The following is a 140,811-nucleotide window of genomic DNA, read 5'->3' as shown; positions in this document are numbered from 1 at the left end:
CTGACAGGGAGAAGCTGCAGAGAGTGGTGAAGGCAGCCCAGAGGATCATCGGCCGCCCTCTCCCCTCCCTTACGGACATCTACACTACCCGCTGCCTCAGCAGGGCTAAGGCCATCTCAGCGGACAGCTCCCACCCTGGCTCCGCCCTGTTTGACCTGTTGCCCTCTGGAAGACACTACAGGCAAATGAAGACCAGGACAAACAGACTCAGAAACAGTTTCTTTCCCCAAGCCATAGCCGCCCTCAACTCCAGCCGACACTGATGACACTTTCCTCCTGCACTATTACTGCACTTTGTCCGCACTACTGTTTCTGATTATTTCATCTACTTTTCTACTAGTCGTTTACTTGACTGTTACTTGTGTCTACCTCATGCACTGGATGGAGGTCTCCAATTTCATTGTACTATGTAGAATGACAATAAAGGTTTTCTGATGATTCTGATTCTGACTTTGAATCACTTCTTGGGGAATGATGGCGAATGATGTTGAAATGAGTTGAATTTCTTGAGAAATGTGGAAAATAGAAGTGTAATACTAAATTTTGGAGAATTTGGTTGAATTTCAAATTTGAAGTTTGGAATTTGTGGTAAGTGGGAGGTTGTGGAATAGGTAGGCAAAAGATGAACAGTTGAATGTTGGAACGGGTTGAATCGGTTAAAAAATGTAGACGTGAGAGCAAATGTTGAATCTCCATAGAGAATGAATGGGAATTAAAAGAAAGAGCAATTGCGCCAAAATATTTTGAAATTTGGAACAAAACGAAAATAAATAGCTTCAGGAGGTTCACTTTTGGAGTTAAAATGTTGAAATGGGTTCAATCGGACAAAAAATGCAAAAGTTAGCGACTAATGTAGCTATTTAGGGCAGTTAATGTTGAAATAAGGTCACTTCCGGGGTGATTTGGGTCACTTCCGGTCTATTTGGGTCACTTCCGGTTTGAGTAGAGGCACTTCCGGTCTAGCCGAGGTCACTTCCGGTTTATTTGGGGTCACTTCCGGTTTAAAAAGGTCACTTCCGGTTTAAAAAGGTCACTTCCGGTTTGATTTGGGGTCACTTCCGGTTTACCTGGGGTCACTTCCGGTTCATTTGGGGTCACTTCCGGTTTGATTTGGGTCACTTCCGGTCTATTTGAGTCACTTCCGGTTTGAATAGAGGCACTTCCGGTCTAGCTGAGGTCACTTCCGGTTTATTTGGGGTCACTTCCGGTTTAAAAAGGTCACTTCCGGTTTAAAAAGGTCACTTCCGGTTTGATTTGGGGTCACTTCCGGTTTACTTGAGGTCACTTCCGGTTCATTTGGGGTCACTTCCGGTTTGATTTGGGTCACTTCCGGTCTATTTGGGTCACTTCCGGTTTGATTAGAGGCACTTCCGGTCTAGCTGAGGTCACTTCAGGTTTATTTGGGGTCACTTCCCGTTTAAAAAGGTCACTTCCGGTTTAGAAAGGTCACTTCCGGTTTGATTTGGGGTCACTTCCGGTTTACCTAAGGTCACTTCCTGTTTACCTAAGGTCACTTCCGGTGCGATTTGGGGCACTTCCGGTTCATTCTAGGGTCATTGGGAGCACTTCAGGGTCAATCCAAGATGGCCGCCACACTGGAAGTGGGGGTCAAGGGTTGAATTGTGTAAGCATAGTGGAAGTGGGGGTGAAGGGGGTGAATATGGTAAGGATGAGGTGACCAAAGTGAATAAAGTTGGAATGGGTTGAATCGGTTGAAAAATGTAGAAATTAGAGTAGAAAAACCAAATTTTGTAGAATTTGGTTGAATTTCAAAATTGAAAATTTGGAAATTTTGGTAAGTGGGAAGGTGTGGAATAGGTAGGCAAAAGATGAACAGTTGAAAGTTGGAATGGGTTGAATCGGTTGAAAAACGTAGAAGTTAGAGTAGAAAAACAAAATTTTGGAGAATTTGGTTGAATTTCAAATTTGAAATTTTGGAATTTTTGGTAGGTGAGAAGTTGTGGAATAGGCAGGCAAAAGATGAACAGTTGAAAATTGGAATGGGTTGAATCGGTTGAAAAATGTAGAAACTAGAGGTGAAAAACGAAATTTCGTGAAATTTTGTCGGAATTTTTAACGTGAAAACGTGAAATTTTTGAATTTGGGAATTTTGGGAATGTCGAGAATCATTCCGAATGTGGTTTGAATGTGCTGAATGAGGTGAATTTAAAAGGGGAATGACGTAAATGTGAAATGTAGAATCTGCCATTGAGAATGAATGGGGAAAAATTTGTCGTAAATTCGCGAATTTTGCGAAATCGGAAAATTTTCGGAACGAGAAAAATGGAAGCGCTCATCTCGTGAATATTTGGAATACGTCAAAAGTGGAACGGAGTGAATCGGATGAATTATGTGGAAGAAGAAGCGGGACAAAAAAGTGTGGAGAATAAAATATAATAACTAGAAAATGCAATTTCTGGAGAAATTGCGTGTGAAGGCGAAGACTTTGTTTCACTTCTTGGGGAATGATGCCGAATGATGTTGAAATTAGTTCAATTTCTTGAGAAATGTGGAAAATAGAAGTGTAAAACTAAATTTTGGGGAATTTGGTTGAATTTCAATTTGGAATTTTGGAATTTTTGGTAAGTGGGAGGTTGTGGAATAGGTAGGCAAAAGATGAACAGTTGAAAGTTGGAACGGGTTGAAACGGTTAAAAAATGTAGAAGTTAGAGCAAATGTTGAATCCCCATAGAGAATGAATGGGAATTAAAAGAAAAAGCAATTGCGCCAAAATATATTGAAATTTGGAACAAAAGGACAAAAAACGGCTTCAGGAGGTTCACTTTTGGGGTTAAAATGTTGAAACGGGTTCAATCGGAAGACAAATGCAAAAGTTAGCGACTAATGTAGCTATTTAGGGCAGTTAATGTTGAAATAAGTTCACTTCCGGGTTGATTTGGGTCACTTCCGGTCTATTTGGGTCACTTCCGGTCTGATTAGAGGCACTTCCGGTCCAGCTGAGGTCACTTCCGGTTTATTTGGGGCCACTTCCGGTTTAAAAAGGTCACTTCCGGTTTAAAAAGGTCACTTCCGGTTTGATTTGGGGTCACTTCCGGTTTACCTAAGGTCACTTCCTGTTTACCTAAGGTCACTTCCGGTTCGATTTGGGGCACTTCCGGTTCATTCTAGGGTCATTGGGAGCACTTCAGGGTCAATCCAAGATGGCCGCCACACTGGAAGTGGGGGTCAAGGGTTGAATTGTGTAAGCATAGTGGAAGTGGGGGTGAAGGGGGTGAATATGGTAAGGATGAGGTGACCAAAGTGAATAAAGTTGGAATGGGTTGAATCGGTTGAAAAATGTAGAAATTAGAGTAGAAAAACCAAATTTTGTAGAATTTGGTTGAATTTCAAAATTGAAAATTTGGAAATTTTGGTAAGTGGGAAGGTGTGGAATAGGTAGGCAAAAGATGAACAGTTGAAAGTTGGAATGGGTTGAATCGGTTGAAAAACGTAGACGTTAGAGTAGAAAAACGAAATTTTGGAGAATTTGGTTGAATTTCAAATTTGAAATTTTGGAATTTTTGGTAGGTGAGAAGTTGTGGAATAGGCAGGCAAAAGATGAACAGTTGAAAGTTGGAATGGGTTGAATCGGTTGAAAAATGTAGAAGTTAGAGTAGAAAAACGAAATTACGAAGAATTTGGTTGAATTTCAAATTTGAAAATTTGGAATTTTTTTGTAAGTGGGAAGTTGTGGAATAGGTAGGCAAAAGATGAACAGTTGGAAGTTGGAACGGGTTGAATCGGTCGAAAAATGTAGAAATTAGAGGTGAAAAACGAAATTTCGTGAAATTTTGTCGGAATTTTTAACGAGAAAACGTGAAATTTTTGAATTTGGGAATTTTGGGAATGTCGAGAATCATTCCGAATGTGGTTTGAATGTGCTGAATGAGGTGAATGTAAAAGGGGAATGACGTAAATGTGAAATGTCGAATCTGCCATTGAGAATGAATGGGGAAAAATTTGTCGTAAATTCGCGAATTTTGCGAAATCGGAAAATTTTCGGAACGAGAAAAATGGAAGCGCTCATCTCGTGAATATTTGGAATACGTCAAAAGTGGAACGGAGTGAATCGGATGAATTATGTGGAAGAAGAAGCGGGACAAAAAAGTGGCGGGAATAAAATAGAAGAATAATAATAATAATAGAGAATGGTGTAGAATAACATATGTGTGAAGGCCATCGCCTTCACACAATAACTAGAAAATGCAATTTCTGGAGAAATTGCGTGTGAAGGCGAAGACTTTGAATCACTTCTTTGGGAATGATGCCGAATGATGTTGAAATGAGTTGAATTTCTTGAGAAATGTGGAAAATAGAAGTGTAATACTAAATTTTGGAGAATTTGGTTGAATTTCAAATTTGAAGTTTGGAATTTTTGGTAAGTGGGAGGTTGTGGAATAGGCAGGCAAAGGATGAACAGTTGAATGTTGGAACGGGTTGAATCGGTTAAAAAATGTAGAAGTGAGAGCAAATGTTGAATCCCCATAGAGAATGAATGGGAATCAAAAGAAAAAGCAATTGCGCCAAAATATTTTGAAATTTGGAACAAAACGTAAAAAAAAAGCTTCAGGAGGTTCACTTTTGGGGTTAAAATGTTGAAACGGGTTCAATCGGACAAAAAATGCAAAAGTTAGCGCCTAATGTAGCTATTTAGGGCAGTTAATTTTGAAATAAGTTCACTTCCGGGTTGATTTGGGTCACTTCCGGTCTATTTGGGTCACTTCCGGTTTGATTAGAGGCACTTCCGGTCTAGCTGAGGTCTCTTCCGGTTTATTTGGGGTCACTTCCGGTTTAAAAAGGTCACTTCCGGTTTAAAAAGGTCACTTCCGGTTTGATTTGGGGTCACTTCCGGTTTACCTAAGGTCACTTCCTGTTTACCTAAGGTCACTTCCGGTTCGATTTGGGGCACTTCCGGTTCATTCTAGGGTCATTGGGAGCACTTCAGGGTCAATCCAAGATGGCCGCCACACTGGAAGTGGGGGTCAAGGGTTGAATTTTGTAAGCATAGTGGAAGTGGGGGTGAAGGTGGTGAATATGGTAAGGATGAGGTGACCAAAGTGAATAAAGTTGGAATGGGTTGAATCGGTTGAAAAATGTAGAAATTAGAGTAGAAAAACCAAATTTTGTAGAATTTGGTTGAATTTCAAAATTGAAAATTTGGAAATTTTGGTAAGTGGGAAGGTGTGGAATAGGTAGGCAAAAGATGAACAGTTGAAAGTTGGAATGGGTTGAATCGGTTGAAAAACGTAGAAGTTAGAGTAGAAAAACGAAATTTTGGAGAATTTGGTTGAATTTCAAATTTGAAATTTTGGAATTTTTGGTAGGTGAGAAGTTGTGGAATAGGCAGGCAAAAGATGAACAGTTGAAAGTTGGAATGGGTTGAATCGGTTGAAAAATGTAGAAGTTAGAGTAGAAAAACGAAATTACGAAGAATTTGGTTGAATTTCAAATTTGAAAATTTGGAATTTTTTTGTAAGTGGGAAGTTGTGGAATAGGTAGGCAAAAGATGAACAGTTGGAAGTTGGAACGGGTTGAATCGGTCGAAAAATGTAGAAATTAGAGGTGAAAAACGAAATTTCGTGAAATTTTGTCGGAATTTTTAACGAGAAAACGTGAAATTTTTGAATTTGGGAATTTTGGGAATGTCGAGAATCATTCCGAATGTGGTTTGAATGTGCTGAATGAGGTGAATGTAAAAGGGGAATGACGTAAATGTGAAATGTCGAATCTGCCATTGAGAATGAATGGGGAAAAATTTGTCGTAAATTCACGAATTTTGCGAAATCGGAAAATTTTCGGAACGAGAAAAATGGAAGCGCTCATCTCGTGAATATTTGGAATACGTCAAAAGTGGAACGGAGTGAATCGGATGAATTATGTGGAAGAAGAAGCGGGACAAAAAAGTGGCGGGAATAAAATAGAAGAATAATAATAATAACTAGAAAATGCAATTTCTGGAGAAATTGCGTGTGAAGGCGAAGACTTTGAATCACTTCTTGGGGAATGATGCCGAATGATGTTGAAATGAGTTGAATTTCTTGAGAAATGTGGAAAATAGAAGTGTAATACTAAATTTTTGAGAATATGGTTGAATTTCAAATTTGATTTTTGGAATTTTTGGTAAGTGGAAAGTTGTGGAATAGGCAGGCAAAGGATGAACAGTTGAATGTTGGAACGGGTTGAATCGGTTAAAAAATGTAGAAGTGAGAGCAAATGTTGAATCCCCATAGAGAATGAATGGGAATTAAAAGAAAAAGCAATTGCGCCAAAATATTTTGAAATTTGGAACAAAACGTAAAAAAACAGCTTCAGGAGGTTCACTTTTGGGGTTAAAATGTTGAAACGGGTTCAATCGGACAAAAAATGCAAAAGTTAGCGCCTAATGTAGCTATTTATGACAGTTAATGTTGAAATAAGTTCACTTCCGGGGTGATTTGGGTCACTTCCGGTCTATTTGGGTCACTTCCGGTCTGATTAGAGGCACTTCCGGTCCAGCTGAGGTCACTTCCGGTTTATTTGGGGTCACTTCCGGTTTAAAAAGGTCACTTCCGGTTTAAAAAGGTCACTTCCGGTTTGATTTGGGGTCACTTCCGGTTTACCTGAGGTCACTTCCTGTTTACCTAAGGTCACTTCCGGTTTGATTTGGGCCACTTCCGGTTCATTCTAGGTTCATTGGGAGCACTTCAGGGTCAATCCAAGATGGCCGCCACACTGGAAGTGGGGGTCAAGGGTTGAATTTTGTAAGCATAGCGGAAGTGGGGGTGAAGGGGGTGAATATGGTAAGGATGAGGTGACCAAAGTGAATAAAGTTGGAATGGGTTGAATCGGTTGAAAAATGTAGAAATTAGAGTAGAAAAACCAAATTTTGTAGAATTTGGTTGAATTTCAAAATTGAAAATTTGGAAATTTTGGTAAGTGGGAAGGTGTGGAATAGGTAGGCAAAAGATGAACAGTTGAAAGTTGGAATGGGTTGAATCGGTTGAAAAACGTAGAAGTTAGAGTAGAAAAACGAAATTTTGGAGAATTTGGTTGAATTTCAAATTTGAAATTTTGGAATTTTTGATAGGTGAGAAGTTGTGGAATAGGCAGGCAAAAGATGAACAGTTGAAAGTTGGAATGGGTTGAATCGGTTGAAAAATGTAGAAATTAGAGTAGAAAAACGAAATTACGAAGAATTTGGTTGAATTTCAAATTTGAAAATTTGGAATTTTTTTGTAAGTGGGAAGTTGTGGAATAGGTAGGCAAAAGATGAACAGTTGGAAGTTGGAACGGGTTCAATCGGTCGAAAAATGTAGAAATTAGAGGTGAAAAACGAAATTTCGTGAAATTTTGTCGGAATTTTTAACGTGAAAACGTGAAATTTTTGAATTTGGGAATTTTGGGAATGTCGAGAATCATTCCGAATGTGGTTTGAATGTGCTGAATGAGGTGAATTTAAAAGGGGAATGACGTAAATGTGAAATGTCGAATCTGCCATTGAGAATGAATGGGGAAAAATTTGTCGTAAATTCGCGAATTTTGCGAAATCGGAAAATTTTCGGAACGAGAAAAATGGAAGCACTCATCTCGTGAATATTTGGAATACGTCAAAAGTGGAACGGAGTGAATCGGATGAATTATGTGGAAGAAGAAGCGGGACAAAAAAGTGGCGGGAATAAAATAGAAGAATAATAATAATAATAATAGAGAATGGTGTAGAATAACATATGTGTGAAGGCCATCGCCTTCACACAACTAGAAAATGCAATTTCTGGAGAAATTGCGTGTGAAGGCGAAGACTTTGAATCACTTCTTGGCGAATGCTGGCGAATTATGCTGAAACGAGTTGAATTACTTGAGAAATGTAGAAAATAGAGGTGAAAAACGGAATTTTGGAGAATTTGGTGGCATTTCAGAATTTTGGAGAATTTGGTTGAGTTTAAAATCTTAAAATGTGGAATTTATGGCAAGTGGAAATTTGGGGAATAGGTAGGAAAAAGATGAAGAGTTGAAAGTTGGAATGAGTTGAATCGGTTGAACAATGTGAAAATTAGAGTAGAAAAACACATTTTTGGAGAATTTGGTTGAATTTCAAATTTCAAAATTTGGAATTTTTTGTAAGGGGAAGTTGTGGAATAGGTAAGCAAAAGATGAAGAGTTGAAAGTTGGAATGGGTTGAATCGGTAGAGAAATGTAGAAATGAGAGTAGAAAAACGAAATTTTGGAGAATTTGGTTGAATTTCAAATTTGGGATTTTTGGTAAGTGGGAAGTTGTGTAATACGTAGGCAAAAGATGAAGAGTTGAAAGTTGGAATGGGTTGAATCGGTTGAAAAATGTACAAATTAGAGTCGAAAAACGAAATTTTGCAGAATTTGGTTGAATTTCAAATTTGGAATTTTTGGTAAGTGGGAAGTTGTGAAATAGGTAAGCAAAAGATGAAAAGTTGAAAGTTGGAATGGATTGAATCGGTTGCACAATGTAAAGATTAGAGTAGAAAAACAAAATGTTTGAGAATTTGGTTGAATTTCAAATTTTTAATTTTTGGTAAGTGGGAAATTGTGGAATAGGTAGGCAAAAGATGAAGAGTTGAAAGTTGGAATGGGTTGAATCGGTTGAACAATGTAGAAATTACAGTAGAAAAACGAAATTTTGGAGATTTTGGTTGAATTTCAAATTTGGAATTTTTGGTAAGTCGGAAGTTGTGGAATAGGTAGGCCAAAGATGAAGAGTTGAAAGTTGGAATGGGTTGAATCGGTTGAACAATGTAGAAATTAGAGTAGAAAAACAAAATGTTGGAGAATTTGGTTGAATTTCAAATATGGAATTTTTGGTAAGTGGGAAGTTGTGGAATAGGTAGGCAAAAGATGAATTGTTGGAAGTTGGAATGGGTTGAATCGGTTGAACAATGTAGAAATTAGATTCGAAAAACGAAATTTTGGAGAATTTGGTTGAATTTCAAATTTGGAATTTTTGGTAAACGGGAAGTTGTGGAATAGGTAGGCAAAACATGAACAGTTGAAAGTTGGAATGAGTTGAATCGGTTAAAAATGTAGAAATTAGAGTAGAAAAACAAAATTTTTGAGAATTTGGTTGAATTCCAAATTTGGAATTTTTGGTAAGTCGGAAGTTGTGGAATAGGTAGGCAAAAGATGAAGAGTTGAAAGTTGGAATGGGTTGAATCGGTTGAACAATGTAGAAATTAGAGTAGAAAAACAAAATGTTGGAGAATTTGGTTGAATTTCAAATATGGAATTTTTGGTAAGTGGGAAGTTGTGGAATAGGTAGGCAAAAGATGAAGAGTTGAAAGTTGGAATGGGTTGAATCGGTTGAACAATGTAGAAATTAGATTAGAAAAACGAAATTTTGGAGAATTTGGTTGAATTTCAAATTTGGAATTTTTGGTAAACGGGAAGTTGTGGAATAGGTAGGCAAAACATGAACAGTTGAAAGTTGGAATGAGTTGAATCGGTTAAAAAATGTAGAAATTAGAGTAGAAAAACAAAATTTTTGAGAATTTGGTTGAATTCCAAATTTGGAATTTTTGGTAAGTCGGAAGTTGTGGAATAGGTAGGCAAAAGATGAAGAGTTGAAAGTTGGAATGGGTTGAATCGGTTGAACAATGTAGAAATTAGAGTAGAAAAACAAAATGTTGGAGAATTTGGTTGAATTTTAAATATGGAATTTTTGGTAAGTGGGAAGTTGTGGAATAGGTAGGCAAAAGATGAAGAGTTGAAAGTTGGAATGGGTTGAATCGGTTGAACAATGTAGAAATTAGATTAGACAAACGAAATTTTGGAGAATTTGGTTGAATTTCAAATTTGGAATTTTTGGTAAACGGGAAGTTGTGGAATAGGTAGGCAAAACATGAACAGTTGAAAGTTGGAATGAGTTGAATCGGTTAAAAAATGTAGAAATTAGAGTAGAAAAACAAAATGTTGGAGAATTTGGTTGAATTTCAAATATGGAATTTTTGGTAAGTGGGAAGTTGTGGAATAGGTAGGCAAAACATGAACAGTTGAAAGTTGGAATGAGTTGAATCGGTTGAAAAATGTAGAAATTAGAGTAGAAAAACAAAATTTTTGAGAATTTGGTTGAATTCCAAAATTGAAAATTTGGAATTTTTCATAAGTTGGAAGTTGTGGAATAGTTAGAAAAAGATGAACAGTTGAAAGTTGGAATGGGTTGAATCGGTTGAAAAACGTAAAAGTTAGAGTGGAAAAACGAAATTTTGGAGAATTTGGTTGAATTTCAAATTTGGAATTTTTGGTAAGTGGGAAGTTGTGGAATAGGTAGGCAAAAGATGAACAGTTGAAAGTTGGAATGAGTTGAATCGGTTGAACAATGTAGAAAAAAGTGGAATGATGTAAATGTGAAATGTCGAATCTGCCATTAAGAATGAATGGGGAAAAATTTGTCGTAAGTTCGCGAATTTTGCGAAATCGGAAAATTTTCGGAACGAGAAAAATGGAAGCGCTCATCTCGTGAATATTTGGAACACATCAAAAGTGGAACGGAGTGAATCGGATGAACTATGTGGAAGAAGAAGCGGGACAAAAAAGTGTGGAGAATAAAATAGAATAACTAGAAAATGCAATTTCTGGAGAAATTGCGTGTGAAGGCGAAGACTTTGAATCACTTCTTTGGGAATGATGCCGAATGATGTTGAAATGAGTTGAATTTCTTGAGAAATGTGGAAAATAGAAGTGTAATACTAAATTTTGGAGAATTTGGTTGAATTTCAAATTTGAAGTTTGGAATTTTTGGTAAGTGGGAGGTTGTGGAATAGGTAGGCAAAAGATGAACAGTCAAATGTTGGAACGGGTTGAATTGGTTAAAAAATGTAGAAGTTAGAGCAAATATTGAATCCCCATAGAGAATGAATGGGAATTAAAAGAAAAAATAATTGCGCCAAAATATTGTAAAATTTGGAACAAAACGAAAAAAACAGCTTCAGGAGGTTCACCTTTGGGGTTAAAATGTTGAAACGGGTTCAATCGGACAAAAAATGCAAAAGTTAGCGACTAATGTAGCTATTTAGGGCAGTTAATGTTGAAATAAGGTCACTTCCGGTTTGATTTGGGTCACTTCCGGTTTGATTAGAGGCACTTCCGGTCCAGCTGAGGTCACTTCCGGTTTATTTGGGGTCACTTCCGGTTTTAAAAGGTCACTTCCGGTTTAAAAAGGTCACTTCCGGTTTGATTTGGGGTCACTTCCGGTTTACCTAAGGTCACTTCCTGTTTACCTAAGGTCACTTGCGGCTTGATATGGGGCACTTCCGGTACATTCTGGGTTCATTGGGGGCACTTCAGGGTCAATCCAAGATGGCCGCCACACTGGAAGTGTGGGTGAAGGAGGTGAATATGGTAAGCATAAGGTAAACAAAGTGAATAAAGTTGGAATGGGTTGAATCGGTTGAAAAATGTGGAAAAAAGAGTAGAAAAACGAAATTGTAGAGAATTTTGGTAAGTGGAAAGTTGTGGAATAGGCAGGCAAAGGATGAACAGTTGAATGTTGGAACGGGTTGAATCGGTTAAAAAATGTAGAAGTGAGAGCAAATGTTGAATCCCCATAGAGAATGAATGGGAATCAAAAGAAAAAGCAATTGCGCCAAAATATTTTGAAATTTGGAACAAAACGTAAAAAAAAAAGCTTCAGGAGGTTCACTTTTGGGGTTAAAATGTTGAAACGGGTTCAATCGGACAAAAAATGCAAAAGTTAGCGCCTAATGTAGCTATTTAGGGCAGTTAATTTTGAAATAAGTTCACTTCCGGGTTGATTTGGGTCACTTCCGGTCTATTTGGGTCACTTCCGGTTTGATTAGAGGCACTTCCGGTCTAGCCGAGGTCACTTCCGGTTTATTTGGGGTCACTTCCGGTTTAAAAAGGTCACTTCCGGTTTAAAAAGGTCACTTCCGGTTTGATTTGGGGTCACTTCCGGTTTACCTAAGGTCACTTCCTGTTTACCTAAGGTCACTTCCGGTTCGATTTGGGGCACTTCCGGTTCATTCTAGGGTCATTGGGAGCACTTCAGGGTCAATCCAAGATGGCCGCCACACTGGAAGTGGGGGTCAAGGGTTGAATTTTGTAAGCATAGTGGAAGTGGGGGTGAAGGTGGTGAATATGGTAAGGATGAGGTGACCAAAGTGAATAAAGTTGGAATGGGTTGAATCGGTTGAAAAATGTAGAAATTAGAGTAGAAAAACCAAATTTTGTAGAATTTGGTTGAATTTCAAAATTGAAAATTTGGAAATTTTGGTAAGTGGGAAGGTGTGGAATAGGTAGGCAAAAGATGAACAGTTGAAAGTTGGAATGGGTTGAATCGGTTGAAAAACGTAGAAGTTAGAGTAGAAAAACGAAATTTTGGAGAATTTGGTTGAATTTCAAATTTGAAATTTTGGAATTTTTGGTAGGTGAGAAGTTGTGGAATAGGCAGGCAAAAGATGAACAGTTGAAAGTTGGAATGGGTTGAATCGGTTGAAAAATGTAGAAGTTAGAGTAGAAAAACGAAATTACGAAGAATTTGGTTGAATTTCAAATTTGAAAATTTGGAATTTTTTTGTAAGTGGGAAGTTGTGGAATAGGTAGGCAAAAGATGAACAGTTGGAAGTTGGAACGGGTTGAATCGGTCGAAAAATGTAGAAATTAGAGGTGAAAAACGAAATTTCGTGAAATTTTGTCGGAATTTTTAACGAGAAAACGTGAAATTTTTGAATTTGGGAATTTTGGGAATGTCGAGAATCATTCCGAATGTGGTTTGAATGTGCTGAATGAGGTGAATGTAAAAGGGGAATGACGTAAATGTGAAATGTCGAATCTGCCATTGAGAATGAATGGGGAAAAATTTGTCGTAAATTCGCGAATTTTGCGAAATCGGAAAATTTTCGGAACGAGAAAAATGGAAGCGCTCATCTCGTGAATATTTGGAATACGTCAAAAGTGGAACGGAGTGAATCGGATGAATTATGTGGAAGAAGAAGCGGGACAAAAAAGTGGCGGGAATAAAATAGAAGAATAATAATAATAATAATAGAGAATGGTGTAGAATAACATATGTGTGAAGGCCATCGCCTTCACACAATAATAATAACTAGAAAATGCAATTTCTGGAGAAATTGCGTGTGAAGGCGAAGACTTTGAATCACTTCTTGGGGAATGCTGGCGAATTATGCTGAAACGAGTTGAATTACTTGAGAAATGTAGAAAATAGAGGTGAAAAACGGAATTTTGGAGAATTTGGTGGAATTTCAGAATTTTGGAGAATTTGGTTGAGTTTAAAATCTTAAAATGTGGAATTTATGGCAAGTGGAAATTTGGGGAATAGGTAGGAAAAAGATGAAGAGTTGAAAGTTGGAATGGGTTGAATCGGTTGAACAATGTGAAAATTAGAGTAGAAAAACACATTTTTGGAGAATTTGGTTGAATTTCAAATTTCAAAATTTGGAATTTTTTGTAAGGGGAAGTTGTGGAATAGGTAAGCAAAAGATGAAGAGTTGAAAGTTGGAATGGGATGAATCGGTAGAGAAATGTAGAAATGAGAGTAGAAAAACGAAATTTTGGAGAATTTGGTTGAATTTCAAATTTGGGATTTTTGGTAAGTGGGAAGTTGTGTAATACGTAGGCAAAAGATGAAGAGTTGAAAGTTGGAATGGGTTGAATCGGTTGAAAAATGTACAAATTAGAGTCGAAAAACGAAATTTTGCAGAATTTGGTTGAATTTCAAATTTGGAATTTTTGGTAAGTGGGAAGTTGTGAAATAGGTAAGCAAAAGATGAAAAGTTGAAAGTTGGAATGGATTGAATCGGTTTCACAATGTAAAGATTAGAGTAGAAAAACAAAATGTTTGAGAATTTGGTTGAATTTCAAATTTTTAATTTTTAATTTTTGGTAAGTGGGAAGTTGTGGAATAGGTAGGCAAAAGATGAAGAGTTGAAAGTTGGAATGGGTTGAATCGGTTGAACAATGTAGAAATTACAGTAGAAAAACGAAATTTTGGATATTTTGGTTGAATTTCAAATTTGGAATTTTTGGTAAGTGGGAAGTTGTGGAATAGGTAGGCAAAAGATGAAGAGTTGAAAGTTGGAATGGGTTGAATTGGTTGAACAATGTAGAAATTAGAGTAGAAAAACAAAATGTTTGAGAATTTGGTTGAATTTCAAATTTGGAATTTTTGGTAAACGGGAAGTTGTGGAATAGGTAGGCAAAACATGAACAGTTGAAAGTTGGAATGGGTTGAATCGGTTGAACAATGTAGAAATTAGATTAGAAAAACGAAATTTTGGAGAATTTGGTTGAATTTCAAATTTGGAATTTTTGGTAAACGGGAAGTTGTGGAATAGGTAGGCAAAACATGAACAGTTGAAAGTTGGAATGAGTTGAATCGGTTAAAAAATGTAGAAATTAGAGTAGAAAACACAATTTTTGAGAATTTGGTTGAATTCCAAATTTGGAATTTTTGGTAAGTCGGAAGTTGTGGAATAGGTAGGCAAAAGATGAAGAGTTGAAAGTTGGAATGGGTTGAATCGGTTGAACAATGCAGAAATTAGAGTAGAAAAACAAAATGTTGGAGAATTTGGTTGAATTTCAAATATGGAATTTTTGGTAAGTGGGAAGTTGTGGAATAGGTAGGCAAAAGATGAAGAGTTGAAAGTTGGAATGGGTTGAATCGGTTGAACAATGTAGAAATTAGATTAGAAAAACGAAATTTTGGAGAATTTGGTTGAATTTCAAATTTGGAATTTTTGGTAAACGGGAAGTTGTGGAATAGGTAGGCAAAACATGAACAGTTGAAAGTTGGAATGAGTTGAATCGGTTAAAAAATGTAGAAATTAGAGTAGAAAAACAAAATGTTGGAGAATTTGGTTGAATTTCAAATATGGAATTTTTGGTAAGTGGGAAGTTGTGGAATAGGTAGGCAAAACATGAACAGTTGAAAGTTGGAATGAGTTGAATCGGTTTAAAAATGTAGAAATTAGAGTAGAAAAACAAAATTTTTGAGAATTTGGTTGAATTCCAAATTTGAAAATTTGGAATTTTTCATAAGTTGGAAGTTGTGGAATAGTTAGAAAAAGATGAACAGTTGAAAGTTGGAATGGGTTGAATCGGTTGAAAAACGTAAAAGTTAGAGTGGAAAAACGAAATTTTGGAGAATTTGGTTGAATTTCAAATTTGGAATTTTTGGTAAGTGGGAAGTTGTGGAATAGGTAGGCAAAAGATGAACAGTTGAAAGTTGGAATGAGTTGAATCGGTTGAACAATGTAGAAAAAAGTGGAATGATGTAAATGTGAAATGTCGAATCTGCCATTAAGAATGAATGGGGAAAAATTTGTCGTAAGTTCGCGAATTTTGCGAAATCGGAAAATTTTCGGAACGAGAAAAATGGAAGCGCTCATCTCGTGAATATTTGGAACACGTCAAAAGTGGAACGGAGTGAATCGGATAAACTATGTGGAAGAAGAAGCGGGACAAAAAAGTGTGGAGAATAAAATATAATAATAATAATAACTAGAAAATGCAATTTCTGGAGAAATTGCGTGTGAAGGCGAAGACTTTGAATCACTTCTTGGGGAATGCTGGCGAATTATGCTGAAACGAGTTGAATTACTTGAGAAATGTAGAAAATAGAGGTGAAAAACGGAATTTTGGAGAATTTGGTGGAATTTCAGAATTTTGGAGAATTTGGTTGAGTTTAAAATCTTAAAATGTGGAATTTATGGCAAGTGGAAATTTGGGGAATAGGTAGGAAAAAGATGAAGAGTTGAAAGTTGGAATGGGTTGAATCGGTTGAACAATGTGAAAATTAGAGTAGAAAAACACATTTTTGGAGAATTTGGTTGAATTTCAAATTTCAAAATTTGGAATTTTTTGTAAGGGGAAGTTGTGGAATAGGTAAGCAAAAGATGAAGAGTTGAAAGTTGGAATGGGTTGAATCGGTAGAGAAATGTAGAAATGAGAGTAGAAAAACGAAATTTGGGAGAATTTGGTTGAATTTCAAATTTGGGATTTTTGGTAAGTGGGAAGTTGTGTAATACGTAGGCAAAAGATGAAGAGTTGAAAGTTGGAATGGGTTGAATCGGTTGAAAAATGTACAAATTAGAGTCGAAAAACGAAATTTTGCAGAATTTGGTTGAATTTCAAATTTGGAATTTTTGGTAAGTGGGAAGTTGTGAAATAGGTAAGCAAAAGATGAAAAGTTGAAAGTTGGAATGGATTGAATCGGTTTCACAATGTAAAGATTAGAGTAGAAAAACAAAATGTTTGAGAATTTGGTTGAATTTCAAATTTTTAATTTTTAATTTTTGGTAAGTGGGAAGTTGTGGAATAGGTAGGCAAAAGATGAAGAGTTGAAAGTTGGAATGGGTTGAATCGGTTGAACAATGTAGAAATTACAGTAGAAAAACGAAATTTTGGAGATTTTGGTTGAATTTCAAATTTGGAATTTTTGGTAAGTGGGAAGTTGTGGAATAGGTAGGCAAAAGATGAAGAGTTGAAAGTTGGAATGGGTTGAATTGGTTGAACAATGTAGAAATTAGAGTAGAAAAACAAAATGTTGGAGAATTTGGTTGAATTTCAAATATGGAATTTTTGGTAAGTGGGAAGTTATGGAATAGGTAGGCAAAAGATGAAGAGTTGAAAGTTGGAATGGGTTGAATCGGTTGAACAATGTAGAAATTAGATTAGAAAAACGAAATTTTGGAGAATTTGGTTGAATTTCAAATTTGGAATTTTTGGTAAACGGGAAGTTGTGGAATAGGTAGGCAAAACATGAACAGTTGAAAGTTGGAATGAGTTGAATCGGTTAAAAAATGTAGAAATTAGAGTAGAAAAACAAAATGTTGGAGAATTTGGTTGAATTTCAAATATGGAATTTTTGGTAAGTGGGAAGTTGTGGAATAGGTAGGCAAAACATGAACAGTTGAAAGTTGGAATGAGTTGAATCGGTTTAAAAATGTAGAAATTAGAGTAGAAAAACAAAATTTTTGAGAATTTGGTTGAATTCCAAATTTGAAAATTTGGAATTTTTCATAAGTTGGAAGTTGTGGAATAGTTAGAAAAAGATGAACAGTTGAAAGTTGGAATGGGTTGAATCGGTTGAAAAACGTAAAAGTTAGAGTGGAAAAACGAAATTTTGGAGAATTTGGTTGAATTTCAAATTTGGAATTTTTGGTAAGTGGGAAGTTGTGGAATAGGTAGGCAAAAGATGAACAGTTGAAAGTTGGAATGAGTTGAATCGGTTGAACAATGTAGAAAAAAGTGGAATGATGTAAATGTGAAATGTCGAATCTGCCATTAAGAATGAATGGGGAAAAATTTGTCGTAAGTTCGCGAATTTTGCGAAATCGGAAAATTTTCGGAACGAGAAAAATGGAAGCGCTCATCTCGTGAATATTTGGAACACGTCAAAAGTGGAACGGAGTGAATCGGATAAACTATGTGGAAGAAGAAGCGGGACAAAAAAGTGTGGAGAATAAAATATAATAATAATAATAACTAGAAAATGCAATTTCTGGAGAAATTGCGTGTGAAGGCGAAGACTTTGAATCACTTCTTGGGGAATGCTGGCGAATTATGCTGAAACGAGTTGAATTACTTGAGAAATGTAGAAAATAGAGGTGAAAAACGGAATTTTGGAGAATTTGGTGGAATTTCAGAATTTTGGAGAATTTGGTTGAGTTTAAAATCTTAAAATGTGGAATTTATGGCAAGTGGAAATTTGGGGAATAGGTAGGAAAAAGATGAAGAGTTGAAAGTTGGAATGGGTTGAATCGGTTGAACAATGTGAAAATTAGAGTAGAAAAACACATTTTTGGAGAATTTGGTTGAATTTCAAATTTCAAAATTTGGAATTTTTTGTAAGGGGAAGTTGTGGAATAGGTAAGCAAAAGATGAAGAGTTGAAAGTTGGAATGGGTTGAATCGGTAGAGAAATGTAGAAATGAGAGTAGAAAAACGAAATTTGGGAGAATTTGGTTGAATTTCAAATTTGGGATTTTTGGTAAGTGGGAAGTTGTGTAATACGTAGGCAAAAGATGAAGAGTTGAAAGTTGGAATGGGTTGAATCGGTTGAAAAATGTACAAATTAGAGTCGAAAAACGAAATTTTGCAGAATTTGGTTGAATTTCAAATTTGGAATTTTTGGTAAGTGGGAAGTTGTGAAATAGGTAAGCAAAAGATGAAAAGTTGAAAGTTGGAATGGATTGAATCGGTTTCACAATGTAAAGATTAGAGTAGAAAAACAAAATGTTTGAGAATTTGGTTGAATTTCAAATTTTTAATTTTTAATTTTTGGTAAGTGGGAAGTTGTGGAATAGGTAGGCAAAAGATGAAGAGTTGAAAGTTGGAATGGGTTGAATCGGTTGAACAATGTAGAAATTACAGTAGAAAAACGAAATTTTGGAGATTTTGGTTGAATTTCAAATTTGGAATTTTTGGTAAGTGGGAAGTTGTGGAATAGGTAGGCAAAAGATGAAGAGTTGAAAGTTGGAATGGGTTGAATTGGTTGAACAATGTAGAAATTAGAGTAGAAAAACAAAATGTTGGAGAATTTGGTTGAATTTCAAATATGGAATTTTTGGTAAGTGGGAAGTTATGGAATAGGTAGGCAAAAGATGAAGAGTTGAAAGTTGGAATGGGTTGAATCGGTTGAACAATGTAGAAATTAGATTAGAAAAACGAAATTTTGGAGAATTTGGTTGAATTTCAAATTTGGAATTTTTGGTAAACGGGAAGTTGTGGAATAGGTAGGCAAAACATGAACAGTTGAAAGTTGGAATGAGTTGAATCGGTTAAAAAATGTAGAAATTAGAGTAGAAAAACAAATTTTTTTGAGAATTTGGTTGAATTCCAAATTTGGAATTTTTGGTAAGTCGGAAGTTGTGGAATAGGTAGGCAAAAGATGAAGAGTTGAAAGTTGGAATGGGTTGAATCGGTTGAACAATGTAGAAATTAGAGTAGAAAAACAAAATGTTGGAGAATTTGGTTGAATTTCAAATATGGAATTTTTGGTAAGTGGGAAGTTGTGGAATAGGTAGGCAAAAGATGAAGAGTTGAAAGTTGGAATGGGTTGAATCGGTTGAACAATGTAGAAATTAGATTAGAAAAACGAAATTTTGGAGAATTTGGTTGAATTTCAAATTTGGAATTTTTGGTAAACGGGAAGTTGTGGAATAGGTAGGCAAAACATGAACAGTTGAAAGTTGGAATGGGTTGAATCGGTTGAACAATGTAGAAATTAGATTAGAAAAACGAAATTTTGGAGAATTTGGTTGAATTTCAAATTTGGAATTTTTGGTAAACGGGAAGTTGTGGAATAGGTAGGCAAAACATGAACAGTTGAAAGTTGGAATGAGTTGAATCGGTTAAAAAATGTAGAAATTAGAGTAGAAAAACACAATTTTTGAGAATTTGGTTGAATTCCAAATTTGGAATTTTTGGTAAGTCGGAAGTTGTGGAATAGGTAGGCAAAAGATGAAGAGTTGAAAGTTGGAATGGGTTGAATCGGTTGAACAATGTAGAAATTAGAGTAGAAAAACAAAATGTTGGAGAATTTGGTTGAATTTCAAATATGGAATTTTTGGTAAGTGGGAAGTTGTGGAATAGGTAGGCAAAAGATGAAGAGTTGAAAGTTGGAATGGGTTGAATCGGTTGAACAATGTAGAAATTAGATTAGAAAAACGAAATTTTGGAGAATTTGGTTGAATTTCAAATTTGGAATTTTTGGTAAACGGGAAGTTGTGGAATAGGTAGGCAAAACATGAACAGTTGAAAGTTGGAATGAGTTGAATCGGTTAAAAAATGTAGAAATTAGAGTAGAAAAACAAAATGTTGGAGAATTTGGTTGAATTTCAAATATGGAATTTTTGGTAAGTGGGAAGTTGTGGAATAGGTAGGCAAAACATGAACAGTTGAAAGTTGGAATGAGTTGAATCGGTTTAAAAATGTAGAAATTAGAGTAGAAAAACAAAATTTTTGAGAATTTGGTTGAATTCCAAATTTGAAAATTTGGAATTTTTCATAAGTTGGAAGTTGTGGAATAGTTAGAAAAAGATGAACAGTTGAAAGTTGGAATGGGTTGAATCGGTTGAAAAACGTAAAAGTTAGAGTGGAAAAACGAAATTTTGGAGAATTTGGTTGAATTTCAAATTTGGAATTTTTGGTAAGTGGGAAGTTGTGGAATAGGTAGGCAAAAGATGAACAGTTGAAAGTTGGAATGAGTTGAATCGGTTGAACAATGTAGAAAAAAGTGGAATGATGTAAATGTGAAATGTCGAATCTGCCATTAAGAATGAATGGGGAAAAATTTGTCGTAAGTTCGCGAATTTTGCGAAATCGGAAAATTTTCGGAACGAGAAAAATGGAAGCGCTCATCTCGTGAATATTTGGAACACGTCAAAAGTGGAACGGAGTGAATCGGATGAACTATGTGGAAGAAGAAGCGGGACAAAAAAGTGTGGAGAATAAAATATAATAATAACTAGAAAATGCAATTTCTGGAGAAATTGCGTGTGAAGGCGAAGACTTTGAATCACTTCTTGGCGAATGCTGGCGAATTATGCTGAAACGAGTTGAATTACTTGAGAAATGTAGAAAATAGAGGTGAAAAACGGAATTTTGGAGAATTTGGTGGAATTTCAGAATTTTGGAGAATTTGGTTGAGTTTAAAATCTTAAAATGTGGAATTTATGGCAAGTGGAAATTTGGGGAATAGGTAGGAAAAAGATGAAGAGTTGAAAGTTGGAATGAGTTGAATCGGTTGAACAATGTGAAAATTAGAGTAGAAAAACACATTTTTGGAGAATTTGGTTGAATTTCAAAATTTGGAATTTTTTGTAAGGGGAAGTTGTGGAATAGGTAAGCAAAAGATGAAGAGTTGAAAGTTGGAATGGGTTGAATCGGTAGAGAAATGTAGAAATGAGAGTAGAAAAACGAAATTTTGGAGAATTTGGTTGAATTTCAAATTTGGGATTTTTGGTAAGTGGGAAGTTGTGTAATACGTAGGCAAAAGATGAAGAGTTGAAAGTTGGAATGGGTTGAATCGGTTGAAAAATGTACAAATTAGAGTCGAAAAACGAAATTTTGCAGAATTTGGTTGAATTTCAAATTTGGAATTTTTGGTAAGTGGGAAGTTGTGAAATAGGTAAGCAAAAGATGAAAAGTTGAAAGTTGGAATGGATTGAATCGGTTGCACAATGTAAAGATTAGAGTAGAAAAACAAAATGTTTGAGAATTTGGTTGAATTTCAAATTTTTAATTTTTAATTTTTGGTAAGTGGGAAATTGTGGAATAGGTAGGCAAAAGATGAAGAGTTGAAAGTTGGAATGGGTTGAATCGGTTGAACAATGTAGAAATTACAGTAGAAAAACGAAATTTTGGAGATTTTCGTTGAATTTCAAATTTGGAATTTTTGGTAAGTCGGAAGTTGTGGAATAGGTAGGCCAAAGATGAAGAGTTGAAAGTTGGAATGGGTTGAATCGGTTGAACAATGTAGAAATTAGAGTAGAAAAACAAAATGTTGGAGAATTTGGTTGAATTTCAAATATGGAATTTTTGGTAAGTGGGAAGTTGTGGAATAGGTAGGCAAAAGATGAAGAGTTGAAAGTTGGAATGGGTTGAATCGGTTGAACAATGTAGAAATTAGATTAGAAAAACGAAATTTTGGAGAATTTGGTTGAATTTCAAATTTGGAATTTTTGGTAAACGGGAAGTTGTGGAATAGGTAGGCAAAACATGAACAGTTGAAAGTTGGAATGAGTTGAATCGGTTAAAAAATGTAGAAATTAGAGTAGAAAAACAAAATTTTTGAGAATTTGGTTGAATTCCAAATTTGGAATTTTTGGTAAGTCGGAAGTTGTGGAATAGGTAGGCAAAAGATGAAGAGTTGAAAGTTGGAATGGGTTGAATCGGTTGAACAATGTAGAAATTAGAGTAGAAAAACAAAATGTTGGAGAATTTGGTTGAATTTCAAATATGGAATTTTTGGTAAGTGGGAAGTTGTGGAATAGGTAGGCAAAAGATAAAGAGTTGAAAGTTGGAATGGGTTGAATCGGTTGAACAATGTAGAAATTAGATTAGAAAAACGAAATTTTGGAGAATTTGGTTGAATTTCAAATTTGGAATTTTTGGTAAACGGGAAGTTGTGGAATAGGTAGGCAAAACATGAACAGTTGAAAGTTGGAATGAGTTGAATCGGTTAAAAATGTAGAAATTAGAGTAGAAAAACAAAATGTTGGAGAATTTGGTTGAATTTCAAATATGGAATTTTTGGTAAGTGGGAAGTTGTGGAATAGGTAGGCAAAACATGAACAGTTGAAAGTTGGAATGAGTTGAATCGGTTGAAAAATGTAGAAATTAGAGTAGAAAAACAAAGGTTTTGAGAATTTGGTTGAATTCCAAATTTGAAAATTTGGAATTTTTCATAAGTTGGAGGTTGTGGAATAGTTAGAAAAAGATGAACAGTTGAAAGTTGGAATGGGTTGAATCGGTTGAAAAACGTAAAAGTTAGAGTGGAAAAACGAAATTTTGGAGAATTTGGTTGAATTTCAAATTTGGAATTTTTGGTAAGTGGGAAGTTGTGGAATAGGTAGGCAAAAGATGAACAGTTGAAAGTTGGAATGAGTTGAATCGGTTGAACAATGTAGAAAAAAGTGGAATGATGTAAATGTGAAATGTCGAATCTGCCATTAAGAATGAATGGGGAAAAATTTGTCGTAAGTTCGCGAATTTTGCGAAATCGGAAAATTTTCGGAACGAGAAAAATGGAAGCGCTCATCTCGTGAATATTTGGAACACGTCAAAAGTGGAACGGAGTGAATCGGATGAACTATGTGGAAGAAGAAGCGGGACAAAAAAGTGTGGAGAATAAAATATAATAATAATAATAATAACTAGAAAATGCAATTTCTGGAGAAATTGCGTGTGAAGGCGAAGACTTTGAATCACTTCTTTGGGAATGATGCCGAATGATGTTGAAACGAGTTGAATTTCTTGAGAAATGTGGAAAATAGAAGTGTAATACTAAATTTTGGAGAATTTGGTTGAATTTCAAATTTGAAGTTTGGAATTTTTGGTAAGTGGGAGGTTGTGGAATAGGTAGGGAAAAGATGAACAGTTGAATATTGGAACGGGTTGAATTGGTTTAAAAAATGTAGAAGTTAGAGAAAATGTTGAATCCCCATAGAGAATGAATGGGAATGAAAAGAAAAAATAATAATTAAAATTTGGAACAAAACGAAAAAAAAAGGCTTCAGGAAGTTCACTTTTGGGGTTAAAATGTTGAAACGGGTTCAATCGGACAAAAAATGCAAAAGTTAGCGACTAATGTAGCTATTTATGGCAGTTAATGTTGAAATAAGTTCACTTCCGGGTTGATTTGGGTCACTTCCGGTCCATTTGGGTCACTTCCGGTCTGATTAGAGGCACTTCCGGTCCAGCTGAGGTCACTTCCGGTTTATTTGGGGTCACTTCCGGTTTAAAAAGGTCACTTCCGGTTTAAAAAGGTCACTTCCGGTTTGATTTAGGGTCACTTCCGGTTTACCTGAGGTCACTTCCTGTTTACCTAAGGTCACTTCCGGTTTGATTTGGGCCACTTCCGGTTCATTCTAGGTTCATTGGGAGCACTTCAGGGTCAATCCAAGATGGCCGCCACACTGGAAGTGGGGGTCAAGGGTTGAATTTTGTAAGCATAGTGGAAGTGGGGGTGAAGGGGGTGAATATGGTAAGGATGAGGTGACCAAAGTGAATAAAGTTGGAATGGGTTGAATCGGTTGAAAAATGTAGAAATTAGAGTAGAAAAACCAAATTTTGTAGAATTTGGTTGAATTTCAAAATTGAAAATTTGGAAATTTTGGTAAGTGGGAAGGTGTGGAATAGGTAGGCAAAAGATGAACAGTTGAAAGTTGGAATGGGTTGAATCGGTTGAAAAACGTAGAAGTTAGAGTAGAAAAACGAAATTTTGGAGAATTCGGTTGAATTTCAAATTTGAAATTTTGGAATTTTTGATAGGTGAGAAGTTGTGTAATAGGCAGGCAAAAGATGAACAGTTGAAAGTTGGAATGGGTTGAATCGGTTGAAAAATGTAGAAATTAGAGTAGAAAAACGAAATTACGAAGAATTTGGTTGAATTTCAAATTTGAAAATTTGGAATTTTTTTGTAAGTGGGAAGTTGTGGAATAGGTAGGCAAAAGATGAACAGTTGGAAGTTGGAACGGGTTGAATCGGTCGAAAAATGTAGAAATTAGAGGTGAAAAACGAAATTTCGTGAAATTTTGTCGGAATTTTTAACGTGAAAACGTGAAATTTTTGAATTTGGGAATTTTGGGAATGTCGAGAATCATTCCGAATGTGGTTTGAATGTGCTGAATGAGGTGAATTTAAAAGGGGAATGACGTAAATGTGAAATGTCGAATCTGCCATTGAGAATGAATGGGGAAAAATTTGTCGTAAATTCGCGAATTTTGCGAAATCGGAAAATTTTCGGAACGAGAAAAATGGAAGCGCTCATCTCGTGAATATTTGGAATACATCAAAAGTGGAACGGAGTGAATCGGATGAACTATGTGGAAGAAGAAGCGGGACAAAAAAGTGTGGAGAATAAAATAGAAGAATAATAATAACTAGAAAATGCAATTTCTGGAGAAATTGCGTGTGAAGGCGAAGACTTTGAATCACTTCTTGGGGAATGATGCCGAATGATGTTGAAATGAGTTGAATTTCTTGAGAAATGTGGAAAATAGAAGTGTAATACTAAATTTTTGAGAATATGGTTGAATTTCAAATTTGATTTTTGGAATTTTTGGTAAGTGGAAAGTTGTGGAATAGGCAGGCAAAGGATGAACAGTTGAATGTTGGAACGGGTTGAATCGGTTAAAAAATGTAGAAGTGAGAGCAAATGTTGAATCCCCATAGAGAATGAATGGGAATTAAAAGAAAAAGCAATTGCGCCAAAATATTTTGAAATTTGGAACAAAACGTAAAAAAACAGCTTCAGGAGGTTCACTTTTGGGGTTAAAATGTTGAAACGGGTTCAATCGGACAAAAAATGCAAAAGTTAGCGCCTAATGTAGCTATTTATGACAGTTAATGTTGAAATAAGTTCACTTCCGGGTTGATTTGGGTCACTTCCGGTCTATTTGGGTCACTTCCGGTCTGATCAGAGGCACTTCCGGTCCAGCTGAGGTCACTTCCGGTTTATTTGGGGTCACTTCCGGTTTAAAAAGGTCACTTCCGGTTTAAAAAGGTCACTTCCGGTTTGATTTGGGGTCACTTCCGGTTTACCAAAGGTCACTTCCTGTTTACCTAAGGTCACGTCCGGTTCGATTTGGGGCACTTCCGGTTCATTCTAGGGTCATTGGGAGCACTTCAGGGTCAATCCAAGATGGCCGCCACACTGGAAGTGGGGGTCAAGGGTTGAATTGTGTAAGCATAGTGGAAGTGGGGGTGAAGGTGGTGAATATGGTAAGGATGAGGTGACCAAAGTGAATAAAGTTGGAATGGGTTGAATCGGTTGAAAAATGTAGAAATTAGAGTAGAAAAACCAAATTTTGTAGAATTTGGTTGAATTTCAAAATTGAAAATTTGGAAATTTTGGTAAGTGGGAAGGTGTGGAATAGGTAGGCAAAAGATGAACAGTTGAAAGTTGGAATGGGTTGAATCGGTTGAAAAACGTAGAAGTTAGAGTAGAAAAACGAAATTTTGGAGAATTTGGTTGAATTTCAAATTTGAAATTTTGGAATTTTTGGTAGGTGAGAAGTTGTGGAATAGGCAGGCAAAAGATGAACAGTTGAAAGTTGGAATGGGTTGAATCGGTTGAAAAATGTAGAAGTTAGAGTAGAAAAACGAAATTACGAAGAATTTGGTTGAATTTCAAATTTGAAAATTTGGAATTTTTTTGTAAGTGGGAAGTTGTGGAATAGGTAGGCAAAAGATGAACAGTTGGAAGTTGGAACGGGTTGAATCGGTCGAAAAATGTAGAAATTAGAGGTGAAAAACGAAATTTCGTGAAATTTTGTCGGAATTTTTAACGAGAAAACGTGAAATTTTTGAATTTGGGAATTTTGGGAATGTCGAGAATCATTCCGAATGTGGTTTGAATGTGCTGAATGAGGTGAATGTAAAAGGGGAATGACGTAAATGTGAAATGTCGAATCTGCCATTGAGAATGAATGGGGAAAAATTTGTCGTAAATTCGCGAATTTTGCGAAATCGGAAAATTTTCGGAACGAGAAAAATGGAAGCGCTCATCCCGTGAATATTTGGAATACGTCAAAAGTGGAACGGAGTGAATCGGATGAATTATGTGGAAGAAGAAGCGGGACAAAAAAGTGGCGGGAATAAAATAGAAGAATAATAATAATAATAATAGAGAATGGTGTAGAATAACATATGTGTGAAGGCCATCGCCTTCACACAATAATAATAGAGAATGGTGTGGAATAACATATGTGTGAAGGCCATCGCCTTCACACAATAATAATAGAGAATGGTGTAGAATAACATATGTGTGAAGGCCATCGCCTTCACACAATAATAATAATAATAGAGAATGGTGTAGAATAACATATGTGTGAAGGCCATCGCCTTCACACAATAATAGAGAATGGTGTAGAATAACATATGTGTGAAGGCCATCGCCTTCACACAATAATAATAACTAGAATTGCAATTTCTGGAGAAATTGCGTGTGAAGGCGAAGACCTTCGCACTATTGTTATTCTACTTTTTTTGAAATGAAAGAAAGGAAAAATGAAAAAGGGAAATAAATGATGAATAAAATAAACGGGAAAATGATGAGAGTTACAAATGATAAACGTTAATAATAAGCGGGAAGAATAAAAAGGAAATTAAATTATTATGAAATAAATGGGAAAATGACAAAAGTTACAAATGATAAACGTTAAAAATGATAATCGGGAAGAATATAAAGGAAATTAAATTATTATAAAATAAATGGGAAAATGACAAAAGTTACAAATGATAAACGTTATAAATGATAACTAAGGAAAACTAAGTATGTCCAAATAACTTGAATGTCCGTGTAGGAATTGTCAATAATAATTCATCATAATTTTTAAAAAAAAACAGTTGGAAAAATATGGGGGGGGGGGGGGATTAAAGTATCTATTGCATTGATACAACTAATACATTTACTATAATGACACAACACACAATTTATACACAGACAACTAAATATACCTAAGTGGTGACATATATTATAATTTAGATTAAATTAATTCAATTTAATAAAAATAAAGAAAATAATGCAAATCGACCGCAATGAGCGAATAACAAATGATGCATTCGCGTATCGTTGGAAATGAATGCTTTATTCCACCGCCACAAAACTTAAAGATGCCGTCACGGCGGGCGGGGAAATGCTCGCGACTCTATCTTAATATCGCACCAAGACACCACGTATACTTACGTCTGGTCAGCCGCAGGCAATCTAAACAGGCGCGCGTAATCGATGGTACTGAGCTATCAGATGATGCATTCGTGTACCATTGGAAATGAATGCTTTATAACGCAGTCTTTATTTTTCACGTTAAAATGGGAAAAGTGTGAAAATAAAAAGGCAATAAATTATATTAAGATAAATGGGATAAACGATAAATGTGAAAAATATAAAGGCAAATAAATGGGGGAAACACATGTGGGGATCGAACACATCACACTGAAGTCGTCAGTCTAGTACTTTACCGACTGAGCTAATCAAACACCTTTGAATGTATGTTGGAATTTACTTAATGTGATGAATGTTCATGTTGAATGTGCCATTAAGAATGAATGCGTAATTTTATACCACAAATGTACTAATTATGCAAAAACGGTAAATGTTTAAAACGAAAGAAACTGAAGCATGTTAAAAACAAAAAAATGGTGGCAAGCGTCACGTGAATTTTTGGAACGTGTGAAAGTTTGTACAGGGTGAATCGGTTGAAGCATGTGAGTAGTTAAGTGCCAAAAAAGTGGAAGTTGTTTATAAAATAACAATAAAAAGGAAAATAGATTATGATAAAATAAATGGGGAAAAATGACGAGAGTTACAAATGATGAAGAAAAATAAAAGGAATATAAATTATTATAAAATTAATGGGAAAATAACAAGAGTTACAAATAATAAGCGTTAAAAATGATGAGTGGGAAAAATAAAAAGGAAAATAAATTAATATAAAATGAATGGGAAAATAACGAGAGTTAAAAATGATAAGCGTTAAAAATGATAAGCGGGAATAATAAAAAGGAAATTAAATTATTATAAAATAAATGGGAAAATGACAAAAGTTACAAATGATAAATGTTAAAAATGATAATCGGGAAGAATATAAAGGAAATTAAATTATTATAAAATAAATGGGAAAATGACAAAAGTTACAAATGATAAACGTTATAAATGATAAGCGGGAAAAATATAAAGGAAATTAAATTATTATAAAATAAATGGGAAAATGACAAAAGTTACAAATGATAAACGTTATAAATGATAACTAAGGAAAACTAAGTATGTCCAAATAACTTGAATGTCCGTGTAGGAATTGTCAATAATAATTCATCATAATTTTTGAAAAAAAACAGTTGGAAAAATATGGGGGGGGGGGGGGGAATTAAAGTATCTATTGCATTGATACAACTAATACATTTACTATAATGACACAACACACAATTTATACACAGACAACTAAATATACCTAAGTGGTGACATATATTATAATTTAGATTAAATTAATTCAATTTAATAAAAATAAAGAAAATAAACAATGACAATTTTGTGCATATAACTTTAATCATAGAAAATTTTAAACAGAACAACAAACAAGTAACAAGAAATACAAACAATAAAACAAAATTACCACAAAAACCCCTCGGGGAAAATTAGGGCCATCGGGGAATCTTTGGTTCCACTTATTCAAAGGAACCTTTTTGGTTGCATTGTTGGCGTCGACAAGCTCCACGTGTTCGCCTTTTATTTTAAAGGCCATTACGTGAAACGCCTCGTCTTCCAGTTCCTGCGCAAAGACATTTAATGACAATTTATTATGTGTTTAAAACACCACAAGAAAACATGATGGATGGATGGACGGACGGACGGATGGATGGGGTTGGGTAGGTAGGTAGGTAAGTAGGTTGCTTAGATAGATAGATAGATAGATAGATAGATAGATAGATAGATAGATAGATAGATAGATAGATAGATAGATAGGCAGGCAGACAGATAAAAAAAACTTAAAACCTAAAACAATTTCATGACCATAATCACAACCACAATGATTTTATACAGTCAAGAAAGCAAGTGAAATTATATGTCTGTAGGGCTGTATCTGAGACAAAATCTTATAAAATTGGTGATCCAGATTTAGAGAAAACTCCTAAAGCATATTTCATTAGAATCTGACTTCAGCCTTGATGATGATGATGAGCCACTGATAGCAGTTTTTGTCAAGTAAATAACATTATTGATTCCATTTAGAATATGTTTGTCTATACACAGGAAAAAACTGCATGCTTTAGGTACCTTTATCACAGTATTTTCTGTGGAGTGGAGCTCCACGCAACCAGAACAAGATGTCATCATGTGCGTCATAGATAGCCGCTGTCCAACTCTTACTTGAAAAAAGTTGCTCTCTCGCCACCTGAGCACTTTTATTTCCCTGTGATCCTATAATGAAAATGTCAAATTAGTACTAACTGTTGAAATGTAGATCTAGGCTACAATTACGAAGGCAACATGATGCCCTAAGGGACCTTACTCAGGTGAATTTAGAGTGTGATATATATATATATATATATATATATATATATATATATATATATATATATATATTTAGACACACGCGCACGCACGCACACATAGTGTGAGAGAGAGAAAACAATCAGTTTACTTTTTTTAAATAAAAGATGCCCAATGGGACCGGCATCCCACGTGTTACCACCATCCTGATGGGGCAGATCTAAAAAAGGAAGACAGATTAAACATCAATACTTCATGAAGGAGAGGGAGCAAAAAGAGAGAGAGGGATCTTACAGCAGAGACAATGCCGTCTGTCGTGAACAGGACACCCTCCTCATGGCTGATGTCCTTTAAATGGTCTGCTAATGCTTGAAGGGTACAGCAGAGCTGTCCCCTTTGCCTCCATCCCCCCAGCCACGTAAATGGTGGTGTTGTGCCGGGAGAGGAGGACCCCTTCTTCCCTTCCCCGGCCAAAATTAATAAACCGAAATGTACCTCCGACAGAGACGTCGGAGGCTAAATTTGCAAACAGCACAAATTTGCACACACGCTGGCCATCACAGAGGGCCGCCACTGTGTTACGGTGGGAGGCCCCAGCCTCCACCGTGCCATCCTCTTTCAGGACCCATCGAGAATATTTGTCGATGTTTTTTAAGGCCACCACTTTGGCCGTGAGCGCCGCCGGCAACTGATGGAGTGTCCATAGGTTTTCCATTCTGAAAGGAAAAATGAAAAAGGGAAATAAATGATGATAAATGATGAATAAAATAAATGGGAAAATGACGAGAGTTACAAATGATAAACGTTAATAATAAGCGGGAAGAATAAAAAGGAAATTAAATTATTATAAAATAAATGGGAAAATGACAATGGTTACAAACGATAAACGTTAAAAATGATAATCGGGAAGAATATAAAGGAAATTAAATTATTATAAAATAAATGGGAAAATGACAAAAGTTACAAATGATAAACGTTAAAAATGATAATCGGGAAGAATATAAAGGAAATTAAATTATTATAAAATAAATGGGAAAATGACAAAAGTTACAAATGATAAACATTATAAATGATAAGCGGGAAGAATAAAAAGGAAAATAAATTAATATTAAAATAAATGGTAAAATGACAAGTAACAAATCATAAGCGTAAAAAATGTGAAGCAGTGAATAAAAAGGAAAAAAACCATTACCTATAGTTGGAATCAAACTCACTCGGGGATGCGGCTAGAGTTAAGAAGTGCCCGCGTTACAAACTGAGCTAATCAGTTTCCTTTTGTGAAACGGTAGAATTTGCTTAATGTGATGAATGTTCATGTTGAATGCGCCATTAAGAATGAATGCGTAATTTTATACCACAAATGTACTAATTATGCAAAAATGACAAATGTTTATAACGAAAAAAACTGCAGCCAGTGTCGTGTGAGTTTGTGTAATGGTGAGACGCCCAATGTGACACATGTAAAATTCGAACCCACGCAGGGAAATGGCTCGTGTTGCAATTGCCATTAAGAAAGAATGGGGATTTAAGTCACAAATTTGCTAATTACACAAAAACGGTAAATGTTATCAACAAAAAAAATGGTAGCAAGCATGACATGAATATTTGGAATGTGTGAAAGTTTGAACGGGGTGAATCGGTTGAAGCATGTAGGACTAGTTAGGTGCCAAAAAAGTGGGAGGAATAAGTTGAATAATAACTAGCAATCTGCAATTCCTGGAGAAATTGCGTGTGTGAAGGCGAAGACCTTCACACTATTGTTATTCTACTTTTTTCGAAAATAAATTCCGCCCACTGTAAAATTCGAACCCACGCGGGAAAATGGCTCGTGTTGAAATCCCCATTAAGAATGAATGGGGATTTAAAAGTCACAAATTTGCTAATTACACAAAAACGGTAAATGTTATCAACAAAAAAAATGGTAGCAAGCATGCCATGAATTTTTTGAATGTGTGAAAGTTTGAACAGGGTTAATCGGTTGAAGCATGTAGGACTAGTTAGGTGCCAAAAAATGGGGAGGAATAAGTTGAATAATATTAATAACTAGAATTTGCAATTCCTGAAGAAATTGCGTGTGAAGGTGAAGAGGTTGAATAAATACTTGGGGAATGCTGCAGAATGATGTTGAAAAGAGTTGAATCGGTTGAAAAATGTAGAAATTACAAGGGAAAATGAAATTTGGGAAAATTGGGTGTGAATTTCAAAACTGAAAATTTGGAATTTTGGGTAAGTGGGAAGTTGTGGAATAAGTAGGAAAATGATGAACAGTTGAAAGGTGGAATGGGTTGAATAAGTTGAATGGGTTGAATAAGTTGAAAAAAGTAGAAATTAGAGTAGAAAACCAAAATTGAACAGTTGAAAGTTGGAACGAGTTGAATCGGTTAAAAAATGTAGAAGTTAGAGCAAATCTTGAATCCTAATAAAGAATGAATGGGAATTAAAAGAAAAAAAAATTGCGCCAAAATTTTTTGAAATTTGGAACAAAAGGAAAAAAAACGGCTTCAGGAGGTTCACTTTTGGGGTTAAAATGTAGAAACGGGTTTAATCGGTCAAAATTTGCAAAAGTTAGCGCAAATGTAGGTATTTTGGGCACTTAATGTTGAAATATGGTCACTTCCGGTTTGATTTGGGTCACCTCCGGTCTATTTGGGTCACTTCCGGTTTGATTAGAGGCACTTCCGGTCTAGCTGAGGTCACTTCCGGTTTATTTGGGGTCACTTCCGGTTTAAAAAGGTCACTTCCGGTTTGATTTGGGGTCACTTCCGGTTTGATTTGGGGTCACTTCCGGTTTACCTGAGGTCACTTCCGGTTCATTTGGGGTCAATTCCGGTTTGATTTGGGGCACTTCCAGTTCATTCCGGGTTCATTGGGGCACTTCAGGGTCAATCCAAGATGGCCGCCACTCTGGAAGTGGGGGTCAAGGGTTGAATTGTGGAAGTGGGGGTGAAGGGGGTGAATATGGTAAGCATAAGGTGAACAAAGTGAATAAAGTTGGAATGGGTTGAATCGGTTGAAAAATGTAGAAATTAGAAGGGAAAAACTAAATTTTGGGAAAATTTGGTGTGAATTTCAAAATTGAAAATTTGGAAATTTTGCTAAGTGGGAAGGTGTGGAATAGGTAGGCAAAAGATGAACAGTTGAAAGTTGGAACGAGTTGAATCGGTGGAAAAATGTAGAAACTAGAAGTGAAAAACTAAATTTTGTGAAATTTTGCAAAATTTTGTGCAAATTTTAAAAGTGAAAACGTGAAATTTTTGAATTTGGCAAGTTTGGGAATGTCCCCAATGTGATTTGAATGTGTTGAAATAAGTGAATTTCAAACTGGAACAACAAAAATGTGAAATGTTGAATCTGCCATTAAGAATGAATGGGGAAAAAAATGCCACAAAATCGTGAATTTTGTGAAAACGGAAAATTTTTCGAACAAAAAAAATGTAAGCAGCCGTGTCATGAATATTTGGAATAAGTGAAAAGTGGAACGGAGTGAATCGGTTGAAGTATGTGGAAGGAGTTAAGCGTCAAAAAAGTGAGCGGAATAAGTAGAATAATAATAATAACTAGAATTTGCAATTCCTGAAGAAATTGCGTGTGAAGGTGAAGAGGTTGAATAAATACTTGGGGAATGCTGCAGAATGATGTTGAAAAGAGTTGAATCGGTTGAAAAATGTAGAAATTACAAGGGAAAATGAAATTTGGGAAAATTGGGTGTGAATTTCAAAACTGAAAATTTGGAATTTTGGGTAAGTGGGAAGTTGTGGAATAGGTAGGAAAATGATGAACAGTTGAAAGGTGGAATGGGTTGAATAAGTTGAATGGGTTGAATAAGTTGAAAAAAGTAGAAATTAGAGTAGAAAACCAAAATTGAACAGTTGAAAGTTGGAACGAGTTGAATCGGTTAAAAAATGTAGAAGTTAGAGCAAATCTTGAATCCTAATAAAGAATGAATGGGAATTAAAAGAAAAAAAAATTGCGCCAAAATTTTTTGAAATTTGGAACAAAAGGAAAAAAAACGGCTTCAGGAGGTTCACTTTTGGGGTTAAAATGTAGAAACGGGTTTAATCGGTCAAAATTTGCAAAAGTTAGCGCAAATGTAGGTATTTTGGGCACTTAATGTTGAAATATGGTCACTTCCGGTTTGATTTGGGTCACTTCCGGTCTATTTGGGTCACTTCCGGTTTGATTAGAGGCACTTCCGGTCTAGCTGAGGTCACTTCCGGTTTATTTGGGGTCACTTCCGGTTTAAAGCGGTCACTTCCGGTTTAAAAAGGTCACTTCCGGTTTGATTTGGCGTCACTTCCGGTTTACCTGTGGTCACTTCCGGTTCATTTTGGGTCACTTCCGGTTTGATTTGGGTCACTTCCGGTCTATTTGGGTCACTTCCGGTTTGATAAGAGGCACTTCCGGTCTATTTAGGTCACTTCCGGTTTGATTAGAGGCACTTCCGGTCTAGCTGAGGTCACTTCCGGTTTATTTGGGGTCACTTCCGGTTTAAAAAGGTCACTTCCGGTTTGATTTGGGGTCACTTCCGGTTTGATTTGGGGTCACTTCCGGTTTACCTGAGGTCACTTCCGGTTCATTTGGGGTCAATTCCGGTTTGATTTGGGGCACTTCCAGTTCATTCCGGGTTCATTGGGGCACTTCAGGGTCAATCCAAGATGGCCGCCACTCTGGAAGTGGGGGTCAAGGGTTGAATTGTGGAAGTGGGGGTGAAGGGGGTGAATATGGTAAGCATAAGGTGAACAAAGTGAATAAAGTTGGAATGGGTTGAATCGGTTGAAAAATGTAGAAATTAGAAGGGAAAAACTAAATTTTGGGAAAATTTGGTGTGAATTTCAAAATTGAAAATTTGGAAATTTTGCTAAGTGGGAAGGTGTGGAATAGGTAGGCAAAAGATGAACAGTTGAAAGTTGGAACGAGTTGAATCGGTGGAAAAATGTAGAAACTAGAAGTGAAAAACTAAATTTTGTGAAATTTTGCAAAATTTTGTGCAAATTTTAAAAGTGAAAACGTGAAATTTTTGAATTTGGCAAGTTTGGGAATGTCCCCAATGTGATTTGAATGTGTTGAAATAAGTGAATTTCAAACTGGAACAACAAAAATGTGAAATGTTGAATCTGCCATTAAGAATGAATGGGGAAAAAAATGCCACAAAATCGTGAATTTTGTGAAAACGGAAAATTTTTCGAACAAAAAAAATGTAAGCAGCCGTGTCATGAATATTTGGAATAAGTGAAAAGTGGAACGGAGTGAATCGGTTGAAGTATGTGGAAGGAGTTAAGCGTCAAAAAAGTGAGCGGAATAAGTAGAATAATAATAATAACTAGAATTTGCAATTCCTGAAGAAATTGCGTGTGAAGGTGAAGAGGTTGAATAAATACTTGGGGAATGTTGCAGAATGATGTTGAAAAGAGTTGAATCGGTTGAAAAATGTAGAAATTACAAGGGAAAAAGGAAATTTGGGAAAATTGGGTGTGAATTTCAAAATTGAAAATTTGGAATTTTGGGTAAGTGGGAAGTTGTGGAATAGGTAGGAAAATGATGAACAGTTGAAAGGTGGAATGGGTTGAATAAGTTGAAAATGTAGAAATTAGAGTAGAAAAACAAAATTGTAGAGAATTTTTGGTAAGTGGGAAGTTGTGGAATAGGAAGGCAAAAGAGGAACAGTTGAAAGTTGGAACGAGTTGAATCGGTTAAAAAATGTAGAAGTTAGAGCAAATCTTGAATCCTAATAGAGAATGAATGGGAATTAAAAGAAAAAAAAATTGCACCAAAAGTTTCTGAAATTTGGAACAAAAGGAAAAAAACGGCTTCAGGAGGTTCACTTTTGGGGTTAAAATGTTGAAATGGGTTTAATCGGGCAAAATTTGCAAAAGTTAGCGCAAATGTAGGTAATTAGGGCACTTAATGTTGAAATATGGTCATTTCCGGTTTGATTTGGGTCACTTCCGGTTTGATTAGAGGCACTTCCGGTCTAGCTGAGGTCACTTCCGGTTTATTTGGGGTCACTTCCGGTTTGAAAAGGTCACTTCCGGTTGAAAAAGGTCACTTCCGGTTCGATTTGGGGTCACTTCCGGTTTGATTTGGGGTCACTTCCGGTTTACCTAAGGTCACTTCCGGTTCATTTGGGGTCAATTCCGGTTTGATTTGGGGCACTTCCAGTTCATTCCGGGTTCATTGGGGCACTTCAGGGTCAATCCAAGATGGCCGCCACTCTGGAAGTGGGGGTCAAGGGTTGAATTGTGGAAGTGGGGGTGAAGGGGGTGAATATGGTAAGCATAAGGTGAACAAAGTGAATAAAGTTGGAATGGGTTGAATCGGTTGAAAAATGTAGAAATTAGAAGGGAAAAACTAAATTTTGGGAAAATTTGGTGTGAATTTCAAAATTGAAAATTTGGAAATTTTGCTAAGTGGGAAGGTGTGGAATAGGTAGGCAAAAGATGAACAGTTGAAAGTTGGAACGAGTTGAATCGGTGGAAAAATGTAGAAACTAGAAGTGAAAAACTAAATTTTGTGAAATTTTGCTAAATTTTGTGCAAATTTTAAAAGTGAAAACGTGAAATTTTTGAATTTGGCAAGTTTGGGAATGTCCCCAATGTGATTTGAATGTGTTGAAATAAGTGAATTTCAAACTGGAACAACAAAAATGTGAAATGTTGAATCTGCCATTAAGAATGAATGGGGAAAAAAATGCCACAAAATCGTGAATTTTGTGAAAACGGAAAATTTTTCGAACAAAAAAAATGTAAGCAGCCGTGTCATGAATATTTGGAATAAGTGAAAAGTGGAACGGAGTGAATCGGTTGAAGTATGTGGAAGGAGTTAAGCGTCAAAAAAGTGAGCGGAATAAGTAGAATAATAATAATAATAACTAGAATTTGCAATTCCTGAAGAAATTGCGTGTGAAGGTGAAGAGGTTGAATAAATACTTGGGGAATGTTGCAGAATGATGTTGAAAAGAGTTGAATCGGTTGAAAAATGTAGAAATTACAAGGGAAAAAGGAAATTTGGGAAAATTGGGTGTGAATTTCAAAATTGAAAATTTGGAATTTTGGGTAAGTGGGAAGTTGTGGAATAGGTAGGAAAATGATGAACAGTTGAAAGGTGGAATGGGTTGAATAAGTTGAAAATGTAGAAATTAGAGTAGAAAAACAAAATTGTAGATAATTTTTGGTAAGTGGGAAGTTGTGGAATAGGAAGGCAAAAGAGGAACAGTTGAAAGTTGGAACGAGTTGAATCGGTTAAAAAATGTAGAAGTTAGAGCAAATCTTGAATCCTAATAGAGAATGAATGGGAATTAAAAGAAAAAAAATTGCACCAAAAGTTTCTGAAATTTGGAACAAAAGGAAAAAAACGGCTTCAGGAGGTTCACTTTTGGGGTTAAAATGTTGAAATGGGTTTAATCGGGCAAAATTTGCAAAAGTTAGCGCAAATGTAAGTAATTAGGGCACTTAATGTTGAAATATGGTCACTTCCGGTTTGATTTGGGTCACTTCCGGTTTGATTAGAGGCACTTCCGGTCTAGCTGAGGTCACTTCCGGTTTATTTGGGGTCACTTCCGGTTTAAAAAGGTCACTTCCGGTTGAAAAAGGTCACTTCCGGTTTGATTTGGGGTCACTTCCGGTTTGATTTGGGGACCCTTCCGGTTTTAAAAGGTCACTTCCAGTTTGATTTGGGGTCACTTCCGATTTACCTAAGGTCACTTCCGGTTCATTTGGGGTCACTTCCAGTTTGATTTGGGTCACTTCCGGTCTATTTGAGTCACTTCCGGTTTGAATAGAGGCACTTCCGGTCTAGCTGAGGTCACTTCCGGTTTATTTGTGGTCACTTCCGGTTTAAAAAGGTCACTTCCGGTTTAAAAAGGTCACTTCCGGTTTGATTTGGGGTCACTTCCGGTTTACCTGAGGTCACTTCCGGTTCATTTGGGGTCACTTCCGGTTTGATTTGGGTCACTTCCGGTCTCTTTAGGTCACTTTCGGTTTGATTAGAGGCACTTCCGGTCTATTTAGGTCACTTCCGGTTTGATTAGAGGCACTTCCGGTCTAGCCGAGGTCACTTCCGGTTTATTTGGGGTCACTTCCGGTTTAAAAAGGTCACTTCCGGTTTGATTTGGGGTCACTTCCGGTTTGATTTGGGGTCACTTCCGGTTTACCTGAGGTCACTTCCGGTTCATTCGGGGTCAATTCCGGTTTGATTTGGGGCACTTCCGGTTCATTCCGAGTTCATTGGGGCACTTCAGGGTCAATCCAAGATGTCCGCCACTCTGGAAGTGGGGGTCAAGGGTTGAATTGTGGAAGTGGGGGTGAAGGGGGTGAATATGGTAAGCATAAGGTGAACAAAGGGAATGAAGTTGGAATGAGTTGAATCGGTTGAAAAATGTAGAAATTAGAAGGGAAAAACTAAATTTTTGGAAAATTTGGTGTGAATTTCAAAATTGAAAATTTGGAAATTTTGGTAAGTGGGAAGGTGTGGAATAGGTAGGCAAAAGATGAACAGTTGAAAGTTGGAACGAGTTGAATCGGTGGAAAAATGTAGAAATTAGAAGTGAAAAACTAAATTTTGTGAAATTTTGCAAAATTTTGTGCAAATTTTAAATGTGAAAACGTGAAATTTTTGAATTTGGCAAGTTTGGGAATGTCCCCAATGTGATTTGAATGTGTTGAAATAAGTGAATTTCAAACTGGAACAACAAAAACGTGAAATGTTGAATCTGCCATTAAGAATGAATGGGGAAAAAAATGCCACAAAATCGTGAATTTTGTGAAAACGGAAAATTTTTTGAACGAAAAAAATGTAAGCAGCCGTGTCATGAATATTTGGAATCAGTGAAAAGTGGAACGGAGTGAATCGGTTGAAGTATGTGGAAGTAGTTAAGCGTCAAAAAAGTGAGCGGAATAAGTAGAATAATAATAATAAAGGACAGCAATAACAATAGTGTGAAGGTCTTCACCTTCACACTAACTAGAATTTACAATTCCTGAAGAAATTGCGTGTGAAGGTGAAGAGGTTGAATAAATACTTGGGGAATGTTGCAGAATGATGTTGAAAAGAGTTGAATCGGTTGAAAAATGTAGAAATTACAAGGGAAAAAGGAAATTTGGGAAAATTGGGTGTGAATTTCAAAATTGAAAATTTGGAATTTTGGGTAAGTGGGAAGTTGTGGAATAGGTAGGAAAATGATGAACAGTTGAAAGGTGGAATGGGTTGAATAAGTTGAAAATGTAGAAATTAGAGTAGAAAAACAAAATTGTAGAGAATTTTTGGTAAGTGGGAAGTTGTGGAATAGGAAGGCAAAAGAGGAACAGTTGAAAGTTGGAACGAGTTGAATCGGTTAAAAAATGTAGAAGTTAGAGCAAATCTTGAATCCTAATAGAGAATGAATGGGAATTAAAAGAAAAAAAAATTGCACCAAAAGTTTCTGAAATTTGGAACAAAAGGAAAGAAACGGCTTCAGGAGGTTCGCTTTTGGGGTTAAAATGTTGAAATGGGTTTAATCGGGCAAAATTTGCAAAAGTTAGCGCAAATGTAGGTATTTAGGGCACTTAATGTTGAAATATGGTCATTTCCGGTTTGATTTGGGTCACTTCCGGTTTGATTAGAGGCACTTCCGGTCCAGCTGAGGTCACTTCCGGTTTATTTGGGGTCACTTCCGGTTTGAAAAGGTCACTTCCGGTTTAAAAAGGTCACTTCCGGTTTGATTTGGGGTCACTTCCGGTTTACCTGAGGTCACTTCCGGTTCATTTGGGGTCACTTCCGGTTTGATTTGGGTCACTTCCGGTCTATTTAGGTCACTTCCGGTTTGATTAGAGGCACTTCCGGTCTATTTAGGTCACTTCCGGTTTGATTAGAGGCACTTCCGGTCTAGCTGAGGTCACTTCCGGTTTATTTGGGGTCACTTCCGGTTTAAAAAGGTCACTTCCGGTTTGATTTGGGGTCACTTCCGGTTTGATTTGGGGTCACTTCCGGTTTACCTGAGGTCACTTCCGGTTCATTTGGGGTCAATTCCGGTTTGATTTGGGGCACTTCCAGTTCATTCCGGGTTCATTGGGGCACTTCAGGGTCAATCCAAGATGGCCGCCACTCTGTGGGGGTCAAGGGTTGAATTGTGGAAGTGGGGGTGAAGGGGGTGAATATGGTAAGCATAAGGTGAACAAAGTGAATAAAGTTGGAATGGGTTGAATCGGTTGAAAAATGTAGAAATTAGAAGGGAAAAACTAAATTTTGGGAAAATTTGGTGTGAATTTCAAAATTGAAAATTTGGAAATTTTGCTAAGTGGGAAGGTGTGGAATAGGTAGGCAAAAGATGAACAGTTGAAAGTTGGAACGAGTTGAATCAGTGGAAAAATGTAGAAACTAGAAGTGAAAAACTAAATTTTGTGAAATTTTGCAAAATTTTGTGCAAATTTTAAAAGTGAAAACGTGAAATTTTTGAATTTGGCAAGTTTGGGAATGTCCCCAATGTGATTTGAATGTGTTGAAATAAGTGAATTTCAAACTGGAACAACAAAAATGTGAAATGTTGAATCTGCCATTAAGAATGAATGGGGAAAAAAATGCCACAAAATCGTGAATTTTGTGAAAACGGAAAATTTTTCGAACAAAAAAAATGTAAGCAGCCGTGTCATGAATATTTGGAATAAGTGAAAAGTGGAACGGAGTGAATCGGTTGAAGTATGTGGAAGGAGTTAAGCGTCAAAAAAGTGAGCGGAATAAGTAGAATAATAATAATAACTAGAATTGCAATTTCTGGAGAAATTGCGTGTGAAGGCGAAGACCTTCGCACTATTGTTATTCTACTTTAAGCGGGAAGAATAAAAAGGAAATTAAATTATTATAAAATAAATGGGAAAATGACAAAAGTTATAAATGATAAATGATAAAAATGATAAGCGGGAAGAATAAAAAGGAAATTAAATTATTATAAAATAAATGGGAAAATGACAAAAGTAACAAATGATAAATGATAAACGGGAAGAATATAAAGGAAATTAAATTATTTATACAATAAATGGGAAAATGACGAGAGTTACAAATGATAAGCGGGAAGAATAAAAAGGTTATTATTAAAATAAATGGTAAAATGACAAGTTACAAATCATAAGCGTAAAAAATATGAAGCAGTGAATAAAAAGGAAATAAAACTATACCCACAGTAGGAATCGAACTCACACGGGGAACCGGCTAGAGTCAAGAAGTGCCTGCGTTACCATCTGAGCTAATTGGTTTTCTTTTTTAAAGTGGTGGAATTCGCTTAATGTGATGAATGTTCATGTTGAATGCGCCATTAAGAATGAATGCGTAATTTTACACCACAAATGTACTAATTATGCAAAAACGATAAATGTTTATGACGAAAAAAACTGCAGCCAGTGTCGTGTGAGTTTGTGTAATGGTGAGACGCCCAATGTGACACATGTAAAATTCGAACCCACGCAGGGAAATGGCTCGTGTTGAAACTGCCATTAAGAATGAATGGGGAATTATAAGTCACAAATTTGCTAATTACACAAAAACGGTAAATGTTATCAACAAAAAAAATGGTAGCAAGCATGCCATGAATTTTTGGAATGTGTGAAAGTTTGAACGGGGTGAATCGGTTGAAGCATGTAGGACTAGTTAGATGCCAAAAAAGCGGGCGGAATAAGTTGTTTAATAATAATAATAATAATAATAATAATAATAATAAAGTAGAATAACAATGTGTGAAGGCCTTCGCCTTCACACAATAATAATAATAAAGGACAGCAATAACAATAGTGTGAAGGTCTTCACCTTCACACTAATAATAATAATAATAATAATAAAGGACAGCAATAACAATAGTGTGAAGGTCTTCACCTTCACACTAATAAAGGACAGCAATAACAATAGTGTGAAGGTCTTCACCTTCACACTAATAATAATAATAATAATAATAATAATAATAATAATAAAGGACAGCAATAACAATAGTGTGAAGGTCTTCACCTTCACACTAACTAGAATTGCAATTTCTGGAGAAATTGCGTGTGAAGGCGAAGACCTTCGCACTATTGTTATTCTACTTTTTTCGAAATGAAAGAAAGGAAAAATGAAAAAGAGAAATAAATGATGAATAAAATAAATGGGAAAATGATGAGAGTCACAAATGATAAACGTACATAATAAGCGGGAAGAATAAAAAGGAAATTAAATTATTATAAAATAAATGGGAAAATGACAAAAGTTACAAATGATAAACGTTAAAAATGATAATCGGGAAGAATATAAAGGAAATTAAATTATTATAAAATAAATGGGAAAATGACAAAAGTTACAAATGATAAACGTTATAAATGATAAGCGGGAAGAATAAAAAGGAAAATAAATTATTAAAATAAATGGTAAAATGACAAGTTACAAATCATAAGCGTAAAAAATATGAAGCAGTGAATAAAAAGGAAAAAAAACATTACCCACAGTTGGAATCGAACTCACACGGGGAAGCGGCTAGAGTTAAGAAGTGCCCGCTTTACAAACTGAGCTAATTGATTTTCTTTTTAAAAGTGGTGGAATTCGCTTAATGTGATGAATGTTCATGTTGAATGCACCATTAAGAATGAATGCGTAATTTTACACCACAAATGTACTAATTATGCAAACACGATAAATGTTTATGACAAAAAAACTGCAGCCAGTGTCGTGTGAGTTTGTGTAATGGTGAGACGCCCAATGTGACACATGTAAAATTCGAACCCACGCAGGGAAATGGCTCGTGTTGAAATGCCATTAAGAATGAATGGGGATTTAAAAGTCACAAATTTGCTAATTACACAAAAACGGTAAATGTTATCAACAAAAAAAATGGTAGCAAGCATGACGTGAATATTTGGAATGTGTGAAAGTTTGAACGGGGTGAATCGGTTGAAGCATGTAGGACTAGTTAGGTGCCAAAAAAGTGGGAGGAATAAGTTGAATAATAATAATAATAACTAGAATTGCAATTTCTGGAGAAATTGCGTGTGAAGGCGAAGACCTTCGCACTATTGTTATTCTACTTTTTTCGAAATGAAAGAAAGGAAAAATGAAAAAGGGAAATAAATGATGAATAAAATAAATGGGAAAATGATGAGAGTTACAAATGATAAACATTAATAATAAGCGGGAAGAATAAAAAGGAAATTAAATTATTATAAAATAAATGGGAAAATGACAAAAGTTACAAATGATAAACGTTAAAAATGATAATCGGGAAGAATATAAAGGAAATTAAATTATTATAACATAAATGGGAAAATGACAAAAGTTACAAATGATAAACGTTATAAATGATAAGCGGGAAGAATAAAAAGGAAAATAAATTAATATTAAAATAAATGGTAAAATGACAAGTTACAAATCATAAGCGTAAAAAATATGAAGCAGTGAATAAAAAGGAAAAAAAACATTACCCATAGTTGGAATCGAACTCACTCGGGGATGCGGCTAGAGTTAAGAAGTGCCCGCGTTACAAACTGAGCTAATCAGTTTCCTTTTGTGGAACGGTAGAATTTGCTTAATGTGATGAATGTTCATGTTGAATGCGCCATTAAGAATGAATGCGTAATTTTATACCACAAATGTACTAATTATGCAAGAATGACAAATGTTTATAACGAAAAAAACTGCAGCCAGTGTCGTGTGAGTTTGTGTAATGGTGAGACGCCCAATGTGACACATGTAAAATTCGAACCCACGCGGGAAAATGGCTCGTGTTGAAATCCCCATTAAGAATGAATGGGGATTTAAAAGTCACAAATTTGCTAATTACACAAAAACGGTAAATGTTATCAACAAAAAAAATGGTAGCAAGCATGACATGAATATTTGGAATGTGTGAAAGTTTGAACGGGGTGAATCGGTTGAAGCATGTAGGACTAGTTAGGTGCCAAAAAAGTGGGCGGAATAAGTTGTTTAATAATAATAATAATAATAATAATAATAATAAAGTAGAATAACAATGTGTGAAGGCCTTCGCCTTCACACAATAATAATAATAATAATAATAATAATAAAGTAGAATAACAATGTGTGAAGGCCTTCGCCTTCACACAATAATAATAATAATAATAATAATAAAGTAGAATAACAATGTGTGAAGGCCTTCGCCTTCACACAATAATAATAATAATAAAGTAGAATAACAATGTGTGAAGGCCTTCGCCTTCACACAATAATAACTAGAATTGCAATTTCTGGAGAAATTGCGTGTGAAGGCGAAGACCTTCGCACTATTGTTATTCTACTTTAAGCGGGAAGAATAAAAAGGAAATTAAATTATTATAAAATAAATGGGAAAATGACAAAAGTTATAAATGATAAATGATAAAAATGATAAGCGGGAAGAATATAAAGGAAATTAAATTATTTATACAATAAATGGGAAAATGACGAGAGTTACAAATGATAAGCGGGAAGAATAAAAAGGTTATTATTAAAATAAATGGTAAAATGACAAGTTACAAATCATAAGCGTAAAAAATAAGAAGCAGTGAATAAAAAGGAAAAAAAACAGTACCCACAGTTGGAATCGAACTCACACAGGGACATGTCTAGAGTTAAGAAGTGCCCACGTTACCACCTGAGCTAATTGGTTTTCTCTTTTAAGGTGGTGAAATTCGCTTAATGTGATGAATGTTCATGTTGAATACGCCATTAAGAATGAATGTGTAATTTTGCACCACAAATGTACTAATTATGCAAAAACGATAAATGTTTATGACGAAAAAAACCGCAGCCAGTGTCGTGTGAGTTTGTGTAATGGTGAGACGCCCAATGTGACACATGTAAAATTCGAACCCACGCAGGGAAATGGCTCGTGTTGAAACTGCCATTAAGAATGAATGGGGAATTATAAGTCACAAATTTGCTAATTACACAAAAACGGTAAACGTTAAGAACAAAAAAAATGGTAGCAAGCATGACATGAATTTTTGGAATGTGTGAAAGTTTGAACGGGGTGAATCGGTTGAAGCATGTAGGACTAGTTAGGTGCCAAAAAAGTGGGCGGAATAAGTTGTTTAATAATAATAATAACTAGAATTGCAATTTCTGGAGAAATTGCGTGTGAAGGCGAAGACCTTCGCACTATTGTTATTCTACTTTAAGCGGGAAGAATAAAAAGGAAATTAAATTATTATAAAATAAATGGGAAAATGACAAAAGTTATAAATGATAAATGATAAAAATGATAAGCGGGAAGAATATAAAGGAAATTAAATTATTTATACAATAAATGGGAAAATGACGAGAGTTACAAATGATAAGCGGGAAGAATAAAAAGGTTATTATTAAAATAAATGGTAAAATGACAAGTTACAAATCATAAGCGTAAAAAATAAGAAGCAGTGAATAAAAAGGAAAAAAAAACAGTACCCACAGTTGGAATCGAACTCACACAGGGACATGTCTAGAGTTAAGAAGTGCCCACGTTACCACCTGAGCTAATTGGTTTTCTCTTTTAAGGTGGTGGAATTCGCTTAATGTGATAAATGTTCATGTTGAATACGCCATTAAGAATGAATGTGTAATTTTGCACCACAAATGTACTAATTATGCAAAAACGATAAATGTTTATGACGAAAAAAACTGCAGCCAGTGTCGTGTGAGTTTGTGTAATGGTGAGACGCCCAATGTGACACATGTAAAATTCGAACCCACGCAGGGAAATGGCTCGTGTTGAAACTGCCATTAAGAATGAATGGGGAATTATAAGTCACAAATTTGCTAATTACACAAAAACGGTAAACGTTAAGAACAAAAAAAATGGTAGCAAGCATGACATGAATTTTTGGAATGTGTGAAAGTTTGAACGGGGTGAATCGGTTGAAGCATGTAGGACTAGTTAGGTGCCAAAAAAGTGGGCGGAATAAGTTGTTTAATAATAATAATAATAATAATAATAATAATAAAGTAGAATAACAATGTGTGAAGGCCTTCGCCTTCACACAATAACTAGAATTGCAATTTCTGGAGAAATTGCGTGTGAAGGCGAAGACCTTCGCACTATTGTTATTCTACTTTATTCGAAATGAAAGAAAGGAAAAATGAAAAAGGGAAATAAATGATGATAAATGATGAATAAAATAAATGGGAAAATGACGAGAGTTACAAATGATAAACGTTAATAATAAGCGGAAAGAATAAAAAGGAAATTAAATTATTATAAAATAAATGGGAAAATGACAAAAGTTACAAATGATAAACGTTAAAAATGATAATCGGGAAGAATATAAAGGAAATTAAATTATTATAAAATAAAAGGGAAAATGACAAAAGTTACAAATGATAAACGTTATAAATGATAAGCGGGAAAATATAAAGGAAATTAAATTATTATAAAATAAATGGGAAAATGACAAAAGTTACAAATGATAAACGTTATAAATGATAAGCGGGAAAAATATAAAGGAAATTAAATTATTATAAAATAAATGGGAAAATGACGAGTTACAAATCATAAGCGTTAAAAATATTAAATATTGAATAAAAAGGAAAAAAAACATCACCCGCAGTTGGAATTGAACTCACACGGGGAAGCAGCTAGAGTTAAGAAGTGCCCGCATTACAAACTGAGCTAATTGGTTTTCTTTTTTATAGTGTTGGAATTCGCTTAATGTGATGAATGTTCATGTTGAATGCACCATTAAGAATGAATGCGTAATTTTACACCACAAATGTACTAATTATGCAAAAACGATAAATGTTTATGACGAAAAAAACTGCAGCCAGTGTCGTGTGAGTTTGTGTAATGGTGAGACGCCCAATGTGACACATGTAAAATTCGAACCCACGCAGGGAAATGGCTCGTGTTGGAATTGCCATTAAGAATGAATGGGGATTTAAAAGTCACAAATTTGCTAATTACACAAAAACGGTAAATGTTATCAACAAAAAAAATGGTAGCAAGCAAGACATGAATATTTGGAATGTGTGAAAGTTTGAACGGGGTGAATCGGTTGAAGCATGTAGGACTAGTTAGGTGCCAAAAAAGTGGGAGGAATAAGTTGAATAATAATAATAACTAGAATTGCAATTTCTGGAGAAATTGCGTGTGAAGGCGAAGACCTTCGCACTATTGTTATTCTACTTTAAGCGGGAAGAATAAAAAGGAAATTAAATTATTATAAAATAAATGGGAAAATGACAAAAGTTATAAATGATAAATGATAAAAATGATAAGCGGGAAGAATAAAAAGGTTATTATTAAAATAAATGGTAAAATGACAAGTTACAAATCATAAGCGTAAAAAATATGAAGCAGTGAATAAAAAGGAAATAAAACTATACCCACAGTAGGAATCGAACTCACACGGGGAACCGGCTAGAGTCAAGAAGTGCCTGCGTTACCATCTGAGCTAATTGGTTTTCTTTTTTAAAGTGGTGGAATTCGCTTAATGTGATGAATGTTCATGTTGAATGCGCCATTAAGAATGAATGCGTAATTTTACACCACAAATGTACTAATTATGCAAAAACGATAAATGTTTATGACGAAAAAAACTGCAGCCAGTGTCGTGTGAGTTTGTGTAATGGTGAGACGCCCAATGTGACACATGTAAAATTCGAACCCACGCAGGGAAATGGCTCGTGTTGAAACTGCCATTAAGAATGAATGGGGAATTATAAGTCACAAATTTGCTAATTACACAAAAACGGTAAATGTTATCAACAAAAAAAATGGTAGCAAGCATGCCATGAATTTTTGGAATGTGTGAAAGTTTGAATGGGGTGAATCGGTTGAAGCATGTAGGACTAGTTAGATGCCAAAAAAGCGGGCGGAATAAGTTGTTTAATAATAATAATAATAATAATAATAAAGTAGAATAACAATGTGTGAAGGCCTTCGCCTTCACACAATAACTAGAATTGCAATTTCTGGAGAAATTGCGTGTGAAGGCGAAGACCTTCGCACTATTGTTATTCTACTTTAAGCGGGAAGAATAAAAAGGAAATTAAATTATTATAAAATAAATGGGAAAATGACAAAAGTTATAAATGATAAATGATAAAAATGATAAGCGGGAAGAATAAAAAGGTTATTATTAAAATAAATGGTAAAATGACAAGTTACAAATCATAAGCGTAAAAAATATGAAGCAGTGAATAAAAAGGAAATAAAACTATACCCACAGTAGGAATCGAACTCACACGGGGAACCGGCTAGAGTCAAGAAGTGCCTGCGTTACCATCTGAGCTAATTGGTTTTCTTTTTTAAAGTGGTGGAATTCGCTTAATGTGATGAATGTTCATGTTGAAGGCGCCATTAAGAATGAATGCGTAATTTTACACCACAAATGTACTAATTATGCAAAAACGATAAATGTTTATGACGAAAAAAACTGCAGCCAGTGTCGTGTGAGTTTGTGTAATGGTGAGACGCCCAATGTGACACATGTAAAATTCGAACCCACGCAGGGAAATGGCTCGTGTTGAAACTGCCATTAAGAATGAATGGGGAATTATAAGTCACAAATTTGCTAATTACACAAAAACGGTAAATGTTATCAACAAAAAAAATGGTAGCAAGCATGCCATGAATTTTTGGAATGTGTGAAAGTTTGAACGGGGTGAATCGGTTGAAGCATGTAGGACTAGTTAGATGCCAAAAAAGCGGGCGGAATAAGTTGTTTAATAATAATAATAATAATAATAATAATAATAAAGTAGAATAACAATGTGTGAAGGCCTTCGCCTTCACACAATAATAATAATAATAATAATAATAATAATAATAAAGTAGAATAACAATGTGTGAAGGCCTTCGCCTTCACACAATAATAATAATAAAGTAGAATAACAATGTGTGAAGGCCTTCGCCTTCACACAACTAGAATTGCAATTTCTGGAGAAATTGCGTGTGAAGGCGAAGACCTTCGCACTATTGTTATTCTACTTTAAGCGGGAAGAATAAAAAGGAAATTAAATTATTATAAAATAAATGGGAAAATGACAAAAGTTATAAATGATAAATGATAAAAATGATAAGCGGGAAGAATATAAAGGAAATTAAATTATTTATACAATAAATGGGAAAATGACGAGAGTTACAAATGATAAGCGGGAAGAATAAAAAGGTTATTATTAAAATAAATGGTAAAATGACAAGTTACAAATCATAAGCGTAAAAAATAAGAAGCAGTGAATAAAAAGGAAAAAAAACAGTACCCACAGTTGGAATCGAACTCACACAGGGACATGTCTAGAGTTAAGAAGTGCCCACGTTACCACCTGAGCTAATTGGTTTTCTCTTTTAAGGTGGTGAAATTCGCTTAATGTGATGAATGTTCATGTTGAATACGCCATTAAGAATGAATGTGTAATTTTGCACCACAAATGTACTAATTATGCAAAAACGATAAATGTTTATGACGAAAAAAACCGCAGCCAGTGTCGTGTGAGTTTGTGTAATGGTGAGACGCCCAATGTGACACATGTAAAATTCGAACCCACGCAGGGAAATGGCTCGTGTTGAAACTGCCATTAAGAATGAATGGGGAATTATAAGTCACAAATTTGCTAATTACACAAAAACGGTAAACGTTAAGAACAAAAAAAATGGTAGCAAGCATGACATGAATTTTTGGAATGTGTGAAAGTTTGAACGGGGTGAATCGGTTGAAGCATGTAGGACTAGTTAGGTGCCAAAAAAGTGGGCGGAATAAGTTGTTTAATAATAATAATAATAATAATAATAATAAAGTAGAATAACAATGTGTGAAGGCCTTCGCCTTCACACAATAATAATAATAAAGTAGAATAACAATGTGTGAAGGCCTTCGCCTTCACACAACTAGAAAATGCAATTTCTGGAGAAATTGCGTGTGAAGGCGAAGACTTTGAATCACTTCTTGGCGAATGCTGGCGAATTATGCTGAAACGAGTTGAATTACTTGAGAAATGTAGAAAATAGAGGTGAAAAACGGAATTTTGGAGAATTTGGTGGAATCTCAGAATTTTGGAGAATTTGGTTGAGTTTAAAATCTTAAAATGTGGAATTTATGGCAAGTGGAAATTTGGGGAATAGGTAGGAAAAAGATGAAGAGTTGAAAGTTGGAATGAGTTGAATCGGTTGAACAATGTGAAAATTAGAGTAGAAAAACACATTTTTGGAGAATTTGGTTGAATTTCAAATTTCAAAATTTGGAATTTTTTGTAAGGGGAAGTTGTGGAATAGGTAAGCAAAAGATGAAGAGTTGAAAGTTGGAATGGGTTGAATCGGTAGAGAAATGTAGAAATGAGAGTAGAAAAACGAAATTTTGGAGAATTTGGTTGAATTTCAAATTTGGGATTTTTGGTAAGTGGGAAGTTGTGTAATACGTAGGCAAAAGATGAAGAGTTGAAAGTTGGAATGGGTTGAATCGGTTGAAAAAATGTACAAATTAGAGTCGAAAAACGGAATTTTGCAGAATTTGGTTGAATTTCAAATTTGGAATTTTTGGTAAGTGGGAAGTTGTGAAATAGGTAAGCAAAAGATGAAAAGTTGAAAGTTGGAATGGATTGAATCGGTTGCACAATGTAAAGATTAGAGTAGAAAAACAAAATGTTTGAGAATTTGGTTGAATTTCAAATTTTTAATTTTTAATTTTTGGTAAGTGGGAAGTTGTGGAATAGGTAGGCAAAAGATGAAGAGTTGAAAGTTGGAATGGGTTGAATCGGTTGAACAATGTAGAAATTACAGTAGAAAAACGAAATTTTGGAGATTTTGGTTGAATTTCAAATTTGGAATTTTTGGTAAGTCGGAAGTTGTGGAATAGGTAGGCCAAAGATGAAGAGTTGAAAGTTGGAATGGGTTGAATCGGTTGAACAATGTAGAAATTAGAGTAGAAAAACAAAATGTTGGAGAATTTGGTTGAATTTCAAATATGGCATTTTTGGTAAGTGGGAAGTTGTGGAATAGGTAGGCAAAAGATGAAGAGTTGAAAGTTGGAATGGGTTGAATCGGTTGAACAATGTAGACATTAGATTAGAAAAACGAAATTTTGGAGAATTTGGTTGAATTTCAAATTTGGAATTTTTGGTAAACGGGAAGTTGTGGAATAGGTAGGCAAAACATGTACAGTTGAAAGTTGGAATGAGTTGAATCGGTTAAAAAATGTAGAAATTAGAGTAAAAAAACAAAATTTTTGAGAATTTGGTTGAATTCCAAATTTGGAATTTTTGGTAAGTCGGAAGTTGTGGAATAGGTAGGCAAAAGATGAAGAGTTGAAAGTTGGAATGGGTTGAATCGGTTGAACAATGTAGAAATTAGAGTAGAAAAACAAAATGTTGGAGAATTTGGTTGAATTTCAAATATGGAATTTTTGGTAAGTGGGAAGTTGTGGAATAGGTAGGCAAAAGATGAAGAGTTGAAAGTTGGAATGAGTTTAATCGGTTGAAAAATGTAGAAATTAGAGTAGAAAAACAAAATTTTTGAGAATTTGGTTGAATTCCAAATTTGAAAATTTGGAATTTTTCATAAGTTGGAAGTTGTGGAATAGTTAGAAAAAGATGAACAGTTGAAAGTTGGAATGGGTTGAATCGGTTGAAAAACGTAAAAGTTAGAGTGGAAAAACGAATTTTTGGAGAATTTGGTTGAATTTCAAATTTGGAATTTTTGGTAAGTGGGAAGTTGTGGAATAGGTAGGCAAAAGATGAACAGTTGAAAGTTGGAATGAGTTGAATCGGTTGAACAATGTAGAAAAAAGTGGAATGATGTAAATGTGTAATGTCGAATCTGCCATTAAGAATGAATGGGGAAAAATTTGTCGTAAGTTCGCGAATTTTGCGAAATCGGAAAATTTTCGGAACGAGAAAAATGGAAGCGCTCATCTCGTGAATATTTGGAACACGTCAAAAGTGGAACGGAGTGAATCGGATGAACTATGTAGAAGAAGAAGCGGGACAAAAAAGTGTGGAGAATAAAATAGAAGAATAATAACTAGAAAATGCAATTTCTGGAGAAATTGCGTGTGAAGGCGAAGACTTTGAATCACTTCTTGGGGAATGATGCCGAATGATGTTGAAATGAGTTGAATTTCTTGAGAAATGTGGAAAATAGAAGTGTAATACTAAATTTTTGAGAATATGGTTGAATTTCAAATTTGATTTTTGGAATTTTTGGTAAGTGGAAAGTTGTGGAATAGGCAGGCAAAGGATGAACAGTTGAATGTTGGAACGGGTTGAATCGGTTAAAAAATGTAGAAGTGAGAGCAAATGTTGAATCCCCATAGAGAATGAATGGGAATTAAAAGAAAAAGCAATTGCGCCAAAATATTTTGAAATTTGGAACAAAACGTAAAAAAACAGCTTCAGGAGGTTCACTTTTGGGGTTAAAATGTTGAAACGGGTTCAATCGGACAAAAAATGCAAAAGTTAGCGCCTAATGTAGCTATTTATGACAGTTAATGTTGAAATAAGTTCACTTCCGGGTTGATTTGGGTCACTTCCGGTCTATTTGGGTCACTTCCGGTCTGATTAGAGGCACTTCCGGTCCAGCTGAGGTCACTTCCGGTTTATTTGGGGCCACTTCCGGTTTAAAAAGGTCACTTCCGGTTTAAAAAGGTCACTTCCGGTTTGATTTGGGGTCACTTCCGGTTTACCTAAGGTCACTTCCTGTTTACCTAAGGTCACTTCCGGTTCGATTTGGGGCACTTCCGGTTCATTCTAGGGTCATTGGGAGCACTTCAGGGTCAATCCAAGATGGCTGCCACACTGGAAGTGGGGGTCAAGGGTTGAATTGTGTAAGCATAGTGGAAGTGGGGGTGAAGGGGGTGAATATGGTAAGGATGAGGTGACCAAAGTGAATAAAGTTGGAATGGGTTGAATCGGTTGAAAAATGTAGAAATTAGAGTAGAAAAACCAAATTTTGTAGAATTTGGTTGAATTTCAAAATTGAAAATTTGGAAATTTTGGTAAGTGGGAAGGTGTGGAATAGGTAGGCAAAAGATGAACAGTTGAAAGTTGGAATGGGTTGAATCGGTTGAAAAACGTAGAAGTTAGAGTAGAAAAACGAAATTTTGGAGAATTTGGTTGAATTTCAAATTTGAAATTTTGGAATTTTTGGTAGGTGAGAAGTTGTGGAATAGGCAGGCAAAAGATGAACAGTTGAAAGTTGGAATGGGTTGAATCGGTTGAAAAATGTAGAAGTTAGAGTAGAAAAACGAAATTACGAAGAACTTGGTTGAATTTCAAATTTGAAAATTTGGAATTTTTTTGTAAGTGGGAAGTTGTGGAATAGGTAGGCAAAAGATGAACAGTTGGAAGTTGGAACGGGTTGAATCGGTCGAAAAATGTAGAAATTAGAGGTGAAAAACGAAATTTCGTGAAATTTTGTCGGAATTTTTAACGAGAAAACGTGAAATTTTTGAATTTGGGAATTTTGGGAATGTCGAGAATCATTCCGAATGTGGTTTGAATGTGCTGAATGAGGTGAATGTAAAAGGGGAATGACGTAAATGTGAAATGTCGAATCTGCCATCGAGAATGAATGGGGAAATATTTGTCGTAAATTCGCGAATTTTGCGAAATCGGAAAATTTTCGGAACGAGAAAAATGGAAGCGCTCATCTCGTGAATATTTGGAATACGTCAAAAGTGGAACGGAGTGAATCGGATGAATTATGTGGAAGAAGAAGCGGGACAAAAAAGTGGCGGGAATAAAATAGAAGAATAATAATAACTAGAAAATGCAATTTCTGGAGAAATTGCGTGTGAAGGCGAAGACTTTGAATCACTTCTTGGGGAATGATGGCGAATGATGTTGAAATGAGTTGAATTTCTTGAGAAATGTGGAAAATAGAAGTGTAATACTAAATTTTGGAGAATTTGGTTGAATTTCAAATTTGAAGTTTGGAATTTGTGGTAAGTGGGAGGTTGTGGAATAGGTAGGCAAAAGATGAACAGTTGAATGTTGGAACGGGTTGAATCGGTTAAAAAATGTAGACGTGAGAGCAAATGTTGAATCTCCATAGAGAATGAATGGGAATTAAAAGAAAAAGCAATTGCGCCAAAATATTTTGAAATTTGGAACAAAACGAAAATAAATAGCTTCAGGAGGTTCACTTTTGGAGTTAAAATGTTGAAATGGGTTCAATCGGACAAAAAATGCAAAAGTTAGCAACTAATGTAGCTATTTAGGGCAGTTAATGTTGAAATAAGGTCACTTCCGGGGTGATTTGGGTCACTTCCGGTCTATTTGGGTCACTTCCGGTTTGAGTAGAGGCACTCCCGGTCTAGCCGAGGTCACTTCCGGTTTATTTGGGGTCACTTCCGGTTTAAAAAGGTCACTTCCGGTTTAAAAAGGTCACTTCCGGTTTGATTTGGGGTCACTTCCGGTTTACCTAAGGTCACTTCCTGTTTACCTAAGGTCACTTCCGGTTCGATTTGGGGCACTTCCGGTTCATTCTAGGGTCATTGGGAGCACTTCAGGGTCAATCCAAGATGGCCGCCACACTGGAAGTGGGGGTCAAGGGTTGAATTGTGTAAGCATAGTGGAAGTGGGGGTGAAGGGGGTGAATATGGTAAGGATGAGGTGACCAAAGTGAATAAAGTTGGAATGGGTTGAATCGGTTGAAAAATGTAGAAATTAGAGTAGAAAAACCAAATTTTGTAGAATTTGGTTGAATTTCAAAATTGAAAATTTGGAAATTTTGGTAAGTGGGAAGGTGTGGAATAGGTAGGCAAAAGATGAACAGTTGAAAGTTGGAATGGGTTGAATCGGTTGAAAAACGTAGAAGTTAGAGTAGAAAAACGAAATTTTGGAGAATTTGGTTGAATTTCAAATTTGAAATTTTGGAATTTTTGGTAGGTGAGAAGTTGTGGAATAGGCAGGCAAAAGATGAACAGTTGAAAGTTGGAATGGGTTGAATCGGTTGAAAAATGTAGAAGTTAGAGTAGAAAAACGAAATTACGAAGAATTTGGTTGAATTTCAAATTTGAAAATTTGGAATTTTTTTGTAAGTGGGAAGTTGTGGAATAGGTAGGCAAAAGATGAACAGTTGGAAGTTGGAACGGGTTGAATCGGTCGAAAAATGTAGAAATTAGAGGTGAAAAACGAAATTTCGTGAAATTTTGTCGGAATTTTTAACGAGAAAACGTGAAATTTTTGAATTTGGGAATTTTGGGAATGTCGAGAATCATTCCGAATGTGGTTTGAATGTGCTGAATGAGGTGAATGTAAAAGGGGAATGACGTAAATGTGAAATGTCGAATCTGCCATTGAGAATGAATGGGGAAAAATTTGTCGTAAATTCGCGAATTTTGCGAAATCGGAAAATTTTCAGAACGAGAAAAATGGAAGCGCTCATCTCGTGAATATTTGGAATACGTCAAAAGTGGAACGGAGTGAATCGGATGAATTATGTGGAAGAAGAAGCGGGACAAAAAAGTGGCGGGAATAAAATAGAAGAATAATAATAATAACTAGAAAATGCAATTTCTGGAGAAATTGCGTGTGAAGGCGAAGACTTTGAATCACTTCTTGGGGAATGCTGGCGAATTATGCTGAAACGAGTTGAATTACTTGAGAAATGTAGAAAATAGAGGTGAAAAACGGAATTTTGGAGAATTTGGTGGAATTTCAGAATTTTGGAGAATTTGGTTGAGTTTAAAATCTTAAAATGTGGAATTTATGGCAAGTGGAAATTTGGGGAATAGGTAGGAAAAAGATGAAGAGTTGAAAGTTGGAATGGGTTGAATCAGTTGAACAATGTGAATATTAGAGTAGAAAAACACATTTTTGGAGAATTTGGTTGAATTTCAAATTTCAAAATTTGGAATTTTTTGTAAGGGGAAGTTGTGGAATAGGTAAGCAAAAGATGAAGAGTTGAAAGTTGGAATGGGTTGAATCGGTAGAGGAATGTAGAAATGAGAGTAGAAAAACGAAATTTTGGAGAATTTGGTTGAATTTCAAATTTGGGATTTTTGGTAAGTGGGAAGTTGTGTAATACGTAGGCAAAAGATGAAGAGTTGAAAGTTGGAATGGGTTGAATCGGTTGAAAAATGTACAAATTAGAGTCGAAAAACGAAATTTTGCAGAATTTGGTTGAATTTCAAATTTGGAATTTTTGGTAAGTGGGAAGTTGTGAAATAGGTAAGCAAAAGATGAAAAGTTGAAAGTTGGAATGGATTGAATCGGTTGCACAATGTAAAGATTAGAGTAGAAAAACAAAATGTTTGAGAATTTGGTTGAATTTCAAATTTTTAATTTTTAATTTTTGGTAAGTGGGAAGTTGTGGAATAGGTAGGCAAAAGATGAAGAGTTGAAAGTTGGAATGGGTTGAATCGGTTGAACAATGTAGAAATTACAGTAGAAAAACGAAATTTTGGAGATTTTGGTTGAATTTCAAATTTGGAATTTTTGGTAAGTCGGAAGTTGTGGAATAGGTAGGCAAAAGATGAAGAGTTGAAAGTTGGAATGGGTTGAATCGGTTGAACAATGTAGAAATTAGAGTAGAAAAACAAAATGTTGGAGAATTTGGTTGAATTTCAAAATATGGAATTTTTGGTAAGTGGGAAGTTGTGGAATAGGTAGGCAAAAGATGAAGAGTTGAAAGTTGGAATGGGTTGAATCGGTTGAACAATGTAGGAATTAGATTAGAAAAACGAAATTTTGGAGAATTTGGTTGAATTTCAAATTTGGAATTTTTGGTAAACGGGAAGTTGTGGAATAGGTAGGCAAAACATGAACAGTTGAAAGTAGTGATGAGTTGAATCGGTTAAAAAATGTAGAAATTGGAGTAGAAAAACAACATTTTTGAGAATTTGGTTGAATTCCAAATTTGGAATTTTTGGTAAGTCGGAAGTTGTGGAATAGGTAGGCAAAAGATGAAGAGTTGAAAGTTGGAATGGGTTGAATCGGTTGAACAATGTAGAAATTAGAGTAGAAAAACAAAATGTTGGAGAATTTGGTTGAATTTCAAATATGGAATTTTTGGTAAGTGGGAAGTTGTGGAATAGGTAGGCAAAAGATGAAGAGTTGAAAGTTGGAATGGGTTGAATCGGTTGAACAATGTAGAAATTACATTAGAAAAACGAAATTCTGGAGAATTTGGTTGAATTTCAAATTTGGAATTTTTGGTAAACGGGAAGTTGTGGAATAGGTAGGCAAAACATGAACAGTTGAAAGTTGGAATGGGTTGAATCGGTTGAACAATGTAGAAATTAGATTAGAAAAACGAAATTTTGGAGAATTTGGTTGAATTTCAAATTTGGAATTTTTGGTAAACGGGAAGTTGTGGAATAGGTAGGCAAAACATGAACAGTTGAAAGTTGGAATGAGTTGAATCGGTTAAAAAATGTAGAAATTAGAGTAGAAAAACACAATTTTTGAGAATTTGGTTGAATTCCAAATTTGGAATTTTTGGTAAGTCGGAAGTTGTGGAATAGGTAGGCAAAAGATGAAGAGTTGAAAGTTGGAATGGGTTGAATCGGTTGAACAATGTAGAAATTAGAGTAGAAAAACAAAATGTTGGAGAATTTGGTTGAATTTCAAATATGGAATTTTTGGTAAGTGGGAAGTTGTGGAATAGGTAGGCAAAAGATGAAGAGTTGAAAGTTGGAATGGGTTGAATCGGTTGAACAATGTAGAAATTAGATTAGAAAAACGAAATTTTGGAGAATTTGGTTGAATTTCAAATTCAGAATTTTTGGTAAACGGGAAGTTGTGGAATAGGTAGGCAAAACATGAACAGTTGAAAGTTGGAATGAGTTGAATCGGTTAAAAAATGTAGAAATTAGAGTAGAAAAACAAAATGTTGGAGAATTTGGTTGAATTTCAAATATGGAATTTTTGGTAAGTGGGAAGTTGTGGAATAGGTAGGCAAAACATGAACAGTTGAAAGTTGGAATGAGTTGAATCGGTTTAAAAATGTAGAAATTAGAGTAGAAAAACAAAATTTTTGAGAATTTGGTTGAATTCCAAATTTGAAAATTTGGAATTTTTCATAAGTTGGAAGTTGTGGAATAGTTAGAAAAAGATGAACAGTTGAAAGTTGGAATGGGTTGAATCGGTTGAAAAACGTAAAAGTTAGAGTGGTAAAACGAAATTTTGGAGAATTTGGTTGAATTTCAAATTTGGAATTTTTGGTAAGTGGGAAGTTGTGGAATAGGTAGGCAAAAGATGAACAGTTGAAAGTTGGAATGAGTTGAATCGGTTGAACAATGTAGAAAAAAGTGGAATCATGTAAATGTGAAATGTCGAATCTGCCATTAAGAATGAATGGGGAAAAATTTGTCGTAAGTTCGCGAATTTTGCGAAATCGGAAAATTTTCGGAACGAGAAAAATGGAAGCGCTCATCTCGTGAATATTTGGAACACGTCAAAAGTGGAACGGAGTGAATCGGATGAACTATGTGGAAGAAGAAGCGGGACAAAAAAGTGTGGAGAATAAAATATAATAATAACTAGAAAATGCAATTTCTGGAGAAATTGCGTGTGAAGGCGAAGACTTTGAATCACTTCTTTGGGAATGATGCCGAATGATGTTGAAATGAGTTGAATTTCTTGAGAAATGTGGAAAATAGAAGTGTAATACTAAATTTTGGAGAATTTGGTTGAATTTCAAATTTGAAGTTTGGAATTTTTGGTAAGTGGGAGGTTGTGGAATAGGTAGGCAAAAGATGAACAGTCAAATGTTGGAACGGGTTGAATTGGTTAAAAAATGTAGAAGTTAGAGCAAATATTGAATCCCCATAGAGAATGAATGGGAATTAAAAGAAAAAATAATTGCGCCAAAATATTGTAAAATTTGGAACAAAACGAAAAAAAACAGCTTCAGGAGGTTCACCTTTGGGGTTAAAATGTTGAAACGGGTTCAATCGGACAAAAAATGCAAAAGTTAGCGACTAATGTAGCTATTTAGGGCAGTTAATGTTGAAATAAGGTCACTTCCGGTTTGATTTGGGTCACTTCCGGTTTGATTAGAGGCACTTGCGGTCCAGCTGAGGTCACTTCCGGTTAATTTGGGGTCACTTCCGGTTTTAAAAGGTCACTTCCGGTTTAAAAAAGGTCACTTCCGGTTTGACTTGGGGTCACTTCCGGTTTACTTGAGGTCACTTCCTGTTTACCTAAGGTCACTTCCGGATTGATTTGGGGCACTTCCGGTCTATTTGGGTCACTTCCGGTTTGACTAGAGGCACTTCCGGTCTAGCTGAGGTCACTTCCGGTTAATTTGGGGTCACTTCCGGTTTAAAAAGGTCACTTCCGGTTTAAAAAGGTCACTTCCGGTTTGATTTGGGGTCACTTCCGGTTTACCTGAGGTCACTTCCTGTTTACCTAAGGCCACTTCCGGTTCGATTTGGGGCACTTCCGGTTCATTCTAGGTTCATTGGGAGCACTTCAGGGTCAATCCAAGATGGCCGCCACACTGGAAGTGGGGGTCAAGGGTTGAATTTTGTAAGCATAGTGGAAGTGGGGGTGAAGGTGGTGAATATGGTAAGGATGAGGTGACCAAAGTGAATAAAGTTGGAATGGGTTGAATCGGTTGAAAAATGTAGAAATTAGAGTAGAAAAACCAAATTTTGTAGAATTTGGTTGAATTTCAAAATTGAAAATTTGGAAATTTTGGTAAGTGGGAAGGTGTGGAATAGGTAGGCAAAAGATGAACAGTTGAAAGTTGGAATGGGTTGAATCGGTTGAAAAACGTAGAAGTTAGAGTAGAAAAACGAAATTTTGGAGAATTTGGTTGAATTTCAAATTTGAAATTTTGGAATTTTTGGTAGGTGAGAAGTTGTGGAATAGGCAGGCAAAAGATGAACAGTTGAAAGTTGGAATGGGTTGAATCGGTTGAAAAATGTAGAAGTTAGAGTAGAAAAACGAAATTACGAAGAATTTGGTTGAATTTCAAATTTGAAAATTTGGAATTTTGTTGTAAGTGGGAAGTTGTGGAATAGGTAGGCAAAAGATGAACAGTTGGAAGTTGGAACGGGTTGAATCGGTCGAAAAATGTAGAAATTAGAGGTGAAAAACGAAATTTCGTGAAATTTTGTCGGAATTTTTAACGAGAAAACGTTAAATTTTTGAATTTGGGAATTTTGGGAATGTCGAGAATCATTCCGAATGTGGTTTGAATGTGCTGAATGAGGTGAATGTAAAAGGGGAATGACGTAAATGTGAAATGTCGAATCTGCCATTGAGAATGAATGGGGAAAAATTTGTCGTAAATTCGCGAATTTTGCGAAATGGGAAAATTTTCGGAACGAGAAAAATGGAAGCGCTCATCTCGTGAATATTTGGAATACGTCAAAAGTGGAACGGAGTGAATCGGATGAATTATGTGGAAGAAGAAGCGGGACAAAAAAGTGGCGGGAATAAAATAGAATAATAATAATAATAATAATAATAATAATAATAATAATAGAGAATGGTGTAGAATAACATATGTGTGAAGGCCATCGCCTTCACACAATAATAACTAGAAAATGCAATTTCTGGAGAAATTGCGTGTGAAGGCGAAGACTTTGAATCACTTCTTGGGTAATGATGCCGAATGAAAAGATGAACAGTTGAAAGTTGGAATGGGTTGAATCGGTCAAAAAATGTAGAAATTAGAAGTGAAAAACGGAATTTTGTGAAATTTTGTCGAAATTTTTAACGTGAAAACGTGAAATTTTTGAATTTGGGAATTTTGGGAATGTCGAGAATCATTCCGAATGTGGTTTGAATGTGCTGAATGAGGTGAATTTAAAAGGGGAATGACGTAAATGTGAAATGTCGAATCTGCCATTGAGAATGAATGGGGAAAAATTTGTCGTAAATTCGCGAATTTTGCGAAATCGGAAAATTTTCGGAACGAGAAAAATGGAAGCGCTCATCTCGTGAATATTTGGAATACGTCAAAAGTGGAACGGAGTGAATCGGATGAATTATGTGGAAGAAGAAGCGGGACAAAAAAGTGGCGGGAATAAAATAGAAGAATAATAATAATAATAGAGAATGGTGTAGAATAACATATGTGTGAAGGCCATCGCCTTCACACAATAATAATAACTAGAAAATGCAATTTCTGGAGAAATTGCGTGTGAAGGCGAAGACTTTGAATCACTTCTTGGGGAATGCTGGCGAATTATGCTGAAACGAGTTGAATTACTTGAGAAATGTAGAAAATAGAGGTGAAAACGGAATTTTGGAGAATTTGGTGGAATTTCAGAATTTTGGAGAATTTGGTTGAGTTTAAAATCTTAAAATGTGGAATTTATGGCAAGTGGAAATTTGGGGAATAGGTAGGAAAAAGATGAAGAGTTGAAAGTTGGAATGAGTTGAATCAGTTGAACAATGTGAAAATTAGAGTAGAAAAACACATTTTTGGAGAATTTGGTTGAATTTCAAATTTCAAAATTTGGAATTTTTTGTAAGGGGAAGTTGTGGAATAGGTAAGCAAAAGATGAAGAGTTGAAAGTTGGAATGGGTTGAATCGGTAGAGAAATGTAGAAATGAGAGTAGAAAAACGAAATTTTGGAGAATTTGGTTGAATTTCAAATTTGGGATTTTTGGTAAGTGGGAAGTTGTGTAATACGTAGGCAAAAGATGAAGAGTTGAAAGTTGGAATGGGTTGAATCGGTTGAAAAATGTACAAATTAGAGTCGAAAAACGAAATTTTGCAGAATTTGGTTGAATTTCAAATTTGGAATTTTTGGTAAGTGGGAAGTTGTGAAATAGGTAAGCAAAAGATGAAAAGTTGAAAGTTGGAATGGATTGAATCGGTTGCACAATGTAAAGATTAGAGTAGAAAAACAAAGTGTTTGAGAATTTGGTTGAATTTCAAATTTTTAATTTTTAATTTTTGGTAAGTGGGAAGCTGTGGAATAGGTAGGCAAAAGATGAAGAGTTGAAAGTTGGAATGGGTTGAATCGGTTGAACAATGTAGAAATTACAGTAGAAAAACGAAATTTTGGAGATTTTGGTTGAATTTCAAATTTGGAATTTTTGGTAAGTCGGAAGTTGTGGAATAGGTAGGCAAAAGATGAAGAGTTGAAAGTTGGAATGGGTTGAATCGGTTGAACAATGTAGAAATTAGAGTAGAAAAACAAAATGTTGGAGAATTTGGTTGAATTTCAAATTTGGAATTTTTGGTAAACGGGAAGTTGTGGAATAGGTAGGCAAAACATGAACAGTTGAAAGTTGGAATGAGTTGAATCGGTTAAAAAATGTAGAAATTAGAGTAGAAAAACAAAATGTTGGAGAATTTGGTTGAATTTCAAATTTGGAATTTTTGGTAAACGGGAAGTTGTGGAATAGGTAGGCAAAACATGAACAGTTGAAAGTTGGAATGAGTTGAATCGGTTAAAAAATGTAGAAATTGGAGTAGAAAAACAAAATTTTTGAGAATTTGGTTGAATTACAAATTTGGAATTTTTGGTAAGTCGGAAGTTGTGGAATAGGTAGGCAAAAGATGAAGAGTTGAAAGTTGGAATGGGTTGAATCGGTTGAACAATGTAGAAATAAGAGTAGAAAAACAAAATGTTGGAGAATTTGGTTGAATTTCAAATATGGAATTTTTGGTAAGTGGGAAGTTGTGGAATAGGTAGGCAAAAGATGAAGAGTTGAAAGTTGGAATGGGTTGAATCGGTTGAACAATGTAGAAATTAGATTAGAAAAACGAAATTTTGGAGAATTTGGTTGAATTTCAAATTTGGAATTTTTGGTAAACGGGAAGTTGTGGAATAGGTAGGCAAAACATGAACAGTTGAAAGTTGGAATGGGTTGAATCGGTTGAACAATGTAGAAATTAGATTAGAAAAACGAAATTTTGGAGAATTTGGTTGAATTTCAAATTTGGAATTTTTGGTAAACGGGAAGTTGTGGAATAGGTAGGCAAAACATGAACAGTTGAAAGTTGGAATGAGTTGAATCGGTTAAAAAATGTAGAAATTAGAGTAGAAAAACACAATTTTTGAGAATTTGGTTGAATTCCAAATTTGGAATTTTTGGTAAGTCGGAAGTTGTGGAATAGGTAGGCAAAAGATGAAGAGTTGAAAGTTGGAATGGGTTGAATCGGTTGAACAATGTAGAAATTAGAGAAGAAAAACAAAATGTTGGAGAATTTGGTTGAATTTCAAATATGGAATTTTTGGTAAGTGGGAAGTTGTGGAATAGGTAGGCAAAAGATGAAGAGTTGAAAGTTGGAATGGGTTGAATCGGTTGAACAATGTAGAAATTAGATTAGAAAAACGAAATTTTGGAGAATTTGGTTGAATTTCAAATTTGGAATTTTTGGTAAACGGGAAGTTGTGGAATAGGTAGGCAAAACATGAACAGTTGAAAGTTGGAATGAGTTGAATCGGTTAAAAAATGTAGAAATTAGAGTAGAAAAACAAAATGTTGGAGAATTTGGTTGAATTTCAAATATGGAATTTTTGGTAAGTGGGAAGTTGTGGAATAGGTAGGCAAAACATGAACAGTTGAAAGTTGGAATGAGTTGAATCGGTTTAAAAATGTAGAAATTAGAGTAGAAAAACAAAATTTTTGAGAATTTGGTTGAATTCCAAATTTGAAAATTTGGAATTTTTCATAAGTTGGAAGTTGTGGAATAGTTAGAAAAAGATGAACAGTTGAAAGTTGGAATGGGTTGAATCGGTTGAAAAACGTAAAAGTTAGAGTGGAAAAACGAAATTTTGGAGAATTTGGTTGAATTTCAAATTTGGAATTTTTGGTAAGTGGGAAGTTGTGGAATAGGTAGGCAAAAGATGAACAGTTGAAAGTTGGAATGAGTTGAATCGGTTGAACAATGTAGAAAAAAGTGGAATGATGTAAATGTGAAATGTCGAATCTGCCATTAAGAATGAATGGGGAAAAATTTGTCGTAAGTTCGCGAATTTTGCGAAATCGGAAAATTTTCGGAACGAGAAAAATGGAAGCGCTCATCTCGTGAATATTTGGAACACGTCAAAAGTGGAACGGAGTGAATCGGATGAACTATGTGGAAGAAGAAGCGGGACAAAAAAGTGTGGAGAATAAAATATAATAATAATAATAACTAGAATTTGCAATTCCTGAAGAAATTGCGTGTGAAGGTGAAGAGGTTGAATAAATACTTGGGGAATGTTGCAGAATGATGTTGAAAAGAGTTGAATCGGTTGAAAAATGTAGAAATTACAAGGGAAAAAGGAAATTTGGGAAAATTGGGTGTGAATTTCAAAATTGAAAATTTGGAATTTTGGGTAAGTGGGAAGTTGTGGAATAGGTAGGAAAATGATGAACAGTTGAAAGGTGGAATGGGTTGAATAAGTTGAAAATGTAGAAATTAGAGTAGAAAAACAAAATTGTAGAGAATTTTTGGTAAGTGGGAAGTTGTGGAATAGGAAGGCAAAAGAGGAACAGTTGAAAGTTGGAACGAGTTGAATCGGTTAAAAAATGTAGAAGTTAGAGCAAATCTTGAATCCTAATAGAGAATGAATGGGAATTAAAAGAAAAAAAAATTGCACCAAAAGTTTCTGAAATTTGGAACAAAAGGAAAGAAACGGCTTCAGGAGGTTCACTTTTGGGGTTAAAATGTTGAAATGGGTTTAATCGGGCAAAATTTGCTAAAGTTAGCGCAAATGTAGGTATTTAGGGCACTTAATGTTGAAATATGGTCATTTCCGGTTTGATTTGGGTCACTTCCGGTTTGATTAGAGGCACTTCCGGTCCAACTGAGGTCACTTCCGGTTTATTTGGGGTCACTTCCGGTTGAAAAAGGTCACTTCCGGTTGAAAAAGGTCACTTCCGGTTTGATTTGGGGTCACTTCCGGTTTGATTTGGGGTCACTTCCGGTTTACCTGAGGTCACTTCCGGTTCATTTGGGGTCAATTCCGGTTTGATTTGGGGCACTTCCAGTTCATTCCGGGTTCATTGGGGCACTTCAGGGTCAATCCAAGATGGCCGCCACTCTGGAAGTGGGGGTCAAGGGTTGAATTGTGGAAGTGGGGGTGAAGGGGGTGAATATGGTAAGCATAAGGTGAACAAAGTGAATAAAGTTGGAATGGGTTGAATCGGTTGAAAAATGTAGAAATTAGAAGGGAAAAACTACATTTTGGGAAAATTTGGTGTGAATTTCAAAATTGAAAATTTGGAAATTTTGCTAAGTGGGAAGGTGTGGAATAGGTAGGCAAAAGATGAACAGTTGAAAGTTGGAACGAGTTGAATCGGTGGAAAAATGTAGAAACTAGAAGTGAAAAACTAAATTTTGTGAAATTTTGCAAAATTTTGTGCAAATTTTAAAAGTGAAAACGTGAAATTTTTGAATTTGGCAAGTTTGGGAATGTCCCCAATGTGATTTGAATGTGTTGAAATAAGTGAATTTCAAACTGGAACAAAAAAAATGTGAAATGTTGAATCTGCCATTAAGAATGAATGGGGAAAAAAATGCCACAAAATCGTGAATTTTGTGAAAACGGAAAATTTTTCGAACAAAAAAAATGTAAGCAGCCGTGTCATGAATATTTGGAATAAGTGAAAAGTGGAACGGAGTGAATCGGTTGAAGTATGTGGAAGGAGTTAAGCGTCAAAAAAGTGAGCGGAATAAGTAGAATAATAATAATAATAATAATAACTAGAATTTGCAATTCCTGAAGAAATTGCGTGTGAAGGTGAAGAGGTTGAATAAATACTTGGGGAATGTTGCAGAATGATGTTGAAAAGAGTTGAATCGGTTGAAAAATGTAGAAATTACAAGGGAAAAAGGAAATTTGGGAAAATTGGGTGTGAATTTCAAAATTGAAAATTTGGAATTTTGGGTAAGTGGGAAGTTGTGGAATAGGTAGGAAAATGATGAACAGTTGAAAGGTGGAATGGGTTGAATAAGTTGAAAATGTAGAAATTAGAGTAGAAAAACAAAATTGTAGAGAATTTTTGGTAAGTGGGAAGTTGTGGAATAGGAAGGCAAAAGAGGAACAGTTGAAAGTTGGAACGAGTTGAATCGGTTAAAAAATGTAGAAGTTAGAGCAAATCTTGAATCCTAATAGAGAATGAATGGGAATTAAAAGAAAAAAAATTGCACCAAAAGTTTCTGAAATTTGGAACAAAAGGAAAAAAACGGCTTCAGGAGGTTCACTTTTGGGGTTAAAATGTTGAAATGGGTTTAATCGGGCAAAATTTGCAAAAGTTAGCGCAAATGTAAGTAATTAGGGCACTTAATGTTGAAATATGGTCACTTCCGGTTTGATTTGGGTCACTTCCGGTTTGATTAGAGGCACTTCCGGTCTAGCTGAGGTCACTTCCGGTTTATTTGGGGTCACTTCCGGTTTAAAAAGGTCACTTCCGGTTGAAAAAGGTCACTTCCGGTTTGATTTGGGGTCACTTCCGGTTTGATTTGGGGACCCTTCCGGTTTTAAAAGGTCACTTCCAGTTTGATTTGGGGTCACTTCCGATTTACCTAAGGTCACTTCCGGTTCATTTGGGGTCACTTCCAGTTTGATTTGGGTCACTTCCGGTCTATTTGAGTCACTTCCGGTTTGAATAGAGGCACTTCCGGTCTAGCTGAGGTCACTTCCGGTTTATTTGTGGTCACTTCCGGTTTAAAAAGGTCACTTCCGGTTTAAAAAGGTCACTTCCGGTTTGATTTGGGGTCACTTCCGGTTTACCTGAGGTCACTTCCGGTTCATTTGGGGTCACTTCCGGTTTGATTTGGGTCACTTCCGGTCTCTTTAGGTCACTTTCGGTTTGATTAGAGGCACTTCCGGTCTATTTAGGTCACTTCCGGTTTGATTAGAGGCACTTCCGGTCTAGCTGAGGTCACTTCCGGTTTATTTGGGGTCACTTCCGGTTTAAAAAGGTCACTTCCGGTTTGATTTGGGGTCACTTCCGGTTTGATTTGGGGTCACTTCCGGTTTACCTGAGGTCACTTCCGGTTCATTCGGGGTCAATTCCGGTTTGATTTGGGGCACTTCCGGTTCATTCCGAGTTCATTGGGGCACTTCAGGGTCAATCCAAGATGTCCGCCACTCTGGAAGTGGGGGTCAAGGGTTGAATTGTGGAAGTGGGGGTGAAGGGGGTGAATATGGTAAGCATAAGGTGAACAAAGGGAATGAAGTTGGAATGAGTTGAATCGGTTGAAAAATGTAGAAATTAGAAGGGAAAAACTAAATTTTTGGAAAATTTGGTGTGAATTTCAAAATTGAAAATTTGGAAATTTTGGTAAGTGGGAAGGTGTGGAATAGGTAGGCAAAAGATGAACAGTTGAAAGTTGGAACGAGTTGAATCGGTGGAAAAATGTAGAAATTAGAAGTGAAAAACTAAATTTTGTGAAATTTTGCAAAATTTTGTGCAAATTTTAAATGTGAAAACGTGAAATTTTTGAATTTGGCAAGTTTGGGAATGTCCCCAATGTGATTTGAATGTGTTGAAATAAGTGAATTTCAAACTGGAACAACAAAAACGTGAAATGTTGAATCTGCCATTAAGAATGAATGGGGAAAAAAATGCCACAAAATCGTGAATTTTGTGAAAACGGAAAATTTTTTGAACGAAAAAAATGTAAGCAGCCGTGTCATGAATATTTGGAATCAGTGAAAAGTGGAACGGAGTGAATCGGTTGAAGTATGTGGAAGTAGTTAAGCGTCAAAAAAGTGAGCGGAATAAGTAGAATAATAATAATAATAATAATAACTAGAATTTGCAATTCCTGAAGAAATTGCGTGTGAAGGTGAAGAGGTTGAATAAATACTTGGGGAATGTTGCAGAATGATGTTGAAAAGAGTTGAATCGGTTGAAAAATGTAGAAATTACAAGGGAAAAAGGAAATTTGGGAAAATTGGGTGTGAGTTACAAAATTGAAAATTTGGAATTTTGGGTAAGTGGGAAGTTGTGGAATAGGTAGGAAAATGATGAACAGTTGAAAGGTCGAATGGGTTGAATAAGTTGAAAAATGTAGAAATTAGATTAGAAAAACAAAATTGTAGAGAATTTTTGGTAAGTGGGTAGTTGTGGAATAGGAAGGCAAAAGAAGAACAGTTCAAAGTTGGAAACAGTTGAATCGGTTAAAAAATGTAGAAGTTAGAGCAAATCTTGAATCCTAATAGAGAATGAATGGGAATTAAAAGAAAAAAAATTGCACCAAAATTTTTTGAAATTTGGAACAAAAGGAAAAAAACAGCTTTAGGAGGTTCACTTTTGGGGTTAAAATGTTGAAATGGGTTTAATCGGGCAAAATTTGCAAAAGTTAGCGCAAATGTAGGTATTTAGGGCACTTAATGTTGAAATATGGTCACTTCCGGTTTGATTTGGGTCACTTCCGGTCTATTTGGGTCACTTCCGGTTTGATTAGAGGCACTTCCGGTCTAGCTGAGGTCACTTCCGGTTTATTTGGGGTCACTTCCGGTTTAAAAAGGTCACTTCCGGTTTGATTTGGGGTCACTTCCGGTTTGATTTGGGGTCACTTCCGGTTTACCTGAGGTCACTTCCGGTTCATTTGGGGTCAATTCCGGTTTGATTTGGGGCACTTCCAGTTCATTCCGGGTTCATTGGGGCACTTCAGGGTCAATCCAAGATGGCCGCCACTCTGGAAGTGGGGGTCAAGGGTTGAATTGTGGAAGTGGGGGTGAAGGGGGTGAATATGGTAAGCATAAGGTGAACAAAGTGAATAAAGTTGGAATGGGTTGAATCGGTTGAAAAATGTAGAAATTAGAAGGGAAAAACTAAATTTTGGGAAAATTTGGTGTGAATTTCAAAATTGAAAATTTGGAAATTTTGCTAAGTGGGAAGGTGTGGAATAGGTAGGCAAAAGATGAACAGTTGAAAGTTGGAACGAGTTGAATCGGTGGAAAAATGTAGAAACTAGAAGTGAAAAATTAAATTTTGTGAAATTTTGCAAAATTTTGTGCAAATTTTAAAAGTGAAAACGTGAAATTTTTGAATTTGGCAAGTTTGGGAATGTCCCCAATGTGATTTGAATGTGTTGAAATAAGTGAATTTCAAACTGGAACAACAAAAATGTGAAATGTTGAATCTGCCATTAAGAATGAATGGGGAAAAAAATGCCACAAAATCGTGAATTTTGTGAAAACGGAAAATTTTTCAAACAAAAAAAATGTAAGCAGCCGTGTCATGAATATTTGGAATAAGTGAAAAGTGGAACGGAGTGAATCGGTTGAAGTATGTGGAAGGAGTTAAGCGTCAAAAAAGTGAGCGGAATAAGTAGAATAATAATAATAATAAAGGACAGCAATAACAATAGTGTGAAGGTCTTCACCTTCACACTAATAATAAAGGACAGCAATAACAATAGTGTGAAGGTCTTCACCTTCACACTAATAACTAGAATTTGCAATTCCTGAAGAAATTGCGTGTGAAGGTGAAGAGGTTGAATAAATACTTGGGGAATGTTGCAGAATGATGTTGAAAAGAGTTGAATCGGTTGAAAAATGTAGAAATTACAAGGGAAAAAGGAAATTTGGGAAAATTGGGTGTGAGTTACAAAATTGAAAATTTGGAATTTTGGGTAAGTGGGAAGTTGTGGAATAGGTAGGAAAATGATGAACAGTTGAAAGGTCGAATGGGTTGAATAAGTTGAAAAATGTAGAAATTAGATTAGAAAAACAAAATTGTAGAGAATTTTTGGTAAGTGGGTAGTTGTGGAATAGGAAGGCAAAAGAAGAACAGTTCAAAGTTGGAACAAGTTGAATCGGTTAAAAAATGTAGAAGTTAGAGCAAATCTTGAATCCTAATAGAGAATGAATGGGAATTAAAAGAAAAAAAATTGCACCAAAATGTTTTGAAATTTGGAACAAAAGGAAAAAAACAGCTTTAGGAGGTTCACTTTTGGGGTTAAAATGTTGAAATGGGTTTAATCGGGCAAAATTTGCAAAAGTTAGCGCAAATGTAGGTATTTAGGGCACTTAATGTTGAAATATGGTCACTTCCGGTTTGATTTGGGTCACTTCCGGTCTATTTGGGTCACTTCCGGTTTGATTAGAGGCACTTCCGGTCTAGCTGAGGTCACTTCCGGTTTATTTGGGGTCACTTCCGGTTTAAAAAGGTCACTTCCGGTTTGATTTGGAGTCACTTCCGGTTTGATTTGGGGTCACTTCCGGTTTACCTGAGGTCACTTCCGGTTCATTTGGGGTCAATTCCGGTTTGATTTGGGGCACTTCCAGTTCATTCCGGGTTCATTGGGGCACTTCAGGGTCAATCCAAGATGGCCGCCACTCTGGAAGTGGGGGTCAAGGGTTGAATTGTGGAAGTGGGGGTGAAGGGGGTGAATATGGTAAGCATAAGGTGAACAAAGTGAATAAAGTTGGAATGGGTTGAATCGGTTGAAAAATGTAGAAATTAGAAGGGAAAAACTAAATTTTGGGAAAATTTGGTGTGAATTTCAAAATTGAAAATTTGCAAATTTTGCTAAGTGGGAAGGTGTGGAATAGGTAGGCAAAAGATGAACAGTTGAAAGTTGGAACGAGTTGAATCGGTGGAAAAATGTAGAAACTAGAAGTGAAAAACTAAATTTTGTGAAATTTTGCAAAATTTTGTGCAAATTTTAAAAGTGAAAACGTGAAATTTTTGAATTTGGCAAGTTTGGGAATGTCCCCAATGTGATTTGAATGTGTTGAAATAAGTGAATTTCAAACTGGAACAACAAAAATGTGAAATGTTGAATCTGCCATTAAGAATGAATGGGGAAAAAAATGCCACAAAATCGTGAATTTTGTGAAAACGGAAAATTTTTCAAACAAAAAAAATGTAAGCAGCCGTGTCATGAATATTTGGAATAAGTGAAAAGTGGAACGGAGTGAATCGGTTGAAGTATGTGGAAGGAGTTAAGCGTCAAAAAAGTGAGCGGAATAAGTAGAATAATAATAATAATAATAATAAAGGACAGCAATAACAATAGTGTGAAGGTCTTCACCTTCACACTAATAAAGGACAGCAATAACAATAGTGTGAAGGTCTTCACCTTCACACTAATAACTAGAAAATGCAATTTCTGGAGAAATTGCGTGTGAAGGCGAAGACTTTGATTCACTTCTTGGGGAATGATGCTGAATGAAAAGATGAACAGTTGAAAGTTGGAATGGGTTGAATCGGTCAAAAAATGTAGAAATTAGAGGTGAAAAACGGAATTTTGTGAAATTTTGTCGAAATTTTTAACGTGAAAACGTGAAATTTTTGAATTTGGGAATTTTGGGAATGTCGAGAATCATTCCGAATGTGGTTTGAATGTGCTGAATGAGGTGAATTTAAAAGGGGAATGACGTATATGTGAATTGTCGAATCTGCCATTGAGAATGAATGGGGAAAAATTTGTCGTAAATTCGCGAATTTTGCGAAATCGGAAAATTTTCGGAACGAGAAAAATGGAAGCGCTCATCTCGTGAATATTTGGAATACATCAAAAGTGGAACGGAGTGAATCGGATGAATTATGTGGAAGAAGAAGCGGGACAAAAAAGTGGCGGGAATAAAATAGAAGAATAATAATAATAATAGAGAATGGTGTAGAATAACATATGTGTGAAGGCCATCGCCTTCACACAATAATAATAGAGAATGGTGTAGAATAACATATGTGTGAAGGCCATCGCCTTCACACAATAATAATAGAGAATGGTGTAGAATAACATATGTGTGAAGGCCATCGCCTTCACACAATAATAATAATAGAGAATGGTGTAGAATAACATATGTGTGAAGGCCATCGCCTTCACACAATAATAATAGAGAATGGTGTAGAATAACATATGTGTGAAGGCCATCGCCTTCACACAATAACTAGAAAATGCAATTTCTGGAGAAATTGCGTGTGAAGGCGAAGACTTTGAATCACTTCTTGGGGAATGATGTTGAAATGAGTTGAATTTCTTGAGAAATGTGGAAAATAGAAGTGTAATACTAAATTTTGGAGAATGTGGTTGAATTTCAAATTTGAATTTTGGAATTTTTGGTAAGTAGGAGGTTGTGGAATAGGTAGGCAAAAGATGAACAGTTGAAAGTTGGAACGGGTTGAAACGGTTAAAAAATGTAGAAGTTAGAGCAAATCTTGAATCCCCATAGAGAATGACTGGGAATTAAAAGAAAAAGCAATTGCGCCAAAATATTTTGAAATTTGGAACAAAAGGACAAAAAACGGCTTAAGGAGGTTCCCTTTTCCCTTTAAAATGTTGAAACGGGTTTAATCGGACAAAAAATGCAAAAGTTAGCGACTAATGTAGCTATTTAGGGCAGTTAATGTTGAAATAAGGTCACTTCCGGGGTGATTTGGGTCACTTCCGGTCTATTTGGGTCACTTCCGGTTTGAGTAGAGGCACTTCCGGTCTAGCCGAGGTCACTTCCAGTTTATTTGGGGTCACTTCCGGTTTAAAAAGGTCACTTCCGGTTTGATTTGGGGTCACTTCCGGTTTACTTGAGGTCACTTCCGGTTCATTTGGGGTCACTTCCGGTTTGATTTGGGTCACTTCCGGTCTATTTGGGTCACTTCCGGTTTGACTAGAGGCACTTCCGGTCTAGCTGAGGTCACTTCCGGTTAATTTGGGGTCACTTCCGGTTTAAAAAGGTCACTTCCGGTTTAAAAAGGTCACTTCCGGTTTGATTTGGGGTCACTTCCGGTTTACCTGAGGTCACTTCCTGTTTACCTAAGGTCACTTCCGGTTCGATTTGGGGCACTTCCGGTTCATTCTAGGTTCATTGGGAGCACTTCAGGGTCAATCCAAGATGGCCGCCACACTGGAAGTGGGGGTCAAGGGTTGAATTTTGTAAGCATAGTGGAAGTGGGGGTGAAGGTGGTGAATATGGTAAGGATGAGGTGACCAAAGTGAATAAAGTTGGAATGGGTTGAATCGGTTGAAAAATGTAGAAATTAGAGTAGAAAAACCAAATTTTGTAGAATTTGGTTGAATTTCAAAATTGAAAATTTGGAAATTTTGGTAAGTGGGAAGGTGTGGAATAGGTAGGCAAAAGATGAACAGTTGAAAGTTGGAATGGGTTGAATCGGTTGAAAAACGTAGAAGTTAGAGTAGAAAAACGAAATTTTGGAGAATTTGGTTGAATTTCAAATTTGAAATTTTGGAATTTTTGGTAGGTGAGAAGTTGTGGAATAGGCAGGCAAAAGATGAACAGTTGAAAGTTGGAATGGGTTGAATCGGTTGAAAAATGTAGAAGTTAGAGTAGAAAAACGAAATTACGAAGAATTTGGTTGAATTTCAAATTTGAAAATTTGGAATTTTTTTGTAAGTGGGAAGTTGTGGAATAGGTAGGCAAAAGATGAACAGTTGAAAGTTGGAATGGGTTGAATCGGTCAAAAAATGTAGAAATTAGAGGTGAAAAACGGAATTTTGTGAAATTTTGTCGAAATTTTTAACGTGAAAACGTGAAATTTTTGAATTTGGGAATTTTGGGAATGTCGAGAATCATTCCGAATGTGGTTTGAATGTGCTGAATGAGGTGACTTTAAAAGGGGAATGACGTAAATGTGAAATGTCGAATCTGCCATTGAGAATGAATGGGGAAAAATTTGTCGTAATTTTGGAAATTTTGGTAAACGGGAAGTTGTGGAATAGGTAGGCAAAACATGAACAGTTGAAAGTTGGAATGAGTTGAATCGGTTGAAAAATGTACAAATTAGAGTAAAAAAACAAAATTTTTGAGAATTTGGTTGAATTCCAAATTTGAAAATTTGGAATTTTTCATAAGTTGGAAGTTGTGGAATAGTTAGAAAAAGATGAACAGTTGAAAGTTGGAATGGGTTGAATCGGTTGAAAAACGTAAAAGAGTGGAAAAACGAAATTTTGGAGAATTTGGTTGAATTTCAAATTTGGAATTTTTGGTAAGTGGGAAGTTGTGGAATAGGTAGGCAAAAGATGAACAGTTGAAAGTTGGAATCAGTTGAATCGGTTGAACAATGTAGAAAAAAGTGGAATGATGTAAATGTGAAATGTCGAATCTGCCATTAAGAATTAATGGGGAAAAATTTGTCGTAAGTTCGCAAATTTTGCGAAATCGGAAAATTTTCGGAACGAGAAAAATGGAAGCGCTCATCTCGTGAATATTTGGAACACGTCAAAAGTGGAACGGAGTGAATCGGATGAACTATGTGGAAGAAGAAGCGGGACAAAAAAGTGTCGAGAATAAAATAGAAGAATAATAATAACTAGAAAATGCAATTTCTGGAGAAATTGCGTGTGAAGGCGAAGACTTTGAATCACTTCTTGGGGAATGATGCCGAATGATGTTGAAATGAGTTGAATTTCTTGAGAAATGTGGAAAATAGAAGTGTAATACTAAATTGTGGAGAATGTGGTTGAATTTCAAATTTGAATTTTGGAATTTTTGGTAAGTGGGAGGTTGTGGAATAGGTAGGCAAAAGATGAACAGTTGAAAGTTGGAATGGGTTGAAACGTTTAAAAAATGTAGAAGTTAGAGCAAATATTGAATCCCCATAGAGAATGAATGGGAATTAAAAGAAAAAGCAATTGCGCCAAAATATTTTGAAATTTGGAACAAAAGGACAAAAAACGGCTTCAGGAGGTTCCCTTTTGCGGTTAAAATGTTGAAACGGGTTTAATCGGACAAAAATTGCAAAAGTTAGCTAAAATGTAGCTATTTAGGGCACTTAATCTTGAAATAAGGTTACTTCCGGTTTATTTGGGTCACTTCCGGTTTGAATAGAGGCACTTCCGGTCAAGCTGAGGTCACTTCCGGTTTATTTGGGGTCACTTCCGGTTTAAAAAGGTCACTTCCGGTTTAAAAAGGTCACTTCCGGTTTGATTTGGGGTCACTTCCGGTTTACCTAAGGTCACTTCCTGTTTACCTAAGGTCACTTCCGGTTCGATTTGGGGCACTTCCGGTTCATTCTAGGGTCATTGGGAGCACTTCAGGGTCAATCCAAGATGGCGCCACACTGGAAGTGGGGGTCAAGGGTTGAATTGTGTAAGCATAGTGGAAGTGGGGGTGAAGGGGGTGAATATGGTAAGGATGAGGTGACCAAAGTGAATAAAGTTGGAATGGGTTGAATCGGTTGAAAAATGTAGAAATTAGAGTAGAAAAACCAAATTTTGTAGAATTTGGTTGAATTTCAAAATTGGAAATTTTGGTAAGTGGGAAGGTGTGGAATAGGTAGGCAAAAGATGAACAGTTGAAAGTTGGAATGGGTTGAATCGGTTGAAAAACGTAGAAGTTAGAGTAGAAAAACGAAATTTTGGAGAATTTGGTTGAATTTCAAATTTGAAATTTTGGAATTTTTGGTAGGTGAGAAGTTGTGGAATAGGCAGGCAAAAGATGAACAGTTGAAAATTGGAATGGGTTGAATCGGTTGAAAAATGTAGAAACTAGAGGTGAAAAACGAAATTTCGTGAAATTTTGTCGGAATTTTTAACGTGAAAACGTGAAATTTTTGAATTTGGGAATTTTGGGAATGTCGAGAATCATTCCGAATGTGGTTTGAATGTGCTGAATGAGGTGAATTTAAAAGGGGAATGACGTAAATGTGAAATGTAGAATCTGCCATTGAGAATGAATGGGGAAAAATTTGTCGTAAATTCGCGAATTTTGCGAAATCGGAAAATTTTCGGAACGAGAAAAATGGAAGCGCTCATCTCGTGAATATTTGGAATACGTCAAAAGTGGAACGGAGTGAATCGGATGAATTACGTGGAAGAAGAAGCGGGACAAAAAAGTGTGGAGAATAAAATATAATAATAATAATAATAATAGAGAATGGTGTAGAATAACATATGTGTGAAGGCCATCGCCTTCACACAACTAGAAAATGCAATTTCTGGAGAAATTGCGTGTGAAGGCGAAGACTTTGAATCACTTCTTGGCGAATGCTGGCGAATTATGCTGAAACGAGTTGAATTACTTGAGAAATGTAGAAAATAGAGGTGAAAAACGGAATTTTGGAGAATTTGGTGGAATTTCAGAATTTTGGAGAATTTGGTTGAGTTTAAAATCTTAAAATGTGGAATTTATGGCAAGTGGAAATTTGGGGAATAGGTAGGAAAAAGATGAAGAGTTGAAAGTTGGAATGAGTTGAATCGGTTGAACAATGTGAAAATTAGAGTAGAAAAACACATTTTTGGAGAATTTGGTTGAATTTCAAATTTAAAAATTTGGAATTTTTTGTAAGGGGAAGTTGTGGAATAGGTAAGCAAAAGATGAAGAGTTGAAAGTTGGAATGGGTTGAATCGGTAGAGAAATGTAGAAATGAGAGTAGAAAAACGAAATTTTGGAGAATTTGGTTGAATTTCAAATTTGGGATTTTTGGTAAGTGGGAAGTTGTGTAATACGTAGGCAAAAGATGAAGAGTTGAAAGTTGGAATGGGTTGAATCGGTTGAAAAATGTACAAATTAGAGTCGAAAAACGAAATTTTGCAGAATTTGGTTGAATTTCAAATTTGGAATTTTTGGTAAGTGGGAAGTTGTGAAATAGGTAAGCAAAAGATGAAAAGTTGAAAGTTGGAATGGATTGAATCGGTTGCACAATGTAAAGATTAGAGTAGAAAAACAAAATGTTTGAGAATTTGGTTGAATTTCAAATTTTTAATTTTTGGTAAGTGGGAAATTGTGGAATAGGTAGGCAAAAGATGAAGAGTTGAAAGTTGGAATGGGTTGAATCGGTTGAACAATGTAGAAATTACAGTAGAAAAACGAAATTTTGGAGATTTTGGTTGAATTTCAAATTTGGAATTTTTGGTAAGTCGGAAGTTGTGGAATAGGTAGGCCAAAGATGAAGAGTTGAAAGTTGGAATGGGTTGAATCGGTTGAACAATGTAGAAATTAGAGTAGAAAAACAAAATGTTGGAGAATTTGGTTGAATTTCAAATATGGAATTTTTGGTAAGTGGGAAGTTGTGGAATAGGTAGGCAAAAGATGAAGAGTTGAAAGTTGGAATGGGTTGAATCGGTTGAACAATGTAGAAATTAGATTAGAAAAACGAAATTTTGGAGAATTTGGTTGAATTTCAAATTTGGAATTTTTGGTAAACGGGAAGTTGTGGAATAGGTAGGCAAAACATGAACAGTTGAAAGTTGGAATGAGTTGAATCGGTTAAAAAATGTAGAAATTAGAGTAGAAAAACAAAATTTTTGAGAATTTGGTTGAATTCCAAATTTGGAATTTTTGGTAAGTCGGAAGTTGTGGAATAGGTAGGCAAAAGATGAAGAGTTGAAAGTTGGAATGGGTTGAATCGGTTGAACAATGTAGAAATTAGAGTAGAAAAACAAAATGTTGGAGAATTTGGTTGAATTTCAAATATGGAATTTTTGGTAAGTGGGAAGTTGTGGAATAGGTAGGCAAAAGATGAAGAGTTGAAAGTTGGAATGGGTTGAATCGGTTGAACAATGTAGAAATTAGATTAGAAAAACGAAATTTTGGAGAATTTGGATGAATTTCAAATTTGGAATTTTTGGTAAACGGGAAGTTGTGGAATAGGTAGGCAAAACATGAACAGTTGAAAGTTGGAATGAGTTGAATCGGTTAAAAAATGTAGAAATTAGAGTAGAAAAACAAAATGTTGGAGAATTTGGTTGAATTTCAAATATGGAATTTTTGGTAAGTGGGAAGTTGTGGAATAGGTTGGCAAAACATGAACAGTTGAAAGTTGGAATGAGTTGAATCGGTTGAAAAATGTAGAAATTAGAGTAGAAAAACAAAATTTTTGAGAATTTGGTTGAATTCCAAACTTGAAAATTTGGAATTTTTCATAAGTTGGAAGTTGTGGAATAGTTAGAAAAAGATGAACAGTTGAAAGTTGGAATGGGTTGAATCGGTTGAAAAACGTAAAAGTTAGAGTGGAAAAACGAAATTTTGGAGAATTTGGTTGAATTTCAAATTTGGAATTTTTGGTAAGTGGGAAGTTGTGGAATAGGTAGGCAAAAGATGAACAGTTGAAAGTTGGAATGAGTTGAATCGGTTGAACAATGTAGAAAAAAGTGGAATGATGTAAATGTGAAATGTCGAATCTGCCATTAAGAATGAATGGGGAAAAATTTGTCGTAAGTTCGCGAATTTTGCGAAATCGGAAAATTTTCGGAACGAGAAAAATGGAAGCGCTCATCTCGTGAATATTTGGAACACGTCAAAAGTGGAACGGAGTGAATCGGATGAACTATGTGGAAGAAGAAGCGGGACAAAAAAGTGTGGAGAATAAAATATAATAATAATAATAATAATAATAGAGAATGGTGTAGAATAACATATGTGTGAAGGCCATCGCCTTCACACAACTAGAAAATGCAATTTCTGGAGAAATTGCGTGTGAAGGCGAAGACTTTGAATCACTTCTTGGGGAATGATGCCGAATGAAAAGATGAACAGTTGAAAGTTGGAATGGGTTGAATCGGTCAAAAAATGTAGAAATTAGAAGTGAAAAACGGAATTTTGTGAAATTTTGTCGAAATTTTTAACGTGAAAACGTGAAATTTTTGAATTTGGGAATTTTGGGAATGTCGAGAATCATTCCGAATGTGGTTTGAATGTGCTGAATGAGGTGAATTTAAAAGGGGAATGACGTAAATGTGAAATGTCGAATCTGCCATTGACAATGAATGGGGAAAAATTTGTCGTAAATTCGCGAATTTTGCGAAATCGGAAAATTTTCGGAACGAGAAAAATGGAAGCGCTCATCTCGTGAATATTTGGAATACGTCAAAAGTGGAACGGAGTAAATCGGATGAATTATGTGGAAGAAGAAGCGGGACAAAAAAGTGTGGAGAATAAAATATAATAATAATAATAACTAGAAAATGCAATTTCTGGAGAAATTGCGTGTGAAGGCGAAGACTTTGAATCACTTCTTGGGGAATGATGGCGAATGATGTTGAAACGAGTTGAATTTCTTGAGAAATGTGGAAAATAGAAGCGTAATACTAAATTTTGGAGAATTTGGTTGAATTTCAAATTTGAAGTTTGGAATTTGTGGTAAGTGGGAGGTTGTGGAATAGGTAGGCAAAAGATGAACAGTTGAATGTTGGAACGGGTTGAATCGGTTAAAAAATGTAGACGTGAGAGCAAATGTTGAATCTCCATAGAGAATGAATGGGAATTAAAAGAAAAAGCAATTGCGCCAAAATATTTTGAAATTTGGAACAAAACGAAAATAAATAGCTTCAGGAGGTTCACTTTTGGAGTTAAAATGTTGAAATGGGTTCAATTGGACAAAAAATGCAAAAGTTAGCGACTAATGTAGCTATTTAGGGCAGTTAATGTTGAAATAAGGTCACTTCCGGGGTGATTTGGGTCACTTCCGGTCTATTTGGGTCACTTCCGGTTTGAATAGAGGCACTTCCGGTCTAGCTGAGGTCACTTCCGGTTTATTTGGGGTCACTTCCGGTTTAAAAAGGTCACTTCCGGTTTAAACAGGTCACTTCGGGTTTGATTTGGGGTCACTTCCGGTTTACCTGAGGTCACTTCCTGTTTACCTAAGGTCACTTCCGGTTCGATTTGGGGCACTTCCGGTTCATTCTAGGGTCATTGGGAGCACTTCAGGGTCAATCCAAGATGGCCGCCACACTGGAAGTGGGGGTCAAGGGTTGAATTGTGTAAGCATAGTGGAAGTGGGGGTGAAGGGGGTGAATATGGTAAGGATGAGGTGACCAAAGTGAATAAAGTTGGAATGGGTTGAATCGGTTGAAAAATGTAGAAATTAGAGTAGAAAAACCAAATTTTGTAGAATTTGGTTGAATTTCAAATTTGAAATTTTGGAATTTTTGGTAGGCGAGAAGTTGTGGAATAGGCAGGCAAAAGATGAACAGTTGAAAGTTGGAATGGGTTGAATCGGTTGAAAAATGTAGAAGTTAGAGTAGAAAAACGAAATTACGAAGAATTTGGTTGAATTTCAAATTTGAAAATTTGGAATTTTTTTGTAAGTGGGAAGTTGTGGAATAGGTAGGCAAAAGATGAACAGTTGGAAGTTGGAACGGGTTGAATCGGTCGAAAAATGTAGAAATTAGAGGTGAAAAACGAAATTTCGTGAAATTTTGTCGGAATTTTTAACGAGAAAACGTGAAATTTTTGAATTTGGGAATTTTGGGAATGTCGAGAATCATTCCGAATGTGGTTTGAATGTGCTGAATGAGGTGAATGTAAAAGGGGAATGACGTAAATGTGAAATGTCGAATCTGCCATTGAGAATGAATGGGGAAAAATTTGTCGTAAATTCGCGAATTTTGCGAAATCGGAAAATTTTCGGAACGAGAAAAATGGAAGCGCTCATCTCGTGAATATTTGGAATACGTCAAAAGTGGAACGGAGTGAATCGGATGAATTATGTGGAAGAAGAAGCGGGACAAAAAAGTGGCGGGAATAAAATAGAAGAATAATAATAACTAGAAAATGCAATTTCTGGAGAAATTGCGTGTGAAGGCGAAGACTTTGAATCACTTCTTTGGGAATGATGCCGAATGATGTTGAAATGAGTTGAATTTCTTGAGAAATGTGGAAAATAGAAGTGTAATACTAAATTTTGGAGAATTTGGTTGAATTTCAAATTTGAAGTTTGGAATTTTTGGTAAGTGGGAGGTTGTGGAATAGGTAGGCAAAAGATGAACAGTCAAATGTTGGAACGGGTTGAATTGGTTAAAAAATGTAGAAGTTAGAGCAAATATTGAATCCCCATAGAGAATGAATGGGAATTAAAAGAAAAAATAATTGCGCCAAAATATTGTAAAATTTGGAACAAAACGAAAAAAAACAGCTTCAGGAGGTTCACCTTTGGGGTTAAAATGTTGAAACGGGTTCAATCGGACAAAAAATGCAAAAGTTAGCGACTAATGTAGCTATTTAGGGCAGTTAATGTTGAAATAAGGTCACTTCCGGTTTGATTTGGGTCACTTCCGGTTTGATTAGAGGCACTTCCGGTCCAGCTGAGGTCACTTCCGGTTAATTTGGGGTCACTTCCGGTTTTAAAAGGTCACTTCCGGTTTAAAAAAGGTCACTTCCGGTTTGACTTGGGGTCACTTCCGGTTTACTTGAGGTCACTTCCTGTTTACCTAAGGTCACTTCCGGATTGATTTGGGGCACTTCCGGTCTATTTGGGTCACTTCCGGTTTGACTAGAGGCACTTCCGGTCTAGCTGAGGTCACTTCCGGTTAATTTGGGGTCACTTCCGGTTTAAAAAGGTCACTTCCGGTTTAAAAAGGTCACTTCCGGTTTGATTTGGGGTCACTTCCGGTTTACCTGAGGTCACTTTCTGTTTACCTAAGGTCACTTCCGGTTCGATTTGGGGCACTTCCGGTTCATTCTAGGTTCATTGGGAGCACTTCAGGGTCAATCCAAGATGGCCGCCACACTGGAAGTGGGGGTCAAGGGTTGAATTTTGTAAGCATAGTGGAAGTGGGGGTGAAGGTGGTGAATATGGTAAGGATGAGGTGACCAAAGTGAATAAAGTTGGAATGGGTTGAATCGGTTGAAAAATGTAGAAATTAGAGTAGAAAAACCAAATTTTGTAGAATTTGGTTGAATTTCAAAATTGAAAATTTGGAAATTTTGGTAAGTGGGAAGGTGTGGAATAGGTAGGCAAAAGATGAACAGTTGAAAGTTGGAATGGGTTGAATCGGTTGAAAAACGTAGAAGTTAGAGTAGAAAAACGAAATTTTGGAGAATTTGGTTGAATTTCAAATTTGAAATTTTGGAATTTTTGGTAGGTGAGAAGTTGTGGAATAGGCAGGCAAAAGATGAACAGTTGAAAGTTGGAATGGGTTGAATCGGTTGAAAAATGTAGAAGTTAGAGTAGAAAAACGAAATTACGAAGAATTTGGTTGAATTTCAAATTTGAAAATTTGGAATTTTGTTGTAAGTGGGAAGTTGTGGAATAGGTAGGCAAAAGATGAACAGTTGGAAGTTGGAACGGGTTGAATCGGTCGAAAAATGTAGAAATTAGAGGTGAAAAACGAAATTTCGTGAAATTTTGTCGGAATTTTTAACGAGAAAACGTTAAATTTTTGAATTTGGGAATTTTGGGAATGTCGAGAATCATTCCGAATGTGGTTTGAATGTGCTGAATGAGGTGAATGTAAAAGGGGAATGACGTAAATGTGAAATGTCGAATCTGCCATTGAGAATGAATGGGGAAAAATTTGTCGTAAATTCGCGAATTTTGCGAAATGGGAAAATTTTCGGAACGAGAAAAATGGAAGCGCTCATCTCGTGAATATTTGGAATACGTCAAAAGTGGAACGGAGTGAATCGGATGAATTATGTGGAAGAAGAAGCGGGACAAAAAAGTGGCGGGAATAAAATAGAATAATAATAATAATAATAATAATAATAATAATAATAATAGAGAATGGTGTAGAATAACATATGTGTGAAGGCCATCGCCTTCACACAATAATAGAGAATGGTGTAGAATAACATATGTGTGAAGGCCATCGCCTTCACACAACTAGAAAATGCAATTTCTGGAGAAATTGCGTGTGAAGGCGAAGACTTTGAATCACTTCTTGGGGAATGCTGGCGAATTATGCTGAAACGAGTTGAATTACTTGAGAAATGCCGAAAATAGAGGTGAAAAACGGAATTTTGGAGAATTTGGTGGAATTTCAGAATTTTGGAGAATTTGGTTGAGTTTAAAATCTTAAAATGTGGAATTTATGGCAAGTGGAAATTTGGGGAATAGGTAGGAAAAAGATGAAGAGTTGAAAGTTGGAATGGGTTGAATCGGTTGAACAATGTGAAAATTAGAGTAGAAAAACGAAATTTTGGAGAATTTGGTTGAATTTCAAATTTGGGATTTTTGGTAAGTGGGAAGTTGTGTAATACGTAGGCAAAAGATGAAGAGTCGAAAGTTGGAATGGGTTGAATCGGTTGAAAAACGTACAAATTAGAGTCGAAAAACGAAATTTTGCAGAATTTGGTTGAATTTCAAATTTGGAATTTTTGGTAAGTGGGAAGTTGTGAAATAGGTAAGCAAAAGATGAAAAGTTGAAAGTTGGAATGGATTGAATTGGTTGCACAATGTAAAGATTAGAGTAGAAAAACAAAATGTTTGAGAATTTGGTTGAATTTCAAATTTTTAATTTTTAATATTTGGTAAGTGGGAAGTTGTGGAATAGGTAGGCAAAAGATGAAGAGTTGAAAGTTGGAATGGGTTGAATCGGTTGAACAATGTAGAAATTACAGTAGAAAAACGAAATTTTGGAGATTTTGGTTGAATTTCAAATTTGGAATTTTTGGTAAGTTGGAAGTTGTGGAATAGGTAGGCAAAAGATGAAGAGTTGAAAGTTGGAATGGGTTGAATCGGTTGAACAATGTAGAAATTAGAGTAGAAAAACAAAATGTTGGAGAATTTGGTTGAATTTCAAATATGGAATTTTTGTTAAGTGGGAAGTTGTGGAATAGGTAGGCAAAAGATGAAGAGTTGAAAGTTGGAATGGGTTGAATCGGTTGAACAATGTAGAAATTAGATTAGAAAAACGAAATTTTGGAGAATTTGGTTGAATTTCAAATTTGGAATTTTTGGTAAACGGGAAGTTGTGGAATAGGTAGGCAAAACATGAACAGTTGAAAGTTGGAATGAGTTGAATCGGTTAAAAAATGTAGAAATTAGAGTAGAAAAACAAAAATTTTGAGAATTTGGTTGAATTCCAAATTTGGAATTTTTGGTAAGTGGGAAGTTCTGAAATAGGTAAGCAAAAGATGAAAAGTTGAAAGTTGGAATGGATTGAATCGGTTTCACAATGTAAAGATTAGAGAAGAAAAACCAAATGTTTGAGAATTTGGTTGAATTTCAAATTTGGAATTTTTGGTAAGTGGGAAGTTGTGGAATAGGTAGGCAAAAGATGAAGAGTTGAAAGTTGGAACGGGTTGAATCGGTTGAACAATGTAGAAATTAGAGTAGAAAAACGACATTTTGTAGATTTTGGTTGAATTTCAAATTTGGAATTTTTGGTAAGTCGGAAGTTGTGGAATAGGTAGGCAAAAGATGAAGAGTTGAAAGTTGGAATGGGTTGAATCGGTTGAACAATGTAGAAATTAGAGTAGAAAAACAAAATGTTGAAGAATTTGGTTGAATTTCAAATATGGAATTTTTGGTAAGTGGGAAGTTGTGGAATAGATAGGCAAAAGATGAACAGTTGAAAGTTGGAATGAGTTGAATCGGTTGAACAATGTAGAAATTAGAGTAGAAAAACGAAATTTAGAAAGATTTGGTTGAATTTCAAATTTGGAATTTTTGGTAAACGGGAAGTTGTGGAATAGGTAGGCAAAACATGAACAGTTGAAAGTTGGAATGAGTTGAATCGGTTGAAAAATGTAGAAATTAGAGTAGAAAAACAAAATTTTTGAGAATTTGGTTGAATTCCAAATTTGAAAATTTGGAATTTTTCATAAGTTGGAAGTTGTGGAATAGTTAGAAAAAGATGAACAGTTGAAAGTTGGAATGGGTTGAATCGGTTGAAAAACGTAAAAGTTAGAGTGGAAAAACGAAATTTTGGAGAATTTGGTTGAATTTCAAATTTGGAATTTTTGGTAAGTGGGAAGTTGTGGAATAGGTAGGCAAAAGATGAACAGTTGAAAGTTGGAATGAGTTGAATCGGTTGAACAATGTAGAAAAAAGTGGAATGATGTAAATGTGAAATGTCGAATCTGCCATTAAGAATGAATGGGGAAAAATTTGTCGTAAGTTCGCGAATTTTGCGAAATCGGAAAATTTTCGGAACGAGAAAAATGGAAGCGCTCATCTCGTGAATATTTGGAACACGTCAAAAGTGGAACGGAGTGAATCGGATGAACTATGTGGAAGAAGAAGCGGGACAAAAAAGTGTGGAGAATAAAATATAATAATAACTAGAAAATGCAATTTCTGGAGAAATTGCGTGTGAAGGCGAAGACTTTGAATCACTTCTTGGGGAATGATGGCGAATGATGTTGAAATGAGTTGAATTTCTTGAGAAATGTGGAAAATAGAAGTGTAATACTAAATTTTGGAGAATTTGGTTGAATTTCAAATTTGAAGTTTGGAATTTGTGGTAAGTGGGAGGTTGTGGAATAGGTAGGCAAAAGATGAACAGTTGAATGTTGGAACGGGTTGAATCGGTTAAAAAATGTAGACGTGAGAGCAAATGTTGAATCTCCATAGAGAATGAATGGGAATTAAAAGAAGAAGCAATTGCGCCAAAATATTTTGAAATTTGGAACAAAACGAAAATAAATAGCTTCAGGAGGTTCACTTTTGGAGTTAAAATGTTGAAATGGGTTCAATCGGACAAAAAATGCAAAGGTTAGCGACTAATGTAGCTATTTAGGGCAGTTAATGTTGAAATAAGGTCACTTCCGGGGTGATTTGGGTCACTTCCGGTCTATTTGGGTCACTTCCGGTTTGAGTAGAGGCACTTCCGGTCTAGCCGAGGTCACTTCCGGTTTATTTGGGGTCACTTCCGGTTTAAAAAGGTCACTTCCGGTTTAAAAAGGTCACTTCCGGTTTGATTTGAGGTCACTTCCGGTTTACCTAAGGTCACTTCCTGTTTACCTAAGGTCACTTCCGGTTCGATTTGGGGCACTTCCGGTTCATTCTAGGGTCATTGGGAGCACTTCAGGGTCAATCCAAGATGGCCGCCACACTGGAAGTGGGGGTCAAGGGTTGAATTGTGTAAGCATAGTGGAAGTGGGGGTGAAGGGGGTGAATATGGTAAGGATGAGGTGACCAAAGTGAATAAAGTTGGAATGGGTTGAATCGGTTGAAAAATGTAGAATTTAGAGTAGAAAAACCAAATTTTGTAGAATTTGGTTGAATTTCAAAATTGAAAATTTGGAAATGTTGGTAAGTGGGAAGGTGTGGAATAGGTAGGCAAAAGATGAACAGTTGAAAGTTGGAATGGGTTGAATCGGTTGAAAAACGTAGAAGTTAGAGTAGAAAAACGAAATTTTGGAGAATTTGGTTGAATTTCAAATTTGAAATTTTGGAATTTTTGGTAGGTGAGAAGTTGTGGAATAGGCAGGCAAAAGATGAACAGTTGAAAGTTGGAATGGGTTGAATCGGTTGAAAAATGTAGAAACTAGAGGTGAAAAACGAAATTTCGTGAAATTTTGTCGGAATTTTTAACGTGAAAACGTGAAATTTTTGAATTTGGGAATTTTGGGAATGTCGAGAATCATTCCGAATGTGGTTTGAATGTGCTGAATGAGGTGAATTTAAAAGGGGAATGACGTAAATGTGAAATGTAGAATCTGCCATTGAGAATGAATGGGGAAAAATTTGTCGTAAATTCGCGAATTTTGCGAAATCGGAAAATTTTCGGAACGAGAAAAATGGAAGCGCTCATCTCGTGAATATTTGGAATACGTCAAAAGTGGAACGGAGTGAATCGGATGAATTATGTGGAAGAAGAAGCGGGACAAAAAAGTGTGGAGAATAAAATATAATAATAATAATAATAGAGAATGGTGTAGAATAACATATGTGTGAAGGCCATCGCCTTCACACAATAATAATAGAGAATGGTGTAGAATAACATATGTGTGAAGGCCATCGCCTTCACACAATAATAATAGAGAATGGTGTAGAATAACATATGTGTGAAGGCCATCGCCTTCACACAATAATAATAGAGAATGGTGTAGAATAACATATGTGTGAAGGCCATCGCCTTCACACAATTACAACTTTGGATCTTATATTACTTTGCAACAATATACTCGGTGACAGATTAGGCAGTATAATCACATATGTTAACTTCAGTGCCCACACTGTATTTATTTATGGTTATTTGTTAAATCAAGTACTGTTAGACATGAAATAGGAAGTGTTTAACATAAATGTTATGGCTACTCACCATTGTAGCTCGCTCCTGGTCAATGATACGAGCCTCTTCTTGCAGTGGAAAACTTGCAGCCAACAAACACCGTGGAACCTAAAGGAATGAAATTAAACATTAACATTTCGCCTGGACCAATATTCACACGTACAACGCAACGCGGCTACACTTCTGCTAGCGCCTCAGCTACACGTTGCTATTACAAACGTAAATCTCTTTAAACACAATGAGTGTTACTTACCGTGTACGCTGTAGACGGTCCAGTTGCAAGCAGAAAATAAAGATATTTCTGTTGATATTCGTCGTTGCTCAGTGGCTCACGGCCATCGCGCCAACAGATTTGAATTTTGGTGGAAGTTCAGCCAATTACGTCATATCCGCGGCACATGACTGCGACGTAATACCCGCTTATCTGAAACGGCAGTTAAAAGTAGAGTTACATCAAGTTTTCTTTTTTAATCAACGCAATCATTTACAACCGTTGACCAGAAAGAATCGTCGAAATTCGACGTTCCCCCCAAACGCCACACTCACTCGCTTTTCAGGGCAACAAAAGTACTTCTTTTTTAAAAACGATTAGTTGTACTTACCGTGTACGCTCTGGACGGTCCAGTTGCAAGCAGAAAATAAAAATATTTCTCTTGTTAGTCGTATGTTACCATCCGCTGTGTCTTTGTCAACATCGCCATTTTCCTACTTCCTGTTGCGAGCCACGCCCACGGATTTAAATTTTGGCGGAAGTTCCGCCCATTGGGGTAGTTTTCGCGTATAGCAAATCCGATTGGTTGGGAAGGGGGCGCGGTTATGCAGCCGAGGGGTCCTGTGATCGGTGGGATGTAAAGTAGGCGTCGACGACACGTCCGCGTCACGTGACCACGACGTGGCAGACGTCATATAGCAACCGCTGTTTTGTTTAGTAGACTTACAGTTGTTATGCATTGACATAATGGCGCACACTCCAAATAGATTTAAATAAATTAAATAATTCTTCTGCCCACTCCCTTTTAAACAAGTTAACTCTCCCCGCGGATTTGAATTCCGGCGGAAGTTCTGCCCATCACGTGACGTCTGTCACGTGACCACACGCGGCAGATGTCATATAGCAACCGCTGTTTTGTTTAGTAGATTTACAGTTGTTATGCGTTGACATAATGGCGCACTGGTTAGCATGTCCACCTCTTAAGCATGATGTTGCGGGTTCGACGCCTGATCAATGTTAGCATGGAGTGAGCTGAAGTGCATGGCGCTGAAGATTTGAATCTTTGAAATGCGCTGAGGTCTGACGTATCAGGCAGAATGGTTTGCCATCACGTTCAACAAAAAATAGAAACTTTCCCACTCTGATAAAAACGTCCTGTGTTCATCTACATATTTTCGTTTTGCTGTGCATCTTTTCCCTGCCATTTCGAGAGCCCAATTGACACTAATAGTTTACTGGAATGTGTTTGCCCATCCTACTTTGTGGAATTTCATCACATGCGCTTTTGACGAAAATACTAAATTGAACTCAAGTGAAGCCAACACACACACACACACACACACAAATGTTGATATGAACATAAAAGAGCCGCATGCGGTTCGGGAGTTGCGGCTTGGCCAAACCTGTACTATACAACTTTATTTGTGTAAAATTTTCACAACAGCTGTCACACAAACAAAGCGGGAAAAACCGAAGACGTGCGTGTTCCGCCCACGCTGGATTTATTTGCACCTTTGAAAAGACACCGTATTGCCGCAGATGTGGCAAAGAGTACTTTTGGGCATCTGAGACGGAAGGATGTCCAAAGCATCACGTCACCTGCTCTGGTAGGAATGGTGGTGGGACGTTGAGGTCAACCGCTTTGGGGTTGGCTGAATCTTTGGTCGCAGGATGCCACACACTTGAAGACAGAAGCAGAAAAGCAGAGCTAAATGCAAAATGTACTCACCGGTGACTCCAATTTTTTCCCCCCCTGAAGAAATGGATGGACGGGTGGCCCCGGCTGGCCGGTGGGACTCTTGTTATTCTGACCCTTTTTAGTGCGCGTTTGGGGCAACAACAGTTTTTTGTGGCGCTCTCTTCTGGTTCAAGAGTGCCCTGCATGTGAATTTGCCTTTTCTGCCTTCTGATTGGATGAGCGCCGGTGTGACGCGGTGCCTCTGTCACCGTGGCGGGGGGTATACGTCGGCATCGGAGCGTCTGCCAACGTCTGAGACCGGCTGGCAGTGTATCGGAGGTGTCGAGTGCGGTGCCGCTGGAGCTCACTCACCAGCTGGTGTTAGGGCCACAGAATGAAGGCCAAGGAGAAGACTAGAAAGAGAAACAGAAACTTCTCCTCCAATTGTTTGATTTGTCTCTTCTGAGCTTCGATGAATTCCTTCAGCTCTTTGTTCCTCTAGGACAGACAAATGGAAAGTAGCCTTCAAAAGCCAGTAAGCGTGCAAGTAAGTGCCGGGCTGGCTTTGGGCCCTTACCTGTTGCGCGCTGTGCAGCAGATCCATTCTCTCTTGGAGGATGCAAGCGTCGCGCTCCCTCAACTCCCACATCAGGGCTCGCTTCCATTGGTCCACGGCGCTCCTAAGCTCTTGTCTCTGATCCGTCGTCAGCACGTCATTCACGCCAGCGTGGCTGGCTTTTTCGCCGTCCGTGGCGGGGCAGTCCCGCTGCGGTAGCGCCTCGTACAACATGGCCTCCAGCTCCATGATCCTCTGGGCCGCAATCCTCGTCCATCAGTGGTCCGGCGGGAGATTTGAGGGCGGCTTACCTTATGAGCCTGGTCCATGGAACGCTTCCTGAAGTCCAACTCTTCATCCAGGTAGCCCTTCTGGTTGCAGAACATATCCTAGCACAGCTCAAGGTCAGAATTGTTGGGGCACATTGCCCCGAGTTCCCCTTGGCTGATGTCGCGTGTCTGTCTACCTTCTCACTTTCAATGTCCAACATCTTCTGTTGAAGTGCTGACTTGGTCACTTTGATGTATTCTAACCACTGAGGAAAGGCTGCTGTCACATAAGCAGAATGCGAGAGCGTGCGTGGACGTGCGCGTTACCTTCTCGGCTAGGGTGGGAAGGGTCCTGGCGTGAATCACGACCACCTGCTCCTCGTTGGTGAGATTCTGCAAGAGCCCAAAGGCACAGCGTCAACAAGGTTCTTTCAGCGCAAAGCCTTCCAAAAGTCACATTTGAGCCGCCGAGTCTCGTGGAGTGCGAACATAAGGAGTTCGACATACACTTACGGCGTTATCGCCCAGGATGTCCAGCTTCTTCATCAGATCACTGATGACGATGTCCTGGGGAAAGGCGCAAGGAGCAATGTAAGGTGTTCTGGGACCTCAGGTTAAGGTTAGGGTTGCGAGGGACGCCTTACGTACGCTCACGCCGTCGGCCTCGCAGTAGATCTGCAAAGGGCTGAGGCCGTCTGGGAAACGGACTTGCAGAAACTTCAAGACGGGGGAGCGCCACTCCCTCTCCTGAAAGGCAGAGGCATGCATCCGTCCGTCCGTCCGTCCGTCCGTCCGTCCGTCCGTCACATCTCTGGCCTCAACACGCTTGTGCGAGTCTTCCCACCTCCAGCTCCAGGATGCGGAACTCAAGCAGTTCGTTTTGGTCTCGGATATCCTGGATGCGCTCTTTCAGACGCGCTTCTTCCGCCTCCATCCGCCTGACCTGAAAAGACAGTCAGACCTCATCTGCGGGGCTTCCGGACGGGTGTGACGCCAAGCGACTCCGCCCAGCGCCTTTCTTTCCGTCACCTTTTCGGCCAACTGCTGATTGCTCTGACGCAGCAGCTGCTTCTCCTCCACCCACTTGACATTCTAGAAGAGACAAACGCGTGGACAGCTTTGGAATGTTGTGTCATTTTCATCCACAAATTCTTTGGTTGACTGGAAAATGACATTTTCCCAGCCACGTTCAGGGGGGGGGGGGGTTGGGGTTGGTCCAGTAATGCCAGACGAATGAGTGACTGAAGAATGTAGCTATTTTGTCTGAGAAAAAGGTGTGCTCATTGATAAGCTTACCTGTCCTTGTTGCTTCAGCGCTGACTCCAGATCTGCTACTCTGCTTTGATAGTGACCCATTTCTACTGTCATGTAACATGGGGGGAAGAGATGGTGCAAATGGTAAAATATGGATTGTTCACAGGAATAAATTGGCAGAGCTGAAATTCCAAATTTGTCCAAAAGATGGCGCCAGACCAAAACATGAGACCAAAAAAGGGGCCAAAATAAGCTAAGCAAGTTAAAATAGAAATAAAACAGGAACACGGTGTCGGATTGTGAGTCACGCATGGACGCACAAATGTGATTTTTACTTTTTGATTTCTTTGCTTGGCTAAAAATGTATTCTGTAATAGCTTAAAGCAATATTGTTAGTCAATTCGATCAAGGGACCCGTCACTATGAGAATAGTGGCGTGACATAAATTGTTTGGAGAAGCACAAATGTGATTTTTACTTCTTGATTTCTTTGCTTGGCTAAAAATTGATTCCCTCTTTCATGAACTGTGTTTTGCAATCGAATTGTTCTGGGATTGAATGATTTTATTAACACGGGTATCAGTGGGTGAAATTGTTCGGTTTCTGGAGTGATTAAGATTTGTAATTCTATTTCATGTTTCTTCAATAAATGTGTTGTGTATATTCATCTACTTTGTTGTGCGCTGATTTGTACTGAATGTACAATCGATGGTTCGGGGTTGATTTGACAATTTGATTAATGTGCGGGGGGTTATTATGGTATAACATAGGACCGTAATAAATAAAAGTAACATCAGACAATTTTAGAGAATTAAATAACTTTCGTAGTTATTTGAGACACGAGTGAATTTCAATCCGTTTGAAAGTTTGCTTCGTCTGAATAAATTAACGGAAGTGTTTGAATCGGATTATTGGTTTGGTGTAGAACTGAAAGTAATTTAATTATTTGAAGGGCGCAGGCCCGTTTCCCCTTTTGACGGGCCGCGTAAAAAGTAACTCCGAACATGTTAGAGAATTAAATAACTTTCGTAGATATTTAAGGGAAGAGTGAATTTCGTCAAAAGTGAATTCGTTTGAAAATTTACTTCCTCTAAATAAAATAACGACGATGGTTAAAATAGATCATTTGAGTTGGTGAAGGATAAAAGTATTTCGATTGTCCGTCGGGCGTGGCCCAGTTCTTAATTTTGTCGGGCCGCGTCAAAAGTTAAACAGGACACGATCGAAAAATAGACTTGCCTACCAAATTAATTACTGGGCAAATCTAAATAGAGTAAGACATTTTTATTCGTTTTAAGAAAGTTGTTATTCTTTTTAAGCAATCAAGTGGGGTGAAGCACTCCGACAGTTAAGTGCTAGATCTACATATAAGAAGTTAGAATTAATAACGTAAAGTGCATTAATTTTCTCCTTAAATGCTATTATTGTCACACTTTTATTAATTCGATTCTCTTTCGAATAAACAAGTTGGTCGGCTCGCTGCTTGAGCGACCAAGTAGAACGGACCCATATCAACATTTACTTCGGCAAAACTAGTGCTAGGGTGCGCTATACAAACGAATCCCTGAGGTCTTAACAAAGACATCTAAAAATATCCGTAACATAATAAGAACTTCAAACATTAGCGGGGAGCCATCAATACGATGCGGTCACTTCGAAGTCTTGCCTCGAATTGAGTTACTCGGCTCGAGCTTAGGGTGACTTGAGAGGGATTGGCGTCGTACAGAAATTAGATTGATTCCGGTGGAGTTAATTTAACTCGGGTGGTTAGATTACGGACGAATCTCCGAACCCGGCTAAGACAAACCCGTTACCGGGAAGCCGGGGGCACCTTATTGAAAGAGGTGCGTTTGACACTACCATCAGCTTTTCTCTGGTCTGAAAGGAGGAGGAGGGAGGCTCCTCCTCCTCCTTTCAGACCAGAGAACACCCGAGGCTGGGTGAGAACGGGGAGGCTGCGACCCGGCCGGGGGTTGCGGGAAGGGGCGCCACCTTGATCTCCTTCTCGGCGTCGTAGTCCCCTCCGCTGGTCTGGGCTAGCAGAGCGTAGGCTCGTTGCAGCGCTTGATATTCTTGCGTCAGCTGGCGGTAGCGAAGCTCCGCCTCCTCATGCACACACCAATGCAACACAGCACTAGTACCAGAATCAGTCAGACCGGCGACAAAGCACCCGCGACGCAAAGACGAGTCCGATTCCAGGCTGAAGAGGAATGTTTGGCGCCAATACGCTGGCAGAAATGGCGGGCTACCTCTTCGGGTTCCGTGTCGGGGGTTCTGTCGGTGTGAAAAGACAAGGACGATCCGTCCGAGTCCACCAACACGTCTTCGTCGTAGCCGTAAAATGTTTCGATGACCTGCGGGCGCGGAAGCAAACATCTCTCTGAACAAACTGAAGCGACACCTCACGATGAATCGACGAGAGGAACGATAGCGAGAAAAAGGCCATTTCATCTTGCGCAACACCAAGCAGCCGCAAACAAACAGACTCACCTTGCAGGACCTCACGCTTTGTTCCTCCTCAGAGATTCTCGACGTCGGTATCGTAGCAGCAAATCTCTCTCCCGTCGACACAAATAATCCGCCTTTGAGATTCTTTGGATGCAAAGGGAACGAACGGCTCCGGCGCAGAAACAAACGCGACTCACGATGACATTTCTGACATGAGCTCCTGTCTCCAGAGCCTGAAAAACCCGTCACCGGCGATGATTGGAGGGACGCTCGTCTTTTCCAAAAGTGACAACTACAGGGTGTGTCAGGGTTTTCCAGATTATCTTTATCGTATGATTATGTTGCTTTGACTTTGACTGCAACCTGTAATAAATAATATTATTTATCCCTTATTTATCCCTATCGCTTATCCCTTCCTACACAAAGTCGTAAAACATCCCTTGCTATGTTTTGACTAGAGGTCAAGGGCTTTCTCTATTCAATCCACTCTTACACCCACCCTGTTTCTCTTAATAAAAATGCTCGTGCAGGAGCCGAGAGTCAGACTTCATTCGTACAACGGATGGACTCTCCACCTGCAGGTGTCCAAAAGAACTTACTTGTCTCCCATGTGGTTCTTGCAAAATAAGTTGGAGCGAGCGCAACTCTAACAGGGTGCATTTTGCCACTAGCTGCCTACGGACAATGACGTCGCGCTCGCGGCTCATGGTTGACGGGCTGAGCAGCCGGGCGAGTCCGTCGTTTTCAGCGCACAGCGAGTGGCAAAGGCGCTGACAAAACGGGAGCTTTGAGCTGCTGAAAACGGCAAAACAAGTCTAAAGCGTGTTCAAACGCGTGCGCACAATGCTCCTGCTTGAAAGGTCGGAATTTAAGGGGCCAATTTTTTGGATGGCGGCCGCCGGCCAAGCTTTGGACGGAAAAGGTTTCCTGGCGACAGCGAGCGAGCGCGGCGCTGCCGTACGTGCACCGAGTCGCCTGCCTGAAGACCTTGGACAAGTCGTCGATGATGTGCCGCTGCTCCACAACTTGAAGGAACTCCATTTCACCGTCCTGCTGGCCGCAATCGCGCTCCAGGTCATTGAGCGAACTAGGCCTTCTCTGTGGAACACAAATTCAGTGGACTCTGTTGGCATGCCGCCGTTGTTCGCGTCGACTTACCAAGCTTGCCATCTCCTCGTTCTCCTGGGTGACAAAGCGCACTTTGTTTTCAAGGCGACACAGCACCAGCGAGAGTTCTTCATTCTTCCTGCTCAGGCGTTTGTTTTTGTACAGGAGTGGCAGAAACTGGCTTTCTGTTTCTCTCAGTCGCTTAAGCTGCAAGCATGAAATGCGGGATGCGAAAGACGCACAACACGCGGGCCAGAACGTATCCATTCCTTTTGCATCGGTTTGAACGGAATCGTGGCTTTGGCTCCCAATAAAAGACATCTACCAGGCAACCGACTCGCCGCGCCGCTCAACTAATAAGCAAGCGCAATGGGTGCCTCGCTGGATGGCGCGCATCAAACGTAGCGCAAACCTTCAAGCGTGCCGTCAATAAATTACCAGTTCATTGCGCTCTTCAGAAAGCAGGGCGTTTCGATCCTCCAGTTTCCTGATGACTGCGCTGAGCTCAGCGATTTTCAGATGAAACCTTCGCGTGTCCCGATCCTCCTGAGACTGAAAACGCCCCGCAACACACACACACAACCACTCGTTCAAAGTTCAAAACTGTTTTTGTGCTACCTTCCTCCAGCAACGAACTAAGTCATGCGTACTGCAAGTGTGTGATGAGGTGGCTTACGCTATGAAGAGGATTGCTAGTAGCGCCGTTGACCCCACTTCCAGGGTAGTTTAGGCCCGCCCTTTGGGAATCCCTCAGGGCAGCGATCTGCTGCTCGGCAGCCTGAGTCTGCAGCTGAAGGCGGTGGACGTGGCCGGCCCCAGGGATTTATCCAAAACACTAACCGCTCTGTCTTTCAGCTTGATCTCATCCATCTGGATGTACAAACGGGGAGCGCTCAGGCAGGCGGGCAAACTCATTTGCCAGAATTGTGACAAAAACAAAGAGAGCAACCGGCCAATTTTTATCTTGAATCGACTAGAACACCATTGCTGTGACAAAAGCGAAGCGAGCAACCGGACGTTTTCTTCTTGTGAAATAGAATAGAATAGAATGCCTTAGGTGTCATTGCACTGCAGGTATACAACGAAATTGGGAACATAGCCACGCACCGCGCATCTGATCAGTCCTACCAGTCGGCGGATCTCCCTCTCGCAGTCTCTCTTGGTTCGGCTCAGCTCCTCCCGATGCTGGTGATGAGCCGATCGGAGCTCGGCCGCTCGGGACTGCCAGGCCTGCTGGGCCGCTGCCAGGGCTTCTTCCGCGCTCCTGGTGGAGGCGACACCGCTCGGTCTCCCGACACCGCCGCGTCTCCTCCACTTCCGCCAGCAAAGCGCCCCCGCTCCTCACCTGAGCAGACATTGCGCCACATCGGGCCGTTGAGACCGCAACGGAGCGCCGCGACGCTTACTGGGGACAAGCTACACAATACGGTAGCGGCCGCATCGGAGCCCGACGTGGCGTGCGGTTAGTCAGACACGGATTGAGCGGATCACCTTGTCCATGGAGCCGTCCCTCAGGCTGAGGACCAAGGCATTCAGTCGCTGGATCTCTCCATCTTTGATTTTGATCACTCTCATCAGCTCCATTTCATGCTGCCGCAGTAATGTCTCCCTGGTAACGGCTAACTTTTTCTGCTTCTCCTCATGGAGTTTGCTTTTGAGTTCCGTCATGGCGGCGGTGGCACGGTGGTGCTCCGCCCGCAGGTCCTGACTTCTCTCTCTCTCCAGACAGCTGACCTGACATGACTTAGACTTAGACAAACTTTATTGTCATCTTGTCTGCACATGGTGCATACAAAACGAAATTTCGTTGCACACGGCTTACAACAAAGTAGTGATATTGCAGTTGAATAGAAGTAACATATCCTATGAAAATATATATATACATATACTGTATATATATATATTACAAATAAGTATAAAGTGCAGCAGTGCTAATTATGCAATAGTGCAAGTAGGCAAAACAGTATTCAAGAGTGTGCAGAGGAATGCTAAACCATGTATTAAACTTCTATTTAAAGGGTTTACACAAGTTCAGTAAAGTTGGTAGTGCGAGATAGTGCAAGATAGAGGTCCGTAGTGTCATAAAGTACAGTTCTGTGAATGTGTGATGCAGAGTTCAGTTTAGAGCTCAACAGTTCTAATGTTCAACAGTCTGATGACAGCAGGGAAAAAGCTGTTGCAGAACCTGGTGGACCTGCAGCGGATTGTGCGAAACCTCTTCCCAGAGGGCAGCAGGGAGAACAGTCCATGGTGGGGGTGTGATGGGTCATTGATGATGTTACGGGCACGGGACATGCAGCGCTGAGATGAAATGTCCTGAATGGAGGGAAGAGGAGCCCCTATGATCCTTTCTGCTGTCCTCACCACTCTCCTCACGTTCTTCCAATCGGAGGCGGTGCAGCCTCCACACCACACAGAGAGTCAGCTTGTCAGAATGCTCTCTATGGTGCTCCTGTAGAACGTCCTCATGATGGGTGGGGGCAGGTGGGCTCTCCTCATCCTCCGCAGGAAGTACAAGCGCTTCTGTGCCGTAGTGTTCATAGTCCAGGTGAGGTCTTCTGTGATGTGGACCCCCAGGAATTTGGTGCTGCTGACCACCTCCACAGCTGAGCTGTTGATGATCAGTGGAGCGTGGTGAGGCTGGCTTTTCCTGAAGTCGACGATGATCTCCTTCATCTTCTCCACATTCAGGATCAGGCTGTTGTCTCTGCACCAGCCCACCAGCTGCTCCACCTCCTCTCTGTAGTCCAGGTCGTTGTTGTCTCTGATGAGCCCCACCACCGTTGTGTCGTCTGCGAACTTCACGATGTGATTGGTGGTGAACCTGGGGACGCAGTCGTGTGTCATCAGGGTGAACAGCAGGGGGCTCAGGACGCAGCCCTGAGGGGAGCCTGTGCTGAGGGTGATGACATCAGAGGTGTTCTGTCCGACCCGGACTGACTGAGGTCTGTTGGTGAGGAAGTCTAGCAGCCAGTTGCGAAGGGGGGTGTTGAAGCCCAGGTGTTCCAATTTTCCTACTAGATGCTGTGGGATGATGGTGTTAAACGCTGAGCTGAAGTCCAGGAACAGCATCCGAACATGGGTGTTCTTCTCCTCCAGGTGAGCCAGGCTCAGGTGAAGAACGGAGGAGATGGCGTCCTGAGTGGAGCGGTTTTGCCGGTCGGCAAACTGGAACGGGTCAAATAATGGGGGGAGTCTGGAAACGATGTGATCTTTAAGCAGCCTTTCGAAGCACTTCATCATGACCGGAGTCAGTGCAACAGGCCGGTAATCATTAAATGAGGTGATTTGAGGTTTCTTCGGCACCGGAATGATGGAGGCAGTCTTAAAGCACGCTGGCACTGTGGCTTGGCCCAGCGAGGTGTTAAAAATGTCTGTGATGACCCCAGCCAGCTGACTTGCACATTCCCTGAACACACGCCCAGGAATGTTGTCGGGGCCAGGGGCCTTACGGGGGTTGACTCTCCTCAGGGTCTTCAACACATCAGCGGAGTCAAGGCAGAGTACCTCCTCTTCCTGATGGGGGACAGTTTTAACTGCTGGAGTGCCGTTTAGTGCCTCGAACCTCCCAAAGAAGTTATTTAGACCATTTAGAAAGTCAGCATCAACTTCACCCACCGGGGGGGGAGGGTGAGTTGTAGTCTGTAATCGCCCGTATGCCTTGCCACATACTCCTGGTGTTGTTGGCGTCGTGGAAACGATCCTGAATTTTTCGACTGTGGTCTCGCTTCGCTACCCTGATGGCACGGTTCAAGTTGGCTCTCGCTGTCCTCAGTGTCTCCTTGTCGCCAGACTTGAAGGCAGAGTTCCGCGCTCGTAGCGTTTGACGTACCTCCTCAGTCATCCAGGGTCGTTGGTTGCCCCGGGTGATGATATTCTTAGTGGTGCTGACGTCCTCGGTGCATTTGTTGACGTAGGCTGACACAGTCATGGCACACGCATGTCAAATCTACATCGGGGAAACTGGGAGGGAGGGAGGGAGGGCGGGAGGGAGGGAGGGAGGCAAGCAGGGAGGCAGGCAGGCAGGGAGGCAGGCAGGGAGGCAGGCAGGGAAGCAGGCAGGGAGGAAGGCAGTGTCTGTCTGTTGAGGTTTTCACCTTGTTCTTCTCCTGCTGAAGTTCTAACTGGACGTCCATCAGTTTGGCTCTCAGCTCGTCATTGGCGGCCTGAAAGGCGTCCGTTCGCTCCGCCTTGACCCGCCCTGCCGGAGCTCGTTTGGACATCTCTTACTCGAGTCTCGCCCGGTCGTCAGTCAGAGATCACAACATTTGTACCTGGAGAGCACAAACGCAGCGCTGTTTTCCACTGGCTTCGGACTCAACTTCAATCGGTACCGTAACGTACAACATCATAAACATAGATCTAGCTTGACTTATTCATTGAATAAATGCATTTGGTTCTTCAAAACTGCATCACGCAACATAGCGTGACCGAGACGGCCGTTATCCACCTGCGTGAAGTTATTTGGTGAAATGAATGAGATGTTTAAGACACAATCGTTCTGTCTCTATGTAGATGAAGGGAAATAATCGATTGCTGAAGGTCCAAAGGTGTTGTGATAAACAAATAAACATATTAGTGACATATTTGTGATAAACATATTAGGCAGGATAATCACATATGTTAACTTGACTGCCCACACTGTATTTATTTATGGTTATTTGTTAAATCGAGTACTGTTAGACATGAAATAGGAAGTGTTTAACATAAATGGACGACGAAAGGGGTACTCACCATTGTAGCTCCTGCTGGTCAATGATACGAGCCTCTTCTTGCAGTGGAAAACATACAGCCAACAAACACCGTGGAACCTAAAGGAAGGAAATTAAACATTAACATTTAGCCTCAACCAACATTCACAGATACAACGCAACGCAAACTACACAAACGTAAATCTTTTTAAACACAATGAGTTGTACTTACCGTGTACGCTCTAGACGGTCCACTTGCAAGCAGAAAATAAAGATATTTCTGTTGATAATCGTCGTGTTTGTATCCGTTGTCTCGCTCAAGGCCATTGCGCCCACAGATTTGAATTTTGGCGAGAGTTCAGCCTATTGACGTCATTTCCGCGGTGTAATACCCGCATATCTGAAACGGCAAAGTTAAGAGTAGAGTTAAATAAAGTTTTTAATCAACGCAATAATTTACAAACGTTGACCAGTCGAAATAATCGTCGAAATTTGGCGTCTGTGGCTGGAAGCAGACGCCGAGTTCGACGTTCCTCCCAAATGCCACACTGCCTCGCTTTTCAGGCCTACAAAAAAACATATTTTTCAAAACAATGAGTTGTAATTACCTTGTACGCTCTAGACGGTCAAGTTGCAAGCTGAAAACAAAAATATTTGTCTTGTTAGTCGTCGTGTTACTAACCGCTGTGTCTTGTTTGCCAGCATTGCCGCTTTCCTACTTCCTGTTGCAAGCCACGCCCACGGATTATAATTTTGCCATGAGTTCCGCCTATTGACGTCATGTCCGCGTCGCATGACTGCGACGTAATATTATCTAAAACTGTTTGTGCGGCATGGTGTTGTTCTGTGCGGTATTGTGTTATTCTGTGCGGCGTCGTGTTGTTCTGTGCGGCGTAGTGTTGTTCAGTGCGGCGTCGTGTTGTTCAGTGCGGCATGTTGTTGTTCAGTGCGGCATGTTGTTGTTCAGTGCGGCATGGTGTTGTTCAGTGCGGCATGGTGTTGTTAAGTGCGGCATGGTGTTGTTCAGTGCGGCATGGTGTTGTTCAGTGCGGCATGGTGTTGTTCAGTGCGGGATGGTGTTGTTCAGTGCGGCATGGTGTTGTTCAGTGCAGCATGGTGTTGTTCAGTGCGGCATGGTGTTGTTCAGTGCGGCATGGTGTTGTTCAGTGCGGCATGGTGTTGTTCAGTGCGGCGTAATATTGTTCAGTGCGGCGTAATATTGTTCAGTGCGGCGTAATGTTGTTCAGTGGGGCATGGTGTTGTTCAGTGCGGCATGGTGTTGTTCAGTGCGGCATGGTGTTGTTCAGTGCGACATGATGTTGTTCAGTGCGGCATAATGTTGTTCAGTGCGGCATAATGTTGTTCAGTGCGGCATAATGTTGTTCAGTGCGGCATAATGTTGTTCAATGCGGCATAATGTTGTTCAGTGCGGCATGGTGTTGTTTAGTGCGGGATGGTGTTGTTTAGTGCGGCATGGTGTTGTTCAGTGCGGCATGGTGTTGTTCAGTGCGGCATGGTGTTGTTCAGTGCGGCATGGTGTTGTTCAGTGCGGCATGGTGTTGTTCAGTGCGGGATGGTGTTGTTCAGTGCGGCATGGTGTTCAGTGCGGCATAATGTTGTTCAGTGCGGCATAATGTTGTTCAGTGCGGCATGGTGTTGTTCAGTGCGGCATAATGTTGTTCAGTGCGGCATAATGTTGTTCAGTGCGGTATAATGTTGTTCAGTGGGGCATGGTGTTGTTCAGTGCGGCATGGTGTTGTTCAGTGCGGGATGGTGTTGTTCAGTGCGGCATGGTGTTGTTCAGTGCGGCATGGTGTTGTTCAGTGCGGCATGGTGTTGTTCAGTGCGGGATGGTGTTGTTCAGTGCGGCATGGTGTTGTTCAGTGCGGGATGGTGTTGTTCAGTGCGGGATGGTGATGTTCAGTGCGGGATGGTGTTGTTAAGTGCGGCATGGTGTTGTTAAGTGCGGCATGGTGTTGTTCAGTGCGACATGGTGTTGTTCAGTGCGGCATGGTGTTGTTCAGTGCGGGATGGTGTTCAGTGCGGGATGGTGTTGTTCAGTGCGGGATGGTGTTGTTCAGTGCGGCATGGTGTTGTTCAGTGCGGCATGGTGTTGTTCAGTGCGGCATGGTGTTGTTAAGTGCGGCATGGTGTTGTTCAGTGCAGCGTAATGTTGTTCAGTGGGGCATGGTGTTGTTCAGTGTGGCATGGTGTTGTTCAGTGCGGCATGGTGTTGTTCAGTGCGGCATGGTGTTGTTCAGTGCGGGATGGTGTTGTTCAGTGCGGCATGGTGTTGTTCAGTGTGGCATGGTGTTGTTCAGTGCGGCATGGTGTTGTTCAGTGCGGCATGGTGTTGTTCAGTGCGGGATGGTGTTCAGTGCGGGATGGTGTTGTTCAGTGCGGGATGGTGTTGTTCAGTGCGGCATGGTGTTGTTCAGTGCGGCATGGTGTTGTTAAGTGCGGCATGGTGTTGTTCAGTGCGGCGTAATGTTGTTCAGTGGGGCATGGTGTTGTTCAGTGCGGCATGGTGTTGTTCAGTGCGGCATGGTGTTGTTCAGTGCGGCATGGTGTTGTTCAGTGCGGGATGGTGTTGTTCAGTGCGGCATGGTGTTGTTCAGTGCGGCATGGTGTTGTTCAGTGCGGCATGGTGTTGTTCAGTGCGGCATGGTGTTGTTCAGTGCGGGATGGTGTTGTTCAGTGCGGGATGGTGTTCAGTGCGGGATGGTGTTGTTCAGTGCGGGATGGTGTTGTTCAGTGCGGTATAATGTTGTTCAGTGCTGCATAATGTTGTTCAGTGCTGCATGGTGTTGTTCAGTGCGGGATGGTGTTGTTCAGTGCGGCATGGTGTTGTTCAGTGCGGCATGGTGTTGTTCAGTGCGGCATGGTGTTGTTCAGTGCGGCATGGTGTTGTTCAGTGCGGCATGGTGTTGTTCAGTGCGGCATTGTGTTGTTCAGTGTGGCATGGTGTTGTTCAGTGCGGCATGGTGTTGTTCAGTGCGGCATGGTGTTGTTCAGTGCGGGATGGTGTTGTTCAGTGCGGCATGGTGTTCAGTGCGGCATAATGTTGTTCAGTGCGGCATAATGTTGTTCAGTGCGGCATGGTGTTGTTCAGTGCGGCATAATGTTGTTCAGTGCGGCATAATGTTGTTCAGTGCGGTATAATGTTGTTCAGTGGGGCATAATGTTGTTCAGTGCGGCATGGTGTTGTTCAGTGCAGCGTAATGTTGTTCAGTGGGGCATGGTGTTGTTCAGTGTGGCATGGTGTTGTTCAGTGCGGCATGGTGTTGTTCAGTGCGGCATGGTGTTGTTCAGTGCGGGATGGTGTTGTTCAGTGCGGCATGGTGTTGTTCAGTGTGGCATGGTGTTGTTCAGTGCGGCATGGTGTTGTTCAGTGCGGCATGGTGTTGTTCAGTGCGGGATGGTGTTCAGTGCGGGATGGTGTTGTTCAGTGCGGGATGGTGTTGTTCAGTGCGGGATGGTGTTGTTCAGTGCGGCATGGTGTTGTTCAGTGCGGCATGGTGTTGTTCAGTGCGGCGTAATGTTGTTCAGTGCGGCGTAATGTTGTTCAGTGCGGCATGGTGTTGTTCAGTGCGGCATGGTGTTGTTCAGTGCGGCATGGTGTTGTTCAGTGCGGGATGGTGTTGTTCAGTGCGGCATGGTGTTGTTCAGTGCGGCATGGTGTTGTTCAGTGCGGCATGGTGTTGTTCAGTGCGGCATGGTGTTGTTCAGTGCGGCATTGTGTTGTTCAGTGCGGCATTGTGTTGTTCAGTGCGGCATGGTGTTGTTCAGTGCGGCATGGTGTAGTTCAGTGCGGCATGGTGTAGTTCAGTGCGGCATGGTGTAGTTCAGTGCGGCATGGTGTAGTTCAGTGCGGCATGGTGTTGTTCAGTGCGGGATGGTGTTGTTCAGTGCGGGATGGTGTTGTTCAGTTTGGCATGGTGTTGTTCAGTGCGGCATGGTGTTGTTCAGTGCGGCATGGTGTTGTTCAGTGCGGCATGGTGTTGTTCAGTGCGGGATGGTGTTGTTCAGTGCGGGATGGTGTTGTTCAGTGCGGGATGGTGTTGTTCAGTGCGGGATGGTGTTGTTCAGTGCGGCATGGTGTTGTTAAGTGCGGCATGGTGTTGTTCGGCATGGTGTTGTTCAGTGCGGCATGGTGTTGTTCAGTGCGGCATGGTGTTGTTCAGTGCGGGATGGTGTTCAGTTCGGCATGGTGTTGTTCAGTGCGGCATGGTGTTGTTCAGTGCGGCATGGTGTTGTTCAGTGCGGGATGGTGTTCAGTGCGGGATGGTGTTGTTCAGTGCGGCATGGTGTTGTTCAGTGCGGCATGGTGTTGTTAAGTGCGGCATGGTGTTGTTAAGTGCGGCATGGTGTTGTTCAGTGCGGCGTAATGTTGTTCAGTGCGGCATGGTGTTGTTCAGTGCGGCATGGTGTTGTTCAGTGCGGCATGGTGTTGTTCAGTGCGGCATGGTGTTGTTCAGTGCGGGATGGTGTTGTTCAGTGCGGCATGGTGTTGTTCAGTGCGGCATGGTGTTGTTCAGTGCGGCATGGTGTTGTTCAGTGCGGGATGGTGTTGTTCAGTGCGGGATGGTGTTCAGTGCGGGATGGTGTTGTTCAGTGCGGGATGGTGTTGTTCAGTGCGGCATGGTGTTGTTCAGTGCGGCATGGTGTTGTTAAGTGCGGCATGGTGTTGTTCAGTGCGGCGTAATGTTGTTCAGTGCGGCATGGTGTTGTTCAATGCGGCATGGTGTTGTTCAGTGCGGCATGGTGTTGTTCAGTGCGGCATGGTGTTGTTCAGTGACGCATGGTGCTGTTCAGTGCGGCATGGTGCTGTTCAGTGCGTCATGGTGCTGTTCAGTGCGGCATGGTGTTGTTCAGTGCGGCATGGTGTTGTTCAGTGCGGCATGGTGTTGTTCAGTGCGGCATGGTGTTTTTCAGTGCGGCATAATGTTGTTCCGTGCGGCATAATGTTGTTCAGTGCGGCATAATGTTGTTCAGTGCGGCATAATGTTGTTCGGTGCGGCATAATGTTGTTCGGTGCGGCATGGTGTTGTTCGGTGCGGCATGGTGTTGTTCAGTGCGGCATGGTGTTGTTCAGTGCGGCATGGTGTTGTTCAGTGCGGCATGGTGTTGTTCAGTGCGGCATGGTGTTGTTCAGTGCGGCATGGTGTTGTTCAGTGCGGGATGGTGTTGTTCAGTGCGGGATGGTGTTGTTCAGTGCGGCATGGTGTTGTTCAGTGCGGCATAATGTTGTTCAGTGCGGCATAATGTTGTTCAGTGCGGCATGGTGTTGTTCAGTGCGGCATAATGTTGTTCAGTGCGGCATAATGTTGTTCAGTGCGGCATAATGTTGTTCAGTGCGGTATAATGTTGTTCAGTGCGGCATAATGTTGTTCAGTGCGGGATGGTGTTGTTCAGTGCGGCATGGTGTTGTTCAGTGCGGCATGGTGTTGTTCAGTGCGGGATGGTGTTGTTCAGTGCGGGATGGTGTTGTTCAGTGCGGCATGGTGTTGTTCAGTGCGGCATGGTGTTGTTCAGTGCGGCATGGTGTTGTTCAGTGCGGCATGGTGTTGTTCAGTGCGGCATGGTGTTGTTCAGTGCGGCATGGTGTTGTTCAGTGCGGCATGGTGTTGTTCAGTGCGGCATGGTGTTGTTCAGTGCGGCATTGTGTTGTTCAGTGCGGCATGGTGTTGTTCGGTGCGGCATGGTGTTGTTCAGTGCGGCATGGTGTTGTTCAGTGCGGTATCGTGTTGTTCAGTGCGGTATCGTGTTGTTCAGTGCGGTATCGTGTTGTTCAGTGCGGTATCGTGTTGTTCAGTGCGGTATCGTGTTGTTCAGTGCGGTATCGTTGTGTTTCGTATTGTGTTGTGTTGTTCGTAATGTGTTGTGTTGTTGGTATTGTGTTGTTGGTATTGTGTTGTGTTGTTCGTATTTTGTTGTGTTGTTCATATTGTGTTGAGTTGTTCATATTGTGTTGAGTTGTTCGTATTGTGTTGTGTTGTTCGTATTGTGTTGCCTCTAACACTTAGCTTCTAACACTTAGCCTCTAGCACCTAGAAGGTAAATAAATAGGAAGGAAGGACTCACCGGTGACGTCGTCGCCCACGTCCAAGCGTTGTACTTTGTATTTTCATCCTTCTGACAGTGGAAAACATATAGCCAACAAACACCGTGGAACCTAAACGAATGAAAGAAAACTATCATTTGGCCACAACCAACATTCACAGATACAACACAATGTGACGTGCGGGGTTGAGGTTAAAGGTTGAGTAAATGGCCCTCGTTTTAAACTACTTTTTTGAAAAGGAGTGGGAACAAGTAAGACGTATTTAATTTATTTATTGGGAAGTAGTAAGACTTATTAAATTTATTTAATCTACTTTTCTTCCCAGGCAAAATTTGATGTGCTGCAATTCCAAATTTCCAAAGTGAATGAAGGAATGAAATCCTTTAAATTATGATTTTGTATAAATACTAGGCATAAACACAAAATCTACGGCACAAAATGGGCAGACTTTACTTGTTTGAAAAGGACTGGTTACAAGACAGACTTTTTTAATTTATTTAATGGGAAGAAGACTTATTTAGTTTAATTGATCTATTTTTGTTCCCTGGCAAAATTCGATTTGCTGCAATTCCAAATTTCCAAAGTGAATGAAGGAATGAAGTCGTTTAAATTATGATTTTGTATAAATACTAGGCATAGACACAAAATCTACGGCACAAAACGGGCAGACTTTACTTGTTTGAAGAGGACTGGTTACAAGACAGACTTTTCTGATGTATTTAATGGGAAGAAGACTTATTTAGTTTATTTAATCTCTTTTTGTTGCCTGGCAAAATTGGATTTGCTGAAATTGTATTTTGCCAAATCTTGACTTGAGACCTGATAGGAAGTATTAAACGCTTAGTTAAATCGATACAAGTTGGTAATAAGAGCGAGTAATGTTGGTTGAAGCGATGAATTAAGGTTGAAAGCAATTTAAATTATGACTTTGTATAAATACTAGATATTAACAGAACATCTACTGCGCAAAATGGGCAGAGTTTACTTGTTTGAGAAGGAGTGGCTTATTTAAGACTAAGATTTATTTAATCTGTTTGTTCCCAGGCAAAATTGGATGTGATGCAATTCCAAATTTCACCACATGATGGTGCCCAATTTTGACTTCATAGGACATATTCAACACTTAACTATTATGTTCAAGGTAATCAGATTTGTTTATTATTCTAATGGCCTTTTCAAAACTATTCTGGATTACTACTTTGGATCTATTCTACATTACTTGGCAACAACATACTCTGTAACAGATTAGGCAGTATAATCACATATGTTAACTTGAAAGTGCCCACACTCAATCTACTTATCGTGATGTGTTAAATCAATTACTGTTAGACATTATTATTCTGATAATCTACCAAATCTTTGAATTGAAGAATTTGTGATTTAATTAATAGCTTGTTGTTATGTTCAGGGTAATCAGACTTGTATATAATTCTAATGGCCTTCTTTTGAAAACTATTCTGAATTACAACTTTGGATCTTATATTACTTTGCAACAATATACTCGGTGACAGATTAGGCAGTATAATCACATATGTTAACTTCAGTGCCCACACTGTATTTATTTATGGTTATTTGTTAAATCAAGTACTGTTAGACATGAAATAGGAAGTGTTTAACATAAATGTTATGGCTACTCACCATTGTAGCTCGCTCCTGGTCAATGATACGAGCCTCTTCTTGCAGTGGAAAACTTGCAGCCAACAAACACCGTGGAACCTAAAGGAATGAAATTAAACATTAACATTTCGCCTGGACCAATATTCACACGTACAACGCAACGCGGCTACACTTCTGCTAGCGCCTCAGCTACACGTTGCTATTACAAACGTAAATCTCTTTAAACACAATGAGTGTTACTTACCGTGTACGCTGTAGACGGTCCAGTTGCAAGCAGAAAATAAAGATATTTCTGTTGATATTCGTCGTTGCTCAGTGGCTCACGGCCATCGCGCCAACAGATTTGAATTTTGGTGGAAGTTCAGCCAATTACGTCATATCCGCGGCACATGACTGCGACGTAATACCCGCTTATCTGAAACGGCAGTTAAAAGTAGAGTTACATCAAGTTTTCTTTTTTAATCAACGCAATCATTTACAACCGTTGACCAGAAAGAATCGTCGAAATTCGACGTTCCCCCCAAACGCCACACTCACTCGCTTTTCAGGGCAACAAAAGTACTTCTTTTTTAAAAACGATTAGTTGTACTTACCGTGTACGCTCTGGACGGTCCAGTTGCAAGCAGAAAATAAAAATATTTCTCTTGTTAGTCGTATGTTACCATCCGCTGTGTCTTTGTCAACATCGCCATTTTCCTACTTCCTGTTGCGAGCCACGCCCACGGATTTAAATTTTGGCGGAAGTTTTCGCGTATAGCAAATCCGATTGGTTGGGAAGGGGGCGCGGTTATGCAGCCGAGGGGTCCTGTGATCGGTGGGATGTAAAGTAGGCGTCGACGTCACGTCCGCGTCACGTGACCACGACGTGGCAGACGTCATATAGCAACCGCTGTTTTGTTTAGTAGACTTACAGTTGTTATGCATTGACATAATGGCGCACACTCCAAATAGATTTAAATAAATTAAATAATTCTTCTGCCCACTCCCTTTTAAACAAGTTAACTCTCCCCGCGGATTTGAATTCCGGCGGAAGTTCTGCCCATCACGTGACGTCTGTCACGTGACCACACGCGGCAGATGTCATATAGCAACCGCTGTTTTGTTTAGTAGATTTACAGTTGTTATGCGTTGACATAATGGCGCACTGGTTAGCATGTCCACCTCTTAAGCATGATGTTGCGGGTTCGACGCCTGATCAATGTTAGCATGGAGTGAGCTGAAGTGCATGGCGCTGAAGATTTGAATCTTTGAAATGCGCTGAGGTCTGACGTATCAGGCAGAATGGTTTGCCATCACGTTCAACAAAAAATAGAAACTTTCCCACTCTGATAAAAACGTCCTGTGTTCATCTACATATTTTCGTTTTGCTGTGCATCTTTTCCCTGCCATTTCGAGAGCCCAATTGACACTAATAGTTTACTGGAATGTGTTTGCCCATCCTACTTTGTGGAATTTCACCACATGCGCTTTTGACGAAAATACAAAATTGAACTCAAGTGAAGCCAACACGCACAACCCCCCCCCCCCCCCCCCCCCCCACACACACACACACACACACACACACCTACACACACACACACACACACAAATGTTGATATGAACATAAAAGAGCCGCATGCGGTTCGGGAGTTGCGGCTTGGCCAAACCTGTACTATACAACTTTATTTGTGTAAAATTTTCACAACAGCTGTCACACAAACAAAGCGGGAAAAACCGAAGACGTGCGTGTTCCGCCCACGCTGGATTTATTTGCACCTTTGAAAAGACACCGTATTGCCGCAGATGTGGCAAAGAGTACTTTTGGGCATCTGAGACGGAAGGATGTCCAAAGCATCACGTCACCTGCTCTGGTAGGAATGGTGGTGGGACGTTGAGGTCAACCGCTTTGGGGTTGGCTGAATCTTTGGTCGCAGGATGCCACACACTTGAAGACAGAAGCAGAAAAGCAGAGCTAAATGCAAAATGTACTCACCGGTGACTCCAATTTTTTCCCCCCCTGAAGAAATGGATGGACGGGTGGCCCCGGCTGGCCGGTGGGACTCTTGTTATTCTGACCCTTTTTAGTGCGCGTTTGGGGCAACAACCGTTTTTTGTGGCGCTCTCTTCTGGTTCAAGAGTGCCCTGCATGTGAATTTGCCTTTCCTGCCTTCTGATTGGATGAGCGCCGGTGTGACGCGGTGCCTCTGTCACCGTGGCGGGGGGTATACGTCGGCATCGGAGCGTCTGCCAACGTCTGAGACCGGCTGGCAGTGTATCGGAGGTGTCGAGTGCGGTGCCGCTGGAGCTCACTCACCAGCTGGTGTTAGGGCCACAGAATGAAGGCCAAGGAGAAGACTAGAAAGAGAAACAGAAACTTCTCCTCCAATTGTTTGATTTGTCTCTTCTGAGCTTCGATGAATTCTTTCAGCTCTTTGTTCCTCTAGGACGGACAAATGGAAAGTAGCCTTCAAAAGCCAGTAAGCGTGCAAGTAAGTGCCGGGCTGGCTTTGGGCCCTTACCTGTTGCGCGCTGTGCAGCAGATCCATTCTCTCTTGGAGGATGCAAGCGTCGCGCTCCCTCAACTCCCACATCAGGGCTCGCTTCCATTGGTCCACGGCGCTCCTAAGCTCTTGTCTCTGATCCGCCGTCAGCACGTCATTCACGCCAGCGTGGCTGGCTTTTTCGCCGTCCGTGGCGGGGCAGTCCCGCTGCGGTAGCGCCTCGTACAACATGGCCTCCAGCTCCATGATCCTCTGGGCCGCAATCCTCGTCCATCAGTGGTCCGGCGGGAGATTTGAGGGCGGCTTACCTTATGAGCCTGGTCCATGGAACGCTTCCTGAAGTCCAACTCTTCATCCAGGTAGCCCTTCTGGTTGCAGAACATATCCTAGCACAGCTCAAGGTCAGAATTGTTGGGGCACATTGCCCCGAGTTCCCCTTGGCTGATGTCGCGTGTCTGTCTACCTTCTCACTTTCAATGTCCAACATCTTCTGTTGAAGTGCTGACTTGGTCACTTTGATGTATTCTAACCACTGAGGAAAGGCTGCTGTCACATAAGCAGAATGCGAGAGCGTGCGTGGACGTGCGCGTTACCTTCTCGGCTAGGGTGGGAAGGGTCCTGGCGTGAATCACGACCACCTGCTCCTCGTTGGTGAGATTCTGCAAGAGCCCAAAGGCACAGCGTCAACAAGGTTCTTTCAGCGCAAAGCCTTCCAAAAGTCACATTTGAGCCGCCGAGTCTCGTGGAGTGCGAACATAAGGAGTTCGACATACACTTACGGCGTTATCGCCCAGGATGTCCCGCTTCTTCATCAGATCACTGATGACGATGTCCTGGGGAAAGGCGCAAGGAGCAATGTAAGGTGTTCTGGGACCTCAGGTTAAGGTTAGGGTTGCGAGGGACGCCTTACGTACGCTCACGCCGTCGGCCTCGCAGTAGATCTGCAAAGGGCTGAGGCCGTCTGGGAAACGGACTTGCAGAAACTTCAAGACGGGGGAGCGCCACTCCCTCTCCTGAAAGGCAGAGGCATGCATCCGTCCGTCCGTCCGTCCGTCCGTCCGTCCGTCACATCTCTGGCCTCAACACGCTTGTGCGAGTCTTCCCACCTCCAGCTCCAGGATGCGGAACTCAAGCAGTTCGTTTTGGTCTCGGATATCCTGGATGCGCTCTTTCAGACGCGCTTCTTCCGCCTCCATCCGCCTGACCTGAAAAGACAGTCAGACCTCATCTGCGGGGCTTCCGGACGGGTGTGACGCCAAGCGACTCCGCCCAGCGCCTTTCTTTCCGTCACCTTTTCGGCCAACTGCTGATTGCTCTGACGCAGCAGCTGCTTCTCCTCCACCCACTTGACATTCTAGAAGAGACAAACGCGTGGACAGCTTTGGAATGTTGTGTCATTTTCATCCACAAATTCTTTGGTTGACTGGAAAATGACATTTGCTTTTCTCCGCATTTTCCCAGCCACGTTCAGGGGGGGGGTTGGTCCAGTAATGCCAGACGAATGAGTGACTGAAGAATGTAGCTATTTTGTCTGACAAAAAGGTGTGCTCATTGATAAGCTTACCTGTCCTTGTTGCTTCAGCGCTGACTCCAGATCTGCTACTCTGCTTTGATAGTGACCCATTTCTACTGTCATGTAACATGGGGGGAAGAGATGGTGCAAATGGTAAAATATGGATTGTTCACAGGAATAAATTGGCAGAGCTGAAATTCCAAATTTGTCCAAAAGATGGCGCCAGACCAAAACATGAGACCAAAAAAGGGGCCAAAATAAGCTAAGCAAGTTAAAATAGAAATAAAACAGGAACACGGTGTCGGATTGTGAGTCACGCATGGACGCACAAATGTGATTTTTACTTTTTGATTTCTTTGCTTGGCTAAAAATGTATTCTGTAACAGCTTAAAGCAATATTGTTAGTCAATTCGATCAAGGGACCCGTCACTATGAGAATAGTGGCGTGACATAAATTGTTTGGAGAAGCACAAATGTGATTTTTACTTCTTGATTTCTTTGCTTGGCTAAAAATTGATTCCCTCTTTCATGAACTGTGTTTTGCAATCGAATTGTTCTGGGATTGAATGATTTTATTAACACGGGTATCAGTGGGTGAAATTGTTCGGTTTCTGGAGTGATTAAGATTTGTAATTCTATTTCATGTTTCTTCAATAAATGTGTTGTGTATATTCATCTACTTTGTTGTGCGCTGATTTGTACTGAATGTACAATCGATGGTTCGGGGTTGATTTGACAATTTGATTAATGTGCGGGGGGTTATTATGGTATAACATAGGACCGTAATAAATAAAAGTAACATCAGACAATTTTAGAGAATTGAATAACTTTCGTAGTTATTTGAGACACGAGTGAATTTCAATCCGTTTGAAAGTTTGCTTCGTCTGAATAAATTAACGGAAGTGTTTGAATCGGATTATTGGTTTGGTGTAGAACTGAAAGTAATTTAATTATTTGAAGGGCGCAGGCCCGTTTCCCCTTTTGACGGGCCGCGTAAAAAGTAACTCCGAACATGTTAGAGAATTAAATAACTTTCGTAGATATTTAAGGGAAGAGTGAATTTCGTCAAAAGTGAATTCGTTTGAAAATTTACTTCCTCTAAATAAAATGACGATGGTTAAAATAGATCATTTGAGTTGGTGAAGGATAAAAGTATTTCGATTGTCCGTCGGGCCGCGTCAAAAGTTAAACAGGACACGATCGAAAAATAGACTTGCCTTCCAAATTAATTACTGGGCAAATCTAAATAGAGTAAGACATTTTTATTCGTTTTAAGAAAGTTGTTATTCTTTTTAAGCAATCAAGTGGGGTGAAGCACTCCGACAGTTAAGTGCTTGATCTACATATAAGAAGTTAGAATTAATAACGTAAAGTGCATTAATTTTCTCCTTAAATGCTATTATTGTCACACTTTTATTAATTCGATTCTCTTTCGAATAAACAAGTTGGTCGGCTCGCTGCTTGAGCGACCAAGTAGAACGGACCCATATCAACATTTACTTCGGCAAAACTAGTGCTAGGGTGCGCTATACAAACGAATCCCTGAGGTCTTAACAAAGACATCTAAAAATATCCGTAACATAATAAGAACTTCAAACATTAGCGGGGAGCCATCAATACGATGCGGTCACTTCGAAGTCTTGCCTCGAATTGAGTTACTCGGCTCGAGCTTAGGGTGACTTGAGAGGGATTGGCGTCGTACAGAAATTAGATTGATTCCGGTGGAGTTAATTTAACTCGGGTGGTTAGATTACGGACGAATCTCCGAACCCGGCTAAGACAAACCCGTTACCGGGAAGCCGGGGGCACCTTATTGAAAGAGGTGCGTTTGACACTACCATCAGCTTTTCTCTGGTCTGAAAGGAGGAGGAGGGAGGCTCCTCCTCCTCCTTTCAGACCAGAGAACACCCGAGGCTGGGTGAGAACGGGGAGGCTGCGACCCGGCCGGGGGTTGCGGGAAGGGGCGCCACCTTGATCTCCTTCTCGGCGTCGTAGTCCCCTCCGCTGGTCTGGGCTAGCAGAGCGTAGGCTCGTTGCAGCGCTTGATATTCTTGCGTCAGCTGGCGGTAGCGAAGCTCCGCCTCCTAATGCACACACCAATGCAACACAGCACTAGTACCAGAATCAGTCAGACCGGCGACAAAGCACCCGCGACGCAAAGACGAGTCCGATTCCAGGCTGAAGAGGAATGTTTGGCGCCAATACGCTGGCAGAAATGGCGGGCTACCTCTTCGGGTTCCGTGTCGGGGGTTCTGTCGGTGTGAAAAGACAAGGACGATCCGTCCGAGTCCACCAACACGTCTTCGTCGTAGCCGTAAAATGTTTCGATGACCTGCGGGCGCGGAAGCAAACATCTCTCTGAACAAACTGAAGCGACACCTCACGATGAATCGACGAGAGGAACGATAGCGAGAAAAAGGCCATTTCATCTTGCGCAACACCAAGCAGCCGCAAACAAACAGACTCACCTTGCAGGACCTCACGCTTTGTTCCTCCTCAGAGATTCTCGACGGCGGTATCGTAGCAGCAAATCTCTCTCCCGTCGACACAAATAATCCGCCTTTGAGATTCTTTGGATGCAAAGGGAACGAACGTCTCCGGCGCAGAAACAAACGCGACTCACGATGACATTTCTGACATGAGCTCCTGTCTCCAGAGCCTGAAAAACCCGTCACCGGCGATGATTGGAGGGACGCTCGTCTTTTCCAAAAGTGACAACTACAGGGTGTGTCAGGGTTTTCCAGATTATCTTTATCGTATGATTATGTTGCTTTGACTTTGACTGCAACCTGTAATAAATAATATTATTTATCCCTTATTTATCCCTATCGCTTATCCCTTCCTACACAAAGTCGTAAAACATCCCTTGCTATGTTTTGACTAGAGGTCAAGGGCTTTCTCTATTCAATCCACTCTTACACCCACCCTGTTTCTCTTAATAAAAATGCTCGTGCAGGAGCCGAGAGTCAGACTTCATTCGTACAACGGATGGACTCTCCACCTGCAGGTGTCCAAAAGAACTTACTTGTCTCCCGTGTGGTTCTTGCAAAATAAGTTGGAGCGAGCGCAACTCTAACAGGGTGCATTTTGCCACTAGCTGCCTACGGACAATGACGTCGCGCTCGCGGCTCATGGTTGACGGGCTGAGCAGCCGGGCGAGTCCGTCGTTTTCAGCGCACAGCGAGTGGCAAAGGCGCTGACAAAACGGGAGCTTTGAGCTGCTGAAAACGGCAAAACAAGTCTAAAGCGTGTTCAAACGCGTGCGCACAATGCTCCTGCTTGAAAGGTCGGAATTTAAGGGGCCAATTTTTTGGATGGCGGCCGCCGGCCAAGCTTTGGACGGAAAAGGTTTCCTGGCGACAGCGAGCGAGCGCGACGCTGCCGTACGTGCACCGAGTCGCCTGCCTGAAGACCTTGGACAAGTCGTCGATGATGTGCCGCTGCTCCACAACTTGAAGGAACTCCATTTCACCGTCCTGCTGGCCGCAACCGCGCTCCAGGTCATTGAGCGAACTAGGCCTTCTCTGTGGAACACAAATTCAGTGGACTCTGTTGGCATGCCGCCGTTGTTCGCGTCGACTTACCAAGCTTGCCATCTCCTCGTTCTCCTGGGTGACAAAGCGCACTTTGTTTTCAAGGCGACACAGCACCAGCGAGAGTTCTTCATTCTTCCTGCTCAGGCGTTTGTTTTTGTACAGGAGTGGCAGAAACTGGCTTTCTGTTTCTCTCAGTCGCTTAAGCTGCAAGCATGAAGTGCGGGATGCGAAAGACGCACAACACGCGGGCCAGAACGTATCCATTCCTTTTGCATCGGTTTGAACGGAATCGTGGCTTTGGCTCCCAATAAAAGACATCTACCAGGCAACCGACTCGCCGCGCCGCTCAACTAATAAGCAAGCGCAATGGGTGCCTCGCTGGATGGCGCGCATCAAACGTAGCGCAAACCTTCAAGCGTGCCGTCAATAAATTACCAGTTCATTGCGCTCTTCAGAAAGCAGGCCGTTTCGATCCTCCAGTTTCCTGATGACTGCGCTGAGCTCAGCGATTTTCAGATGAAACCTTCGCGTGTCCCGATCCTCCTGAGACTGAAAACGCCCCGCAACACACACACACAACCACTCGTTCAAAGTTCAAAACTGTTTTTGTGCTACCTTCCTCCAGCAACGAACTAAGTCATGCGTACTGCAAGTGTGTGATGAGGTGGCTTACGCTATGAAGAGGATTGCTAGTAGCGCCGTTGACCCCACTTCCAGGGTAGTTTAGGCCCGCCCTTTGGGAATCCCTCAGGGCAGCGATCTGCTGCTCGGCAGCCTGAGTCTGCAGCTGAAGGCGGTGGACGTGGCCGGCCCCAGGGATTTATCCAAAACACTAACCGCTCTGTCTTTCAGCTTGATCTCATCCATCTGGATGTACAAACGGGGAGCGCTCAGGCAGGCGGGCAAACTCATTTGCCAGAATTGTGACAAAAACAAAGAGAGCAACCGGCCAATTTTTATCTTGAATCGACTAGAACACCATTGCTGTGACAAAAGCGAAGCGAGCAACCGGACGTTTTCTTCTTGTGAAATAGAATAGAATAGAATGCCTTAGGTGTCATTGCACTGCAGGTATACAACGAAATTGGGAACATAGCCACGCACCGCGCATCTGATCAGTCCTACCAGTCGGCGGATCTCCCTCTCGCAGTCTCTCTTGGTTCGGCTCAGCTCCTCCCGATGCTGGTGATGAGCCGATCGGAGCTCGGCCGCTCGGGACTGCCAGGCCTGCTGGGCCGCTGCCAGGGCTTCTTCCGCGCTCCTGGTGGAGGCGACACCGCTCGGTCTCCCGACACCGCCGCGTCTCCTCCACTTCCGCCAGCAAAGCGCCCCCGCTCCTCACCTGAGCAGACATTGCGCCACATCGGGCCGTTGAGACCGCAACGGAGCGCCGCGACGCTTACTGGGGACAAGCTACACAATACGGTAGCGGCCGCATCGGAGCCCGACGTGGCGTGCGGTTAGTCAGACACGGATTGAGCGGATCACCTTGTCCATGGAGCCGTCCCTCAGGCTGAGGACCAAGGCATTCAGTCGCTGGATCTCTCCATCTTTGATTTTGATCACTCTCATCAGCTCCATTTCATGCTGCCGCAGTAATGTCTCCCTGGTAACGGCTAACTTTTTCTGCTTCTCCTCATGGAGTTTGCTTTTGAGTTCCGTCATGGCGGCGGTGGCACGGTGGTGCTCCGCCCGCAGGTCCTGACTTCTCTCTCTCTCCAGACAGCTGACCTGACATGACTTAGACTTAGACAAACTTTATTGTCATCTTGTCTGCACATGGTGCATACAAAACGAAATTTCGTTGCACACGGCTTACAACAAAGTAGTGATATTGCAGTTGAATAGAAGTAACATATCCTATGAAAATATATATATACATATACTGTATATATATATATTACAAATAAGTATAAAGTGCAGCAGTGCTAATTATGCAATAGTGCAAGTAGGCAAAACAGTATTCAAGAGTGTGCAGAGGAATGCTAAACCATGTATTAAACTTCTATTTAAAGGGTTTACACAAGTTCAGTAAAGTTGGTAGTGCGAGATAGTGCAAGATAGAGGTCCGTAGTGTCATAAAGTACAGTTCTGTGAATGTGTGATGCAGTGTTCAGTTTAGAGCTCAACAGTTCTAATGTTCAACAGTCTGATGACAGCAGGGAAAAAGCTGTTGCAGAACCTGGTGGACCTGCAGCGGATTGTGCGAAACCTCTTCCCAGAGGGCAGCAGGGAGAACAGTCCATGGTGGGGGTGTGATGGGTCATTGATGATGTTACGGGCATGGGACATGCAGCGCTGAGATGAAATGTCCTGAATGGAGGGAAGAGGAGCCCCTATGATCCTTTCTGCTGTCCTCACCACTCTCCTCACATTCTTCCAATCGGAGGCGGTGCAGCCTCCACACCACACAGAGAGTCAGCTTGTCAGAATGCTCTCTATGGTGCTCCTGTAGAACGTCCTCATGATGGGTGGGGGCAGGTGGGCTCTCCTCATCCTCCGCAGGAAGTACAAGCGCTTCTGTGCCCTCTTGATCAGTGCCGTAGTGTTCATAGTCCAGGTGAGGTCTTCTGTGATGTGGACCCCCAGGAATTTGGTGCTGCTGACCACCTCCACAGCTGAGCTGTTGATGATCAGTGGAGCGTGGTGAGGCTGGTTTTTCCTGAAGTCGACGATGATCTCCTTCATCTTCTCCACATTCAGGATCAGGCTGTTGTCTCTGCACCAGCCCACCAGCTGCTCCACCTCCTCTCTGAAGTCCAGGTCGTTGTTGTCTCTGATGAGCCCCACCACCGTTGTGTCGTCTGCGAACTTCACGATGTGATTGGTGGTGAACCTGGGGACGCAGTCGTGTGTCATCAGGGTGAACAGCAGGGGGCTCAGGACGCAGCCCTGAGGGGAGCCTGTGCTGAGGGTGATGACATCAGAGGTGTTCTGTCCGACCCGGACTGACTGAGGTCTGTTGGTGAGGAAGTCTAGCAGCCAGTTGCGAAGGGGGGTGTTGAAGCCCAGGTGTTCCAATTTTCCTACTAGATGCTGTGGGATGATGGTGTTAAACGCTGAGCTGAAGTCCAGGAACAGCATCCGAACATGGGTGTTCTTCTCCTCCAGGTGAGCCAGGCTCAGGTGAAGAACGGAGGAGATGGCGTCCTGAGTGGAGCGGTTTTGCCGGTCGGCAAACTGGAACGGGTCAAATAATGGGGGGAGTCTGGAAACGATGTGATCTTTAAGCAGCCTTTCGAAGCACTTCATCATGACCGGAGTCAGTGCAACAGGCCGGCAATCATTAAATGAGGTGATTTGAGGTTTCTTCGGCACCGGAATGATGGAGGCAGTCTTAAAGCACGCTGGCACTGTGGCTTGGCCCAGCGAGGTGTTAAAAATGTCTGTGATGACCCCAGCCAGCTGACTTGCACATTCCCTGAACACACGCCCAGGAATGTTGTCGGGGCCAGGGGCCTTACGGGGGTTGACTCTCCTCAGGGTCTTCAACACATCGGCGGAGTCAAGGCAGAGTACCTCCTCTTCCTGATGGGGGACAGTTTTAACTGCTGGAGTGCCGTTTAGTGCCTCGAACCTCCCAAAGAAGTTATTTAGACCATTTAGAAAGTCAGCATCAACTTCACCCACCGGGGGGGAGGGTGAGTTGTAGTCTGTAATCGCCCGTATGCCTTGCCACATACTCCTGGTGTTGTTGGCGTCGTGGAAACGATCCTGAATTTTTCGACTGTGGTCTCGCTTCGCTACCCTGATGGCACGGTTCAAGTTGGCTCTTGCTGTCCTCAGTCTCTCCTTGTCGCCAGACTTGAAGGCAGAGTTCCGCGCTCGTAGCGTTTGACGTACCTCCTCAGTCATCCAGGGTCGTTGGTTGCCCCGGGTGATGATATTCTTAGTGGTGCTGACGTCCTCGGTGCATTTGTTGACGTAGGCTGACACAGTCATGGCACACGCATGTCAAATCTACATCGGGGAAACTGGGAGGGAGGGAGGGAGGGAGGGAGGGAGGGAGGGAGGGAGGGAGGGCGGGAGGGAGGCAAGCAGGGAGGCAGGCAGGCAGGGAGGCAGGCAGGGAGGCAGGCAGGGAAGCAGGCAGGGAGGAAGGCAGTGTCTGTCTGTTGAGGTTTTCACCTTGTTCTTCTCCTGCTGAAGTTCTAACTGGACGTCCATCAGTTTGGCTCTCAGCTCGTCATTGGCGGCCTGAAAGGCGTCCGTTCGCTCCGCCTTGACCCGCCCTGCCGGAGCTCGTTTGGACATCTCTTACTCGAGTCTCGCCCGGTCGTCAGTCAGAGATCACAACATTTGTACCTGGAGAGCACAAACGCAGCGCTGTTTTCCACTGGCTTCGGACTCAACTTCAATCGGTACCGTAACGTACAACATCATAAACATAGATCTAGCTTGACTTATTCATTGAATAAATGCATTTGGTTCTTCAAAACTGTATCACGCAACATAGCGTGACCGAGACGGCCGTTATCCACCTGCGTGAAGTTATTTGGTGAAATGAATGAGATGTTTAAGACACAATCGTTCTGTCTCTATGTAGATGAAGGGAAATAATCGATTGCTGAAGGTCCAAAGGTGTTGTGATAAACAAATAAACATATTAGTGACATATTTGTGATAAACATATTAGGCAGGATAATCACATATGTTAACTTGACTGCCCACACTGTATTTATTTATGGTTATTTGTTAAATCGAGTACTGTTAGACATGAAATAGGAAGTGTTTAACATAAATGGACGACGAAAGGGGTACTCACCATTGTAGCTCCTGCTGGTCAATGATACGAGCCTCTTCTTGCAGTGGAAACCATACAGCCAACAAACACCGTGGAACCTAAAGGAAGGAAATTAAACATTAACATTTAGCCTCAACCAACATTCACAGATACAACGCAACGCAAACTACACAAACGTAAATCTTTTTAAACACAATGAGTTGTACTTACCGTGTACGCTCTAGACGGTCCACTTGCAAGCAGAAAATAAAGATATTTCTGTTGATAATCGTCGTGTTTGTATCCGTTGTCTCGCTCAAGGCCATTGCGCCCACAGATTTGAATTTTGGCGAGAGTTCAGCCTATTGACGTCATTTCCGCGGTGTAATACCCGCATATCTGAAACGGCAAAGTTAAGAGTAGAGTTAAATAAAGTTTTTATTCAACGCAATAATTTACAAACGTTGACCAGTCGAAATAATCGTCGAAATTTGGCGTCTGTGGCTGGAAGCAGACGCCGAGTTCGACGTTCCTCCCAAATGCCACACTGCCTCGCTTTTCAGGCCTACAAAAAAACATATTTTTCAAAACAATGAGTTGTAATTACCTTGTACGCTCTAGACGGTCAAGTTGCAAGCTGAAAACAAAAATATTTGTCTTGTTAGTCGTTGTGTTACTAACCGCTGTGTCTTGTTTGCCAGCATTGCCGCTTTCCTACTTCCTGTTGCAAGCCACGCCCACGGATTATAATTTTGCCATGAGTTCCGCCTATTGACGTCATGTCCGCGTCGCATGACTGCGACGTAATATTATCTAAAACTGTTTGTGCGGCATGGTGTTGTTCTGTGCGGTATTGTGTTATTCTGTGCGGCGTCGTGTTGTTCTGTGCGGCGTAGTGTTGTTCAGTGCGGCGTCGTGTTGTTCAGTGCGGCATGTTGTTGTTCAGTGCGGCATGTTGTTGTTCAGTGCGGCATGGTGTTGTTCAGTGCGGCATGGTGTTGTTAAGTGCGGCATGGTGTTGTTCAGTGCGGCATGGTGTTGTTCAGTGCGGCATGGTGTTGTTCAGTGCGGCATGGTGTTGTTCAGTGCGGGATGGTGTTGTTCAGTGCGGCATGGTGTTGTTCAGTGCGGCATGGTGTTGTTCAGTGCGGCATGGTGTTGTTCAGTGCGGCATGGTGTTGTTCAGTGCGGCATGGTGTTGTTCAGTGCGGCATAATATTGTTCAGTGCGGCGTAATATTGTTCAGTGCGGCGTAATGTTGTTCAGTGGGGCATGGTGTTGTTCAGTGCGGCATGGTGTTGTTCAGTGCGGCATGGTGTTGTTCAGTGCGACATGATGTTGTTCAGTGCGGCATAATGTTGTTCAGTGCGGCATAATGTTGTTCAGTGCGGCATAATGTTGTTCAGTGCGGCATAATGTTGTTCAGTGCGGCATAATGTTGTTCAGTGCGGCATGGTGTTGTTTAGTGCGGGATGGTGTTGTTCAGTGCGGCATGGTGTTGTTCAGTGCGGCATGGTGTTGTTCAGTGCGGCATGGTGTTGTTCAGTGCGGCATGGTGTTGTTCAGTGCGGCATGGTGTTGTTCAGTGCGGGATGGTGTTGTTCAGTGCGGCATGGTGTTCAGTGCGGCATAATGTTGTTCAGTGCGGCATAATGTTGTTCAGTGCGGCATGGTGTTGTTCAGTGCGGCATAATGTTGTTCAGTGCGGCATAATGTTGTTCAGTGCGGTATAATGTTGTTCAGTGGGGCATGGTGTTGTTCAGTGCGGCATGGTGTTGTTCAGTGCGGGATGGTGTTGTTCAGTGCGGCATGGTGTTGTTCAGTGCGGCATGGTGTTGTTCAGTGCGGCATGGTGTTGTTCAGTGCGGGATGGTGTTGTTCAGTGCGGCATGGTGTTGTTCAGTGCGGGATGGTGTTGTTAAGTGCGGGATGGTGTTGTTCAGTGCGGGATGGTGTTGTTCAGTGCGGCATGGTGTTGTTAAGTGCGGCATGGTGTTGTTCAGTGCGACATGGTGTTGTTCAGTGCGGCATGGTGTTGTTCAGTGCGGGATGGTGTTCAGTGCGGGATGGTGTTGTTCAGTGCGGGATGGTGTTGTTCAGTGCGGCATGGTGTTGTTCAGTGCGGCATGGTGTTGTTCAGTGCGGCATGGTGTTGTTAAGTGCGGCATGGTGTTGTTCAGTGCGGCGTAATGTTGTTCAGTGGGGCATGGTGTTGTTCAGTGCGGCATGGTGTTGTTCAGTGCGGCATGGTGTTGTTCAGTGCGGCATGGTGTTGTTCAGTGCGGGATGGTGTTGTTCAGTGCGGCATGGTGTTGTTCAGTGCGGCATGGTGTTGTTCAGTGCGGCATGGTGTTGTTCAGTGCGGCATGGTGTTGTTCAGTGCGGCATGGTGTTGTTCAGTGCGGCATGGTGTTGTTCAGTGCGGGATGGTGTTCAGTGCGGGATGGTGTTGTTCAGTGCGGGATGGTGTTGTTCAGTGCGGGATGGTGTTGTTCAGTGCGGCATGGTGTTGTTCAGTGCGGCATGGTGTTGTTAAGTGCGGCATGGTGTTGTTCAGTGCGGCATGGTGTTGTTCAGTGCGGCATGGTGTTGTTCAGTGCGGCATGGTGTTGTTCAGTGCGGCATGGTGTTGTTCAGTGCGGCATGGTGTTGTTCAGTGCGGCATGGTGTTGTTCAGTGCGGCATGGTGTTGTTCAGTGCGGCATGGTGTTGTTCAGTGCGGCATGGTGTTTTTCAGTGCGGCATAATGTTGTTCAGTGGGGCATAATGTTGTTCAGTGCGGCATAATGTTGTTCAGTGCGGCATAATGTTGTTCAGTGCGGTATAATGTTGTTCAGTGCTGCATAATGTTCAGTGCTGCATGGTGTTGTTTAGTGCGGGATGGTGTTGTTCAGTGCGGCATGGTGTTGTTCAGTGCGGCATGGTGTTGTTCAGTGCGGTATGGTGTTGTTCAGTTCGGCATGGTGCTGTTCAGTGCGGCATGGTGTTGTTCAGTGCGGCATTGTGTTGTTCAGTGCGGCATGGTGTTGTTCAGTGCGGCATGGTGTTGTTCAGTGCGGCATGGTGTTGTTCAGTGCGGCATAATGTTGTTCAGTGCGGCATAATGTTGTTCAGTGCGGCATGGTGTTGTTCGGTGCGGCATGGTGTTGTTCAGTGCGGCATGGTGTTGTTCAGTGCGGCATGGTGTTGTTCAGTGCGGCATGGTGTTGTTCAGTGCGGCATGGTGTTGTTCAGTGCGGCATGGTGTTGTTCAGTGCGGCATGGTGTTGTTCAGTGCGGCATGGTGTTGTTCAGTGCGGGATGGTGTTGTTCAGTGCGGGATGGTGTTGTTCAGTGCGGGATGGTGTTGTTCAGTGCGGCATAATGTTGTTCAGTGCGGCATAATGTTGTTCAGTGCGGCATGGTGTTGTTCAGTGCGGCATAATGTTGTTCAGTGCGGCATAATGTTGTTCAGTGCGGCATAATGTTGTTCAGTGCGGTATAATGTTGTTCAGTGCGGCATAATGTTGTTCAGTGCTGCATGGTGTTGTTCAGTGCGGGATGGTGTTGTTCAGTGCGGCATGGTGTTGTTCAGTGCGGCATGGTGTTGTTCAGTGCGGCATGGTGTTGTTCAGTGCGGCATGGTGTTGTTCAGTGCGGCATGGTGTTGTTCAGTGCGGCATGGTGTTGTTCAGTGCAGCATGGTGTTGTTCAGTGCGGCATGGTGTTGTTCAGTGCGGCATGGTGTAGTTCAGTGCGGCATGGTGTTGTTCAGTGCGGCATGGTGTAGTTCAGTGCGGGATGGTGTTGTTCAGTGCGGGATGGTGTTGTTCAGTGCGGGATGGTGTTGTTCAGTGCGGCATGGTGTTGTTCAGTGCGGCATGGTGTTGTTCAGTGCGGCATGGTGTTGTTCAGTGCGGCATGGTGTTGTTCAGTTCGGCATGGTGTTGTTCAGTGCGGCATGGTGTTGTTCAGTGCGGCATGGTGTTGTTCGGTGCGGCATGGTGTTGTTCGGTGCGAGATGGTGTTGTTCGGTGCGGGATGGTGTTGTTCAGTGCGGCATGGTGTTGTTCAGTGCGGCATAATGTTGTTCAGTGCGGCATTGTGTTGTTCAGTGCGGCATGGTGTTGTTCAGTGCGGCATGGTGTTGTTCAGTGCGGCATGGTGTTGTTCAGTGCGGCATGGTGTTGTTCAGTGCGGCATTGTGTTGTTCAGTGCGGCATGGTGTTGTTCGGTGCGGCATGGTGTTGTTCAGTGCGGCATGGTGTTGTTCAGTGCGGTATCGTGTTGTTCAGTGCGGTATCGTGTTGTTCAGTGCGGTATCGTGTTGTTCAGTGCGGTATCGTGTTGTTCAGTGCGGTATCGTGTTGTTCAGTGCGGTATCGTGTTGTTCAGTGCGGTATCGTTGTGTTGTTCGTATTGTGTTGTGTTGTTCGTAATGTGTTGTGTTGTTGGTATTGTGTTGTTGGTATTGTGTTGTGTTGTTCGTATTTTGTTGTGTTGTTCATATTTTGTTGTGTTGTTCATATTGTGTTGAGTTGTTCATATTGTGTTGAGTTGTTCGTATTGTGTTGTGTTGTTCGTATTGTGTTGCCTCTAACACTTAGCTTCTAACACTTAGCCTCTAGCACCTAGAAGGTAAATAAATAGGAAGGAAGGACTCACCGGTGACGTCGTCGCCCACGTCCAAGCGTTGTACTTTGTATTTTCATCCTTCTGACAGTGGAAAACATATAGCCAACAAACACCGTGGAACCTAAACGAATGAAAGAAAACTATCATTTGGCCACAACCAACATTCACAGATACAACACAATGTGACGTGCGGGGTTGAGGTTAAAGGTTGAGTAAATGGCCCTCGTTTTAAACTACTTTTTTGAAAAGGAGTGGGAACAAGTAAGACGTATTTAATTTATTTATTGGGAAGTAGTAAGACTTATTAAATTTATTTAATCTACTTTTCTTCCCAGGCAAAATTTGATGTGCTGCAATTCCAAATTTCCAAAGTGAATGAAGGAATGAAATCCTTTAAATTATGATTTTGTATAAATACTAGGCATAAACACAAAATCTACGGCACAAAATGGGCAGACTTTACTTGTTTGAAAAGGACTGGTTACAAGACAGACTTTTTTAATTTATTTAATGGGAAGAGGACTTATTTAGTTTAATTGATCTATTTTTGTTCCCTGGCAAAATTCGATTTGCTGCAATTCCAAATTTCCAAAGTGAATGAAGGAATGAAGTCGTTTAAATTATGATTTTGTATAAATACTAGGCATAGACACAAAATCTACGGCACAAAACGGGCAGACTTTACTTGTTTGAAGAGGACTGGTTACAAGACAGACTTTTCTGATGTATTTAATGGGAAGAAGACTTATTTAGTTTATTTAATCTCTTTTTGTTGCCTGGCAAAATTGGATTTGCTGAAATTGTATTTTGCCAAATCTTGACTTGAGACCTGATAGGAAGTATTAAACGCTTAGTTAAATCGATACAAGTTGGTAATAAGAGCGAGTAATGTTGGTTGAAGCGATGAATGAAGGTTAAAAGCAATTTAAATTATGACTTTGTATAAATACTAGATATTAACAGAACATCTACTGCGCAAAATGGGCAGAGTTTACTTGTTTGAGAAGGAGTGGCTTATTTAAGACTAAGATTTATTTAATCTGTTTGTTCCCAGGCAAAATTGGATGTGATGCAATTCCAAATTTCACCACATGATGGTGCCCAATTTTGACTTCATAGGACATATTCAACACTTAACTATTATGTTCAAGGTAATCAGATTTGTTTATTATTCTAATGGGCTTTTCAAAACTATTCTGGATTACTACTTTGGATCTATTCTACATTACTTGGCAACAACATACTCTGTAACAGATTAGGCAGTATAATCACATATGTTAACTTGAAAGTGCCCACACTCAATCTACTTATCGTGATGTGTTAAATCAATTACTGTTAGACATTATTATTCTGATAATCTACCAAATCTTTGAATTGAAGAATTTGTGATTTAATTAATAGCTTGTTGTTATGTTCAGGGTAATCAGACTTGTATATAATTCTAATGGCCTTCTTTTGAAAACTATTCTGAATTACAACTTTGGATCTTATATTACTTTGCAACAATATACTCGGTGACAGATTAGGCAGTATAATCACATATGTTAACTTCAGTGCCCACACTGTATTTATTTATGGTTATTTGTTAAATCAAGTACTGTTAGACATGAAATAGGAAGTGTTTAACATAAATGTTATGGCTACTCACCATTGTAGCTCGCTCCTGGTCAATGATACGAGCCTCTTCTTGCAGTGGAAAACTTGCAGCCAACAAACACCGTGGAACCTAAAGGAATGAAATTAAACATTAACATTTCGCCTGGACCAATATTCACACGTACAACGCAACGCGGCTACACTTCTGCTAGCGCCTCAGCTACACGTTGCTATTACAAACGTAAATCTCTTTAAACACAATGAGTGTTACTTACCGTGTATGCTGTAGACGGTCCAGTTGCAAGCAGAAAATAAAGATATTTCTGTTGATATTCGTCGTTGCTCAGTGGCTCACGGCCATCGCGCCAACAGATTTGAATTTTGGTGGAAGTTCAGCCAATTACGTCATATCCGCGGCACATGACTGCGACGTAATACCCGCTTATCTGAAACGGCAGTTAAAAGTAGAGTTACATCAAGTTTTCTTTTTTAATCAACGCAATCATTTACAACCGTTGACCAGAAAGAATCGTCGAAATTCGACGTTCCCCCCAAACGCCACACTCACTCGCTTTTCAGGGCAACAAAAGTACTTCTTTTTAAAAACGATTAGTTGTACTTACCGTGTACGCTCTGGACGGTCCAGTTGCAAGCAGAAAATAAAAATATTTCTCTTGTTAGTCGTATGTTACCATCCGCTGTGTCTTTGTCAACATCGCCATTTCCCTACTTCCTGTTGCGAGCCACGCCCACGGATTTAAATTTTGGCGGAAGTTCCGCCCATTGGCGTAGTTTTCGCGTATAGCAAATCCGATTGGTTGGGAAGGGGGCGCGGTTATGCAGCCGAGGGGTCCTGTGATCGGTGGGATGTAAAGTAGGCGTCGACGTCACGTCCGCGTCACGTGACCACGACGTGGCAGACGTCATATAGCAACCGCTGTTTTGTTTAGTAGACTTACAGTTGTTATGCATTGACATAATGGCGCACACTCCAAATAGATTTAAATAAATTAAATAATTCTTCTGCCCACTCCCTTTTAAACAAGTTAACTCTCCCCGCGGATTTGAATTCCGGCGGAAGTTCTGCCCATCACGTGACGTCTGTCACGTGACCACACGCGGCAGATGTCATATAGCAACCGCTGTTTTGTTTAGTAGATTTACAGTTGTTATGCGTTGACATAATGGCGCACTGGTTAGCATGTCCACCTCTTAAGCATGATGTTGCGGGTTCGACGCCTGATCAATGTTAGCATGGAGTGAGCTGAAGTGCATGGCGCTGAAGATTTGAATCTTTGAAATGCGCTGAGGTCTGACGTATCAGGCAGAATGGTTTGCCATCACGTTCAACAAAAAATAGAAACTTTCCCACTCTGATAAAAACGTCCTGTGTTCATCTACATATTTTCGTTTTGCTGTGCATCTTTTCCCTGCCATTTCGAGAGCCCAATTGACACTAATAGTTTACTGGAATGTGTTTGCCCATCCTACTTTGTGGAATTTCACCACATGCGCTTTTGACGAAAATACAAAATTAAACTCAAGTGAAGCCAACACGCACAACCCCCCCCCCCCCCCCCCCCCCACACACACACACACACACACACACACACACCTACACACACACACAAATGTTGATATGAACATAAAAGAGCCGCATGCGGTTCGGGAGTTGCGGCTTGGCCAAACCTGTACTATACAACTTTATTTGTGTAAAATTTTCACAACAGCTGTCACACAAACAAAGCGGGAAAAACCGAAGACGTGCGTGTTCCGCCCACGCTGGATTTATTTGCACCTTTGAAAAGACACCGTATTGCCGCAGATGTGGCAAAGAGTACTTTTGGGCATCTGAGACGGAAGGATGTCCAAAGCATCACGTCACCTGCTCTGGTAGGAATGGTGGTGGGACGTTGAGGTCAACCGCTTTGGGGTTGGCTGAATCTTTGGTCGCAGGATGCCACACACTTGAAGACAGAAGCAGAAAAGCAGAGCTAAATGCAAAATGTACTCACCGGTGACTCCAATTTTTTCCCCCCCTGAAGAAATGGATGGACGGGTGGCCCCGGCTGGCCGGTGGGACTCTTGTTATTCTGACCCTTTTTAGTGCGCGTTTGGGGCAACAACCGTTTTTTGTGGCGCTCTCTTCTGGTTCAAGAGTGCCCTGCATGTGAATTTGCCTTTCCTGCCTTCTGATTGGATGAGCGCCGGTGTGACGCGGTGCCTCTGTCACCGTGGCGGGGGGTATACGTCGGCATCGGAGCGTCTGCCAACGTCTGAGACCGGCTGGCAGTGTATCGGAGGTGTCGAGTGCGGTGCCGCTGGAGCTCACTCACCAGCTGGTGTTAGGGCCACAGAATGAAGGCCAAGGAGAAGACTAGAAAGAGAAACAGAAACTTCTCCTCCAATTGTTTGATTTGTCTCTTCTGAGCTTCGATGAATTCTTTCAGCTCTTTGTTCCTCTAGGACGGACAAATGGAAAGTAGCCTTCAAAAGCCAGTAAGCGTGCAAGTAAGTGCCGGGCTGGCTTTGGGCCCTTACCTGTTGCGCGCTGTGCAGCAGATCCTCTCTCAGATTCTCTCTTGGAGGATGCAAGCGTCGCGCTCCCTCAACTCCCACATCAGGGCTCGCTTCCATTGGTCCACGGCGCTCCTAAGCTCTTGTCTCTGATCCGCCGTCAGCACGTCATTCACGCCAGCGTGGCTGGCTTTTTCGCCGTCCGTGGCGGGGCAGTCCCGCTGCGGTAGCGCCTCGTACAACATGGCCTCCAGCTCCATGATCCTCTGGGCCGCAATCCTCGTCCATCAGTGGTCCGGCGGGAGATTTGAGGGCGGCTTACCTTATGAGCCTGGTCCATGGAACGCTTCCTGAAGTCCAACTCTTCATCCAGGTAGCCCTTCTGGTTGCAGAACATATCCTAGCACAGCTCAAGGTCAGAATTGTTGGGGCACATTGCCCCGAGTTCCCCTTGGCTGATGTCGCGTGTCTGTCTACCTTCTCACTTTCAATGTCCAACATCTTCTGTTGAAGTGCTGACTTGGTCACTTTGATGTATTCTAACCACTGAGGAAAGGCTGCTGTCACATAAGCAGAATGCGAGAGCGTGCGTGGACGTGCGCGTTACCTTCTCGGCTAGGGTGGGAAGGGTCCTGGCGTGAATCACGACCACCTGCTCCTCGTTGGTGAGATTCTGCAAGAGCCCAAAGGCACAGCGTCAACAAGGTTCTTTCAGCGCAAAGCCTTCCAAAAGTCACATTTGAGCCGCCGAGTCTCGTGGAGTGCGAACATAAGGAGTTCGACATACACTTACGGCGTTATCGCCCAGGATGTCCCGCTTCTTCATCAGATCACTGATGACGATGTCCTGGGGAAAGGCGCAAGGAGCAATGTAAGGTGTTCTGGGACCTCAGGTTAAGGTTAGGGTTGCGAGGGACGCCTTACGTACGCTCACGCCGTCGGCCTCGCAGTAGATCTGCAAAGGGCTGAGGCCGTCTGGGAAACGGACTTGCAGAAACTTCAAGACGGGGGAGCGCCACTCCCTCTCCTGAAAGGCAGAGGCATGCATCCGTCCGTCCGTCCGTCCGTCCGTCCGTCCGTCCGTCCGTCCGTCCGTCCGTCCGTCACATCTCTGGCCTCAACACGCTTGTGCGAGTCTTCCCACCTCCAGCTCCAGGATGCGGAACTCAAGCAGTTCGTTTTGGTCTCGGATATCCTGGATGCGCTCTTTCAGACGCGCTTCTTCCGCCTCCATCCGCCTGACCTGAAAAGACAGTCAGACCTCATCTGCGGGGCTTCCGGACGGGTGTGACGCCAAGCGACTCCGCCCAGCGCCTTTCTTTCCGTCACCTTTTCGGCCAACTGCTGATTGCTCTGACGCAGCAGCTGCTTCTCCTCCACCCACTTGACATTCTAGAAGAGACAAACGCGTGGACAGCTTTGGAATGTTGTGTCATTTTCATCCACAAATTCTTTGGTTGACTGGAAAATGACATTTGCTTTTCTCCGCATTTTCCCAGCCACGTTCAGGGGGGGGGTTGGTCCAGTAATGCCAGACGAATGAGTGACTGAAGAATGTAGCTATTTTGTCTGACAAAAAGGTGTGCTCATTGATAAGCTTACCTGTCCTTGTTGCTTCAGCGCTGACTCCAGATCTGCTACTCTGCTTTGATAGTGACCCATTTCTACTGTCATGTAACATGGGGGGAAGAGATGGTGCAAATGGTAAAATATGGATTGTTCACAGGAATAAATTGGCAGAGCTGAAATTCCAAATTTGTCCAAAAGATGGCGCCAGACCAAAACATGAGACCAAAAAAGGGGCCAAAATAAGCTAAGCAAGTTAAAATAGAAATAAAACAGGAACACGGTGTCGGATTGTGAGTCACGCATGGACGCACAAATGTGATTTTTACTTTTTGATTTCTTTGCTTGGCTAAAAATGTATTCTGTAACAGCTTAAAGCAATATTGTTAGTCAATTCGATCAAGGGACCCGTCACTATGAGAATAGTGGCGTGACATAAATTGTTTGGAGAAGCACAAATGTGATTTTTACTTCTTGATTTCTTTGCTTGGCTAAAAATTGATTCCCTCTTTCATGAACTGTGTTTTGCAATCGAATTGTTCTGGGATTGAATGATTTTATTAACACGGGTATCAGTGGGTGAAATTGTTCGGTTTCTGGAGTGATTAAGATTTGTAATTCTATTTCATGTTTCTTCAATAAATGTGTTGTGTATATTCATCTACTTTGTTGTGCGCTGATTTGTACTGAATGTACAATCGATGGTTCGGGGTTGATTTGACAATTTGATTAATGTGCGGGGGGTTATTATGGTATAACATAGGACCGTAATAAATAAAAGTAACATCAGACAATTTTAGAGAATTAAATAACTTTCGTAGTTATTTGAGACACGAGTGAATTTCAATCCGTTTGAAAGTTTGCTTCGTCTGAATAAATTAACGGAAGTGTTTGAATCGGATTATTGGTTTGGTGTAGAACTGAAAGTAATTTAATTATTTGAAGGGCGCAGGCCCGTTTCCCCTTTTGACGGGCCGCGTAAAAAGTAACTCCGAACATGTTAGAGAATTAAATAACTTTCGTAGATATTTAAGGGAAGAGTGAATTTCGTCAAAAGTGAATTCGTTTGAAAATTTACTTCCTCTAAATAAAATAACGACGATGGTTAAAATAGATCATTTGAGTTGGTGAAGGATAAAAGTATTTCGATTGTCCGTCGGGCCGCGTCAAAAGTTAAACAGGACACGATCGAAAAATAGACTTGCCTTCCAAATTAATTACTGGGCAAATCTAAATAGAGTAAGACATTTTTATTCGTTTTAAGAAAGTTGTTATTCTTTTTAAGCAATCAAGTGGGGTGAAGCACTCCGACAGTTAAGTGCTTGATCTACATATAAGAAGTTAGAATTAATAACGTAAAGTGCATTAATTTTCTCCTTAAATGCTATTATTGTCACACTTTTATTAATTCGATTCTCTTTCGAATAAACAAGTTGGTCGGCTCGCTGCTTGAGCGACCAAGTAGAACGGACCCATATCAACATTTACTTCGGCAAAACTAGTGCTAGGGTGCGCTATACAAACGAATCCCTGAGGTCTTAACAAAGACATCTAAAAATATCCGTAACATAATAAGAACTTCAAACATTAGCGGGGAGCCATCAATACGATGCGGTCACTTCGAAGTCTTGCCTCGAATTGAGTTACTCGGCTCGAGCTTAGGGTGACTTGAGAGGGATTGGCGTCGTACAGAAATTAGATTGATTCCGGTGGAGTTAATTTAACTCGGGTGTTTAGATTACGGACGAATCTCCGAACCCGGCTAAGACAAACCCGTTACCGGGAAGCCGGGGGCACCTTATTGAAAGAGGTGCGTTTGACACTACCATCAGCTTTTCTCTGGTCTGAAAGGAGGAGGAGGGAGGCTCCTCCTCCTCCTTTCAGACCAGAGAACACCCGAGGCTGGGTGAGAACGGGGAGGCTGCGACCCGGCCGGGGGTTGCGGGAAGGGGCGCCACCTTGATCTCCTTCTCGGCGTCGTAGTCCCCTCCGCTGGTCTGGGCTAGCAGAGCGTAGGCTCGTTGCAGCGCTTGATATTCTTGCGTCAGCTGGCGGTAGCGAAGCTCCACCTCCTAATGCACACACCAATGCAACACAGCACTAGTACCAGAATCAGTCAGACCGGCGACAAAGCACCCGCGACGCAATGACGAGTCCGATTCCAGGCTGAAGAGGAATGTTTGGCGCCAATACGCTGGCAGAAATGGCGGGCTACCTCTTCGGGTTCCGTGTCGGGGGTTCTGTCGGTGTGAAAAGACAAGGACGATCCGTCCGAGTCCACCAACACGTCTTCGTCGTAGCCGTAAAATGTTTCGATGACCTGCGGGCGCGGAAGCAAACATCTCTCTGAACAAACTGAAGCGACACCTCACGATGAATCGACGAGAGGAACGATAGCGAGAAAAAGGCCATTTCATCTTGCGCAACACCAAGCAGCCGCAAACAAACAGACTCACCTTGCAGGACCTCACGCTTTGTTCCTCCTCAGAGATTCTCGACGTCGGTATCGTAGCAGCAAATCTCTCTCCCGTCGACACAAATAATCCGCCTTTGAGATTCTTTGGATGCAAAGGGAACGAACGGCTCCGGCGCAGAAACAAACGCGACTCACGATGACATTTCTGACATGAGCTCCTGTCTCCAGAGCCTGAAAAACCCGTCACCGGCGATGATTGGAGGGACGCTCGTCTTTTCCAAAAGTGACAACTACAGGGTGCGTCAGGGTTTTCCAGATTATCTTTATCGTATGATTATGTTGCTTTGACTTTGACTGCAACCTGTAATAAATAATATTATTTATCCCTTATTTATCCCTATCGCTTATCCCTTCCTACACAAAGTCGTAAAACATCCCTTGCTATGTTTTGACTAGAGGTCAAGGGCTTTCTCTATTCAATCCACTCTTACACCCACCCTGTTTCTCTTAATAAAAATGCTCGTGCAGGAGCCGAGAGTCAGACTTCATTCGTACAACGGATGGACTCTCCACCTGCAGGTGTCCAAAAGAACTTACTTGTCTCCCGTGTGGTTCTTGCAAAATAAGTTGGAGCGAGCGCAACTCTAACAGGGTGCATTTTGCCACTAGCTGCCTACGGACAATGACGTCGCGCTCGCGGCTCATGGTTGACGGGCTGAGCAGCCGGGCGAGTCCGTCGTTTTCAGCGCACAGCGAGTGGCAAAGGCGCTGACAAAACGGGAGCTTTGAGCTGCTGAAAACGGCAAAACAAGTCTAAAGCGTGTTCAAACGCGTGCGCACAATGCTCCTGCTTGAAAGGTCGGAATTTAAGGGGCCAATTTTTTGGATGGCGGCCGCCGGCCAAGCTTTGGACGGAAAAGGTTTCCTGGCGACAGCGAGCGAGCGCGGCGCTGCCGTACGTGCACCGAGTCGCCTGCCTGAAGACCTTGGACAAGTCGTCGATGATGTGCCGCTGCTCCACAACTTGAAGGAACTCCATTTCACCGTCCTGCTGGCCGCAACCGCGCTCCAGGTCATTGAGCGAACTAGGCCTTCTCTGTGGAACACAAATTCAGTGGACTCTGTTGGCATGCCGCCGTTGTTCCCGTCGACTTACCAAGCTTGCCATCTCCTCGTTCTCCTGGGTGACAAAGCGCACTTTGTTTTCAAGGCGACACAGCACCAGCGAGAGTTCTTCATTCTTCCTGCTCAGGCGTTTGTTTTTGTACAGGAGTGGCAGAAACTGGCTTTCTGTTTCTCTCAGTCGCTTAAGCTGCAAGCATGAAATGCGGGATGCGAAAGACGCACAACACGCGGGCCAGAACGTATCCATTCCTTTTGCATCGGTTTGAACGGAATCGTGGCTTTGGCTCCCAATAAAAGACATCTACCAGGCAACCGACTCGCCGCGCCGCTCAACTAATAAGCAAGCGCAATGGGTGCCTCGCTGGATGGCGCGCATCAAACGTAGCGCAAACCTTCAAGCGTGCCGTCAATAAATTACCAGTTCATTGCGCTCTTCAGAAAGCAGGGCGTTTCGATCCTCCAGTTTCCTGATGACTGCGCTGAGCTCAGCGATTTTCAGATGAAACCTTCGCGTGTCCCGATCCTCCTGAGCCTGAAAACGCCCCGCAACACACACACACAACCACTCGTTCAAAGTTCAAAACTGTTTTTGTGCTACCTTCCTCCAGCAACGAACTAAGTCATGCGTACTGCAAGTGTGTGATGAGGTGGCTTACGCTATGAAGAGGATTGCTAGTAGCGCCGTTGACCCCACTTCCAGGGTAGTTTAGGCCCGCCCTTTGGGAATCCCTCAGGGCAGCGATCTGCTGCTCGGCAGCCTGAGTCTGCAGCTGAAGGCGGTGGACGTGGCCGGCCCCAGGGATTTATCCAAAACACTAACCGCTCTGTCTTTCAGCTTGATCTCATCCATCTGGATGTACAAACGGGGAGCGCTCAGGCAGGCGGGCAAACTCATTTGCCAGAATTGTGACAAAAACAAAGAGAGCAACCGGCCAATTTTTATCTTGAATCGACTAGAACACCATTGCTGTGACAAAAGCGAAGCGAGCAACCGGACGTTTTCTTCTTGTGAAATAGAATAGAATAGAATGCCTTAGGTGTCATTGCACTGCAGGTATACAACGAAATTGGGAACATAGCCACGCACCGCGCATCTGATCAGTCCTACCAGTCGGCGGATCTCCCTCTCGCAGTCTCTCTTGGTTCGGCTCAGCTCCTCCCGATGCTGGTGATGAGCCGATCGGAGCTCGGCCGCTCGGGACTGCCAGGCCTGCTGGGCCGCTGCCAGGGCTTCTTCCGCGCTCCTGGTGGAGGCGACACCGCTCGGTCTCCCGACACCGCCGCGTCTCCTCCACTTCCGCCAGCAAAGCGCCCCCGCTCCTCACCTGAGCAGACATTGCGCCACATCGGGCCGTTGAGACCGCAACGGAGCGCCGCGACGCTTACTGGGGACAAGCTACACAATACGGTAGCGGCCGCATCGGAGCCCGACGTGGCGTGCGGTTAGTCAGACACGGATTGAGCGGATCACCTTGTCCATGGAGCCGTCCCTCAGGCTGAGGACCAAGGCATTCAGTCGCTGGATCTCTCCATCTTTGATTTTGATCACTCTCATCAGCTCCATTTCATGCTGCCGCAGTAATGTCTCCCTGGTAACGGCTAACTTTTTCTGCTTCTCCTCATGGAGTTTGCTTTTGAGTTCCGTCATGGCGGCGGTGGCACGGTGGTGCTCCGCCCGCAGGTCCTGACTTCTCTCTCTCTCCAGACAGCTGACCTGACATGACTTAGACTTAGACAAACTTTATTGTCATCTTGTCTGCACATGGTGCATACAAAACGAAATTTCGTTGCACACGGCTTACAACAAAGTAGTGATATTGCAGTTGAATAGAAGTAACATATCCTATGAAAATATATATATACATATACTGTATATATATATATTACAAATAAGTATAAAGTGCAGCAGTGCTAATTATGCAATAGTGCAAGTAGGCAAAACAGTATTCAAGAGTGTGCAGAGGAATGCTAAACCATGTATTAAACTTCTATTTAAAGGGTTTACACAAGTTCAGTAAAGTTGGTAGTGCGAGATAGTGCAAGATAGAGGTCCGTAGTGTCATAAAGTACAGTTCTGTGAATGTGTGATGCAGAGTTCAGTTTAGAGCTCAACAGTTCTAATGTTCAACAGTCTGATGACAGCAGGGAAAAAGCTGTTGCAGAACCTGGTGGACCTGCAGCGGATTGTGCGAAACCTCTTCCCAGAGGGCAGCAGGGAGAACAGTCCATGGTGGGGGTGTGATGGGTCATTGATGATGTCACGGGCACGGGACATGCAGCGCTGAGATGAAATGTCCTGAATGGAGGGAAGAGGAGCCCCTATGATCCTTTCTGCTGTCCTCACCACTCTCCTCACGTTCTTCCAATCGGAGGCGGTGCAGCCTCCACACCACACAGAGAGTCAGCTTGTCAGAATGCTCTCTATGGTGCTCCTGTAGAACGTCCTCATGATGGGTGGGGGCAGGTGGGCTCTCCTCATCCTCCGCAGGAAGTACAAGCGCTTCTGTGCCGTAGTGTTCATAGTCCAGGTGAGGTCTTCTGTGATGTGGACCCCCAGGAATTTGGTGCTGCTGACCACCTCCACAGCTGAGCTGTTGATGATCAGTGGAGCGTGGTGAGGCTGGCTTTTCCTGAAGTCGACGATGATCTCCTTCATCTTCTCCACATTCAGGATCAGGCTGTTGTCTCTGCACCAGCCCACCAGCTGCTCCACCTCCTCTCTGTAGTCCAGGTCGTTGTTGTCTCTGATGAGCCCCACCACCGTTGTGTCGTCTGCGAACTTCACGATGTGATTGGTGGTGAACCTGGGGACGCAGTCGTGTGTCATCAGGGTGAACAGCAGGGGGCTCAGGACGCAGCCCTGAGGGGAGCCTGTGCTGAGGGTGATGACATCAGAGGTGTTCTGTCCGACCCGGACTGACTGAGGTCTGTTGGTGAGGAAGTCTAGCAGCCAGTTGCGAAGGGGGGTGTTGAAGCCCAGGTGTTCCAATTTTCCTACTAGATGCTGTGGGATGATGGTGTTAAACGCTGAGCTGAAGTCCAGGAACAGCATCCGAACATGGGTGTTCTTCTCCTCCAGGTGAGCCAGGCTCAGGTGAAGAACGGAGGAGATGGCGTCCTGAGTGGAGCGGTTTTGCCGGTCGGCAAACTGGAACGGGTCAAATAATGGGGGGAGTCTGGAAACGATGTGATCTTTAAGCAGCCTTTCGAAGCACTTCATCATGACCGGAGTCAGTGCAACAGGCCGGTAATCATTAAATGAGGTGATTTGAGGTTTCTTCGGCACCGGAATGATGGAGGCAGTCTTAAAGCACGCTGGCACTGTGGCTTGGCCCAGCGAGGTGTTAAAAATGTCTGTGATGACCCCAGCCAGCTGACTTGCACATTCCCTGAACACACGCCCAGGAATGTTGTCGGGGCCAGGGGCCTTACGGGGGTTGACTCTCCTCAGGGTCTTCAACACATCAGCGGAGTCAAGGCAGAGTACCTCCTCTTCCTGATGGGGGACAGTTTTAACTGCTGGAGTGCCGTTTAGTGCCTCGAACCTCCCAAAGAAGTTATTTAGACCATTTAGAAAGTCAGCATCAACTTCACCCACCGGGGGGGGAGGGTGAGTTGTAGTCTGTAATCGCCCGTATGCCTTGCCACATACTCCTGGTGTTGTTGGCGTCGTGGAAACGATCCTGAATTTTTCGACTGTGGTCTCGCTTCGCTACCCTGATGGCACGGTTCAAGTTGGCTCTCGCTGTCCTCAGTGTCTCCTTGTCGCCAGACTTGAAGGCAGAGTTCCGCGCTCGTAGCGTTTGACGTACCTCCTCAGTCATCCAGGGTCGTTGGTTGCCCCGGGTGATGATATTCTTAGTGGTGCTGACGTCCTCGGTGCATTTGTTGACGTAGGCTGACACAGTCATGGCACACGCATGTCAAATCTACATCGGGGAAACTGGGAGGGAGGGAGGGAGGGAGGGCGGGAGGGAGGGAGGGAGGGAGGCAAGCAGGGAGGCAGGCAGGCAGGGAGGCAGGCAGGGAGGCAGGCAGGGAAGCAGGCAGGGAGGAAGGCAGTGTCTGTCTGTTGAGGTTTTCACCTTGTTCTTCTCCTGCTGAAGTTCTAACTGGACGTCCATCAGTTTGGCTCTCAGCTCGTCATTGGCGGCCTGAAAGGCGTCCGTTCGCTCCGCCTTGACCCGCCCTGCCGGAGCTCGTTTGGACATCTCTTACTCGAGTCTCGCCCGGTCGTCAGTCAGAGATCACAACATTTGTACCTGGAGAGCACAAACGCAGCGCTGTTTTCCACTGGCTTCGGACTCAACTTCAATCGGTACCGTAACGTACAACATCATAAACATAGATCTAGCTTGACTTATTCATTGAATAAATGCATTTGGTTCTTCAAAACTGCATCACGCAACATAGCGTGACCGAGACGGCCGTTATCCACCTGCGTGAAGTTATTTGGTGAAATGAATGAGATGTTTAAGACACAATCGTTCTGTCTCTATGTAGATGAAGGGAAATAATCGATTGCTGAAGGTCCAAAGGTGTTGTGATAAACAAATAAACATATTAGTGACATATTTGTGATAAACATATTAGGCAGGATAATCACATATGTTAACTTGACTGCCCACACTGTATTTATTTATGGTTATTTGTTAAATCGAGTACTGTTAGACATGAAATAGGAAGTGTTTAACATAAATGGACGACGAAAGGGGTACTCACCATTGTAGCTCCTGCTGGTCAATGATACGAGCCTCTTCTTGCAGTGGAAAACAAACAGCCAACAAACACCGTGGAACCTAAAGGAAGGAAATTAAACATTAACATTTAGCCTCAACCAACATTCACAGATACAACGCAACGCAAACTACACAAACGTAAATCTTTTTAAACACAATGAGTTGTACTTACCGTGTACGCTCTAGACGGTCCACTTGCAAGCAGAAAATAAAGATATTTCTGTTGATAATCGTCGTGTTTGTATCCGTTGTCTCGCTCAAGGCCATTGCGCCCACAGATTTGAATTTTGGCGAGAGTTCAGCCTATTGACGTCATTTCCGCGGTGTAATACCCGCATATCTGAAACGGCAAAGTTAAGAGTAGAGTTAAATAAAGTTTTTAATCAACGCAATAATTTACAAACGTTGACCAGTCGAAATAATCGTCGAAATTTGGCGTCTGTGGCTGGAAGCAGACGCCGAGTTCGACGTTCCTCCCAAATGCCACACTGCCTCGCTTTTCAGGCCTACAAAAAAACATATTTTTCAAAACAATGAGTTGTAATTACCTTGTACGCTCTAGACGGTCAAGTTGCAAGCTGAAAACAAAAATATTTGTCTTGTTAGTCGTCGTGTTACTAACCGCTGTGTCTTGTTTGCCAGCATTGCCGCTTTCCTACTTCCTGTTGCAAGCCACGCCCACGGATTATAATTTTGCCATGAGTTCCGCCTATTGACGTCATGTCCGCGTCGCATGACTGCGACGTAATATTATCTAAAACTGTTTGTGCGGCATGGTGTTGTTCTGTGCGGTATTGTGTTATTCTGTGCGGCGTCGTGTTGTTCTGTGCGGCGTAGTGTTGTTCAGTGCGGCGTCGTGTTGTTCAGTGCGGCATGTTGTTGTTCAGTGCGGCATGGTGTTGTTCAGTGCGGCATGGTGTTGTTAAGTGCGGCATGGTGTTGTTCAGTGCGGCATGGTGTTGTTCAGTGCGGCATGGTGTTGTTCAGTGCGGGATGGTGTTGTTCAGTGCGGCATGGTGTTGTTCAGTGCGGCATGGTGTTGTTCAGTGCGGCATGGTGTTGTTCAGTGCGGCATGGTGTTGTTCAGTGCGGCATGGTGTTGTTCAGTGCGGCATGGTGTTGTTCAGTGCGGCGTAATATTGTTCAGTGCGGCGTAATGTTGTTCAGTGGGGCATGGTGTTGTTCAGTGCGGCATGGTGTTGTTCAGTGCGACATGATGTTGTTCAGTGCGACATGATGTTGTTCAGTGCGGCATAATGTTGTTCAGTGCGGCATAATGTTGTTCAGTGCGGCATAATGTTGTTCAGTGCGGCATAATGTTGTTCAATGCGGCATAATGTTGTTCAGTGCGGCATGGTGTTGTTTAGTGCGGGATGGTGTTGTTCAGTGCGGCATGGTGTTGTTCAGTGCGGCATGGTGTTGTTCAGTGCGGCATGGTGTTGTTCAGTGCGGCATGGTGTTGTTCAGTGCGGCATGGTGTTGTTCAGTGCGGCATGGTGTTGTTCAGTGCGGGATGGTGTTGTTCAGTGCGGCATGGTGTTCAGTGCGGCATAATGTTGTTCAGTGCGGCATAATGTTGTTCAGTGCGGCATGGTGTTGTTCAGTGCGGCATGGTGTTGTTCAGTGCGGCATAATGTTGTTCAGTGCGGCATAATGTTGTTCAGTGCGGTATAATGTTGTTCAGTGCGGCATGGTGTTGTTCAGTGCGGGATGGTGTTGTTCAGTGCGGCATGGTGTTGTTCAGTGCGGCATGGTGTTGTTCAGTGCGGCATGGTGTTGTTCAGTGCGGGATGGTGTTGTTCAGTGCGGCATGGTGTTGTTCAGTGCGGGATGGTGTTGTTCAGTGCGGGATGGTGATGTTCAGTGCGGGATGGTGTTGTTAAGTGCGGCATGGTGTTGTTAAGTGCGGCATGGTGTTGTTCAGTGCGACATGGTGTTGTTCAGTGCGGCATGGTGTTGTTCAGTGCGGGATGGTGTTCAGTGCGGGATGGTGTTGTTCAGTGCGGGATGGTGTTGTTCAGTGCGGCATGGTGTTGTTTAGTGCGGCATGGTGTTGTTCAGTGCGGCATGGTGTTGTTAAGTGCGGCATGGTGTTGTTCAGTGCAGCGTAATGTTGTTCAGTGGGGCATGGTGTTGTTCAGTGTGGCATGGTGTTGTTCAGTGCGGCATGGTGTTGTTCAGTGCGGCATGGTGTTGTTCAGTGCGGGATGGTGTTGTTCAGTGCGGCATGGTGTTGTTCAGTGTGGCATGGTGTTGTTCAGTGCGGCATGGTGTTGTTCAGTGCGGCATGGTGTGTTTCAGTGCGGCATGGTGTTCAGTGCGGGATGGTGTTGTTCAGTGCGGGATGGTGTTGTTCAGTGCGGCATGGTGTTGTTCAGTGCGGCATGGTGTTGTTAAGTGCGGCATGGTGTTGTTCAGTGCGGCGTAATGTTGTTCAGTGGGGCATGGTGTTGTTCAGTGCGGCATGGTGTTGTTCAGTGCGGCATGGTGTTGTTCAGTGCGGCATGGTGTTGTTCAGTGCGGCATGGTGTTGTTCAGTGCGGGATGGTGTTGTTCAGTGCGGCATGGTGTTGTTCAGTGCGGCATGGTGTTGTTCAGTGCGGCATGGTGTTGTTCAGTGCGGCATGGTGTTGTTCAGTGCGGGATGGTGTTGTTCAGTGCGGGATGGTGTTCAGTGCGGGATGGTGTTGTTCAGTGCGGGATGGTGTTGTTCAGTGCGGTATAATGTTGTTCAGTGCTGCATAATGTTGTTCAGTGCTGCATGGTGTTGTTCAGTGCGGGATGGTGTTGTTCAGTGCGGCATGGTGTTGTTCAGTGCGGCATGGTGTTGTTCAGTGCGGCATGGTGTTGTTCAGTGCGGCATGGTGTTGTTCAGTGCGGCATGGTGTTGTTCAGTGCGGCATGGTGTTGTTCAGTGCGGCATTGTGTTGTTCAGTGCGGCATGGTGTTGTTCAGTGCGGCATGGTGTTGTTCAGTGCGGCATGGTGTTGTTCAGTGCGGGATGGTGTTGTTCAGTGCGGGATGGTGTTGTTCAGTGCGGCATGGTGTTCAGTGCGGCATAATGTTGTTCAGTGCGGCATAATGTTGTTCAGTGCGGCATGGTGTTGTTCAGTGCGGCATAATGTTGTTCAGTGCGGCATAATGTTGTTCAGTGCGGTATAATGTTGTTCAGTGGGGCATAATGTTGTTCAGTGCGGCATGGTGTTGTTCAGTGCAGCGTAATGTTGTTCAGTGGGGCATGGTGTTGTTCAGTGTGGCATGGTGTTGTTCAGTGCGGCATGGTGTTGTTCAGTGCGGCATGGTGTTGTTCAGTGCGGGATGGTGTTGTTCAGTGCGGCATGGTGTTGTTCAGTGTGGCATGGTGTTGTTCAGTGCGGCATGGTGTTGTTCAGTGCGGCATGGTGTTGTTCAGTGCGGCATGGTGTTGTTCAGTGCGGCATGGTGTTGTTCAGTGCGGGATGGTGTTCAGTGCGGGATGGTGTTGTTCAGTGCGGGATGGTGTTGTTCAGTGCGGCATGGTGTTGTTCAGTGCGGCATGGTGTTGTTAAGTGCGGCATGGTGTTGTTCAGTGCGGCGTAATGTTGTTCAGTGGGGCATGGTGTTGTTCAGTGCGGCATGGTGTTGTTCAGTGCGGCATGGTGTTGTTCAGTGCGGCATGGTGTTGTTCAGTGCGGGATGGTGTTGTTCAGTGCGGCATGGTGTTGTTCAGTGCGGCATGGTGTTGTTCAGTGCGGCATGGTGTTGTTCAGTGCGGCATGGTGTTGTTCAGTGCGGCATTGTG

The 140,811-nt window shown here is 40.7% G+C and overlaps 3 protein-coding genes and 6 long non-coding RNA genes across 19 annotated transcripts; 1 reads left to right on the top strand and 8 right to left on the bottom strand.

Moving 5' to 3' along the window:
* Positions 1–28,571: 28,571 nt before the first annotated feature.
* LOC137840132 (uncharacterized) lies at positions 28,572–33,759 on the bottom strand. Its single transcript, XR_011086594.1, has 4 exons — positions 29,992–33,759; positions 29,849–29,917; positions 29,482–29,625; positions 28,572–28,975 (listed from the first exon to the last, which is right to left on the bottom strand). It is a non-coding gene; the product is annotated as an uncharacterized lncRNA (long non-coding RNA).
* Positions 33,760–35,733: 1,974 nt separating this feature from the next.
* Positions 35,734–72,163, top strand: LOC137840131 (uncharacterized). The gene is made up of 2 exons (XR_011086593.1): positions 35,734–56,913; positions 57,343–72,163. It is a non-coding gene; the product is annotated as an uncharacterized lncRNA (long non-coding RNA).
* Positions 72,164–86,339: 14,176 nt separating this feature from the next.
* LOC125994598 (uncharacterized) lies at positions 86,340–87,521 on the bottom strand. The gene is made up of 3 exons (XR_007490644.2): positions 86,914–87,521; positions 86,565–86,735; positions 86,340–86,419 (listed from the first exon to the last, which is right to left on the bottom strand). It is a non-coding gene; the product is annotated as an uncharacterized lncRNA (long non-coding RNA).
* A 339-nt stretch (positions 87,522–87,860) lies between these two features.
* On the bottom strand, positions 87,861–93,329 carry LOC125994455 (janus kinase and microtubule-interacting protein 3-like). 4 transcript variants are annotated; one of them, XM_068650030.1, is made up of 13 exons: positions 92,769–93,329; positions 92,528–92,632; positions 92,271–92,384; positions 90,322–90,386; positions 90,055–90,117; positions 89,870–89,968; positions 89,674–89,772; positions 89,533–89,592; positions 89,223–89,418; positions 89,068–89,145; positions 88,778–89,011; positions 88,573–88,698; positions 87,861–88,203 (listed from the first exon to the last, which is right to left on the bottom strand). In XM_068650030.1, exons 4-9 carry the CDS (start codon positions 90,379–90,381, stop codon positions 89,233–89,235), a joined length of 567 nt encoding a protein of 188 aa, XP_068506131.1. In that variant the 5' UTR covers positions 90,382–90,386; positions 92,271–92,384; positions 92,528–92,632; positions 92,769–93,329; the 3' UTR covers positions 87,861–88,203; positions 88,573–88,698; positions 88,778–89,011; positions 89,068–89,145; positions 89,223–89,232. The 4 variants fall into 4 exon arrangements, with proteins under 4 accessions (XP_068506131.1, XP_068506129.1, XP_068506132.1 ...); XM_068650028.1 differs by having other exon boundaries at positions 88,778–89,145; XM_068650031.1 differs by having other exon boundaries at positions 88,778–89,145; positions 89,539–89,592.
* Positions 93,330–104,608: 11,279 nt separating this feature from the next.
* On the bottom strand, positions 104,609–106,918 carry LOC125994456 (uncharacterized). The gene is made up of 4 exons (XR_007490626.2): positions 106,799–106,918; positions 106,450–106,620; positions 106,227–106,304; positions 104,609–104,699 (listed from the first exon to the last, which is right to left on the bottom strand). It is a non-coding gene; the product is annotated as an uncharacterized lncRNA (long non-coding RNA).
* An 871-nt stretch (positions 106,919–107,789) lies between these two features.
* Positions 107,790–113,423, bottom strand: LOC125994452 (janus kinase and microtubule-interacting protein 3-like). 6 transcript variants are annotated; one of them, XM_068650024.1, is made up of 12 exons: positions 112,667–113,423; positions 112,426–112,530; positions 112,169–112,282; positions 110,250–110,311; positions 109,977–110,039; positions 109,792–109,890; positions 109,600–109,698; positions 109,459–109,518; positions 109,279–109,344; positions 109,149–109,217; positions 108,704–109,071; positions 107,790–108,624 (listed from the first exon to the last, which is right to left on the bottom strand). In XM_068650024.1, the coding sequence occupies exons 4-11, from the start codon at positions 110,307–110,309 to the stop codon at positions 108,844–108,846; spliced, it is 744 nt and encodes a 247-aa protein (XP_068506125.1). In that variant the 5' UTR covers positions 110,310–110,311; positions 112,169–112,282; positions 112,426–112,530; positions 112,667–113,423; the 3' UTR covers positions 107,790–108,624; positions 108,704–108,843. The 6 variants fall into 6 exon arrangements, with proteins under 6 accessions (XP_068506125.1, XP_068506124.1, XP_068506121.1 ...); XM_068650023.1 differs by having other exon boundaries at positions 110,250–110,314; positions 112,667–113,422; XM_068650020.1 differs by lacking the exons at positions 112,169–112,282; positions 112,426–112,530; positions 112,667–113,423 and having other exon boundaries at positions 107,790–108,129; positions 108,499–108,624; positions 110,250–111,227.
* A 125-nt stretch (positions 113,424–113,548) lies between these two features.
* Positions 113,549–114,594, bottom strand: LOC137840194 (uncharacterized). The gene is made up of 3 exons (XR_011086680.1): positions 114,408–114,594; positions 113,783–114,283; positions 113,549–113,722 (listed from the first exon to the last, which is right to left on the bottom strand). It is a non-coding gene; the product is annotated as an uncharacterized lncRNA (long non-coding RNA).
* Positions 114,595–126,294: 11,700 nt separating this feature from the next.
* On the bottom strand, positions 126,295–130,570 carry LOC125994453 (janus kinase and microtubule-interacting protein 3-like). 3 transcript variants are annotated; one of them, XR_011086563.1, is made up of 11 exons: positions 128,787–130,570; positions 128,514–128,576; positions 128,329–128,427; positions 128,113–128,211; positions 127,972–128,031; positions 127,792–127,857; positions 127,662–127,730; positions 127,507–127,584; positions 127,209–127,450; positions 127,004–127,129; positions 126,295–126,634 (listed from the first exon to the last, which is right to left on the bottom strand). XR_011086563.1 is itself a non-coding variant. In XM_068650032.1 (10 exons), the coding sequence occupies exons 1-9, from the start codon at positions 129,054–129,056 to the stop codon at positions 127,238–127,240; spliced, it is 1,017 nt and encodes a 338-aa protein (XP_068506133.1). In that variant the 5' UTR covers positions 129,057–130,570; the 3' UTR covers positions 126,295–127,129; positions 127,209–127,237. The 3 variants fall into 3 exon arrangements, 2 of the variants coding, with proteins under 2 accessions (XP_068506133.1, XP_068506134.1); XM_068650032.1 differs by having other exon boundaries at positions 126,295–127,129; XM_068650033.1 differs by having other exon boundaries at positions 126,295–127,129; positions 127,978–128,031.
* A 100-nt stretch (positions 130,571–130,670) lies between these two features.
* On the bottom strand, positions 130,671–131,889 carry LOC137840187 (uncharacterized). Its single transcript, XR_011086672.1, has 3 exons — positions 131,207–131,889; positions 130,966–131,070; positions 130,671–130,822 (listed from the first exon to the last, which is right to left on the bottom strand). It is a non-coding gene; the product is annotated as an uncharacterized lncRNA (long non-coding RNA).
* Positions 131,890–140,811: the final 8,922 nt, after the last annotated feature.

The sequence above is a fragment of the Syngnathus scovelli genome, chromosome 3 (genome assembly GCF_024217435.2).
Source record: "Syngnathus scovelli strain Florida chromosome 3, RoL_Ssco_1.2, whole genome shotgun sequence".
Classification (NCBI taxonomy): Eukaryota; Metazoa; Chordata; class Actinopteri; order Syngnathiformes; family Syngnathidae; genus Syngnathus; species Syngnathus scovelli.
The sequence above is the reverse complement of the archived record's forward strand: the minus strand, read 5'-3'. Positions and strand labels throughout refer to the sequence as shown.

What these genes read in the sequence shown, in the direction of transcription:
- LOC125994455 (XM_068650028.1), bottom strand. Translation starts at nt 90,381, where the DNA reads ATGGGTCACTATCAAAGCAGAGTAGCAGATCTGGAGTCAGCGCTGAAG. An exon ending in CGCTGAAGCAACAAGGACAG is followed by an intron (nt 90,118 to 90,321) that starts GTAAGCTTATCA and finishes TGTCTCTTCTAG; the next exon opens with AATGTCAAGTGGGTGGAGGA. An exon ending in TCCGCATCCTGGAGCTGGAG is followed by an intron (nt 89,773 to 89,869) that starts GTGGGAAGACTC and finishes TCTGCCTTTCAG; the next exon opens with GAGAGGGAGTGGCGCTCCCC.
- LOC125994452 (XM_068650019.1), bottom strand. Translation starts at nt 110,519, where the DNA reads ATGCGTGACTCACAATCCGACACCGTGTTCCTGTTTTATTTCTATTTT. An exon ending in TTCCCACCCTAGCCGAGAAG is followed by an intron (nt 109,218 to 109,278) that starts GTAACGCGCACG and finishes GCCTTTCCTCAG; the next exon opens with TGGTTAGAATACATCAAAGT. An exon ending in TGGACATTGAAAGTGAGAAG is followed by an intron (nt 109,072 to 109,148) that starts GTAGACAGACAC and finishes GAGCTGTGCTAG; the next exon opens with GATATGTTCTGCAACCAGAA.
- LOC125994453 (XM_068650032.1), bottom strand. Translation starts at nt 129,056, where the DNA reads ATGCGTGACTCACAATCCGACACCGTGTTCCTGTTTTATTTCTATTTT. An exon ending in CGCTGAAGCAACAAGGACAG is followed by an intron (nt 128,577 to 128,786) that starts GTAAGCTTATCA and finishes TGTCTCTTCTAG; the next exon opens with AATGTCAAGTGGGTGGAGGA. An exon ending in GCGAGGCCGACGGCGTGAGC is followed by an intron (nt 128,032 to 128,112) that starts GTACGTAAGGCG and finishes GCCTTTCCCCAG; the next exon opens with GACATCGTCATCAGTGATCT.